The sequence below is a fragment of the Rhododendron vialii genome, chromosome 13a, assembly GCF_030253575.1.
Source record: "Rhododendron vialii isolate Sample 1 chromosome 13a, ASM3025357v1".
In the NCBI taxonomy this organism is placed as follows: domain Eukaryota; kingdom Viridiplantae; phylum Streptophyta; class Magnoliopsida; order Ericales; family Ericaceae; genus Rhododendron; species Rhododendron vialii.
Genome location: NC_080569.1, coordinates 5,192,094 through 5,329,745, shown reverse-complemented (window position 1 = coordinate 5,329,745; position 137,652 = coordinate 5,192,094). Strand labels below are relative to the sequence as shown.

Below are 137,652 nucleotides of genomic sequence, written 5' to 3'. Positions count from 1 at the left end.
AACATAAGATGACATGCTTGAATTCCATCATCCCAACCGAACTTCGAGAGGAAAAAAAAAATTCTATTTGAAGGGACACCGTTGAATCAGATGGATATTCTGTCTTTTTTTCGTGTAAAACAGACAGGCATTTCAAGAATATAGACTTTTTTCTAATAAAACTGAGCAACAGAGATGCTTCAAGTCTGTGGAGTTCATTCCTGATCAAGAATGTTCATAAAATTCTTGCTAGTGGTATGTAGGCAAAGATGCAATTTAGCCTTCCCTGTGCTACGATGAGATAGAATTATTACAGGCTTATTTTCTCACATTCTGTAGACAAATATCATCTTACAGGGATAATAACAAGGGGGATGATATACCTTCAGCTTGCGACATGAGGGATGAATTCGTGAGGGCAACTTTTCCCTTTGAAGAGCAATTATGTCCCAGCAATATCGAGAACAACACACTAACCGTTACTTCCGGAACTGCCAAAATGCATTTCTTGGCCAATTCGGGAACCGAAAATGAGGTCAACCTACTGCTGACGGACAGTCGCGACACCGATTGGCATATGAAACTCCAAATCCCTCGAGATTCTAGTACCCAGTGTGTTATAACTGGATGGAAAGACTTTTTTGCTGCTCAAAACTCAGAAGATTTGGACTTGATTAGATTCTACATACCTTCCTGTCCTGATCATAACAAGCACTACCTCATTGATTCGCGTAAAATATGGAGGTATGAGAGGAAAGATTCTTTTATATATAGAATTTTTTCTTGTTCTGTCTTTTTGTTTCTTAAGTGTCTCTTTGAGTTCTGATATTCTTGCTTTAACATTCATTTCCGTGATGCGATTAGCATGCAAATGGAGAACCAAAGAAGACTCCAAAACCAACCAGAGGTGAGAAAAGAGATCTCATCTTGTCAACTTGTTCTGTAACTTCAACTTTTTATAAATAATCCCTATCGAAATATCTTCCGTAGAAGCTGGTTTTCGTTGGCGTTATCTGACAATTGTTTGCAAATATCTTCAGTTGAGGATTGATGCTCAATGGGGGTATGAGAATACTATGTTGAAGAGAGCCTGTCAAACAGTTGGTGTTGCAAACAGTATGGCTTCTGGAAGAGAAAGACTCAAGGGCAGTGGTACTAATAGCGGAAAGAGCCCCATAATTCTGTCAGACGATGATTTCATAGGCAGTATCTACGAGGGGAATGAAACTGCTGCTAGTCACAATCCAGGAAACACTTCCTTTCGCAAGCGCTTGACTACGTCTGATGCCTCGTGCAGTTATCTCTATCTTCCTGTCGACGTCTCAAAACAGCATTTCCCTACTCTAAAGCCACCCGAAAACGAGACGACTCTTAACGTTCTTGACCATCAAAACAAGACTTGGGAGATGAAATTCAAACGATATTCACAACGTTGTTTGATTGGTGGCGACTGGGGTAAGTTTGTTAAGAGAACATCATTTGCAAGCTGAGGATGAGATCATCTTTTCCAAAGTTGAGCACCACCAGCCTTCAGACGGGAATCACTACTTAATTCGATTCAAGAAAAACAGCAACGCAGCAGCCAGTGGATCCGAGGCAAAGAAGGACAAGGGTATTATTGAGTATGAGATTATTTGAACACACTTCGCTGCACTGAGAGTATTTTGAGATTGTGAAGTTTGTTCATGCAGAGACATTCATTGGTCAATAAAAGTACCATGGTTTGAGTTTTTTCTCCTTTTTCTCAGTTGGGATTATTTAGCAAAAACCCATGCCTTCCCAAAGAGAAATGCAAAGAACTACAAGTCCTTTGTTACAAGTTTAATCTCTTTTAAGTAACACAATTTTGTCAATATCGTTTGACTAGGGCGCCAACATTAACATGCAAGAAAAACTCATCACAGGAGATTTAGTTAAGTTTTAAATAAAATAGAGAGAGAGTGACTTTTGAGTTGATAAATATCTTTTGCACTCCCCTTCCTCTTACTCTTGCACGCACTTTTTCAAGAAATAAGCACATTATATGATAGAAAAAAAGAAATAAACAAAAGCCCTTTAGGAGAAGAACACCTACACGCAGGCGGGGAGACTCAAACTCCTGACCTCCCAGTGAGATGCAAAAATCTTGACCAACTGAACTGGGGCGTTTATTATGACTCGAGTTTGAGATCTTGGGGTATAATTTCAATTACAGGCCCATAAAAAGAATGTTGATCTAATTTAGGTAACAAAAATGATACTCACACAACAATCCAAATACAACACAAAACACAATTTCTCACACAGATGTGGGCTCCACACACACTATTATGTGTGGACCCCACATATATATGAGAGATTGTATAAATTGTTGTGTGAGTAGCATTGTTCTTTAGGTAACACATCTTGTCAATTCTTTTGACTACAGTGCCTACATTAACAGATGCAAGAAAAACTCGTCTTCGAGTGACTTTGGGTTGACTATTTACGTGCACAATTGGAAAAAGCATGTTACTCCCCTTTTATTCTTTTCCACTCTTTTTTTTTTTAAATATCTTTGTCCATATGAAATTATAAAATTGCCTAAAAGGTGAATTAAGAAGAAAAAAAAATAAGAAGAAGACAATTCTATGATTTTAAGTGAATAATACGAGAAAAAAAGTGTCGGGGGATTAAAGAGGATGCAGAAAATATTTTTTTATACCACAAAACAAAAATCCATTCCAACTCTTAGGTAATTCTAGTACAAATATATTTTTATACAAGATAAATTTTGAGATAATTCTAGAATTACATATATGACTAACTCTCATAAAAAAAACTATACATATTTCAAAAGGATAGCAATGTAGCGTTTGACAGTGAAAACTGGGGCAGAAAGAAGAAGAAAAAAGGCCTCGCCAGCTGAGTCTTGATTCTGGCTGCAAGAGGGAGCTCGCAGTGGTTGAAAATGGATATACAGCGCCAGTTGAGCCGAAGATGATCAGATTGTTTGCAAAGGAAATCTAGTTTGAATGCCAATTACTGGTAAGGCAGTTGGAGCTCTTTACTGAAAGGCAAGAAGAATATGGGCTTTCTATTACCCCTTCCACCCAAAAAAAAAAAAAAGAAAAGAAAGAAGGTAGGCATACCCTTGAACAAAAAAGAACCATATCCATATAATTGATTCATTCTTTTGGCATCTTTCCTTTTTCTCTTCGCGATAGTTTATCGGGCATTCAACATCGGCATCTTCAAGTTCATTATTAATGAGAGCCAAAGAGCTCACCATTTTGTCCTTTACTACTTTATTTGGACACTGTTTGGCATAGTGTCCCTTTTTCCTGCATATGTAGCAGCGGTGACCCCTCTGCACTTTTTTCGGATACCAACTCTGTGTGGCCAGTGGCCGCTCCCAAAAAAAAAAAAATCTAAGACTTTTTGACAGACAAACCTTCAGTCCTAAACAAAGGTAAGCTTTTGCAGAGATGCCATTGATAAGTGAGGACCAAAATTTCTGATGGGTGACAAAATGACCAACCCTTTTACAGTAAAGCAAATTTGGTTTGGATCTCTTTAGAGAGGAAACAAGGGGAAAATGGTAGGGGTGAGCATGGACCGAATTGGTTGGGCTAGGATTTTGATGTCATCATTCCTTGTTCCTATTAATCTTTGTAATATTTTCAGAGATTAATGAAAATTTTTTGCCTTTCAAAAAAAAAACACTAACCAAACCAACTCTTACGGATCAAAGATTTTGAGAACCAAATCAATCCACAAAATGCATAGGACTGAACCAATCTAAACCATCAGACTACGGTTCAGTTACAGTTTTAAACCATGGTTTAATTGAATTTGAGATAATTTGATTACAAAGCATTTGAAGAAACGAAGATCCACATAAAAGTTTAAAATGAAACTTGATTTTGACACTAAAGCAAATTTGGTTTGGATCTCTTTAGAGAGGAAACAAGGGGAAAATGGTGCTTCATGAGGCTTTCCATCAAATAATCATGCCTAAAAGCAGATTTCTAGCCACAAGCAAAACAGGATGATGAATTGGCTCCTCGTGTAATGACTGATCAGAAATTACTTACATATACTTGCTTTTCTTCCGCGAAAACCACAAATATTATGCTATGCAAACTTAACTAACATAAGGCTAGTTTTTCATTTTTCCTTGTCAAATACATGACACAAGTTAAGGACTAAATCTATATCAATTTTACCCTTTCCTGCCATGCCTGGTCACGCTGTGCAGCCACCCGATCCCTTTGATTGCCTTGGAGATCTTCACAAGACTAGGCTTCCTCATCCCAAAATTCATCCTCCCTGATGAGAACTTGAGAGCTTGTAAACAGCACAACTGCCCATCGGCGTCCTCTTCCTCGTAATCCTCCTCCTCATAAACGCTTTTCTTCTTGTTGTTCTTCTTCTTGGTGTTATTGCCTTTTGGCTTGGCCTTGTTGCTCGAATCCATTTCGTATGTCTCCCAGAGTGAATCCATGCCTTCACCACCGCCCACATTGTTCCGCTCCTCAAAAAGCATGCACGCCAACGTCCTCTTCCACTCTTTCTCTTTCCTCATCGACCCATAGCTCCCAAGACTTGACTCAAATGCTTGCGAACTTGGACTCTCCAATAGCTTATCCGCAGTGTACTCTCCATCACTATTAGTACTGATTTTAACTGTGTCATCCCTAAGTTTATCGCCCGTTGCCTCAGATTCGCTTCTCACAAAAGACACTTCTTTTTTAACTTCATCGGATTTGATGCCTAATAACTCCACTTTCTTCTCTTCTTCATTCGAAGTCATTTTTTCGAACTCCTCCAATCCTTTGAAGAACCCTTCAATTCTCTTCTCTTCCCAAGCAATTTCAACTGTTTTCTCTGCTAAATTTTCTTCTGATCTCAACTCCGGAACTCCATCTGAATTTTCTAGTGCACACAGAGCAGGCGTGTCAAATATAATTTTGTAAGCTTCAAACTCCTCAAAGAGAGGAAACTCCCTGTCTTCATTTTCTGTAGCTGACCATAATCTCTCTCTGACTGTATAATACGTTGAGAGAAGGAAGCCCGCTTGGGATTCGGAAGCTTCGATGGGAGAGATGGTGAGGAAAGCAAGTAGGAGGAGGGCAGTGGTGATGAACAGAGGAGAGAGAAAAGAGAGGAGCTTGAGAAGGTATGGTGAGAAGAAGATGAAGTAAGCGAAATAGAGAGGGTGTGAGAGAATGAAAGAGAAAAATAGGACCACGTCAGAGAGTACGAGAGTAGAGAATTGGGAAGCAGTCTTCTTGGGGGTGCTTGACAAGCACATCTCAGTCATTTTCTCCCTCTGGTCTATGAGCGAGAGAGAGAGAGAAAGGAATTGAAAAATGGAAGATGGTGACGGTGATGGAATGGGAGGAAGACAGTCTTCTTGATGGTTTTAGAAAATGGGAAAGAAGATGGGTGATTTTGTGCAATTGAAAGCGGCGTGAATAAAGGGATTGAAATTGTGCGTGTGTGCGTGTGTGTGTGTGTGTGTGAGAGAGAGAGAGAGAGAGAGAGAGAGAGAGACAGAGAGAGAGAGTAACTAACAATGTCAAAAAAGAGCACTTTCTTTAGAAACTTTTTCTCCTCTCTAACCACCAGATGTTTTACCTTTTACTGTTCATACTTACCAAAAAAAAAGGCGGCCAATTTTGTCACTCTCTTTTGTGTTAACGCCACTCCCTTGCAAGTGTATTTTTAGCAAGTGTATTTTTGTGTAAAAATACACTTGCAGAGGAGTGGCGTTAACAAAAAAGCAAGTGGCAAAATCATTTCCCTAAAAAAACCACCCAAGAAATTTCAGTATTATGCTCTCTTTTTGGACCCAGGTACATTTTTGGTTACGTACTTTTGTAGATTAGGAAAAAAGAGATCAATATCACATTAGGCATAATACCAATAATCTGCATCTCCAGCCAAATGAAAGTCGGACCCAGTACCATAGTAAGGGAAGATTTACAACAGAAGGTAGAAGTGTAACTAACCTGGTAAGCAGCACATGGTGTACCTGGAGATAGGACCCTACTTTCAAAGCTCTCTTTTAAGGCATCTATTTCTTATCTAACCCCTTTTATTAAACATGACCCACTAGGTTTTCTGCTTAATGGACCTGATATTAAACAAGTATAAAGAGTGGAGCAAATAGTGGACCTCATATAACATGTTCACAGCACCACTTTTACTTGCCTAGACAAGGCAATATAAATTTCTTTCTTTTTTTGAACTGGACAAGGCAATATAAATAGCATATGAGATGCAAATAAAAAACAGATTTGACTCATCAGGTGTCCACAGGGCTTCATACCAACAAGATCAGAACATGTGTTCTAAAACCATGTGTCGGTAAATCGTAGTATAAGCTGCTCTTGACATTAATGGACTAATGGGATTTGAGAATAAGTTGAGGTTACTTCCCACTTCAAACTTCTCCAGCTTGGATAATAGTATCCAAAAATTGAGTTGATACAATCCTGATTTACCAATTCTTCTTCACTCAGTTTTCCCAACCCTCCAGCCTTTCAGTTTTCCTGAATTCAACTCTCCATCCAATTTACCTGGTCTCCGAGACATCGTGTCTGTCCAATGCATATTTCAGAACCATCGATGCAAATCATATTATTACCGTAACTGAATCAATCATATGGGGCTAGTTTAGAATAAAGGTTACGGTCGGGTGAGAAATGCTATTAGGACACAGGAGGTAATCGAGGGGCTTGGACCTTTCGTAGGTTCTAGTCTTTGTAAAAGATGGGTTTCACATTCACATGGGGAAGTACTCATGCCCACTCAAGTGCATGCTTTTCTATGCTATGCACCTTATCCCCACAAGAGGGACCCATATGTTTGTTGTTGCCTTTTCAATCACAGAAATTTCCCCATCGGATCCTTTCTTAGTTTCTTAGGCTCAGGCCACAAAGTGAGCTTCAGACGGGGCTGGATTATCATAGTCATGCACCATGGGACCCAGGGCCATTGACCATATATCACTTGCCTATATAACAGCTTATTGACCACACCCATCTGTCCCTAACCTTCTCTTTAACAGGAATGCACCCTTTTTCCTTTGGACATTAATAATTAAGTGTTCCCACCACAATTGATAAGGGTCTGACAAAGTTGAATAGGGCACACAAAAAATGGCTCAGAAAAAGAATCAGAAGCGAGTACCAAACACAAAAAGAAAAGAGGAAGAAAAGGAAGTCTACAATCCAAAGACCAAGCATATATATCGTACAGAAGCAGAAAATCATCACAACAGAAACATTCAATTGGGCAAAACCAGGCCAGGCTTGCAACCACAAAGACAAATCAAATCTGCAACATCTTCCAAGTGCTGTTTACTGTAAATTCAAATCAAATCTTCATGAAAGGATCAACTCCTTAAAGCAAATTGTGTTTCAAACATGACTTGCCAACATTATATAGGAAGAACATCATACAAAATTTAACACAAGTCCCATCAGTAGCCAAATTCCCTTCAAAAAGGGTGCTTAAGATTGTTCATTCTAGCAATTAAAAGATCCTGCCACAAGAAGCTTGAGCATGGAGCCATCACTCGTTCATAACAGGCTTATTTTCACTAGCTTTTGGCCTCTGTTCCTTTGGTTTCTGCTCCTCATTTTTCCTAGATTTTCAACCATAAGAATCAAATGTCAGAAGTGAATTAAAAACCAACAACTATACAATTTGGTTTTTCTTTTTTGCTAAGCAATTATCAATGCTTTTTATCATTAGAAATGAGTGCATAAAGTGGTGGTTATCCAGCCTTGGTCAACGTTGCAGAGAAATACAATCCAAGATGAAGAAAGAATCACCATCAAATATCAATGCATGAATTTGGAGGTGGATGTTATCAATTTTCCAAACTAACCTCCAGCATCATTTGCCACCAAAAACTAGTATAATGGGTCCGGGAGCAGTAAATTGGGTTCAAGCATAACCAGCAGGCATCAAGTGCACAAAGTGGTTGTCTTCTTTTTCGAACCTCAACCAAAAGGTTAGTAGACTGAATTTTGCCACCTCACATTACATGACAAAATAGGTAAATAAACTCCACCTAACAAGAAGTTTGTAACTATATTCGTAGCAATCTGCAGCGCTCACTTTGCTAGCAACAAGCAGAAGAAGAAGAAAAAAACAAGGCAATTTACCGGTGAAAACGGCTTGCCTTATCATGCTAAACCACATAGACATCGGGAATTCGGGATGACAATGACAATGCTTAGAATTTGCAACAGGAGAAAAGTACATTAGAGTCTGACCCATTCAAGGTTTTCGCACCTTAGCTTCAGAATTTCAATAACCAATTCATCAATCCAGTCTTTCTAACCAACTTACTACTTTTTTTGCATTGCACTGCCTAAATCAGTTGGATAAATTCATTCATCTCTACTCCGAGACTGAGATTATTATCAAGCATAAAATGCAGCCCCCCGGCTGCGAAATCCCATGATTGCAAATTTCCCATTACACAATCATACAAAACCATAAGAAAAGCATGAAATCGAAGCTGACTTCCGCATCGACACAATCACAACCAACCAGTATCAAAAACCAAAAAGATCAAATCTTTTTTCCAAACTATGGATTTCACAATCACAAATCTTAGCAACAAAACGGAAGGAACAGGAATATATACAGGTCCACACAAACTAACCCAAGAAGGCTATACTAATTGATACAAACCCAAACACCAACACACAAACACAATACATATATATACATATTTTGTATGGATATATACACAAAGAGAAGGCATCAAAAAATTACGCAGAAAGAGAGCGAGTGAGAGGGAATCGAATACCTCTTGTCAGAAGAACCTCCCTTCTGGCTAAGGAAGGATCTGAAGAGGGGTGAATTCACGTCGTAGATCATTTTGCGCCAGTGATTTCGAACGGAAACAGTCACAACGCTTTTTCAGTTGCAAGAAACCCCCAAATCTCGTAAACCCTAATCCTTTGCCTTTGCCAACGCAGTTCGTTTCCAGGCCCTTGTATTTTACGCTGTGGATGGCAGTGGGCGAGGCCGTCGAGCAGCCCAATTTCCGTTTATTTTTTAGCCCACAAGCCCAACATCTCGTGATGGGCTTCCTACACAGCCCACGATCGCAATTGCCTGAGGTCCCGAAATTGCGATTTCCTTATGGGGGGCTTCCCTACCCAGCCCACAACAATATCTTCTTCTTTTTTTCTTTTTGTTAAGTTGGACAAGAATGTCAAAAACTTCTCGGGAAAATGACAGCTCAGGACGTATTTTGATAATTAATACCCGCCAAGGACATTTTTCAGTATTAACAAATATTCTCAACATGTCCTTGGCAAGTAGGTATTAATTATCAAAACACGTCATTGGCCGTCATTTTTCCAAACTTCTCCTTCGGTACGGAGTTACTATAAATTTGGATACAACTGTTATTAGTAACACTCGATCGTGTGAGATGGGTGTAAACCGTGTAATGTATATTTAGGTCTCATTTCATGTGAGAGAAACGTTTAGGTCTGAAATAGGTTAAACGCGCCTAATATAAGTCGTCCCTTTGTCCATGCATGAAATTTTTTTTTTGCATAAAATGAATAGAGATTCGAATGGATAACTTTTCATGAAGAAATCGTAGTCACTGCTCAAACTTAAACAAAATTTGAGGGCTTGATCCTAGGGGGATGTGTGGCTATACCCTAGTGCGATAAACTGTGGGTTCAAACTCTTATTCATTAGAAAAATTGATACTTTATGTAGTTCTTCCATCCCTATTTTTTAGTCTCTGTTAACATTTTTTGTTGTTTCAAAAGTATTGTCCCACTTTCAAACCCAAAAGAGTTGTAGTTAATGAAAGTTCTATTTTACCCTTCCACTTTTAAATCAATAGTACCAAAAAAATCAAAAAAAGGGTAGAATAGAAAAATGTGGCGATTAAATATGCAATGATGCGGAGCAAAAAAAAATGCAATAATTATGGATCCTTATATAGTTGAAATTTTCTAAAGGGACTAAAAAAAATAGGGACAGAGGGAGTAAATTGTATTGGAATTCAAGTCGTTTGATCTATTATATAAATTTTTCCACAAGAAGATTATGAAAAAGTGAAAAATAACTTTTGCGCTCCATTTCTTTAGAAATATACTTTTATATTTACTTTTAGTGTGCTTCAAAAATTATGTTTTGTTTAAAGAAATTGATATTCTCGCTCCACTTTTTACTGATGGTGCTCTACTTTGTTCATGCTCGCTCCACTTTTTATTGTGCTCCACTTTGTTTATGAAGTTAACTTCATGAACAAAATAGAGCACCATCAGTAAAAAGTGGAGCGCGAAAATTAGTTTTCTTTGTTTAAAATGTATTTATGAAGAAATAGAGTCCAAAATCATAATAGTAAAGAAGGAAAAAAACAAAACAAAACTGTTGCCACACGTGCCAAATGCGGTGACTTTACGCGTGCTGGTGTTTCCTGGTTGACAGTTGATGAGGTTCATTTTCTGGGAACTTATCAACATTTTTTTATTTTTTTTAAACAGTAAAAAAAAACATTTTGATCTCGAACTTTAACCCCCAATTGGTAGGTGTATTATATAGGGGCAAAAAAAAAACAAAGAGGATTTTGATTTTCGTATTCCACTTTTTATTGATGGCTTTCCATTTTGTTCATTAACAAAGTGGAGCGCCATCAGTAAAAAGTGGAGCAACTTCATGAACAAAGTAGAGCGTTATCAGTAAAAAGTGGAGAAACTTCATGAACAAAGTAAAACGTCATCAGTAAAAAGTGAAACGCGAAAATTAATTTCTAAGGAAAAAAAAAACAAAACTTTATATCCCAATAAAACGTCGTCCACTACATACATGGAAACTGTTAAACCACGGGTCAACAACGTTTAGCAGAAGATACCTTTCTAGTAATGATTGAAGTATATCCATTCATATACAGTAGTAACTTATATATCATTCAATAATTCTGCGTACCCACTTTAACTTACTCTCAAATTACTCCGAAAAAAAAAAATTAATTGAATTTAGACTATTAATTTTCGTTTTCAGGGGTAAGTTTTCTGAATATGTAGCATTGCTCTTAAACCTTCCAATACAAACACACACACACACACACAAAAACCATTTTTAAACCACTCGTGCAATAGTGGCTCTTTAATTTACTCAGGTGCGAAACTTCGCTGGTGTGTAATCACTTCTTGTACGATAAGTGTATATGGGATTTCGTCCTAACTTCAATTGAGTTATCTGCTAGCGTGCAATGGTGTCTCAAAAATAAGCCTAAGCGCGTGTGAACTAATTTCGATCAACACCTAGAGATATATTCACAAATAAATAGACTTCCTTTATTTTATTTTTTTTATCGTATTAATGTGCTTTCCAGAATTTGCATGTGTCGGGCACCCACCAGAAGGTCCAGAACCATTAAAATTGCACTGGGATAATGCATTAGAATATTAGTTCAAATTTCATGCCCGAAGTACTGCAGGTCAAATGCAGAAATGGATAAAGATTTGCCAGCGGTAGACATTGCATGTGTTTAAGAACAAGTTGGGCTAGAATAGAATTTTGTTTAATTTACGAAATGTAGTTTAAGAACAACTTATTAAAAATATAAACAAGCTCGTAACAACCATATTTCACAACCTGTTATATATGTTTTTCGAATATGGAACGCTATATATATATATATATATATATATATATATATATATATATATATATATATATATATATATATATATATTCGAATTCCTCTTGATTGGAAGCTTTTTGAAGATCGATGAACTTATACCCTATATATAAGGGCCTGTTTTTTTTACCAGATACGAGAATTGAATTGGACTTACATAGGGTGATTGAAATTGATATCGAAATTAAAGGATTTCATCCACCAAATATTGTCACAACTAGTATGAAGTGTGAGGGTAGAATTAATAGGCAGAAATATAACGTAACACAATTTTTAAAATGCATATTGTCAAGTACTGCTAGTAAAGAACAAATGGAGCGACAACTAAATGGTAGGTGTCTTATACTTCCATGCATAGGTGACATGTTCAAACTCCACCAGTTCCATCCCTTTCGTCTAGATTAGTGGTATATATAGTATTTGCATTGTAATAAAAGAACTGCTAATAAATTAAGTACTGATAATTTTGTCTTGTTTTTTTTTTTTTTTTGAAAATGTCAATATCATTTCATAAGTCCGAAAGGCAAATATTACATCGCAAAATACAGAAATGCACCAAACTACCTACTCCGGGATTAACGGACACCCTGCAAAAGCAAATCAGCACTAGGTGCCGACATGAGAATCCCGTTTGGGACTAGGCAGAAAGAAAATCGAAACGAAATCCCAGTACAAATCATTAAACAAAGAAAACAGATGTAATCAGAAACAAACAACAGATCACAAGTGAAAAAGAATCTAATCCCAACATTCGTCAACTGAAAAGAGAAGCTCAACGGCCGGAGACCAAAACCTCCTTCGCCCCTGACCTGCAGCCGTCTCCGCCAGCGCAAGGCCGGCCCTCGACAGAAATCAACCAAATAGACAGCCTTCCAGTTCCATGGACTGCTATCCTTTTAGCACGCCGGCCGATCAGAGAAACTCTGCAGCAAGCCCCCGCTGTCACGGCAAGCTCCAACCACGCAACCGAAGTAAACCAAACAAAGTCCAGCCAACTGAGCGTGGCCACGGCGACCGGTAACCGTCAGGAAGACTATCCGATGAAACCCATCCACAAACCAAACCAAACTAGAACAAGAACGAAAAAGGAGATTATTTGCCCACCACCACTACCTCACCAGATCCGGGGGAGACCCAAATCGGAACACAACCGGATTGGGAAAACCAGCCGGTAGAGGAGACGAAAAAATTGTCGAAAAAAGAAAAGAAAACCCTAACTCCAAAACACCTCACCTTATTTGAACCCCACCACCGACCACCGGCTACCAGATCTGAGTCTCCGCCGCGAGAACTGAACGGAGAAACCCACAAGCCATGGCCGGAGTCCAAGCGCCGAGTTCAACAGGGGACGAAAATGAGAACGGAGAGATGAGAAACAGTAGAAAGGACTGGAGGGAGGAGGGGATTAGGGGAAAAAAGGGGGAGGAAGGAGGGAGATCGGAGTGGGGCGGCAGCCCCTCCCCCAAGGGAAAAACCTAGAAGCTGGAAAGTTTAGAGAGAAGGGAGAGCGGCACTAGAGAGAGATGCAACAGTAAGCTAATTATGTTCGATAATTTTGTCTTGTTAATTTATATATATATGGTTTTATTTTGAAGTACTGTCCTACACAAATGACCACTTGAGAAATCAAACCACAGAGTGTGAGTTTTTCAAAATCATCGTGGATGAATAGTACTTTGGGAAGAATTAGAGAAATCAAACCACAGAGTGTGAGTTTTTCAAAATCATCGTGGATGAATAGTATTTTGGGAAGAATTATTTTAAAGCTTACGGTGCATTAAATTGTTAGTATATGTTCTTTTTAAATGTTGAAGTACTATCAAAATAAACAATAAAATGAAAGTGAGAAAGTAATACCAATAGAATTTAATAGAGCATAGTTTGTCACACCCAATCATATAAGGGGTGTTTCCACTAATAAAAAATATTAAAAACTTAACGCATTTTACCATCTCGTTTTACAAACAAAAAAGTTTCAGCATTTTACCATCTCGTTTTCACTAACAAAAAAGTTGTCAACAAATTTTTTTTTCTACAATAACTCTACTCACAAATCCATCAATAATTTATTCACTACTGGAAATAACTTGAGATTTCTCAACAACTTATTCAACTACTGAAAACACCTAACAACTTTTCAACCACAAATAAAAATCTACAAATTTTTCACTACCAGAAACACCCCTTAAGAATAGTTTCTCTAATCCGATATATTAGTAGGAGTAGTACATTTTCGGGGCCACAAAAATTTGTCAAATCGTTAACTCTAAATTTTTAATATTAATTAAGGTGCGCGTGAGTAGAAGACATACTGCCGACATGCACAATCAAAAATTGCATAGCTTCACGCACGAGTGTGCCTAGAATCGTTTGACGATGTGTTATGCCCAACACCTATCATATGAGATCCACATGTAATAGATAATTTCAAACACATCAGTGTAAATCTGTACTCGTTCATCGATCTATGATTGGAGTAGTAATTCTGTACATAAACAAGTTCGGACACCCTCTCGTAAGAGAGAGAGAACAAACAGTCGTGGGTTAAGGCTTGGGGATTGGATATGGGGCTGGTAGGCCGTCCATCCAATCACACCATCGTCGGTGCTACATGAGTATTTCTCTTTCACTATCTCACTCCTTCATTCATTGGTCTTGCTCCCTCAGCCTTTGCTAGCACCAACCAACCCCAATAGCACCCCTCCTAATAATTGTCCATGACTTTGTCTACCCTACACTACCCCCTTCAATTCCCAAATTGTCCCTGGCCTATCTCACTTAGAGATCCCAATTTCAAAATGTCAAATGACTCTGTTACCCCTTCCTTCTTCTGTGTTGCCATTTTGCTGGCCTTTTTGTTTTTGGTTTTTTATTTTATTTTTACTTAAAATGGAGGTGCATGCATGGTACCACATCAGGGGCACAGCTATACTTGATCAGACCTCCTCGATTACCCATTCATTTGCTTAAATTTTTACGACATTTTGTGAATTTGATTTTATAATTCTAATAAAATTATCCCGTGTATGAAGCAACCCCACTAAAAATATAATTTTGCTCTCTTTTTAACACTAAAATTTTGCCAACCATAGGCCAATAAGTGTAGATAATACTTGTTGAATGCAAAAGAAGTCACAATTGCAATACATGCATATTTTCCAACTAGTGATATACCCATTTGCAAGCTTTTGTGCATATTTTATGAATATCGAGATATGTATTTTTGTGTAAAGAATGTTTTGAAATATTGACCCTACTGCCCAAGATTCTTGGCTCCGCCAACCACGTCTTTTCCGTCTATTCGTATTGTCCAGCCATTATCTATAGGGGACTCCACAGCACCACTATTCATCTTGCACCGGCCCCCAATTTTCAACCAATAAAACAACCCTTCTTGGTTTTGTTTGTTCGCATGTTGAACTACTGCATACAACGTACGTGTGGTTTTCTCCTAGCTGGTTAACTATATAGTATCATTGTCTTCATAGTTTAAATTAAACAGGGGATCTGAACGTTTTTCTTTTGTTATTGTATTAATAAATAATACCTTAAGACTTTCTCCTTCTATGTGCATCTCTTGTCATTATTAATTGCTACTTACCAATATGAATTAACCATCTTCTGACCAGCTCTAACTACAAAACCACCTTTTGACTAAATTGAGATTTAACTCGTCAACAAACCCTTGCTACCTCATGAATCTCAAATTGTCAAGGCCCGTTCGGTATTTTTTTATCGACGTCAACTTTCTTTGATGATTTTGTCTCTGAGTATGTCTTTGATTATTTTACGTCTTAATTTAGATACAGCATAAGCAAATAAGTTATGGCCCTCAAATATGTCATATATTAACTAAGAAACAATATGTCATATATTAACTAAGAAACAACCCGAAGGGGCCGTTGGCCTACTGATCAAGACTTAGACTTAGAAATTTATTCACTCAAAATCTCATGTTCAAAACCTCTCAGGCCAACTCCTTTGAGGCCAATCCATATAGAGCTTTGCTCTGTCTTTAATGGGGACTCCTAGTGGGCGGTGGAATTGGTTTTCCAGAATTGATCGTGGTATGCGCAAGGTGGCCCGAACATCTGAGTTATTAGAAAGCTGTACAACACTTGAAAGAAGAAGAATGAAGCTCATGACGCGGCCCACAAGGCCTACAAAATTTTAGTTTCTAAATTAACTTAAAAAATTAAATTGCTAGCGAGCGATAGCCAACTTATAGTTAGTGTCGGACCGCTTTTCCATCATCTCTCTTAAAACCATTTGGTGTTAGCGAAGATTTCAATTAAGTCTTTTATAGCATTCGACATCGCATCCTCAAGTCTGTTTTTAAAGTGGTCACAGAAAGTGACATTGTGTAACCAAATCCATGGGGGCACTCCGAGGCCAACTGTTAGTCACCCTCGTTACTTTGTTGAGTTTCAATCTAGATTTAATTATAAACCATCAAGTTGCAAAAACGCCAACAACAAAAAAAAGAAAAAGACTTTCTAATTAGCTACATGCGACATAACCCTGTCGAGAGACCTTTTTAAATAAAATAATGGTTAAAAGCAAAAAAGAAAAATTCATGAAGTTGATGCAAATAAATCTAAGCCGGGTGCGGAACATTTTTTTTTTCTCATAGGTGCCTTGATTAAGGTATATGTATGTGTAGGTTAGACTTTCATTTTCTATTTGTATCATCAAATTACACAAGAAGTTAGAAGCTTGCAAAATATATAGGAGTATTACTTATACATCAAGAAGGTCATATGCAAATTAGCCAAATAGTGTCATCTTTTTGTGCCGTTCTATCTATGGTGGAATTTAACATAAGATCTTTTGTGTATGAAATAAGACATCAAAATAATTCAAGTATATCAATTGATAATAGCGTGACAGCTTGCACTTAATTGTTTGGTGCTTATATCACAATCTTATACATCGACTCCATAACATGTTTTTATTTAATTCGAGAATGTAAGGACTTTAATTAGTGGTAAAAAAAAAAAAAAAACATGATTCCATATATATGTTGCAACCTTAATTATTGCCTTCCACTAAAATAGAGATAACTTTCCTGAGGAGAATATAAAGAGAAGTACTTGTCTACTTGAATCCCTAACTTGCAGTGACAGTATTGCTAAACTAAACTTTTAGCTCCATTCGAAATAAAGGATGCTTTATTCACGGAGTCACTGCAAAGAGGTAATTTGCAGCTCAGAGCCGCTTAATCTCAGTCGTTCATTTTGAAATTGGATGGTACGAATTTTAATAAAAAAATTTGGAGAAAAGTTCAACTTTTTCCCTGAAAAGTTTTATTAAAATTCACTTGATTCACCTCTGTAAATCATTATTCACGAAAAACTCCATGAAATAGTTATTCTCTTCGAAATAATTATCAGCTGATTTCATTTGCAATGAGAGCCTACGACACAACAATGATAAGAAGACATAACGTTGGACAAAATAATGGAATTCCAATAATGGCAGTGTACAAACGAGATACTCTCATCACTGAGGGCTATTTTGGTAATATGGTATTCCAGTTGTTTTGGGAAATATTCACAAGGGCTTTTCCGTCCTTTGAAAAACCTTGCTAAAGTACATAGAAGCTTACGTTCCTCTTCTCTTATTCAACCAACCAACCATCTTCTCCCTCTCCCTCTCTCTCTCTCTCTCTCCGCCATTACCTCCACCACCTTCCTCTCTCTCCAAACAGGGCACAATGAGAGGAGAGAAATAAAACCAAAAGGTGGTAGATGCATGAGCAACAACCTCTCTCTCCACCCTCGCCACCCTAGCTTCCTAATCCACTCACTGCCCGTCGATTTCCGTCAAAACCCACTTTGATTTTCCTGGGTTTGTGCCCTCTTTCCACCACCTTTTCGTTATTACCCCTCAGGTATGAACACAAGACTCTCTTTTTCTTTGTTTTTGTAATGACTTACCACTTTGCTTGGTTAGCTCAAGATTCTCTGAGTTTCGTGTGCCGCCTTGGTCTCGACTGAGTCAAGTTGACTCTGAGTTTCTTGTTTTTGGGGCATTTTTCTTTTTGTGGGTTTGAACTCTTCTCGGCCGTAAGGGTTTCTCTTAATTTTTGTGGTATCGTTTCTTTAAGTGGGTATTGGGCTTTGTACTTTCTAGTTGGGGTTTATTCTTCCTCTTCCCCTCAAAGGTGGTAGGTTGGCGAGGGTTGACTTTTATCGTAGGAGAGAGGATAGAAATTCTTTGGAATGGAGGGCTTAGGTCTGTTTATATTAGAGTATGTCTTAAGCGGTTGATTATCACCTCCAAACTAGCTTATGAGCCCGGCATCTTCCCCACGCACTTTCGATTGATTTTGAGTTGGATGCTCCAAAATTATAAGAGCTGGCCTTCAAAGATTTTTGGCAAACTCTATAAATCAATTCTCTTTTGTTTGTTTAATAAGTATGATGATCCCTACGTTGTGGATCTTTTGTTTACCTCTTCACACTGCGGGGAGTATTACCGATTGTCCCACGTAATAACCTCCGCGCGTGTTAGTATATGAGCAGCCTCACCATTTTTGAGTTAGATGCTTGGACAGTTCACTTCGAAGCCTTGGATTTGGGGTTTCTTTGCTGAAGTTGCATACCCACCACCTTGTAATGAGCTTCTTCTTTTCGGGTACAACAAAGAAGGAGGTGCTGCTGTTCACCTCTTTTCAGGTACAGCAAAGAAGGGGATGTTGCTGTTCACCTGCTTTAGTACTCTTATCATGGTTCTTAAATGGAAATTTCCCGAAATTTGCGTTGAGAGTCTTGGCATGAGGTACTTGGGGTCTTGGTATGCACCCTCAAGTGTGCTACATACCCATCTGGGGCTACTTTTATGACTTACAGAAAAGGTGGTCTTTGTTTTTGTAGTTGTTTCTATCGATGTGCATAATATTAGTTTACATATAGATATAGCTCACAAGCTGCACATATGCACTAGCTTTTATATGTTTTCAACGTACCGGAATGGTGAACTGCTTGGGCATTTGGCTGCTTTGAGTTGGAAAGTGGCCAACTGTTTTGATTGAACTTCCTGTCATCATCTGATGATAGTAGCTAGCAGACAGTAGCAGCCCAAGGGTGTTAGAGGCTTTAATTCAAACATCACTAATGAGGCCTATTTCTTTAGTTGTTTCACAATTGGGGGTTTTAGAGAGAACAGAAGTTTCGATGGGCTAACAGCATAATGGTTGAGCCACCTCTAATGATAAAACTTTATTAGCGGAGATTTGCTGAAAAATTCATATGTAGACAGGCTGTTACTGAGAAGGTCCTTTGGCCGTTAATGGCCTTCATTCAGGCAATGACACCCCACATTGTGAGATTCTGGTTTAGCAAATTGGGGTCATGCTACTTACTGTATTGCTTGGTTAAAGAATGCCAGTCCTTGTATGTTCAATCTCTTTGTCATGTCTCACACTCCGATGTAGGGTAAAGTGAGAAATGGCCAGGATTTTCTTCAGGCTTAGTGTTCTATATACACCCTTTACCGTTTATTATCCTGTTGTTGTGTCGGACATCTGAATATGTTATCTTGTTTGTTGTCCCTTTGATACCATTTTCATGTTATTACCTGACAGGACTAGAAAGTCTGGAAATTCTGTATGACTGTTATTTTGAATACTAAATACCAAATGTTTCTAGAAGTTAGTCTGTCTCTGGAAATTGCCTTAGCATGTATGTCTGTTATTGTTGTACTTATTTGCGTAATAGCCTAAGGGCTTCAACGAAATGACCTTGCAGTTTTAGGAATAGCAGGTTCAACCATGGTGAGCATACGAAGGCGCAGACTCTTGAAACTTTGCTCCGGTACGTCAAAGTTGAATTCGCTATAGTTAGAGATAAAGTACCTCATTTAACAAGCATGAGACGGTTACTTACCATTTTGAGAGACCATGAATGGTTTTTTTGTTACGATGTATTGCATTCTAACTTCTTTGCTGTGGCTTTATTTGTCCATCCTCTTGATGAACTGACCCGCATAATATATGAAGAAGTTAGTGAAAGAGTCTGTGCTGCATTAAATCTTCTGATATTGTGCTGAAGCGAACCTGATTCACCTATCTTGTAGGGCGAAGTTCGTTCTTGTCACCACTTCCCAGGTTTTTTGACAACGGAAATACTCCTGAACATCCTGTCCAGAGCACCAGAGCAGTCAGTATTCATCCTATGCCTTCGGTTGAAGCTGAGCAAACTAAGGAGGTTAGCATGAGTTCATATAGTTCTGTTTTGTCTGTTACTTAGCTTTGTTCTTTTCCCTTTATTATTGCAGAAATTTGATCATTCTAGTAATTGACAATAATCATAAGCAATACCATGGTTTTGTGAAGTTTTCAGCCAAAATTCTTCTTGGTCTGCTACTAAACTATAGATTTAAGTGAAATGTGAATTGTCAAGTAATGTTGGGCATCTCATGAGAATCAAATTTTGTCTACTAAATTTTCCAATGACATAGTAGCTAACAAATTGAGGGTGTACAGTAAGATACTAGTAATGTTACTGTAACTACAAACGAATTGAAGACCATGTACATTTGCAGGAGAAAGGAGGGATGGACTTATTTGAGTTCTGTAGGCAGTTAACTGATCTATATGTTTTGTCTTTGCCACTTTGGATTTGCGGTAGTGGATAAGGCCTTCTTTGTACCGAAATGAGGGTGCCCATTCATGTGCTGTTGCCGTTTTAGTCCAGCATATGCTTGTCTTATACAACAGTTAACTAGCTGTTGAGAACTAAACTAGGGAATTATATTTTTGTTATCATGGAGGAGCTCCATGACTGCTCTTCGAGAAGCATGATTAAGGGTACCTTATAGTGGTGAAAGTCTTGCACTGCTTATGATTAGTGTGTTTGTCAATGGGTTAGCCATGCCCTTCTAATTCTTGCTTTTAGTTTTCTTTTCACATACATTTCATCACCATTTATCAAAGCAATTATTAGTTATTGAGAGTAGAGTTTGAGTTGTTGCATAATTTACCTATGCTCTATCATGCGGGATAGTCAGCAACAAAGAGTTAAAATTGTAAAGATCTTTTGTAGTCTTTGCATCTCACTGTAAGTAATTCATTCCAATGACTTTCCTATCATGAAGTTTTGTAGTGGTTGGATGACACAATTTCTAGTTTCCGAAATCATCATTGTATGCTTTCAATATTCTGCCCATGCTGATGAACTGTGTCATATCACTGCGACTCTGAGATACTAAAATGGCACACTATAGATTGTTTATCATCCCAAAGCATGACCAACTATTTGTGTCCATTACCCTGTACCTCAAGCTTATATACATATATTCTCTTTACTGATTCCCAGGAAACCATTTCAAAAGTATTTCCTGGGTCATCAAATGCATCTGGTTCTAGCGAATCAAAAGAGCGGCATAATCAACAATATCCAGGTTTTTTCGTTTGTGTGCATGTGTATTGGTGTCTCACTCAGCAATACCATTTATCTTTAAGCTAATGCGTTAAGTTTTTTTTTGTGTGTGTGTTAGTGCCAGAAGTCAAGCGCAGAAAGCGACACCGGAGAAAGCATTTTGAAAACCAAGAACCATGTTTGATGAGAGGTGTCTATTTTAAGAATTTGAAATGGCAGGCAGCAATAAAAGTGGACAAGAAACAAATCCACTTGGGGACAGTCGGCTCTCAAGAAGAAGCTGCTCGTTTGTACGACAGGTATCAACACCAATTTACCTTCACTGATACACCATATCAAGGCCACCCAGGAAAGAAAAGGATAAGAAGAATCCATATCATATATCTCAATGAGGACTAGACGCTAGAGTGTCTCCAGACCATTTATAGCAAAGAAAGATAGGCTATGAGGCTTCTCCATTCAATGGAGAAAAAGTTGCGTGTAATCCATATCTTTCAAGTAGCCGAATTACTTGCTAGCTGATTGTTTTCAGTTTTCGCTGTCTTGATCCTAACAGTCATAATGGTGGAACAAATCCTTTCATTTGTAGGTGCAGGCACCTTACTGGCCTCATTATTCCTGTTTCCTCTTGTATTTGATATAATTTTTCTTGGGGTCTGTCTTTTTCCCGACATGAGTAAGGCACCTGTAATATGCCCAAATTGTAGCTTTTGTGTTGTTTATATGGAGCTATTTGAGACGGATATGACGCAAATGTTTGAGAAACTGATTAGTAGGTTTTTCCGATTTGCAGGGCTGCTTTTATGTGTGGGAGGGAACCTAACTTTGAACTCTCAGAGGAGGAGAAGCAAGAACTTAGGAAATTCAAGTGGGACGACTTCTTAGCAGTGACTCGTTCCGCTATTACGAACAAAAGTAAACTTACCAACTTTCATACTTCTGTGATCCACTTGTTTTTCCCATCTTCTGGTCTTGAATAAGTTTCTATAATGGTACCTTCAGGACACCGGAGAAGAAGTGGGGGAGGTTTGCAAAGAAAGACCGAGCCTTCAGCACAGAATAGCGAATGGGAAGGTGATGAAGGTGTGAACGGCTTCTCGGCTTCGGAAGACGTAGAGCCAGACACATCAGTCTCTTGAACTTTTTCGTTCAGGGCCACAACTGAGAACTTGCGATCTCGCAATTCAGCCACTTATCTGATTGTACCATTTTTTATTGCTTTGTCTTGAATTTGGAGTATAAAGGCCCCTATTAGGGCAGAATGTAATGGACTTCATATTTGTCGGTAGCAGATTTTGTCTTTAATTCAATAAGAATTCACTATTTAACTACCATTGATTAAACTTTGCGAAACTATTGCTTTGAGTTTTTTTTTCCCTTGGGTAAAGATGCTTTCCAAAATGGAATCACGTCCAACAATGCCAAGTTGCCAACACAAAATAATATACGTCCACAGAGTCATTTACAAGCTGATACAGACGTCCAAGCCATCGACATTTCACAATGATTCTTGCTTCCTGATAAATCACAATAATCTACATGTAAATTATTTCTCAAACGCACCATCAATCTTTCCCAGAGTGGTTCCCAAAAATAAAATGAACTAGCTAAATCATTTTAACACATCGCAACCCACAATAACAAATTGGAGAAGACGGATAGTAACCGATCTGTCTCTTTGTTATGAGGAAGCACAGATTGAGTAGAAAAACCACAGCAATGAGGCACTGAGAGGACAACAAGAAGACACGTTTCCAACATATTTGAATGCCAAAAACAGTCCCCAACTCAAATTTATGTCCACGGAATCATTTACAAGCGCACATTTCACATCGATTCTCACTTCCTGATAAATCATAAGTTAGGCGATTGTAGAGGCTGCAAGTTCTCATGAAAGCAGCGAGACAAGAGAGACGAACTCTAGAGTCACCCGGCCCTTGGACCTTGTATTGATCACAAAATGTTCAGGGTATTTCCTCAACAACATAAGCAGACCATACCATGGTTTTCCCTTAGATTCTGGACCAGGGTAGTCCTCGGATGTGAGATATCTCCTTACACGACTGTGATGCCAAACAGTGCTGTAATGCTCCACCAACTGCACAAACAAGAATAAGAAGAGCTCCTGTAAATTAGAGTTCTCAAAGGTATAAGAAACTTGAGTATAAGAAAAGGAATGGGCTAAGTAGAAAAGAACCAACAGCAAGAGGAATGCAGGGTGATTAGCATGAATACGAGGAACTTGAAACATGTGCTGAAAACCTGAGGTAACCGCTAACGGACGATATGGTGGATTCATTTAAAATGCAATGCAAAATAGCCTAATTAGTTTCCTCAGCAAGAGAGGGTAAAAGAGGGAATTTCCAAGGACATTCAACAAAAGCCCTAAAAGTTTGAACAATTGCACGAAGAGACGGCTCTTGACGAAGCATCTATGATTTGTCCAAGGGGACCATAAACCCTATATCATATATGACCTGACAAGGTGAGTGAGTTTTCTTTACGAGTCGAGTACTAGGCAGTCAACATGGAGAAGCTAGCAACTGTCCTCTTTTACTGGTTCGGCGGTGGACAGAACGAAGAAAAGTAAGGACACTGCACCACACGAAATGTTTACAGAGGGATGGGAAAAGAGGGACATTTGGTTATGTAACGCATAAATGTTATCATCCCAGAACGTCTCGTTGTATGCCAAGGCTCTGAAGGTGATTATCCTAGCTGTGCTTGACTAGAAAAGTTAATGCTGCTTCCAATTTCTAAAAGTTAAATGCAGGTTAACATGCCACTATAAAAACATGCAAAATGAGACAAACAGGGGAGATCCTCAGGCATCACCAGTGAAAATTTTGGATGAGCCCATCAACAAGCTTATCTTTTACCGGTCTTTTCCAAAAGATACAGTTAACATTTAACAATAAGCTGATCCTGTAACAAACTGTAGCCTATGCACAACCAAATTTAATGAAGACTAAATTTATTCAATAAAAGTTGCACCTATTCACAAAAATAAACAGAGGATACAGATTGTATTGAAATTTAAAGTCAAAACACAAGAAGGGTAAAGGTATTTCTGTTACACGGTCTTGGGTAGAACTCAACCCCAAAAGCTAACTATTGAAGTGAGGGTACCCTCACGCTTATATTCTTCTTATTACTTTGGTACCCAAGCGATGTGAGACTTCGCTTCACACCCTCCCTCATGCCCAGCGTGCTCACTCGGCAGCACCTGCTGTGTGCAGATCAGCGACACGCACCCTACCCATCCTTGGCATACCCGGCTCTAATACCATGTTACACGGTATTGGGTAGAACTCAACCCCAAAAGCTAGCTATTGAAGTGAGGGTGCCATCACGCCTGTATTCTTCTTATTACTTTGGTACCCAAGTGATGTGGGACTTCGCTTCACAATTTCAATATCTCCATTTTGGAGAATTGAATCTCCAAAATGTCCCATGGGTCTCCAAATTTGGAGACTCAAATTCTAAGTCTCCATTTTGGAGAATCAAAATAGAGATGGGTTGGATTGCATTCATTATCCACAATACTCAATTTTGGAGATGCTCTAGTGTGCCATAGGACCAACTCTAAGTTGTTACTACTTACTACGCATTTGATGAAACTCAACTTCCAAGTGAGACCATAGACAGCAAAACCCAAGTGCGCAATGAGGAAAAAAGCAATTAAGACTTACCTCCGTATGAAGTTTCTCCATAGGCATCCATTCTCCAGGGCCACAAAGATCAGAAAGTACAGTAGCTACAGATGATACAACATCCTTCTCTTCCAACTGAAGAAGCTGCTGATTATCGGCATCTCTGTCAACTCTGGATCTTGCCTCAGCTTTCTTGTCTGCAGGTAATGCGAACAATATTGTTATGATACAGCACATCATGAGGAATTGCAATGAAAACCTGTCTCTTCCCCATAATTTGGTCTTTCTTTCCACTCTCTCAAGATTTGCAACGGTACAATCATTAGGAATTGTGATGAAATCTCTCTCAAAGCACAAAAATGATGCCAGAATAATATTTCCCAACTCAACTTCTCATTGAAATTTCAAGTGAAATAACTAAGCAAACAACTAACAATACAATTATACAAACTACAGCCCTTTATGCAAGTTTTTTCCGCTTTAATTGCATCTTTGAAGTAACAACATACAACTACAGCAACAATTGCAGCCCATGGTGGAAGTTCAACAAGATCATTGTCCTAAGTTCCTAACGCCTAAGGATTGGGTTCTGCTGCCACTGGTTATTAGATGTTCTATGGCTTATGCACTTTCCATACATAGATGATACCAGTTCAGATCCTTTAACAGTCAAAATTAATTACTCCACCAAACTGTGACTGAAAACACTTGATTAATCAGCACATGATTTTGATCACGCCGTAACACTTGATTGCCTTCTACATCTCAGTCATATGGCATCTACAATACTACAATAACTACAACTAGCATACCTAAGTCCATATAAATAAGTTCACAATTACGTATAACAATCTGTTTTTGAGATTTACAACAACCAAGTCTGCTCTTTGTCTTCAATTTATGATGGGCAAGACCAAGTCTTCACGTGGCTTACACTTTAAAAAACAGGCACGCGAGACTGGCAGCTCGTTAGAGAAAGGCCTAATTAAAAGGAGTCGTGCTAAAAGAGTCAAACTCCACTTGTTTGAAAACCTAAACATAATGAAACCCACTACGTTATTGCTTCATCGCCAAATAAATAGATCCCTATCCAAAGACAAAACATTCCAAAGGAAAAAGATTCAACACAGGCCCAGATCCGACCAATTGGATGAACCATCTCAAATTCATAGTACGGAGGGCACTTCCCTAAACAGGCTATGCGACCATAATTTGGCTAGCATTAAGTTAGGTCCCAGGTTTCATATGAATGCTGGCCCGAGTCGCCCAACAAACACAGCTTCACTTTAACGAGCATTCATATTTAATGCCCGGTAACTATAACTGTCTGACAAGCAAAACGTCCCAAACTGAGATAGGTGTTTGCTGTGTAATGAAGGCAGTCTCTTCCCTCCAAAAAGTACACATGGCGTGATTAAGTGAAATTCTGAAATCACATGCCATGCATGATGCATCCAACCGACATGAGAGCAGATATCCTAATGCAGTCCCGAATTTCATAAGGATGTTGGCCTGCCAAACACAGCTTCACTTTAACCAAGATTTAATGCCTGATAACTATAACTGTCCAACAAGCAAAACATATTGCAAAGTTCCGAACAAGATAGGTGGTTTGCTGTGTAATGACTAATTAAGGCCGTCTCTTCCGTCCTAAAAATACGCATGGCATGATTAGGCAAAATTCTGGTATCACATGTCATGCATCCAACCGACATGAAAGCAGATACACTAAGGAAATCTCAAGGCCAAGGGATTTCTCAATCTGCAAAACACCCTTAACAAAAAAACTGACTGCTGGATTAATCCAAGCCACGGCCTACATGGAAATAAGTGTTCCAGTAAACAGTTTGAGCATGACGAACACAACTACAATGGGAAAGAACTACTCGACAAATCCAAAAAATGAAAAATGAAAAATATTAAGAATGAGAAAACCATGTCAACAGATAGGTAGTCATGGTCTAGCATAGAATGCCACTACAAATGCAAATGAAATGATCAACTGAATCAAGACAAATTCAAGTAGCATGATAAAAAAAACACTAAACCACCAAAATGCTATTGGGATAACTATTCAATGGGAAACTGGACCCCAATTCAATTCAGTGGGAACAGGGTTTCAAATTGTGGTATCCGGAAACGTAACAGTATGGTTGATAAGGCCATATATCAGTAATCAGTCGGAGGTCTGAAATCCCGTTAGGCCCGACACCATAGGTAACGGCCTTTATTTAAAATCCGGAGTTGGATCTTTCATTCAAATTTTCTACATCCATTCTAGCACTCTAAAAATTTGGGCTGCTGATTTTGCCACTCCCTTTTTTGTTAGCGCTGCTCCCCTGCAAGTGTATTTTTGGTGCAAAAATACATTTGCAGGGGAGTGGCGCTAACAAAAAAGGGGGTGGCAAAATCATTTCCCTTAATTTAAACCAATGTTAATATAATCTACTCACCGAATTGCCCAACGTGTAGCTGTACATAAATGCAGTACCGTTGTGAGTTCAACCCCTATATAGAGAGGATGTTGATACTCTTGTAGATCAATTGGGTGTCAGGGTTAGAGTAATGTAGCTGCTTCTAAAAATGTGACAAACAAACAAACAAACCCTATTCAATTCAGTGGGATCTTTCATTCAAATTCCCTACATTCATTCTAGCAATCACTAAAATTCTATCAACTCTTGGAAGCAAATCAATGTCAAAAATCTACTCACCGAATTGCGCCAAAATCACCCCCTTCCCACCCGACCCTACCGCTGAACCGCCGTACCCATACATCTCACCCCCATCCCCTCCTCTCCTAGCCTTCTTATATGCTGTCGCGGCAACCAAACCCTCGTCACCACGACCCTCCTCCTCATCATCTTCAAAATACTCCCCACCACCACCCAAAACCCTACCCCTGCCGCCCTTCTTCCCAACCCTCCCGGACGGCGGCGGAAGCGAGTAGGGCGGCGGGTAATTCGGCGCATGGCGGGGCCCGATCGGCCCACCGAGGATGCTGCGCACGGGGAGGAGGAAGTAGAACTCCTTGTCGCCGATCTGGAGCAGGTCTTGGGAGTCGAGCTTGACCGGAGGTGTGCCGGGGAGGTGGAGCACCCCCTCGACGAAGCAGCCGTTCTTGCCGAGGATCTCGAGGTTGAAGCGCCGGCGCGTGAAGTCGTAGAAGATGCGCGCGTGGTGCCGGGAGATGTTCATGCCGCCGCCGAGGGAGGATAGGTCGACGTCCACCGTGGACTTCTTGCTGTTGCGGCCGAGGACGATCGAGTAGGTCTGCATATAGTACTCGAAGTCCTCGCCCTGCAGCTTCGCGAAGCCCGCCTCGACGTCGCTGCCGCCACCGCCGCCGCTGCTTCCCATCGCATGTGGATTCAGATGAGAGAGAGAGGAGAATCGTCGGAGGAGGGAAAGGTGTGTTTGGCAACGGGCTGTGACTTTCCCTTGGCGAATTGGGTTTTATTCCCTGTTCTTGGTTATGTCTTCTGGGTTAACATTTTTGTCTTTACCTGGAGAAAAAAATACAGTAAAAATTTGTCAATACCTCCATTTCTGTCCAATAGAAGGTGGGCACACACTAATATCGCTCTTCTAAGAGACATTTTCTGTTGAAACCATAGAGTTTTGAGTAGGGTGAACTCGACTCGGCTTGACTCGTTAATGTTTGGCTCGACTCGTTTAGTAAATGAGTCGAGTTTGAGTTTGAGTTTTTGGCTCGTTTAGTTTAATAAACGAGCAGAGTGGAGCTTGGCTTGTTAAGAGAGATTTGGCTCGATTAAAGAGGCTCACTTAATAAATGACCAGACTCGACTCGTTAAAAGCTCGAGCCGATTTCAAGCTCAAAAATTGCACGACTTTTGTGAAAATAATTTAAGAGTTTTGGTACCTTTTTTTTTTTGTTTTTTGAAGAGGTAGAGTTTTGGTACCTTGAGATCTCGAAAAAGAGCAACTCCCAAGGATTGAGCATGTTGGTAGTAATAAAGGGAAAAAATGAACAACAGAAATGCTAGAGACAAAGAAAATTTACTCCGAAAGTATCCCGAAAACAACAATCAATGGTTGAGATTCATTTTGATATGTGTGACACAATCATCAAAGTGATTCTCAACCATTGATTACTATTTTCGGGGTAATGAGCAATAGGTTCTCACTAAATCACTGAGCTATAGAGGTAAATACAACAGAAAAATTAATTTCGGTTCTTTTGACTTTAGAAATTACAACTCTAAATTGGATTAACTCTGAAACAACTCAAAGTGGATTAAATTACAGTTCTTTTAACTTTAGAAAAAAAGTTAATTTCAAATGTAAAAAGGATGAGAGATGCCGTTGAATGTTTGAATTTTTGTTATTGGGCTCGCTAAAAGCTTGTGAGGCTCCCTTTGCCCCAAGTTTTGGTGCGTGTTTTTGTCCTGGGTTAGACTTCTCGAAAAAAAATTGAAAAAATTACACTTTTTCAGGTACAATTTTGGGGGAAAAAATGGAATTTTTAAATCGTACCATTTATGCAAGTATAATTTTGAATTTTTGTTGTTCGAATTTCAAGAAAATTTTCGTCGGCGGATCAAGAAGTGATACCATTAACAGTCACAATTACAAGCAATTTTTATAAGATAAATTTGGAAAAAAAAAATGAGTTTTTGAATTTTTTTTATCTTGGAGACTTTTGAAAAATTAGGCTCCGTTCTGCACTCAAAATAAGTATTTATTTTTTAAGAAGGCAATTTCAAGCTAAAAATAATGTGTTTACGCAAATAATTTTCCTACCAATAAGGATATTGTTTGATAGATCTCATCAAGATCTTTTTATACGGTGCAAAAAAAAATTATAAAATTATTTTTCATTTACATTATTTTTAAATTTGAAAATGTAAACAAGCTGCTTATTTTTTTAAAAATGTTTCTGGAACGGGACCTTAGCTTGCACACATTTCAATTGTTTTTGGACTTAAGAATCCAATTTTTTGCCCAATAATATGCCCAAAAAACCCCAACTCAACGATCCAATTTCTAGCCCAAAAGTTGAATCTCCGGTCATAACACCAAAGTTTGCATCCATAACGCAAAAATTCGCGACTAAGAAGCAGTAGGTTGTGGCCATGGCTCAAAAGATTGCGGTCATCTGCGGCTTACTGTGTATTTCCGCAACAAATATATACCGCTAGTAATCACGCTTTTGATGTAGTTATAAAAAGGCGGAAATCATTGGTTGTTTAGCTAAGTTGTTCGGCTAAATAAATCAAATAATTTTTTTTTGTTATTATTCAAATTTTTTTGTATTTGTTAATTTTTCGTTAATTTATTAGGGATTATGCTTCAAAAGTAAAAAGAATTACGATCGAAACCTATTTTGTTTTAATAAAGATAAAAATAAGTTAATAAACTAATTTTTTCGTTTTAATTATAAAAAAATTTTAAATTTCAATAGTAAAGACAAAATATCTTCAATAAAATTGACAAAAAATTAATAAATACAAAAAATAAAATTTTAAAAATAAAATAAAATAGCCAATTGACTTAGCTACCTTGAAATATATTCAGATTTTCCTTTATCACAAGCCGTAGATCCTTTCTTCCAGTTCCAGTTCAAGAATTTCATACCCTTTTCTTCCCTAATTTCATCTTTAATTGTTTCAGGAAGATCTTCATCTCTGGATTGGCTAAAGGTACAACTAATGGTCACAATTCCTCTCTCTCTCTCTCGATCGATCGATCGATCGGTACACACACACACACAGATAGATAGATACTACGTGAGCCGTGGCACAGTAAGATTGCTTGGTCGATAATTTCACACGGAGCACAAATCTCCAGTATGATTTCATGTTGCCAAGAGATTCATGTCGTTTTAACTTCAATCAGGACATGAAGCGTGTTGCAAAGATAATGACATTGTTAGTGGCAATATCTGCCTTCTGGATTGGCCTCTTGTTGCAAACATCTATGGTTCCACGCAGCTATACTTGGTTGGTGAGCTCCTTTCTCTAGTTCTTGTAAAATTATTAGGTTACTATGTTTGTGTTTTTCGGCTTATGTTCTTTGCCTCTGCGGTGTTGACTTCCTTTTTCCAGCTACCTTTGTACTTCGTCCTGTCGCTAGGATGTTACGGCCTATTAATGGTTGGAGTTGGGCTGATGCAGTTTCGAACTTGCCCGCAAGAAGCTGTTCTGTTGCAGCAGGTATCTAACTTGACCTTTTTGTTCATCCCAGAAAGCATTGTTTCAGCTTTCTCGACATGCAAGGGATACCGGTGAACATTTTTTACTTACAAAGAGGTGAAAGATGGAGAGAGATGCAATTACTTAGGTGGGTTGACTGACTTGTTTTTGTTCATGCCCGTCCCTTAAGTCTTGAAGCCTTGGTTCCCTATCAAAGTGGTGAAAGATAGGAAAATTATCAGAGTTGGAAGAATTCGAGCATGTCAATGTGCCTTTAAAATAGATGTCTTGTTTTTTAAATTAGATGTCTGGTTTGAAATGCTCGAATTTGGGAGCTTTCTATCTGATAGAGTATTTTGGATGTGAAAAAAGTCGGTATGATCCAGCCCTTTTGTTTTAAGCTTTCATGAACTTTTGTTACTGGTTCACATATCGAAACTTACTGCACTTTGCACTTTCATTTAGAAATTTTCCTGATTCAGGAATTTTCTACGCGGACATAGGATATGGAACTCCCGTTTGGACAAATTTGATGGAACGCTCAATGAGGAAGTCTAGTTTGTGACTTCCTTAAGTTCCTTTTGTCAAAAGGTCTGGCTTGCCTTAAAATCTGATAGGTGGGTAAACTTAATAGTAGTTCTTTTGACTACTTTGACTGGAATGGCTCAAAGTACACTTCTTTATATGCCATCCAATCCCCAAGAAATGTTGTTAAATAGATATCTATTATACCCTATTTCCACGACCCAAGGTTTTTATCTTGACAAAGCAAATGCAGATCAATTGGGATGTGAAAACCTGATTCATCATCTAAAACCTGTTAATGTGCAATTTTCGGCTTACCTGAATTGTTTTGTGCCTTTCTTTGTATATTGTAATGTCTTTAGAGGGTTATTGACAGATATTTGGTCATCGCAATGGTGGTTTTTCTGTTTTGCCGGGGTCAAGTCTTCTGCATGTTCACCGTAATGATTTGATCAAGAAGATAGCGGATTCTTGTTTTCTATTGATCAATTAAGATTCCATGTCTTCCTCATGCTTTATAAAATCATTATCTAGTAAGGTTCTTTGTGCAGGACATTGTAGAGGCCAAGGGATTCCTGGAGCAAAGAGGAGTTCATATCAGCTCTTATTGATCCAATCAGCAAAGTACCTTGCCAGGAAAGGGCCAACTACGCAAAGAGATATTTTAAGGCCACCTGGTATGCATGAGTATTTCACGTGGATAGACATCAGGAAACGCTCTCAATTTGGCAAATAATCTTGCCCGAATTTTTGGGTATCGGCATTGAATATACCCTTGCTAACTGTTTTTTCTTTTCATGTTAATTGAGTTTGATTTTAGGCAGCAAAGGTTATATACTTTGTATATGGAGTTCAACGTTATTGCATAGCGTGAACATAAATAGGGAATAAGGGATACAAACATATACGGCTTGGGAATTTTTTTATACAGATTACATAGAGGAGCAAACCTGCCACAACCTTGTACTGGGCCACAAACCGGCTTGCATGTTATTTATGTACATAAGCACCCTAACCAAACACCCCCCTGTGGTTCCAAGATCATGGATGTATGTGGCCACTCATGCCATCAGGCATCAACTTTAGGAGCAACTATTTCTTGGTTTTCTGCAGATCAAAAAAAGATGTCTTGGTTTTCTCGTTTAGCTGTATCTTTAGGCCCGACTTCAGCTTTGTTGATACTCGTCCACCACCAGGGAAGTTTGGAAATTATGGAAACCAGAAAGCTTGGGGATTGTAGACCCCCTTTTCTTTTCTCTGGTGATGAACGCCACGAGGAAGATAGAAAGGACAACTAGTGCCTTGGTGAATCTCTCTATTGGAAACTTTTCACTAGTGTGTATCTTTCGTTTTTTTTTGGGTATGGATATGGAGAAGAGGGGTTGAGGCCTCCCCATTTTGTAGCACAGGATGGGAGATTGAAAGCTTCTTCTCTTAACAAATATGGGACTCTTATTAGTGGGTCCATGCATATAGGTCACATGGTTGTAGGAAATATAAGCAAGTTAGTTCCTAGTGGCTTTTCATCTTTAATTCCTATTGGCCCATAGTTCTTGTATTTGGATTTTCTCTTAGGTTGCTCTGATTGTCAGAGATGGAAAGATTGCCGTAGCACAATTTATTGATGGTCCATGAATTTAATGGGTCAACATTTTTCTTGCTTCAAAGCAAAGCATTTTCGTTTCAGTACTATGATCTGGTGGGTTACATTTGCAAAATTTAAACCGTTAGGTTAGGATGCTAAGTGGGTGGAGTTAGAAGGTTACCTAAATGCTACTATGTCAAGATTAAGATTTACCCACTTAGGTGCTAATGCTGTTTTTGGATCTTGGATTTGTGGAGGGAAGGGAAAAACATGTGAAAACATAATGAAGTGAGAGATTGAAAGTTTTTCATTGCCGACGCGAGCACAAATGTTGTTTTTTTTTTTATCAATGTTCTTTAGAGCATCCACACTAGAACAAAGATGTAGCTCATTGCGACCACAAGATCTTGGCCCTTTACGAGTTAATATTGGGTCTAACAATGGTACCAGCTGGCTGTATAACTAACCAATGAGAAATGTAGCCTATCGATATTGGGGGCTACATTGTTAGGTTACTGGTAGACGAAGGATGTCTATGTAATCCAATTGCGTTTTTAGGCGCGGACAGCACATAGGGGGATTAGTTAGTAGCGAATCCTATAATGGTATGGTGAAGATAACATGACACCTAACCTAAGGTTGAATAATTCTAGCATCCCAATCTCCCTTCACAATGGTGGACAAGGTTAATCCTTTCTATTGATGTTTTTGTGCAGTATAATTTGGCTTATGAGGAAATAAGAAGTTTAGCTGTTGCGTTTAACATCAAAGGTAAGTCATGAGTGATCGAAGCTATAGAAGACAAGGGTTCATTATAAACCACTTTTTTTTTTCATTGGTTTAAAATAACTTCATCTAACTGGGATAAGACTTGTAAGACTATTGCTGATATTTTCCCGTAACCAGCTTATTCGATAAATGGTGTTAGACAGTTAGAGTGGGTATTGGATCTCATTTTGATAGCTAAATTTTCTCTCTCTCTGTTAAAGCTAAAATAATGCTGAGAGGTTATCTGTCATTTAGAATTCTATGCTCTGACTTTCTTTAGCCAGTGAGTTGTTGCATGCCTTGATTGCCACAGATGGCTGAACTGACTAGTTCCTTTGACTGTGATTGGGAAATGGCTGCCACCCAAAGACTTTGATGTATGTTGTACAATCTAAAGGAAATGATGTTAAGGTAAAATGATTTTTGCCATTTTCCACGACCCAAAATTTTGCTATTTTAGAAAATAAAGGTATTTCCATTGGGATGTGAACACCTCATTCATCATCAGAACCTGTTAATATAGGATTTGGGGCTTAAGGCTTTGGATTATTCCTTCCTCTCTTATCATACTGCAATATTTTTAGAGGGTTACTCTTAGGCATTTGGTCAATGCGACAGTTGTTTTGCTGTTTTATGGGCGTGAACTTATATTATTCTGCTTGTTCACCTGTCTGAATTGGATAATGTTTGGTCTAAAAGATAGTGGATGCTTCTTCGTTATCCAATAAATGAAGATTTTATTAGTTCTTGCGCATGCTTTATAAGTTCGCTGCTAGTAAGGTTTATTTTGTGGGACATTGTTGAGGCCAAGTAATTCTTGGACCAAAGAAGGGTTGATGTGGGTTCTGATGGAACTGATCATCAGGATCCCTTTGTGAATGCCAGGAAAGGGTCCAACTTCGCAAGAAAATCTTTTAAAAGTCACCTGTTTGGTATCGGTGTTTCGGGTTGACAGTTATCAGGAAGCATCTCAATTAGGCAAAATATTTTCCAGAATTTTGGTGTATTGAGATGAATATGCCCTTGTCTTCTTATGATCTATCTGTGCTCGGGAGAGTGCTAGCTCTTCAGCTAGAAAGGCTAACACAATTTTAGCAGTAAAGTTTGTTTTCTTTGTCTGGATTTCACTTTTGTTGCAGAGAATTAAAAAAGAAGAAGGTAAACACAAACATTTCTGGGATACGTTTTATTGCATAGTAGATAGTAGTTAGACCCAAGGTTGACAGAGTTCATAAAGGGAGCAAACCTGCTGCAACCCCTATAGAGGGTCACAAGCCGGCATGAACGTTATTTATGTATATAAGCACCCTAACCAAACACCCATAGGGTTCCATGATCACTAGTCATGGTCTCATGGATATCCATGGCCAGCCATACCACCAATCTTGGGAACTTCCATGTTTGTGGTTTCTCCTTTACCCTTATCTTCAGGTCTGATTTCAGTTTTGCTGCTACCCGGCCACCACCAGGGGAAGTGTGGAAACCAGAGAGCTTGGGGGTTGTAGACCTCCTCTCCTTCGGTTGATACCATACCATCGACTTCAGGAAGATATCCGTGGCCAGCCGTAGCATCAACCTGGGGAACTTCTATGTTTCTGGCATCTCCTTTAGCTTTATCTTTAGGCCCACTTTCAGCTTTGTTGATACTTGCCCACCACCAGGGGATGTGTGGAAACCAGAAAGCTTGGGGATTGTAGACCTCCCCTCCTTTGGTGGAGAAATCTCTTCCTCCTTCTGCACCAGAGAGAAATGCCACGAGGAAGATGGAGAGGACAAATAGTACCGTTTTAGTAACACCCGCCATTCTTAAACTTCTTTCTCTTGTGTATCTTTCTTTCTGTCTTTTGCGATGGAGAGAAGGTGCTGAGACCTCCCCAATTTATAGTGCAAGCTGAGATTGAGAACTTTCGCGCTTACCAACTACGGGACTCTCGTCAAATGAGTTAATGCATATAGGTTATAAGGTTATAGAAAGTAGTTGTAGGTCAGTTCCCATAGGTTTTCAAATTTAATTTGTGTTGGCCCAAGATTCTTGTATTGGTATTTCTTTTCAGTTGCTCTGATTGCTTGAGATGGTAAATTTGCAGTGACATTTGTAGTTGATGGTCCCATGAATTAATGGGTCAACATTTTGCTTGCTTCAAAGCAAACTATTACCATCTTCATAGTATGATCAGATGTCTTAAATTTTTGAAAATGTGAATCGTTAGATAAGGTTGCTGAGCAGGTGGGGTTAGATAAACCTACTAAGGCCGTGTTTGGATCTCGGAGTTGCAAAGGGAAATGAAAAGAAAGAATAGTCACAGTCCCAATGCAATATGTGGTCATAGAAGTTTGCACTCATTTACCCGTTAATCTGATGAGTTATGACTATCCTTGGATAGGGAAATGAAAAGAAAGAATAATCACAGTCCCAATGCAATGTGTTCACAGAAGCTCACACTCATTTACCCATTAATCTGATGAGTTATCACTATCCTTGGATCATTTTATTAACAGGAGGGTCTTGTAGTTCTTTTTTTAGCCTGGAGAGTTTGTGAAGATTATCAAGTCCTTAGTTTCCAAATGGCGCTGATTACAAACTCTTTTCACCTGTTGGGAATCTCATAGGCTGGTTTTGTTGGCCAATATTTGAATTCCATCTGGCAATTCTCTATTTTTGACCTTGGTAGCATCTTCTTCTTGTAAGTTTGTTTAGGAGTCATTAGACGAGAGAAACAAGTTCTGCATCTTTTTAATTAAGCAATATGTCACAGAGCGTATAATCAAATAAATAATGTTCTTTTTTCTTGACAAAATTCAAGATCCAAACACGGTACATGTTTACGAATTCTAGTATTGCAAACATGTTTACACCTGGGTCCGTTCTCAACATTATAGCCAAGAGGTGTGTTTGGTTGGTCTAGAGATGCTAATAAATCTTTTATGTCAGGGGCTTGGTTTCCAAAGATCAACAGCAATCTTGTTTCTAACCATCCCATAGAATGAAATTTGTGTTTGCCATTTGGGGCTCAAATTCTAGTGTATAAATCTGTACCACCCTAGATTTGTCTTGTGATTGCATAACTAGAGCAGAATTGATTGGTGGTAGTTTTTGGGACTTGGATTTGTGTTGGGCGTGCTTCCAATTTTGAAAGGCCCACGTTACATAAGTTTTCTGTAGTCAATTAAAATTCACTCAAGAAGAGCAAAGAAGCTATGAGACAATCTGGTTCATACGATGACCGCCAATCAAGAAAAAAAACAAGGGAAAAACACCAGATTCCACTCAAACAGAAACAAAACCGTCTTAATGAACCATCCTAAGCTCTAAGCAGCATCGCCAATGGGAAAACTAAGACATACAATTGTAAAACACCCATTATCAGTGAGCTTTACAAATTTAAGTAGATATGTTCCGGGACGTGCAGATCTTCTACCGTCAAGTCCTGATTTTGGTGTTTAACAAATTTGGTTTTGCAACACAAATGCAAACATTTATAGTGTTGAACTCTTTTCGAAGAGGTCCTCTATGGATCTGATTCCTAATTCCTAAGCATCATACTTCCAGGATCTAGCTACTTATCAAAAAACAAAAAAACAAAAAAACTTCCAGGCTCTAGCTAGAGTTGTTTCATTCAAAAAATAAGCGTCTGTGGGATTCCTTAGCCTGAGTGCAGGAGGCACAAGAAGTATCAGAAACGGCATTCAACTCCCTCAATGTATCCCTAGTTGCTAATACTTCTTGCAGTAAAGCCACTGAGTGGAAGACCATTTAGGGGCATTTTCGTGTTAATCAAACCTGATTCCACCAGGATACTTTTACTGTACCTGCACTCTATCAATAGAGTGCCAAGCTAACCTTGTAGAGTATTTATCTTCCTCCGCAATTTGGAGGAACCTTCATGCATATTATCTACAAACTTAGCTTCAGGTTACCTTCCTTACTTAATCCCCTTCCATGCTTATGCAGAAGCTTACTAACATGATGTGTTCATTATTCATTCCCTGTTGAAGATAAAAGTAACGCTAGAGATTCTCTCCGAATAAGAATTCTAGGTTGTAACTTTTTGCTTTCCTTGAATTGCAATAGATGGTTGAACTGAGTAGTTCCTTGGACTGTAATTGGGAAATGGGTGCAGCCCAAAGACTTTGATATATGGTGTACAATCTAAAGGTAATGATTTTAAATTAAAATGATTTTTGCTATTGTCCACGACCCAAAATTTTGTTGTTTTAGAAATTTAAGGTAGTTCCATTGGGATATGAAAGCCTCATTCATCATCAAAACCTGCTAATATGGAATTTTGGGCTTGAGGCTTAGCTGGATTGTTCCTTCTTCTCTTATTGTATTGCAATATTTTTAGAGGGTTACTCTCAGGCATTTGGTCATTGCAACGGTTGTTTTGCTGTTTTATGGGGGTGAACTCATATTATTCTGCTTGTTCACCTTAATGCCTGGCTGATTTGGATAATGTTTGGTCTAAAAGATAGTGGATGCTTGTTTTTCTTATCCAATACATCAAGATTTTGTAATTTCTTGCGCTGCTTTATAAGTTCGCTGCTAGTAAGGTTTATTTTGTAGGACATTGACAAGGCTAAGGAATTCTTGGAACAAAGAGGGATTGATGTGGGTTCTGATGGAACTGATCATTAAAATTCCTTTTTGTATGCCACGAAAGGGTTCAACTTCGCAAGAATTTTTTGAAAGGTAACCGGTTTTGAATCAGTATTTCATGCTGGTTTTGTATCAGTATTTCATGCTGACAAATATCAGGAAGCATTCTGAATTAGGCAAAATATTTTCCCGGAATTTTTTGTGTATGATCTGAATATGCCCATGTCATTATATGGGTGATGGACAGTGCAAGCTCTTCAGCTAGAACACTACTACTGCATTTTTTCAGTAAATGTGTTTTTCTTGGCCTGGATTTCACTTATTTCAGAGAACTAACACAAAAAACGTAGGCACAAACATTTCTGGGGTATATTTTATTGCATAGATAATAGCACTGTAGCAGTAACACACAAGATTGACAGAGTTCATGGAGTGAGCAAACCCGCTGCAACCCCTGTAGGGTCACAAGCTGGCATTAACATTATTTATGTATATAAGCGCCCTAACCAAACACCTGTTGGGTTCCATGATTACTAGTCATGGATACCCATGGCCAGCCAGACCACCAATCTTGGGAACTTCCATGTTAGTGGTTTCCCCTTTACCCTTATCTTCAGGTCTGATTTCAGTTTTGCTGCTACCCGGCCACCACCAGTGGAAGTGTGGAAACCAGAAAGCTTGGGGGTTGTAGACCTCTTCTCCTTCGGTTGATACCATACCATCAACTTCAGGAAGATATCCGTGGCCAGCCGTACCATCAACCTGGGGAACTTCTATGTTTCTGGCTTCTCCTTTTGCTATATCTTTAGGCCTGCTTTCAGCTTTGTTGATACTTGCCCACCACCAGGGGATGTGTGGAAACCAGAAAGCTTGGGGATGGTAGACTTCCCCTCCTTTGGTGGAGAAATCTCTTCCTCCTTCTGCACCAGACAGAAACGCCACGAGGAAGATGGAGAGGACAACTAGTACCGTTTTAGGAACACCCGCCATTGTTAAACTTCTTTCTCTTGTGTATCTTCTTTATCTCTTTTGTGATGGAGAGAAGGTGCTGATGCACCCAATTTATAGCGCAAGCTGAGGGATTGAGAACTTATTCTCTTACCCACTAGGGGACTCTTGTCAAATGAGTTAATGCATACAGGTTATGCAGTTATAGAAAGTAGCAGTAGGTCTGTTCCTATATGGTTTTCATCTTTAATTTGCATTGGCCCAAAATTCTTCTATCGGTATTTCTTTTATGTTGCTCTGATAGCCAGAGATGGTAAATTTGCAGTGACATTAGCAGTTGCTGGTCCTACAGATTTAATGGGTCAACATTTTTCTTGCTTCCAAGCCAAAGCATTGCCATCTTAATACTATGAGGAGAAATTTTGGGAGGTCCACTATACCATGTTTTTAACCCCACTAGTCCACTAATAATTTCAATGACAAAACTATCCTATGTAAAAGAAACAAAGGCTTTGTGCCTTTGTTTGGCAAACACAAAAAATGTATTTTTCCATTTTTTTTCGATCTTGTTGCAATCACGTAACCGCCACCTCCGCCGCTGCCGCTGCCACCACGCCAACATATAACGTTATGTGTGACAAAAAAATTTCTTTTCATTTTTTTTCCCACTACCACTCCACCTCCATCACCACCACGCCAACATATAACATTATATGTGTGACAAAAAAAATTCTTTTCTTTTTTTTTATTCTTGTTTTGAGCCGTTCTCTTTTTGAACCCACCACCTCTTAACATATAACGATATATGTGGGACAAAATTTTCTCTTTTTTTTTTACCTGTTTTGAGCTCTTCTCTTTTTGAACCTGTCACACCTTAACATACAACATTATCTGTCTCAATCTGCATTCTTATCTTATGTTTGGTATTACATCAACAAAAGTGCACATATAATCTTATATATGTCTCAATCTGTCCTTTGTACGTTGTAAAAAATGAAGATAAATCTTAGACATACAAGGTTATCTATGGATATCTAGAACGTATTTTTTGCCAATACAAGCACATATAATATTATATGTGTATATCTGAATTTTGTATCATGCCAAAAATGTACTTTGCATGTTGAAACAGTGCACATATAAACTTATATGTCACAATTTACGTTATTGTCTTATGTTTTGTAATACATTAAAAAAAGTGCACATGTAATGTTGTATGTCCCAATCTATTCTCTGTAGGTTATCAAAAACGAAGATAGATTTGAGACATATAAAGTTATCTATGTATATCTGAAATGTGTTTTATGCCAAACACAATCACACATAATATTATATGTGTATACCTACCGCAAATAAGCAAAGTGCGGACCATCCCATTTCTCTTTTTTTCCGATTGAATTTTGATGATCCGAGCTGTTCAATGTGTTCAGAACGTGATTTTAAGGGTAGCCGCATGAAATCGGCAAAAAAAATGACCGGGAAGGGCTTGATTTGAATAGTTTTTATTTGAACCGTTCAATAAAAAATAAACAAAAACTGCTCGGATGAAGCCTTTTCCGGTTTTTTTTTTTTTTTACTAATTTCTCACGGGTACCCTTAAAATCACGTTCTGAACACATTGAGCGGCTCGGATCATCGAAATTCGATCGGAAAAGGGGAGGTCCGCACTTTGCTTGGATGCGGAGGTCCGCATTAGAAGCTCTCTCTCTCTCTCTCTCTCTCTCTCTCTCTCTCTCTCTCTCTCTCTCTATATATATATATATATATATATATATATACATACTAGTGCTAGCTCGTGCCTACGGCACTACACATTCCGGTTAAAAGGGGATGGCAGTTGTGTGATTTAGGTAGAAACCATGGGCACTTAACCGGGAAGTGAGAGGATGCACTACAGCCTTTAGATTAAATGAATCTAAGCCGTTTCAACAACTTATCCCCACATTCTTCTGTTTTATAACCGGGAAGTGAGAGGATGCACTACAGCCTTTAGATTAAATGAATCTAAGTCGTTCCAACAACTTGTCCCCACACTCTTCTGTTTTATAATAGAGATATATATATCTCGAATACTTAGCTTTGGTAACAGTCGTTTTATTAACTGAGGCAAATTTATCAATAAGTTGATAAGATCCACAATCCAAAATGAAATAGTCCAAATTTCAATAAAAGTAGAAGGACCACATATACATAACATTAAAAACCCTTGAAAATGGCATGGATCGTTGCTTCCAAGGTGAAATAATCAAAGCAAAGCAAATCCAAAAGTGGACCCATGAAGACCCAAAAGTGGACGTCCAATGAATAAAACAGTTGGATGTGAACAAACTATACACTTCTGCCGGAGAAAATACAACAGAAGATGCAACATATACTTAGCATAGGTAGGTAATCATCCACTTTATCTAGCCAATGATCTGAAACCCGACACATCATGCCAAAGAAGTTAGGAGGCGAAGAAATGAGAGAGAGAGAATTTGATCGAGGTGGAGCTGGCCAAGGAGGCGAAGGATGGGAGACCATCGATCGGACCTGTTTACCGCAGTGTATTCGCCAAGGACAAGTTTCCGGCGCCGATCGTAGGCATGGACAGCTGCTGGGACATTTTCCAGTGAGGTTTTTGGACTTTTCTCCGGCAGCAAAGAGAGATAGATAGGAGGATATGCTCCAGATTTTTTTTTATGTAGGATTTCTCTCTATATGACAGATTATATAGGAGGGCATTTTTGTTTTGGTTTAATTTCTTTTTAAAAAAAAATGGACTTAAGGTCTTACTAAACTATATTAGTGGACTATAGAGATTACAAACATTAGAGATGGACTAAATGGGTTACAACTTATAAGTTCTCTATAGTTCACTCTAGACCAATTTTTTATACTAAGAACTGATGTCTTGAATTCGCGGGGATTTACTTTTGTGAGATGAAAGTTGCTGAGCAGTTGGAGAAAGACAAGTTTGTGAAGATAAATCCACCAAGGCCGTGTTTGGATCTCAGATTTGCATATGGAAATGAAAAATTGAAAGAAAATAAATCTCATCTTGGCACGTACAGCCCTTTAGTTTTCTCAGTGCAAGATGTGTTTACAGAATTAGCTCTCGATTACATAAGTTTGCTAAGATAAAACCACTGAGGCAGCTGCATTTGGATCTTAAAGTTGCATTTGGAAATGAAGCTGGACAGAAAAAAATGACACAATTTCTTCGCAATGTGTTTATATAATCTTACATTTAGTTAGTTTTTTGTTTGACGAGTTTTCTTCTTGCATAATGCGTCGTTATGTTATCTGGGTATTGAATTAAGGTGTTTGGCAGAGGCAATTTATAATTAAATGAAATTATTTTATTTTTCCTCGACAAATGCACATCCAAGCACGGTGCACGTTTTAGATCGTTGAGTACTGCTGCAAACATGTTTACGACTGGGTCCGTTCTCAAAGTTATAATCAAAAGGGCTGTTTGGTTGGTCTGGAGATGATAGTAAATACAGTATGATTATCCCACGGGCTTGGTATTCCCAAGATCAACAACAATTCTTGTTTGTAGCCACCCAGGAGCATGAAATTTGTGTGATGTCATATGGAGTTTCATAATCTAGTGCATATCGTTACTCATGAGCAATGGTGGAGCCAAAATTTCAATCCGAGGGGTGGCCGACCAAAGCAAAAAAAAAAAATCATCCGGAAAATATACTGTATTAATATAACTTTAGTCTTCTCGCATTCTGTAATATACAAGTCGATCGTTTGGAATCCAATGCAACAATAATATGCGAATTATGGTTTGGTTGTTCATTGAATAATTAAAGCATGCGTATACTCATTAGACCCTTTTTTTTTCCCTCCACAATTGCAAAAAAGTGGTTTTTACTTCTTTTTTTAAATCTTGCAAAAAAGTGGTTTTTACTTCTTTTTTTAAATCTTGAATTCAAATCTTTTACTTAGATGCAGTATGATTTCATATAAAGAAGATACAATGTAGTCAAAATAGTTTAAGAAAATAAATCGAGAGTTATAAAAAAGATGTACTAAGAGCATCCGCAATAGTAATAATCAAAATTAATAACCAAAATGTGTCACATCAACATTTGATTATCCATTTAATCCATAATCAAACATAACAACCTCTTCCTCCACATTGGTTATTTTTGCATCCCTAACCAAAAAAACTTCCACAATACACAATGCACATTTGTTCAATAGCAAACGAATTCCAATCACGCACCTGACTACACCAAATTATTCGTCTCGATGAGACGATTCCAGTGGGGTGTTTTTTAGTTATTGGGTTTTGAGTTTGGTTATTAAGCTTGGTTATTGAGTTTTGGTTATTGGTAAAAATTGTTAAGTTTGGTTATAGAATGGGTGAAATTTGGTCATCTGCTAAAAGACTTGTAACTTTGCTTATTACAATATGAGGTATTTTTTGAACATTATTGTTAAGTTTGATTATGCATACTCATTTGATTATCACAATGTGTATGCTCTAAGAGGACGTGTGGTTTTATTAGTAGATATATTACCCATCGGTTAATTGTAAAAAATTGGAACCATATTTTGCATAATATGCAATTATCTAATACTATTTGATTGGATTTTTTAGTATTTTTCATATATATATCTTACGGCCCCTAGTTTACGAGGGAAAGCCCTGCCTTGGTATATAGGGTTTTTTTTAAGGTACTTTAGCTAGCAAAACATAAAAATGATGTTATAAGAACCTCAGCAAAAAAAACTAGCTATTTTACCAAGGGCTACAGTAATGCAACAAATATGTTGAGTTACTATTCACTTGGTAAGCACATAATTATTTATAGTTTTTTAACAAAAATACACTCTCTCTCCTATTTTATTCAAGTTCTCTCTCCTCACTTTAATTATTGGAGTGCAAGCTCAAAAAATGACTAGGTAAAATAGAACCACCGCACTTTTGACTAGCAATTTTACCCAGCCTTGTTGTGAATTATTGAGCTAACGCAATCTTAAATTGTTAAATTTTCCTTGTCTCTCTTTTATTTTCTTGGTGCAACAAGAACTACGAAGGCTTGGGGGGGAGAGTAGCTGGTTTAAACCCCAAACCTTTAGCTACGTTCACGAGTCAAGGGGTCTTTGGCTCTGTTCACTTATCAATAAAAATAAATAGTCCAAATATGGTTTCAGTCAGTTTTTTACAATTAATTGATAGGTAATACTTATTTTCTTAAACTATTTTGACTACGTTGCATCCTCTTTATATGAAATCAAATCATACTGCATCTTAGATCAGCTGAAACGTAAAAGATTTGAAATAAAGATTAAAAAATAAAGAAAGAAGTAAAAACCACTTTTTTTGCAATTGTGGAGGGAAAAAGGTCTAATGAGAACATGCATGCTTTAATTATTCAATGAACAACCAAACTGATGTACTAAAAACAAATCGTGAGGTCGTAACAATCGACATATTACTTTTTAGTTAATTGGAAATAAGTGGAACCATAATTTGTGTATTTATTTTTATTATGATGTGTACTAATTATTTTGGCATTAATTTGATTGTTTGTTTTGTACGTCCTTGACCCCAAAAAACTCAAGAACGGTCCTGCCTTCGGGTCGGTCCTGCCTTCGGGTCTTGAGTCTCTCAAATCCTGCCTAAAGGGCAAGATATAAATTCCAATTATGGTCCTAAAGCGAAAAATTGAGCTAACACAATCTTAAATTGCTAAAATTCCCGGGTTTTCTTTTTATTTTCTTGGTGCAACAAGAACTACTATCGAAAATATCTTAAGGTTTGGGGGAGAGGGTGGCCAGATTGAATCCAACCACAAGAACGAGTCAACATGTCTTTGACCCAACAACATTAGGAATGCAAGGAGAAAATGAGGACACTAAGACTGCACTTAGGTGTAAGAAAAAAAGAAGTCACGAGTTCAATTACTCTTCCAATGTATTAATTCAATTATCTAACTACACTGGTTTTCGACGATAAAAAAAAATATTGATCATTAATCTAATACTAATGTGTGTATGTTGAGACATCATGTGACGACCGGTTTGTTTATCTCACTCTTATATATGCAAACAAATATAGATTCATTCAGAGTCAGACCCCAAATAAACTAAAAATAAAGTATTAAAAAAAGGGGCACTCGAATAATTACTACTGCCACTTACCGGAAAAGAAAGAATACAGCATTTTACATCCCTTGTGGTCACGCGGTCTCCTTTCACTCATGTAATCTCTCTCTCTCTCTCTCTCTCTCTCTCTCTCTCTCTCCTTCGTTCGAGCAGACAGTTCATGTGTATGTAGCATTGTAATCTCTCTGCATCCACCATTTTTACTCCTTATACATTCACGATTCCTATTCCCCTACCATTAACGGAGAGAGAGAGAGAGAATGCAGCACAAGCTGGGGCTCTGGATCTGAAATCTTTTTCACGAAGTCAAAACGAAAGGATGGGGGTCTTGGGCGAATCCTGGTGCTTCTGCAGCGGCGGAGGCAAGTCCGAGAGGATCAAAGCCGCCATTTTATCCGGCAAAGGCCCGGCCATGGCGAGAATAGCAGGCGTCGGCGCAGGAGGGATTTCCAGCACCGGATTTTTAATCCACCGGAACCTGCTGTTGACGTCGCACGTCAACCTCCCGTCGGTGGCCGCCGCCGAGGCCGTGGAGATCCGCCTGCAGAACGGCGTCGCTGCCAGCCTTTATCCGCACAGGTTAGGGTTTCGACCTTAACGCTTTGATTACTTGCTTTACATACGAATGCGTGTGTATGTGTGGACGCATGTTAGTTTTCTTTCTTGATTTTTGTTAGTATATATTACTGTTTGATTAGTTGATGTGTATTGGTTGATTTATTTATCTTTGTTATTTATAAAGCGTCAATTTTAATTACACGAATGAGGACAAGATGGACGTACTTAACAACTCGATGACCTATTTTTGGACTATTGGTTGATGCAAAAGAGAAGTTACTCCCTCGATCTGATTTTGTAGAGTCATTATCTCTTCGCCGCAGAATTATACATTAACCGAGAATTGTACAGCGTGTCGTTGCCATTTAAATTGATAGCCAATGCAGTTAGATCTGCCTAAAGGCCCTAAACTATAACCGAATATTGAACCAAAGCAATGTAACTAGGTGTGAGCCCCGTAACTCCGAATTCACATGGATGGCCACATGAGGAGCATTTGGGTGGTGTTGGGGGTTGCCGAGGTTTTTGTAGGAGGGTTCCATCTTCAGGTCACTCCCTATTTGATATTGTCGGGTCTCACCCTGTTTCAGCGCATGGAGATTATATAATTTCTAATTTATAGGTCTTAGTGCCTGAATATCAAGCAATAGCACAATCTTGACTCAACCTATAAAATTCAGCCAAATCCGGGGAGAATTCCAAAAATTATAATAGGCGGGGTAAGATTGGAGCGGCATGTTGATTGTTCTTCTGTCATTTTTCCCCTGATCATTTTCAGGATTCACATCCCACTACACATTATTGTGTTCAATTCATTGCTTGACTCGAGAGGTTGGACATATGTTATAGTACCATATTCCAGTGCGACACGTTAAAGAGGAATGTGATGACTTGCGTGAGTAACAAGCTCTACTTTTAGTATCGTCATAAAATGTTGTTTCAGGAAAAATTTTCTTTATGGTTTCGCACTGCAGGGGGATATGGGAGATTGTGAACAACGATAGGATCAACCTGTTGTAATATATTTGTGTTTCTCATTTCTCCACTAAATTGTCTCACAAAATTTTCCTGCGTTGACACCTTCGAGTGACCATGTACTTGCTAATTCAGCTATTGTTAATGGATATATTGTTTGCCGTTGTTTTGACGGTTGGGTCAGTAATTAATTTCTTATTATGATGCTATTGGAGCGCCTTACGAAAAGTTCCTACTGAATGGGGGTTATATTATTTGCAGTATATTTTAGATGAGTCAGTGATGAAAAGAAGGTTTGTCTTTGTCAATTTCCGTCTTTAGCATGTAAAATGATCAAGGCTTATGAGTTATTTCTTGGTCCGTAATTTATGCTAGTTGATTCCATTCAATGCAATCTGTGTTGCAGAGGACATATAGCTATATGTATTTTACTCAATTTACCTTTGATTACTATTGACGTGGTTTCTTGTAATATTCCTGAAAAGTTTTCGTTACGATAATTCTCGTCCATCACATTTATTGTAGCACTAAACTACATAGTTTTTCGGCTGAAAAAAAACAAAATGGAACATCTCAATGCCAACTTTTTTAGATCTGTAGTGAATAGAATTCAATTCTTAAATCTGTTGAATGATACAGAGATATTGAGTATTTTTAGTAGTGAAGTTATCCCTTTCAGCCTTTCATGGAACCTGACATCCTCAGGGAAATAAATGAAATGTGTGAGTAAATGAAAAAATAGAAATCTACTTCTAAATCACCCAGTTGTTTTCTGTCCCCGCCATTGCTGTATGCTTTGGCAGGACTTGAATTACTCTAATATTACATTATCAAGGTTTGTGCCATTTTCAAACTCTGGTCTGGAATTTAGTCCTAAGCTGCTAGATGGATCTTAGAAGTTTAGGGGCCAAATGACTATCGTGTTTATATTTTCCCAAATTTATTTTGCCAGGTGGATCTCAATGCTTTGAGGGAAAAAGACAAAGAAAAAAGAAAAAAAAATTTAGTCCTCTGCCGCAAGGTTGACCTTGATTTTAGGCAGAATGGGTGATGTGGTTGTATTTTCCCACCATTCATTGCAATTAGCTGGTACTTGTGTTCTAAATAATTTTCTCATTTCTTTCATCTTGATTGCAGGTTTTTCGTCACCAGTTCTGTTCTTGATCTTACAATAGTGGGTGTGGATGCCAAGGATGCAGACTCAAATGCTCAGGGGCAGCAACCCCACTACTTGAAAACCTGCTCTAAACCAAATCTTGAACTTGGTAGTGCAGTTTATCTTTTGGGCTACACGAAAAAAAACGAGTTGACAGTTGGTGAAGGAAAAGTCGTTATAGCCACTGACAATCTCATAAAGCTGTCCACTGACTCTGTAACTTGGAGCCCTGGTTCTGCTGGCTTTGATGTGCAAGGCAATCTTTCATTTATGGTCTGTGATCCCATGAAGCTAGCAACATCTCCACACACAAAATCTTCTTCGACTTCATCATCTTCATCTTCATCTGTGAAGAAGGATCTTCCTATGCAATTTGGTATACCCATTCCCATCATCTGTGATTGGTTAGCCCAGCATTGGGAGGGTAACCTTGATGAACTCAACAAACCTAAGTTGCCACTCGTCAGGTTGATGTCGGCTGGCCGGAAGTGCGATTCCTTCACAATGAAGAGGGTCTTCAAGTCAACAGATCCTGAAAACAATGGAACACCATCGCCATCCATTGCAATGTTGAAAACAAACGATAAGCCGGGACCAAGCTGCTCTGCTGCGGCAAACACATTTGACGATGAAACCCTAACTGCTGATCCGCGTGCTGCAAGCCATGTGCAGGGGATTCCAAAACCACAAATTTATGAATCGCGAAAATTGACCTCTGTCCCGACAAGGATGAAGGAAAATAGCCAAATCCAACTCTTAGATATTAGTTTTCCTCCGAAGGTTGCCAAAACTCCAGTGTTGCAGCAACCTGCCAAGAGGCTGCTTGCCCCTTACTCTGACGAAAATACCCTCAAGGAAGTTCCTCTGCAGCAGCCATTGAGAGAAGAAAGATTTAGTGACAGAAGACAGATAGGTCCAATGGCAGATGCTGACATGGCCTCAACTGGTTCTGTAAACGGGGGCCATAGTGAGGTCCTGTCCAGTTCATCCCCAATAGAGGTGTCGGAGATGCAGAATGGGTATTATAGCAGTGAGGGAGAAACTACAATGTATTCAGCAGAAACAGCTGAAAGTCGTAATTATACGAGTCCAATGGAGGGAAAGTTTCAGCAAGTAGGGAGGAGTCAGAGCTGTGTGAGTTACAACAGATGGGGAGCTGTTCAAAGAAATCCTGTGGTTCGAAAGGAGGTGCTAGAAACACGAAGGAGTTTTATGCAAGGAAGACAGATATATTCGCAAGGGGCGACTTCTCAGAGAAGTAATGACTTTTTCAGCCCAACCCTCTCCTCCATCATGAAAAAGCGGAACAATTCAGAGCAGCCAAAGCTGCCAAACAGGCCCCGGCCGAGTGTGGTCCATTCATCTCCGAGATGGATGTTCTAACTACAGGGACACCATTAGTTTTTACATTTCGGTTGAATGCGGACTCATTTAGTTCCTATTTGCCCATACTGTATCTAATTTATTGCGATTATATGTGCAGAACAATGCCAAAGATATATAAAAATTCCACAGGGTGGTTGTTTATGATCAGATTAAATGCTCCTTCCTCTTCCCACAACTTGTTCTGCTCTTTTTCTTAGTGGTCTGAACTTGACATTTCTCTTAATTGCTGGATTCCAGATTCCAGCGATCTGTTGTCCATCTCGGAAAGAAACTGACAACGTGCCCAAAACTTGGGAGGTAGAAGCGTCTACGATCTACAATCAAGGTGAGTTTCCAGCAAAACACCTTACAGTTGCCGTCTGGTAGTAATATAGTAGAGAAAGAGTGAAAAGGGGCATGAACTGTATGCCACGAAGAACGTGGCCCTTAGAAAATTGAATTATTCCATTTGGCCGGATGCAACAGTCTCACACTGCTATATGATTTTCACAGCTTGATTCATTTCCTATAGTTTTGTTTGGCTAATAGCTGCATTTTTGTTTAACATTTCCCCGTACTACTACAAGATGGAATGAAAGATGGTATTATACCCAGACCTGATAGGAAACCAAAAGGAGAATTACGAATTTTGAACCTAAAAAATCCCAGTCCCACTGGATGTGAGAAACCGAGACATTGCTTTCTGGTCTTTTTATATTTTTGCTTCATGGGCTTAGCTTTCTACCACCTTTAAGTCCAGGACTCCAGGCCCAAGAGTGGGCCTTGACCCCTACCAGTCTCCTTGTGGATTTGGTTGATTCGAAAAGTTGTTTACCACGAAGTGATGTGTACTATGTAGAGACCAAAGTTGACAGAGTCAGATCCCGTACAGTATGGGGTATCCTCCAGTTCGGCCTTTTTTGGGCTCTTTCTGGACCTGCAACAATGATTGAAATCGTTCACTTTTTAGAGCCTCGAGACAAACGACCACACCAAATATCACGTTGAAGTTTCTGATACCCTGTGTTTCACACGTTTTCTTATTTTATACAACATTAATGCATTTTGAAATGGTATTTAACGATATCCGATCAACGTAATTTTTGGCATGGTCGTTGGTCTCGACGAGCTCTAAAACGTGAACGGTTTCGATCATTGTTGTGGATCCGGAAAAGGCCGAACCAAACTGGACGGGTCTAGAGGGTAACCCATACTGGAGACTCCAAAGCTGACATGATGCTCCAAGAGGAATCATTGGGATGAGAAATTTTTCAATGGGCCGGGTGAGTACCACGCGGTGCCTGCTCGGCGCATCTGGCCGTTCATTTTGGATTTGGACGGTTTAGATTTGGAGAGAGAAAAAGAAAAGAGAGTGGTAGGGTGAGAGGAGAGAAAGAGAGTTTCAATTTAGGTCGTTCAATACACTTTTGGACAGTCCGGATAGGCTGCTCAGCACCACGTGGTACTCTGAAAAAAAATTTCCATTAGCCGAGAGGTGAGAGATACGAAAGCAGCTCACAGCGTATTTGATCGACAGATGCCATCACGTCATTTTCCCGTACTATTATTGCATGTACGAACGGACAGCAATGGGGAAATTGCTACTTCACTTTCGTATAGGTGAGGTTGGTCGGTTCAAAAAAACGAACGGGGGTAGTTGCAAGGATGAGATAAGAGGATCTAAGTAGCGGCGACCGCCACGACAAAAATTTTAAAAAATACAATTATAATATGTAAAAAAAAAAATTTATGCCCAACTTATATAGTCTCACCACCACTAAATTTTTTTAGTATATATTTTGCCACTGCTAGGGTAAAATCCTGGTTCCGTCCTTGAGTGGTTGGTTGTTTGTTTGTGATACTGCATTACCATTTTAGGTTTTTTGCGATTGGCTTGGAACCAAGTCTTGTAAGTGTAGCAAAAAATTTCCCTGTTTTTGTTTATTTTTTATAATACTACCTTTTAACTCGGTTGTCTAAACTAGCTTCCGCGAATCTCCACTAATCCTGGGAGACCTAATCTCACCACCAATTGAGGAGAACCTAATTAAAATTAGAGCAAAATTTTGTATGAGTTGACCCAAAAGAGTTTATAGCACTTTAGAGGTTTTGAATTAAAAATCTTAGTTTGAAGCAAACCCCCAAGTCTAGGTGTTCACCATCGGAGAGCAGATCCCGTCCAGTTTTGGACCCTTTGTGGGCAACGATCGGAGCCGTTCACTTTTTTGAACTTGCCGAGAACATTCGACAAGTAGAAAATCAAGTCGATCCGATACCATCTTATATGATTTCGAAATATATTAAGTTTGTCAAAAAAAAAAGTGTGCAACACTGGATTACAACCCAACACAATTATACGAGGCTTAGGCTCCATTCCGGAAACGGAAAAAAACCTTTATTTTTTAAGAAGGTAATTTCAAGCTCAAAAATTATGGACTTATTAAAATTTAAAAATATGCAATATGGATCTTGTTTAAAAGATCTCATTGAGATCTTTTATACGATGCAAAAAAAATTGAAAAATTATTTTTCATTTATATTATTTTTGAATTAGAAAATGTGAAATAAACTGCTTATTTTTTTAGAAGGTTTCTGGAACGGAGTATTATTGCATTTCGAAAATCATACAGTATCAAATAATATCGGATCAACGTGATTTTCGACGTGCTTAATGTTCTAGGCGAGTTCTAAAATGTGAACGGGCTCCGATCATTTCCTGGGCCCAAAATTGGATCAGACTGGATAGGATACCGGACGGGATCTGTTTTTAGTTCCTCACCACCGAACCCAGCCTACCCACCCTTGGTGGCAATTATTATTATGATCGTATCGAAACGGTTGGACACCAATTCCAAATATATTTGCTGTCCCATTAATAGATGGCTCAGCAACGAACAGATAAAGGAATTAATTAGCCGGGCAGCTTAGTAGTAGTACTAGTTATTATTAGGAAATTGAATTCTACACTCCATTTTTTGACATCTACACTCCTTTTTTTGTCTTCTAGCAAAAAAATTATATACACTTTCAACACTAAAATCCAAAAAAAAGAGTGTAGATGTCAAAAAAGGAAGTGTAGAATTCAATTTCCTATTATTACTATTATATATATATTAGTATGTATACTACTAGGGGTGGCGCCGTAATACTATTATTATTTTTCATTTTTGTTAGGCCATGGCCCAAGCCTAACCATTTTCCTAGCTGAAGTTTAGGTCAGGTATACAAATTCAATCATTGTGGATTAGGTAAAAAATGTGCGCAAATACTTTTGTTTTTCGCAATATAGTAGTATTCGACAGTATAAAAATTGAAATTTTTTATGCACAAAAACTTGAAAATATCTAGGCATAAAAGCAAATGCAACACGTATAGTGGTCCAATCACTTTTTATTTATTAAGATTGTGACAACGTGATAAAAAAGAATGAAAAAAAAGAAAAGAAAAACCAAATCACTCTTTTTCTTACCAAATCTCTTCCAACTTTTTGGTAACGCTAGTAATTACCATGTTCTCTATAATATAGCACTTGATTAAAAAAAAAAATCACTACACATCCCCTCTTTCTCTCTCATTCTTCATTCAACTTGATCAAATATCGATAACTGTACGGACAAAACATATTGGTGCTAAGAAGAATGAGAAAATATAGAGTTTCAAATTATATGTCGTCTATTTATTTTTTCCTTGTAGTACAAATGTGTTTTACTTGACGAGTCCTTAAAAATCAATACAATTCCAATTATTAGTGTGAACTAGAGAAGGGTCTACAATGACCCAAATTTGAAAAAATGGTAAGATTCATGGAAGTGTTGGACGGCTCAAATTCACAGTGATATAAATCTGAGCGGTCGTCCATTAATGTCCGGTGCACACTTTCATGGATAATATTTATGTATAGTAGTGGATCAAGCCAACCAAATTTGGAGCTGACTGAATTTTAGGAAAACTGGGCGTGAACTTTTGGTTCATAAATAAAAAAATTGGTTTTATTGTCCACAACTAGTAGTGTGGAGTCGAAAGAGACGAGGCGATTATCCCTAGATTTCCGTTGCTATAAAATGGCGTGAGAAAGTAGATCTGAACAGAAACTACTTTACAGTCTTCTCTTCTCGTGAGAGAGAGAGAGAGAGAGAGAGAGAGAGACGGAATACACATTACACGCTTCAATTGTAACAACACGTGGTGAGAGAGAGAGAGAGAGAGAGAGAGAGGATGATGTTGAAGGTTCCCTCGTGTTCTCCGGCATGCATTGCCGCTTCGATTCGAGAAAAAGCCCTAGACAATCAATGCGGCCGCCTCTTGCCTTCTTCTCTTCCGATTCGCAAACGAAACGCCGTCTTGTGCGCTTCTTCTTCTTCTTCTTCGTTGCCTTCGTCGGACAATGCTCCGGTTCTGACTGCGGAGCCAAACGGGTGGGCCGGCGGATCGGGCCGGAGCTGGGCCGACCGGCTTAGGATGGGGAGCTTGACGGCGGACGGGCTTTCGTATAAGGAGAAGTTCATAGTGAGGTGTTACGAGGTTGGGATGAACAAAACTGCCACCGTCGAAACCATTGCTAATCTTTTGCAGGTAATTAATTTCACTACCCACCTCTTTCTGTATCTGTAGTTATTACTACCTCCGTCCCGGAAAGATTTGCCTATCCGCAAAATGAGAGCTTACAAAATAATGCGTCTCCGTCGGAAAAATTTAAACTTTTTGCCGCTAGTTACTAAATAAAAAATGTTTTTTTTTTAAAATGTACTACTGTTTTTGTTCGCCTTTGATTTGTTTGATTTTATGTCCTCTCTTTCAATTGATTTGATTGCTTTGTGGGAGAAGAGTAATTTCTATTTTCCGTTTACTCAATTGCATTTGCATGTGTTTGGTTTGAATTATGTGAATGTTTTCAATTAAAGTATTACGATTATTCTCCGTTTGGAAGTGGTCCTTTGATTCTCTTTCTCTTTCTTTCCTCTCTTACAGCGGAGAATTCCTTCTTTAAGTTTCTCATCATCAAATGTTTCATGTCGGTAGTCATATTGCATGTTGTGATTTTTACATTTAGGCAGTGTTTGGTTGACTGAAATGAAAGGTTGGAATGGATTGGGCATTCGGTGGAGGCGTGGACTGACTGCCTGTCCATCCCAATGTTTGATTCGCTGAAAAAACAACTAAATGTGGCTTACAAATGAAATCTAGCATTCACCGATTTAGGTGAATGGTCATTCCATTGGGAGGTCAAGGGATTACTATTAGTCGCTGAGCTGAGGCTAGCTCTAAATTCATTCCTAGGTTTCGATACTACATATGACTGAAGCTGGTAAAGGCCAGCCGCCTATGTGCCCGATGGGATCAAGTCAATACATAGTTCTTTTACTTCGGCAGACAAATTACTGGTTTTAGGTCTTTGAGTGCACTATTCTATTAGTTTCCAGAATTATTCAATCAAACCAAACACTGGGTTACGTGTTCCCCTTGAAATGATGTTCTCCAGTTTGTGATGTAGGAGGTAGGAGGAAATCATGCTCAGAGCGTAGGATTTTCAACAGATGGCTTCGCTACAACCCCTACCATGAGAAAATTGCATCTCATATGGGTGACTGCTCGCATGCACATCGAAGTTTACCAATACCCAGCTTGGTGAAACTTTTTGATCCCTTCAAAGTCCTATAACTATGTCAGTTTTGTTTGATATGTACAGTTTCGATTTATTTTTCTTTTTTTTGGTACAGGGGTGATGCAGTAGAAATAGAAACTTGGTGCCAAAGCGAAGGGCGGATTGGGACTAGACGTGATTGGATTCTCAAGGACTATGCTACTGGTGTAGTCATTGGGAGGGCTACAAGGTGACCACACAGCTACTTTTCTCTTCTTCTGGTCCCTTTTCAAATCTAATTAGTTCATTAATTTTAACAACTTACATGTGGCCAGAAGTTCTAGTGATGCTATTATCAAGCATGGTTTAACAATGTTGAGTACTTGTATCAAGTAAATGTTTGTACATTTCTACTAGGGCAATACAGACATCATTTGAGGTTGGAGTCATCCTGTTGTAAACCACTGTTTATTACTCGTAGCAGTTATAGGAACCTTGCTATAATGTGAGGACGAATTGCATTTCATTTTTATTATTTGTTTTAGGCGTATCAGTTTAATTTCCCTTTTTTCTTTTTGATTTTGGAAACTTGAAGGTGGTGTTTCTTTTCTTTCAAGTCTTGTGGGATGTAAACGTACTGCCTTTTACGATCCAAATGCAATGGCCTGAAACTCCTTCCTCTCATGCTTGCTTTCCGGATCAAAATCAAGTGGTTTTGTTCTAGATAGCCATTTCTCTCTCTCTCTCTCTCTCTCTCTCTCTCTCTCTCTCTCCTGGCTATGAATGTTTTTCCATGTGGTTGCACCAAACTGTACCTGTTTGCACTTGACCTTGGCAATTTCAAGAATTTTGCTTGTTTAAGTAATTGAGAGTTTGGTAGAGTGGTGCTTTACATGTTTCAAATCTACTACTCACATTTGAGATCGTATACTCTTCCGTCCTTATCTTTTGTGCAAGTTAAAATTCAACAATTTACAATTCTGAAGTGCAGCAAGTGGGTGATGATGAACCAAGATACCAGACGGCTCCAAAAAGTACCAGATGACGTTCGAGAAGAATATATTGTTCACTTTCCAAAAGAACCTAGGTAAGATTCTTTTGTTTCCCCCTTCAAGTGAATATGAACACATCCTTGCCTTTATGCTTTCAGGATTTTTGTAGTCCAAAGATGATGGCATCCTCACTTCAGAGAAAAGATCCAATTTTTAATATTCCCCTTACGGAACTTTCTTATTGGGTCAGTCATCTGGAAAGTGCAGAAGCTAAGTATAGGAATGTGTAGAAGCTAAGTATAGGAATACATGAATCACTGTCATTCTTCAGCTTAGCAAATAGTTCACCCACCTATTGGTCACGTATGGGTATGACATAAAGGAAGAAATTTGTGTGACATTTATTAAATTAAATGAGTTCGGTGCAATCACAAAAGTATCTTTCACCTAAGTTGCACGGATCCCCATTTTTGGGGAAGTATCGACACAACATGGGTGTGGACTGGATTCTCCCAAAAAAAAAAAAATTGAGACAGCTTCAAAATTTTGATAATATTGGAAATCATTTTTGTGAGACAGCTTCAAACTTCTGTTCACACCAAATGGTGTTCTCCCTTTATTTTGATAAAAAAATTAAAAATGTGTTCCTTTGCGTGAATTAGAGCAAATTGGCTGGCGAGTAATTTGATGCATTACGTGTGCCACGACTTCTAGTTCATATTATAGTAGAAGTAGTTGTACAATTTTGTTTCTATTTTGATAATATTGGAAATCATTTTTGTGAGACAGCTTAAATTTTTTGTTCACACCAATTGGCATTCTCCTTTTATTTATTTGAATGTATTCTATATTTCCCAACATAGTTTCAGAAAATAGAGATGGTAGTTATCAAACCTTTACCTGTCCAAACCTCAGGCCTTCTTCACTTCTCCTTTTAATCAATGATTTTTCTTGATTACGTTGTCCTTTATCATTCATTGGCAATGGCATCTAGGCTTGCATTTCCCGAGAAAAACAATGGAAGCCTGAAGAAAATATCAAAACTGGAAGATCCTGCTCAGTATTCTCGTCTAGGACTGGTGGTATGTCCATTGTCCATTTCCTATGTCTAAGTTTTGGCTAAGTACTTTAGAGCTCTCAAAAGTGTTTTTGTATTTGCAGCCTAGAAGAGTTGATCTGGACATGAACCAGCATGTAAACAATGTCACCTATATTGGATGGGTGCTGGAGGTAGGAATGAGTATCCCCCATTGTCATCATAGAAGTCATTTTTACATCCAAACACTAGTTCTTAATATTTCTAGTCAGACATTTAATGCATCTTTTGTCAAAAAGTTATCAGCTTAAACTGTTAAACATCCAGTCCAGCCTTGATAATTGATGGCCTTGAATTGAGGAGGCATTGGGTCCATGGATAGCGGCTGGTGCCACCATCAGTAACTTGAATTTCCTTGTTTTTACATGGAATGGAGCACCATGACCTTGATAGGACTTTTTCCGTCACTTTTTCCACCTGTTTTTAGTGTTTTTCTAGTTCACCAAAGAAGAGTAAGAGTCCAATTTAGTGGAATTAAAAGAGAACCGAAAAATCAACAAACTCATAGGAAAACAACACTACCAAGACTTGTTGATTATAATTTTCTAATGCTTCTCATGCCAGGTTTGGGGCTGGGGAATGTCTAACAAGAGGTGTCCGAGATCGTGTAATATTATTATGTAATGTCCTCCAAACATTGCAATGCATGCGACCCCGGCATAGCTGTCTTGATATCTGCATAAATGTCTTTTTGGCCATTAATTAGTTCACAATTCGTAACCATATGTGCCCACTTCATTGGCACCGTATGAAGTCTTGTTTTTCCATGTGCCATTTTTCCATGTGCCATTTTAAAACCTTTTTTTTTTTTTTTTTGGGGGGGGGGGGGAGGGGGTAGGCAATTTTAGAATGTTGGTTAGAAAGTGTTTAAGGAAAGGTGGGGCACTGACTGCAATTTGTGCTTCTTTTGCGTTAATAGCCTAACATATCACAATTTTTCCTTCTTTTCCCCTTTTTTTTTTATTGACAGAGTGTGCCTCAAGAAATCATGGACACTCATGAACTGCAAACAATCACCCTGGATTACAGACAGGAATGCCAGCATGACGATGTGGTTGATTCTCTTTCAAGTCCGGAAATAGTTGGAGATACTCCACTTTCAGAGCTTCATAGAAGGACTGGATCTGCTGCAGAAGCAGCTAAAAACGGAACTCAATTCTTACATTTGTTGAGATTGTCTCTCAACGGGCTTGAAATAAACAGGGGCCGCACAGAGTGGAGAAAGAAACCGGCAAGATAAGCTAATCATTCGGTTTATCTTTCATCGTCTTTCTTTCTCAAGTCATAGGGCTAATTTATCATCTTCCCATGTCTAGGTTGTTTGTGTATTGTTCTCGTTTCTTTTACGCGTTTTTTATTTTTCTTTTCAAAATGCTTCTAGTTTTCGTTCTTTTTGGGGGGCCCTTTCCTCACAAGGGATTTTGCTTCAGTGTTTTTGTATTTGCATTTAGATTAACTTGGGACAACTTCAAAATTTCGAATAAAAGATCAAAGTTTAGCAAGTAAGAAGCTCGGTTAAGAATGTGGTAACTATCACTAACCCTATTGATCCAAGATTCTCTGATTATGGATTAAGGTCCAATATCATTGATGAAAGATGGAAATCTCCCGAACTTATTACTACTTTATACTTGAGAAAAAAATATTCTCCCGTGGAATTCTCTTTGCTTCCAAATGCCCAGATTGGCTGGAAATTAAGACATCTTAAACCAGAAAACATAGGCGACTTGGGATATGAAACTCCTAGTCTTCCTTCAATATTCATAAGCTTTTTTTCGATCTAAACCCATATGGTTGTGTTTAGATTGTGAAACTGACAATGAAAATGAGAAGATCCACATAATTTTATTTGAAAGAATAGAAGTTCCATTTGATACACACACAGAGAGAGAGAGAGGTGTGCTAATGGCATAAATTAGTTGCACTTTCACCATTTTCAACTCTACCATTCAATTCGTTCCATCTATCAGATCATAAGAACGAAATACCATACGGAATACAGAGAGATTTTTCGTTGATCCCCGACTTCTAATCTAATCTCTGAAAGACCATATATGTAAGCTAAAAAACACTACAATTATTGAACAACAATTTAAATAGAACCATCCGATACATATAAGCCAAGCCAATCACTGACCAAGAGTATTGGTTCCTAATGGAAACTAAATGCCTACAGTAATTTACAGTCTGTAATCTCCACAAACTCTCGCATTGCGATCCCAGAGAAGATGAAATTCGGGGAACAGACGACGGACGAAACCAATGTTTCATTTCAATTTCTTTCAGGAATCTTGGAAAACAGCCTGTATGTTGGAAAGCAGCCAGTACTCACCTTCCTTTTTTGGACACCAGAAAACACCAAGAGCCTGATAGGGAAAAGCAAAATAAACTTTGTACATGAGCCAAAAGTAAGAAAGAAAACAGAACTTGCACCTACCATGGTTCGTTCACAAAGCACATGAAGCATGTAAATGCATAATCAAAAGCATGACATAAGCTTGCAACAAAGTCTAGAGGGCATACATTTAGTTCCGCACAGCAAGATTGAAATGAATCAAATTTGGAGCAAAAGAAACCTCTAGTACAACCCCAGTAATTCGCATAATAATAGGGTTAGTTCCTTGCCCTAAATAATGGCTCTGGCCTCTGAGGGCAATAGCACTGCCCAAAGTCTCAATCCTAACTAACGCTCACAAAAACCTCCACCAAGGTTTGCATATTGCTTCGCAAATACACTTTCAAGTAGTATCGTGAAACCATTCCAAGGAATCTTTAAATTCCCAGTGGACAATTAAATGTTTAGAAATTCTCTGATCAGATGAAATTGAACTTTTCCCACTTCCGGCCCCCAGGTAAAAATCATCAGCCAATTTTACTGCGCAAAAAAAAGATCAATGCATACCCACAAAAAGGGAAAAGAAATCGACAGCATACCTTGTTCAATTGGTTGTAGGAAGGTAGACCCTGTGGATATCTCTAGCGGTGACTTTTCTTCGACAAGTAGGGCACTTACCCTGAACAGTTATTGCGGCCTTAATGCACGGCTTACAGAATATATGACCACACTTCGTTGTCATCTCCTCAACCAATGGTCCCATGCATATTGGACAACTAAAAGTGGGCTCCTTCGGCGGCTTCGGGGGGTATGGTTCAGCAATCTGAACATTCTCTCTCTGCCACAATTTTGGCATAGAAAGATTAGTTTTAATAAGAACTAGAACAATCATAACCATCCATGTGCATGGGTTACCCCAACAAACAGCTTTATCGGATAACTATATATCTATCGAAGGGGTAAAAAAACTGTATCTACACGACACCATGCAAAGTATAAAATGCCAAGAAGAAAAAGAACAATCATGTCATATGCAGCACTAATTGAATCCCTTGATTAAGATATAGATAGGCTGACAATTAGCCATGAGCTATACATTGGGGTAGAAGCATCAAGTGCCATCTAAGGTCTTTATCATGAGCCATTGGCCATCACACAAAGTGGCGTAGCCACCCTTACCCTAGTGGGAGCAGCTGCCACACTAAATTTCTTGCCCATTCATCTGAGTCTGTTTCCAAATTACATATTCTGCTCTGGCCAATCTCTTTCCACCAATGGACCTTGTCATTGATATTGTTTGTCCTACACTCTTTCACTGTCTACCATGTGTTTGTGATATATCGTTAAAGAGACTTGAGTGTTTTCGAATTCATGTTTTTCCATTTTGGAAATGTTTGTGCAAGATGCCAGGAAACAAGTATTCAATGTGTCTAATTATGTGGAACCTTATAAAATATTTCATGACTAACAGAAACTAGAAGGCAATAGATTTATGTGGTAGTTATCTTCACGTATAGAGCTAAGATAAATTATGCCAAGTTCGAAATGATTTATGCACTGGCATAAGACATTTTTTGGAAGTGTCTTTTGTTAAGTCAATGTATATGTGTTAGTTCGATTCGATATAAAGGAGGTGAAGCTTTAACTCACTATCACCCTTCATCACTGTCACAGTGGAACTGGTCTAGTATAACATACTTGGTGCCTAGCAGAGAGTAGGCAAACACTATTGAGCCCTGGTGAACTGAAATTCCAAAACATTGACTTATAAGTTCAATCATTGGGTATCAGTCATTCATTTTCATGTCCACAGGCCCCACCCGGAGCATGCATCTTGTTTGGACTTCCCAAATTTCTTCTTCTACGCCCTAATGAGAGGTCTAGTATTCTCGTCTGCTAGGTAACCTACAATCACAATCAAGTCGAGGAGCTGAAACTATATGCGACAAAAGGAAATCTCAGTTATTACCATAGGTTTGCTACTCGCCTCCAAATTTATGTAAAGGTCACAATTTATGATTGCTTGGTTTGCAGGAACTCTCCTCCGCTTGTTGCGACTACTGGGAGCAGCCCTATCCGCCCCTCCATCTGCAATGGTCAACCAAACTCAGTATGAAATTAGAAGAGGAAAAGAAGAAACAAAACCTTTTCCAATTATGGAAGTATACAACACAAAGTCAGCTAATTACGTCAAACAAATAGCTGATAAATATCACTTGTACATTTACTGCAAATACCATAAGACATACAATATCACCGCTCAGATATATAAACTAACAAGTAATAAAAATGGGTTACATAACAGGCTGGCCTCTCTAGAGTACCCGCATTAACTCGATCTGTTGCAAATGGCAGATCATAGATACAAGTTCACAATGGGCTAACGTGGTTTGGTATAGCAAAAATATCCCTAAGTGGTCCTTTATCTTGTGGTTGGCTGTTCAACAAAAGTTGAACACTAGGAATAGACTATTGAATTGGGGAATGATTGTGGAAGGAGACTGCACTTTTGTACCAATGGCCAGGAATCTCACCATGACCTCTTTTTTCAGAGTCCTCTGTCTCTCACTGTGTGGGATAGAATGTGGAGAATGTCTTCAAATGACCAAATCCCCTCTACCTTGCCTGAAGTCATTGCTTGGTATATCCAGCATGTGAAAGGAACAAGCTTCAGAAGTTTGCTGCTGAAGAATGTCTTAGCTGCTACTGTGTATAATCTTTGGATGGAAGGGAACCAAAGGGTTTTCAATCAGAATGCCTCAACTCAAGACCAGATTATACTTCGGACTATTTCTTGTGTAAAGAGTCTTTGTGTATGAAGAGGGGAGTGGACCAGTCACAACTAAATACTAAATAGAGCCCTTTGCAACAGTTGGGGACTTACAGACAGGATTTTTGGCCCTTCTCACTAGTAGCTTTGAGATGGAGAATAGAATTGGATTTATATATTTCCTTCTCGTTCAAGTTGGCATTAGATTTTATTTATTTTTGGATGTATAGCCTTGTTTTTTACGGGGGAATGTCCCTTGGAGATTGTAGTTGGGTTTGAGCTTTATAATAGAAATTAGAAAGTACTTATCAAAAAAAAAATCACGATGGAGATTAGATGCAGCTACCCATAGCATTTGCTAAGAGTTGGAGCACGCCGTCTCAGGAACAAAGCCATTGCTGCAACCTAGATCTAGTTTTCGTTTGAAATTTACTCAAATAGGGAAAACACAAGATCCTTGCACACAAAAATGCTCTAGTTCTCTACTTTTAACCCTACAAATGGGCCACATATTTTCCCCTTATTTATTACGACCCCAAACAATATGATATTGTATATGAGATGCCCACTTCTTATATTCACTCTTGGTTTACCCCAGAATTAAGAGACTTAGGCATCCAGCTTAAAACTAACCTGAGATTTGAAGTTTTTCGTATCAATCTAAGGTCCATGTGCACTTATTTATTTCACTTGTACACTGCCTACCCGACTAAAATGAATGTTCTTCACCATGAGCTGCAGAAAGCACGAATAAGACCAAAAATATGCCACCAGAGAATACGGGGGAACCGGACGATATAGGCTATGCCTAACCTTCCATCCGAGAGAGAGAGAGAGAGAGAGAGACTACCAGCCACGGAAACATCTCTTACCTGGATCTACATCCACTAGAACAGTGCTCTGACGACTTCTTCTAACATTGTTTCTAGCCTGATATGGGATTGGAAATAATTACAATGTAGAGTCAATAAAAGAATGAGTGAACCCATATAAAAATAGAAGCAAACTATACAATATAAGTTTTAGAGAACGGAAAAACATACTTCTGCAAAAGCCCTGGGTGAGGATATAACAACATCGTCATCAAACGCCTCAACATCAATTGGTACAGGGGGCACAGATCCTCTTTGTTGGCCATTTTGCACATTGAGAGTGGCAGAATGAGCTGAAGTGCCCTCCTGACCCAGGTTATCGGCCGGTGGCACATTAAGGTCCACATCTAGTACCATCTTCCTCTTCCTCCCAGTCCTCACATACCCTTGTAGAGGAGGTCCCCTTGAACCCCTAGTGCTCATACTATTTTTATGATTTTCTGTTAAAGATTCTCACACTCAACGAGCCTGATCATGGAAAAGGGGACTCCACCTTTAGTGGGACATAAAAAATCCATTCAGGTTGCAAAATACAAATTTTCACTTATAACTTGCCTTCTTTCAAACTCTAGCTAGACCATAAAATCACAACCAACTATATCAACATAAGTAACCATCAACATAGTTTTTCCCCTTGAATGTATCCTTTCAAACACCACTTACACAAAAGGACTATGATCGTACCAAAGGAAAAAACATGTGTTATAAACTACGATCATTGACAAATGCTTTCTTCTTTAGCACTAAACCTACCATACATCAAACAAAATGCAATGACCTTTCAGGTTAAGACCACAATATAAGTGCATAACATATATTATCCATGTTGCAAGTTCACAAGGTTTCCAATCACATAACGAATGTAACAACACTCCCATTTATGACAATCAGAAATTCAAAAAAAACCGAGTCTAATTTAAGAGTAAGTTCCCTGATCAGTCAACAGGCGAATGAATGAGGAAACGAAAATAACAAAATCAAGAATGTGTTTTTGAGGTGCCAATTGAACAAACACGGATAGACACACATGTTCAAAGCCGGCGATATCGATGAATGCACAACTGGAATTGGAAAGCAAACCTCTGAACTCTTTCTGACCATAAGCGAACTCCAATACTTATAGATACACATGTTCTAACCAGCATCTAATTCTTGGCAACCAAAAAATGCTTTACAAACGATCATGATATTGAACTTTAAGTTTGCCATTAACCTAACAACGCAGCCCAATTTCATCACCATTACATAATCACAACAAAATCGTACATGGGTGTCATCCCCTTCATGCTTCTTTAATAAAATTTGATTACTTATCCAAAATAATAATAATAATAATAATAATCACAACAAAATCGGTAACATAATGAGAATCACAAAATTTAAAGTGCCAATGACACCTGAATACTGAACTTGTAAAAAAACGACAACTTGCAATCAGAAAACAAAACACACTCCGATCGGACAGTAGAATCGAGAAAACAACCAACTGATGAAAACCCTAGCCGATCAAAAAACGGACACAGAAATTACCAAAGAGGACCGAAATTAGGAGCGTACCGGTTCCCAATGTTCTCGAATCGGAGGAAGATTATGGTCCTGATACAGAAGAGGAGAGAGAAAGATGGAGAAAGTGGAGAAGCTCAATGTGCATCCCCTCTCTCTCTATATATATATATCTCGATGGGCTTATCCAGAGAGAGAAAGAACATGGAACTATCTATGGGAAGACGTCGTTTGGTGGGGTTTTATTCCCTGGTACGGGGAAGTAGATGGAGACGCGTGTCCTCGTGTGGTTTGCGATTCGAACACGTGGCGCCGTCCAGGTCGTTCGGTGGGCGCGGTTCCACACGAACATAACTTGTGCGTCTGCGCTTACGTTGTTTGTTGAGCTTCCATTGATGATGGCGCTGCTACGATTGAAGCACGAAAAAGAAAAGGGTAATTTACATCGACCTCCCCCTAAGGTTTCTGACAAATGCACGGTGCTCCCAACCTTTCAACTTATTACACCGGCCTCCTTGAATGAGAGGGGATCCACTCTGTTAGTACAACAACAACAACAACAACAAGACTCATATAGCCTCCAATCATTGGGGGTATGGGCGGAAGATGATTGAAAACAGTCCTAACCTTTGACAATATGTACAAAGTGACTGCTCTCAGAATACCACTGAAATAGTGGCCCTCCATACACTCCGTTAGTCTTTTGTTGTATTTGTGAATTTCGGGTTACTAACCTTTAAGGAGTAATTAAATTTACTCTCCAGTCTCCAACCAATTTATTCTCAAAAATCTTAATTCCTTGGTATGGATTCCCGAAAACCTTAGAGGAGATTGGTGTAAATAACCCAAAAGAAAATTTGAACAAATGGGGAGTAATTACAGTACTACTCCCTCAACTATTATAGAATAACACCGTTAACTTCCATTTAGTGAAAGTTACAAGTTTATCCCATGGTAATAATTTCTGGTTTATCAGCTTCGTTAAATAGTCGACTTATTCATTATTTTCGCTATCACTTGTTTATTTTTAATTAAATTAAAATCAAACTCCTGTTAACCAGGTTAGGGTTCAATCAGTGTAGGTTTATTTAGTTTTCCTATAAGAAAATCACTAATTCACGTGGGTTCGACCTCGCTCTTGCACAATTATGCTTCGGGCGGATTCGTATTTGCGAGTACATTAAAATTTCTCAACTTGCTCTCTTGTCAAGAATGATCAGGGTCCAATGTGGAGGATAATCGGGGCTTACATTCTATTGATAGCATGAATGAGAATCGAGAAAGTTAATCTTGTACTTGTTAGAAAATGGACACTGAGGTACAGACTAATTCGGATGAATTTGAACTCTTGATTCACTGTACGAAAATGAAATTTTTTAGCACACGGAACATTGATTTTCTCAACAGTGTTTTAAATATGTTAGTCATACTTCAAATTCCGGAAAAAAGAAAGAAAGAAGAATTTGAAATGTAAATAGTGTTTGAACGTTTTGTAGGAACACCAAAAATGTGATGCAGTATAACCTCTCTCTTTTTTACCGGAAAGAAGCACAAGTTATATTGATACAAATCAGATACAAATTGCATGGTCCATAGGCCGAAAAATAACAAATACAACAAAATAAGAACAAAAAAACAGAAACAACAAGAACAAAAAAACAAAAAGGAAAGGCCACTCAGCTCCGATGTTGAACCCAATACTTCACTCGTGGAGGTGGGTGGAGGATCACCACTGGATCTGGTCCCGCTATTGGATCTGCACAGGATTTGCATCTTTACGTCTTCATTGTCATCGCTGGAGAGCCCAAGAACACCATCTCTTGGATCGATTTAAGAGCCAGCACCCAGATCTAGAACTCTAAATATGGGTCTCTGAGTCCAAATATAATAGCGAGAGTGGGAGAATTACTCTCCCGAAAGAAAGAGCCTTAATCATTTCACAACCATGGAAGGAAGAGAGGAGGAGGAGGAGGGAAGATGATGGGAGGGTAAGAGATGGGGGAGCCGCCTTGGGTGAGGGGAACAAGAAGGGGGATGGCGATAGGAGAAAAAGAAAAAAGGGGAAGAGAGAGCTTTCTTTCCATTCCTAGATAGAGAAGCTCTCCGGAACCTCCTCCTCATCAGTTTAACCTTTTTGTTTTGCCAAGATGGCTGCCTCTAATGACATGAGCATTTTTCCTAATGCCACGAGCATTAATTATTCTGGTGGGCAAAATGACTCTTTTGTCCTGTTTTGGTCAAAAGCTTTCAGTCCATAAAATTTGTTACCCAAACTATCCTTCTGTAAACGAACAACCCTTCGGTTACCCTTTTTCGACTTTTGATTTCCTGTGCTTTTCAACTGCAACCATTATCTCCATTTTTCCTTTAAGTTTTGTCTCTTTCCGTTTGTACTTGATCGCCAGATTCATTGGAGTATATACATTCAAGATTTGTATTGTTTATTCATTGTGTACTTGTATACTTAGGAATTACTTTTCTAAAGTATATGTTTACGGTTTTATTACGTTATTCACGAACTACTATTGTTGAGATCGAGCCAATCTCAACGGGTTGGTCTTGTGGTCAAGATTTGAGATTTAGGAGTTTACTCTCTGCTAAGATCTTTGGTTCGAAACCTATTAGATGCTATTAAATTTTGGGGTCAGTCCATATAGAGTTTTGTTCTAACTTTAATTAGGACCCCTGCAAATAACGACGAGATTGGTCTCCAAAGATTAGTTATGATGTATGAAAGCTGTCTCGGACAACTAAGCTATCAAAAAAAAAAAAGAAGCTAATATTGTTGAGCCTATGTTTAGTGTTTCATTAGTGTACTTTGTTTTTCGGTAAAAAACAAAAATTAATGTTTTTTATTTTTTTTTAAAAAACCTTGATTTGTTTAGGGACTAAGATTAGTTTTTTCAATTAAAAAATTGACTTTAGCTCACAATCAAACAAAATAACGATTCTACAATCAAAACAAAATTGTCAGCCGGAAAGCACGAGAAATCAAAAGCCGGAAAGCACGAGAAATCAAAAGCCTAAGAGCAATTCAATTAGGGTTGTTCCTTCAAGGAAGGGTAGTTTGAGTAACTATTGTTATGGATTGATAGCTTTGACCACAAGGGGGTAAGAGTGTCATTTTACCCACCAGAACAATTAATGCTCATGGCATTATTGAAAAGCCTCGTGGCATTAGAATTTTCCTTGCCAAGATTCTCGGATTTGGAGCGGATTGAAAAATCCTGCAGTGCAAGGCCCTATAAGGTAACCTGTAGGACGCATACAGACTATCGATCTTGACAATGAATGGTTGAAATATGATTTTTAATTATGACCAATTATCGGTCATAATTAATTTTTGATCTAAACCGTTAATTGATGAGATCGACAACTATGTGCCGCCCTGCGTGTGCACTACAAGGGGTGCACTACAGCACCCCCGATCCAAGATTCTCTCACATCATCAAATCACTTTAGTTAGGGACCTTAGGGTGTTTATCTTAACACATGGAGTAAGAGGGTGTTCTATTTTCTTTTTTTAAGTTTTTTTTTGAAAAAAAAAGTTTTTCAAACTTAAAAATCATGTGTTTACGTAAAAAAATTTTTTACAAATATGGATCTTATTTGATAGATCTCATCGAGATTTTTTAAACAGTGTAAAAAAAAATTAAAAACTTATTTTTCATTTTCATTATATTTGAGTTTGAAAAACCTTTCTTTTCTAAAAGTTTTTTTTACTACGCATCCGGAACACCCCTAACTAATTTTGCTTTTAAAAATTAATTTCACATGAGGTCAATCTTAGCAGATAACGGAACACGTGTTAGCACCTACGAAAGAGAGGGAAAAAGAAAAAAAAAGAAAAAGAAAAAGAAATTAACGGTTTTTGATCAAGATTCGCTCGTCAAAGTAATTTTTCTCGCCGTGTGCATATAGCAAAGTAATCATGGAAAGTCTAGAATACACATCATTTAAAAGTGTGTACGATATGCACTTATTTTATGGTTCATTTTTTAATGTGTGTCGTAACTTTTGTTCTAGAATTGATTACCTTTCAGCAGTACGATTTCGTAACATACATTTTCATTATGATTCATAACATTTTGATGAATCTCGTAACCTTTATACGATTCGTAATATTTTCCATATAATTCATTCATAACATTTTAGAGATACATATGATGATACACATCCAAATAAGAAATGTGTATCGTAGTCTTTCTCATGTATCTATCTCTATATATCTTCTAAAAAGAGTTCTCCACTGTTCTAGAATTGTTTAAAACGTTATTTGAATGTAGGACTTGTCTAGAGTTCCAGTATTCAGAATTATTCAAAAGTCATCAAAAATCACGCGTTTGGTCTCAACAAAGTAGCATACAAAACTTACAAATTAAAGACAATATTATAGATGCTTACGAAAATTATATATTTAAGGTTAACACGTTCGTAAAAAATATATATATATAGCGTGAACTGACCCAAAATTATTTTACGTTCAAAAATATGTTGCCAGCACGCCTACGCCACGGTTGGAATCCGAGAAACAGAATATGAATCAAATGTTCTCCCATCAAAATGAAAAACCTAAAGCTCGTTACAACATCAACAAGGTAAACACGCGCACGCCACAAAGCGGATCCTCTGTCCTAAAAAATTCCTATTCCACTGTGTCTCGATGCACTTACAAGAATCTCGTGACACAGAAATCCCATATTATACGAATCGCGAGGCTGAGAGAGTGCATCAGAAGAACTTGAGGACAGGCATTTTGGGGCAGAGAGAATCATATGCACAAAAGCAAACTCCTCATTTCCTACCCCATGGAAAGCAGGAACACTGGGAAGAAGACAGGAAAGGAACAAGTAGGAATCAGGATTAATGTGGAAGAACAAAGATCATGATAACAAAGAATTTTTACACTTGCCGGAAGAAACAAAAGGGGGGAGATGGAAAGAAGATTGTTCAACATACTTTGGTACTGTCGTCGGTGTTTCGCTTCCGCGGAGCGCTGGAAAATGATGGAGTACCCCCACGACCCGGCGACTTTCCAGGCCCGTTGTGCCTTTCGTCTCGCACTCGTTGGAAGATACCAGTAAAATTATCAGCAGATTGAGGGTTTTTCTCATCCCATTCACCGAATTTCGGAACAGCAGCACCTCTATCTGGCTGCGAATTATACAAGAAGTTATCAATATAAACTGCAATCAGAGAAACCTGTAAATAAAGTAGGGGAAACATTTAGAAACTATGAGCATTATACGAGGAAAGGACTTTATTTTGAAACTAAATTGCTAGACAATCGGTACATGGTGACGTGCGAGGATATGGCCTTTTTTTTGAAAACTCGCATGTCCAGGCCAATTTACGCCCACCTCGAGTAATCCTGGGAGATCACTCCCACCGCCCACTAGGTTAGGGCCTTTTGCCGACACCCATCAGTATATAGTTTTACTTGCTAAAATGCCAAAGCCACCATATCCTAATAAAGTTTTCCTAGTGCTAATTTCCTGCAAGAACATTATTTTGGATTTGGATCGTGAGAAATCAGGATGGTAAACAAAACTTACAGTCTCATCGCCTTGATCAGCTGGTTTCATCCTGGATTTTCCAGCACCACCATGGCTGCTTTTGTACGAGTTCTTCCCTTCCCCACCAGGAGAAGCACTACCTTTCTCCGCGACCTTTTGATGCTGCGGGTGGAGCGGTGACCTGTCAATGTTATGGTCAGCCGACCCAGTGCCTTGTCTCCCAGGATGACCACCAGAACCTCCACCACGGGCTCCATGTCGTTGATGTGGCGACTGGTCATCAGCAGCTGGTTCGGCCCTTGTTCCAGTACTGTTGGGAAACATAGTAGGATTTGCTTGGGGGTCATTCGGGTTTATCAGTGGCTGGTTCGGTCCTTGTCGTGCGCCTTGCTGCAAATTTAGCAACATTGCAGATATTGAGAAATGATACACGTTACTTTATTGTAGCGTATTTCATCACCATCGGAGAAATTTATAACTTCAGTTAAAGAGGTAAAACGAAGAATGATAGCGAACCACTTATTGGCAAACTATGGGAAAAATCTTATATGAATATACTGAAGGATTGACTTTGTTCAATACCATTTTTCATATACCGAGGAATATATGAAATGGAATGGAGAGGGCATGTATGTAGCCATTGCAATCAAGAAATCATCATCTTCATCGGCCTTGAGGCCATTCCATTTCGATCACAAAAGAGTGACGAACTCATTTTTGTTCGGTCATAGGTTGGTCCAAAGAATGAGAGTCGGCTTCCTTAAGCCACTGAAGTACTACCAAACATAGAACAGAAGGTCATATTCAAGTCCTTGGTACAATTTCTGCTACTTAGAAAGAACGTTAAAAGCCCCAAAACAACAATCCGCAATGATATTCCATTTAGATTATTAGACCACGTGAAAACAACAGATTGATCTGAGCATTTTTTTACATGTAGGATTTGCGCACGTGATTTGAGAAATACAAAAATCCCCCCAAATCAGAAAACCAAGTTTACAAATTGCTTTAATTTATTTCAATAGTAAAAGATTAATCAAGTATTACACCTGGGATAATTAGCAGATTGGCATGTTATTTCCAGTCAAAGTATTTTTTTTTTTTTCAAAATATCAAACGACAACCAGCATTTCCAAACACGTACACAACCCACAGCAAGAACAAATAGTAACAGATCGACAGGGCCGGCCTTGATTTTCCAGGAGCCTAAAATTCGTAAATTTTCTGAGGCCTGAAGCGGCCGGCAAAGATTAATCAAGTATTACACGTGGGATAATTAGCAGATTGGTATGTTATTTCCAGTCAAAGTAGTTTTTTTTTTCTTCAAAATATCAAACGACAACCAGCATTTCCAAACACGTACACAACCCACAGGGCCGGCCCCGATTTTCCAGGGACCTAAAATTCGTAAAGTTTCTGAGGCCAAAAGCGGGCCAGCACATCGAGTTTTAGCTTTAGGGCGGGCTTCGAGGCAGACAAGAGTACAACTACCAGCAGAATACAACAGATTGACCATAGATCCCTCGGTTCAGAAGATAAAACAACAGGAAATCAGAAGAGTAAATATATTCTATTATATTCATAGAAGGTGCATAGACTTACAGCCATTTCCCTCCACCAAGCTAATAAAAGATTTCCTCAACAGAACTCAAACTCTATGATCAAACCAACACAGAGAGCTCGTCAACAGGATTCTTCAGCGTCCACAGAGAGAGAGAGAGAGAAAGAGAGAGAGAGGCGTTTATTGATCGACTATTGACTGGCGCCACCGGTCACATTTGACAATTCTTCCGCGACTGTTTCTCTATCTGGACTCTCTCTCCTCTCGAAGTCGAAGTCTACTCTTTTGTCTCTCTCTCCGTTAGGACGTCCCCCTTCAAAGGGTCTATCATCTATGAGGTGATTTTTTTTTTTTTTGTGGGGGGGGGGGGGGGGGGGGTGGGGAAATTATGAGGAGTGGTATGGTACATGATATTCGGTCCATGAACCTGTTTATGAAAGAAAATGGATGGTTCAGATTGTTGTAAATCTGGACCATTCATTTCTTTTCATGAAAGGTTTCATAGACTGAGTGTCATTCATTTCTCTCCTCAATAACACATTTTTGTAGGGTCTGAGATTACGTACGAGAACCCACAACAACGTGCAGTGGGGAAAGTATTGAGGCACTACAGCATGGTGCTCCAATTGCACCGGAAAATCTCTCGTTTTGGGGGTGTTTGTTGTAGTTTCTCACTATTTTTTAATTTTCCGGTAATTTGAATAAGGGCGCTGCTATTCGCAGCCTTCTATTTACTCCCATAGCCCGTTAAAAATTTCCAATTATACTTGACAGTTAGTTACCGAAATTGAGATATATTTTCAGCATCAAATTACCGAAATATAATATTTTTTTTAACAGATGTTTACCGAAAATGCATGTTCGGCAGTTGTTTACCGAAAGTTGAACATATTTTCGACATGTAGTTACCGAAATATAATCTTGTTTTCAACAACAATTTACCGAAATGTTATTTATGATTTTCAACAACCATTTACCGAAATGTTGTGGGCTACGGGAGAAAATAAAAGGCTGCGAATAGCGGCGCCCTTGAATAATTAATCCGTTGGGTGCAGTTACTACTTTTGTTTACTCCAGAAAGAGATAAATTTTCAGGTTGTTCAGAACTGCATAATCACAGCTGTTCGTTTCGGCATTAGACGGTCTGAATTTTAATAAAATTATTCGATGGAAGAGTTTAACTCTTCCCGTGAATAGTTTTTTTTTTACAATCCAGACCGTCCAATACACTTTGGACTCACACGATTTGGCTCTATAAACGCGAATACACGGAAAGATCCGTAAATAAGTTATTTTTTTATTAAAAGAGAAAACTTATTTCTTTATCTTTGTTCATGTATTCTATTTTTCATCTTGTTATTAGGATGATGAAGAGAATAATAAAAGATTAAAAAGAGGAAAATCTAAAGCATCCAATCTTTATAGACAGGGTAAAATTACCCCTAATTTCTTTTTGATGTGATGTGGGTTTTAATTGTTTTGAGCAGGGAGGTTAGGACAAATTTGTGAGGCCTTCTGCCGAACATTCCTATTATACGGTCATTTATACTTATTTTTTAAAAAGATAATTTCAAACTCAAAAATTATGTCCTTACGCAAATAATTTTCCTATCAATATGGATCTTGTTTGATAGATTTTATTGAGATCTTTAATACGGTGCAAAAAATTTGAAAAATTATTTTTCATTTACATTATTTTTTAGTTTGAAAATGTGAAATAAGTATTTCATTTTAAGAAGGTGTTCTGGAACGGGACCTAAAGTCGACAATATAAAATACAAAAAATTTATTTTCTTCAGATGTTAGGCAATATATTTTTAAAATAAGATCACACGAAATTAGAGTTTGTTTATATCACGATAAATGAGTTGCGAATCTTTCAATCACGTATATTGAACAATATCCAATCGACATGATTTTTTCACGAGATGATAGTCTCGACAAACTCGATCAAAAGATAAATACTCCTTCCAGTTTGGAAAGTTGCAACTACTATGGTGGCTGCCTGAAGTTGAACGGCAACGCTTACCCCCAATTTAGAAGGAAAAAGGTGAGGGAGGGGCAACCAAAAGTTCGGTTTTAATGGCTGATAGTACTAGCACGGTTAACCCGTTGGCCCAGTAAAAATGAGAAAAGTAAAAATGCACGGTCTCTAATAAATTTTTTGCATCTATATATCTCCACTTATTGTTCTCAAAAGTTTCTGTCAAAACCCAAACCGAACGGGACTTGTTTATCTTCTATGAAGTTACATGTTCGAGTTTCATGGAGGCCCAATATTCGAAGGCTACTGGAGGGTTCGTTTGGTCGTTACTAAAAGAGGCCCCTTAATTAATCAAAGTGTGTACAAATTAGCCCGCACTTTCCGCTATAAAGAAAATACAGGGCATGGTTTATGTTATTTTGTCTTTTTTCAACAGGAACGAGTGTTGACCTATGTCAAGTCCACTCCTGTGAGCTGTAGAGCCAGCCAAGCATTGACGCATTTTTAAACATGAGACCGCACGAAATTAGAGCTTGTTTATATCACGATTATCAGCTGTGAATCTTCGGATCATGGATTGAAGAGTATCGGATTGACATGATTTTTTTGCACAATTTTATAGTCTCGACAAATTCAAAAGATAAAAATACTCCTTTAGTCCAGCTTGCAAAGTTGCAACTGTTATGGCGGCTGCCTGAAGTTGAACGGCAATGCTTACCCCCAATTTAGGGGCAAAATAAAAGTTAGGTTTTAATGGCTAATAAAATACTACCTAGCATGATTAACTCGTTGGTCAAGTGAAAATGAAAAAGTAAAGAAATGTTTATCCTCGATGAATGTTTGAGTTTTATGGAGGTTCAACATTCGAATTTTTGTGGGATCACTGGAGAGTTTGTCCGAACGTTACTTCTAGAGGCTCCATAATTAATTGAGTTGTGCGAAAATTGGCCCGCACTCGCCGTTATATAAAGAAAAATACAGGGTATGGTTTATGTTATTATTCTTTTTCAACAGGGACATCAGTGTTGACCCTACATGAAGTCCCACTCCTGTGTGCTGTAGAGCCAGCGAAGCATTGATGTAGTATTTTAAAATGACAGACCAAGACTCGGCCTTTTATTGGGATGGAAGGAGGAGGGTCCTCTGAATCAAAAGGAATGTCCAATTCAAGCAGGAGTTAAATACTTTCTACTAGAATTCAAAGCCTATATATTTATGCATCTGAAACCCTTACCTTGTTATTCGGTGTCCAACGGAACATCACGCGGCGGTGTCTCAAGTTTCTCTCTACCACACGTTATTGTGTATTCTTCACACTTAATCTCGAACGTCACAAAAACGTGTGATTGAACAGAGGCCTTGTGCACCACGGGTCACTGAATAAGCTTTCTCAAACATTGTATTTGCTTCCAGATGCTAAGATCGTGATTAAAATATACTCCTGCCGGCCTACTTTGATGGAATGTTTTTTTTTTTTTCCCCATCGGCGGCCCGCATTGATGGAGGGATTAAAAAGTCTAAAAAAAATAGAGAAACGTGTGGATTATTTTCATATTTTATGGTAATTGATTTTCATATTCTCTTTCCTTTTTTTATTATTATAAATAATCACACCCTCAGAGTTGTGACGCAAATTTACAAAATTAATCTTTTATTTGTATACTCTTTTCGCATTTGGAAGGGCAATAGTGTAAATTTGCATCGCAACAAGACCAAAAGGAAAGTGTGACTAGTAAAAAAAGGAGTGTGAAAAACACTACCTTATTTTATTTTGTTTGTCATCTTTTGCTTTTCCACCGTGTTGTTCAATAAAGCGACTTGTAAAGCATTGATGCATTATCGCATACTCCGTATCATTTTTATTTATGAGAACTAGGTGCGTGCTAACGTGCAAAGCACGTTATTCATGCCCGTTGTGCAGATGGGTTAAGATTTTCCTTGAAATTGTGGATTTTGTTGATGATAGTGAAGGTTATATGGATAAATTTGGTCAAGTATATGAAAGGCAGCTTAGGGTTGGTTTGATTAATGGTTACAAAAGGGCTCAAAAAATTAGATTGTAACAAGCCTTTTAATTCAACAGCTTGGTATGTAGAATGTTAGGTTAGGTGGAGGAAAAATGGCAGTGTAATAGCCTGTGATTTGTTACAGATTTTTTTTCGTGAATGCTAGAGTAAGGAGCAAAAGTGTTGAGGACTACTGTTATGCAATCATCTGTATTCAGCATTAGGTATATGAGAAAGAGAAGAGAAGAGGGATAAATTAATCTTCTTTCCAGAAAAACTGCTTTTTATTCTCCAGAGAGAAGAGAAGAGGGATAAATTAATCTTCTTTCCAGAAAAACAATACAATCTAGTAGAGAGTTCTATATCAAAACTGGTTCTTACTAAAAAGCAGTGGGATAGAGTAAGGTCTTTGATCAAGCATTCATTGATTAGTACGACTTTGTAATTACTAAAGGATGCTTAGCATATTTTCACAATAAATTCAATACTGCAAAGGTGAGAAATCATACTATCCTAATTTAAGACTGGCTCAATCTATAATGATAAGGACAAATAAAATTTTCTTTGTCGAGTTGCCAAATTTGTGTGAGATCAGTACCACTTTCCATAGAAAACATACAATTAGCTTAGCTAATTTCTCATACTATCCTAATCTAAGACTGGCTCAATCTGTAATGACAAGGACAAATAGAATTTTCTTTGTGGAGTTGCTAAATTTGTACGAGATCAGTACCACTTTCCATAGAAAACATACAATTAGCTTAGCTAAATCCACCAGCAGTATATAATCCCAAAAGTGGACATATATTAATACACTTGTACGAAAACAGTAGAGTTCATCCACACAAAGCAACTTAATTTGTCATATTGCTAGCTAATTACACAAGAAAACGAAATACATAGCTAAGGCAATGTATCAGAAGCTGCTAGTAGCAATTTGCTATTACAAATTCAAGTCCAAACAGAAGCACACAAGGTAACCAGCAGTGGTAGATGTCCCCAAAAAAAGGCATAGTCATGGACACAGATTGTTCATCCATCTTTTGATAATATCCAAAAACCACCAAACATAAACTTTTAACTAAACTGAGTCGTAGATCCTCGCGCTACCATTTCCACCATCGAGGAAGACAACTGTAATCTGAAAACCATCAGTACTTGATCTGCCCAAAAACACATACTGGTGCAGACATTCTTCAGCTGTGTCTTCATAATATCTCAAAACGACCAGAGATTAACTTGAAGCTAAAGCCAATCATAAATCCTTTCCCTATCGTTTCCAGCATCAAGAATGACAACTCTAACCTCAAGGTTTGGCAGCATAGTGATGAAGAGATAATCATAGAGCTGAAGCTGCAAAGCATTCAAGAAAAGATTGAACATAGCAGCATTCAGATATCCACTGTCAACAGATATCGTCCAAGTTCTATTTCCCATCCGAACTGAAATACTCTGCAAGTTTAGGTCTTCAAGCACAGGTTCAAGCCTCGTTTGGAATTCCTGCATCATAAATAGATTTTGTAAAGTTAGGAAGCTGATAGTACATCAAATAAAACTGACCCATAACTATAGAAAACTGAGCAAGCTCAATGATACCTGCAGCTAATTCACTTCTGGGATGCAGCAATAACCTGACTTTATGAGCGGTAAATTACGTAGGATTGTTGACGGTGAACAAGCAGTTATGAGATTACCTAAAGTTATCAATGCTACTATTAATTGTAAGTTGAACAAACTAATAAATCATAGCTAGATACTTTTTAAAAAATAATGATAATGAGCTTTAGAAGATTCTGGTATTTTTCAGATAAGTTACCTTGAACAGAGTGGAATTCACGCCAATGTTCATTTACTAACATTGTCCAGTTATATGACACTTCAATATCATTTTCATCAAGGATTATCACATTGAAAACCGACTTCCGTTCACACATTAAAATAAGCTTATAGTTAGATGCGATGCCATGGGTTGTACGAAACTCACGCCAACCATTCCGCATCACAGTATCCACAACTTGAATAGGCCAAGCCTTAGACCCATGTCTTAACAAAATCCAAGTGCTTCTAGCAATCCCTTCGAAAGAACTCCATAAACTTTGGGGTAGCAGCTATGCAAGATGGAGAAGTATATTTTCAGTAATTAACAATATAACATATAAATCACAGAACAGCAATTGAAGTAATCATAATCATCAATTAAATGGACAAACCATGGTAGGAGCAAACACAAGGAGTTGTGAGATACGCTTAATATACCAGCATCGGTCAACATCTACAAAATACAAAATACAAAAGACTATTGAAATCAAAACCAATAGAAATTTAAACCGCTGTCAACTAATTGGCATACACTATAATCCGATGAATATATCAACAAAAAGTGAAGATATTAAATATATTCAAGTAAAGAAATACCTTGAGGGCTCTAGCGTAGGAATGAATTATGCACGAGAGCATCCAACCATTTGACTAAATCATCACGTACAGCTCATATCAAATTATCACCCAAACCCAATACATCTCTATATTCGCGCACAAACATACTATAAGCTTTATACTCCAGCTGTCCACCATGTCGATACCTTCCAACAACAGCAATCACCCTTTGGCCGCGAATAGGTAGAAGACAGTAAAACCCTCCATGTAGAGTTTGAGGATTCCGATGCTTTACATGCACCCAACGGCGAAATGGAACAAGAACAACCATCCCACCTGCAGAGAACAACACATGCAACGACCAAAAAGCTTGACTATGGCCAAATAACTCTAGCACAAATAGCTTTACACAGGGAAATCAAACACTGAACCTGCAGAGATCAAACACTCAACATGCAGGTGTGAGGTAATGGGTAATTTTTCGTTTTTGATTTTGTGGATCAGATTAGTGGGCCTTATGTCTTAATTTGAAATATATAATCCTCTACTCTATAATAAGGAGCAAAATTCGTGTTGCTAAATTAGTCCAAATGCAGAAAACAACACATGCAGCAACCAAAAAGAACAGGGCAACGAGCAACGAGAATTTGTGTTGCTAAATTGGTCCAAATGCAGAAAAGAACACATGCAGCAACCAAAAAGAACAGAGCAATGACCTAAATTGGCCTGCATTCACAATCAGAAATGACAAATTAGGCAATCAGAAAACAACACAGGCAGTGACCAAAAAGGTTGAATATGGCCAAATAACTCTACTGGCCAAATAATAACTCTACCACAAATAACTCTACACAGGGAAATCAAACACTCAACCTGCAGAGATCAAACACTCAACATGCAGAAATCAAAGACAGAGGTTTTGGCAGCTGGTGTTTCGGGTTTACGCCATTTGTTTCTTGAATTTTTGCCATTTCTTCGGTCGTTCCGGTCCCGTTGGTGCGAGGTAATGGCTAATTTCTCGTTTTTGATTTTGTGGATCGGATTAGTGGGCTGCGTGGCGGTGAGAACTGAGCTGGTGGGTTGCGTGGCAGAAAGGTGCGGTTTTGCTTGTTTAGTGGGCTGCGTGGCAGTGAGCAGGAGTATTAGTGATCTCATAAACTGAGGTTTTGCTTCTTCAGTGGGCTGCGTGGCAGTGAGCAGGAGTAGGTTAGTGGGCTGCATGGCAGTCAGAAAGGAGTAGGAAAACAACCTTCAAAAAGCCAAGCGAAACCACACCAAAACTGATTCTTATTTAAGAGGAGTAGGACATGATGCAAAATACTTCGACTTGAGAAAAGACTATTCTTTAGAGCATCTTCAGTGAGATGCCTAAAATTGGATAGCCAAATGGAAGTTTATTATTATTATTATTATTATTATTATTATTATTTTAAAATAGAACCCGCTTATGGATTAATAAATGATCATTAGTCTATTGAGTGGATGGTAACCCCAATAAACAAACCAAACCTTATGTCCAAATTAATTGGAGTCGGCTACATGGATCATTTTTTCTCCATTGAGCTCTGTCAAGGGCTATTTGTTCACTCAAACTCATTAAACTCATATCATTGTCCCAATGAACTAATTAATTTTATCATGTGAAACCCAAAAATAAAAGAAAAATTTAGCAACAGCAGTATCATTAGAAGTAGAGCAACGGCAATGAAAATATGAAAAGGTCAACCTACTCTATAATAAAACCTCACATTTTATCCCAAAAACTCAAAAAAAACAGTTTTAAATTTGAAGATTGGGCCCAAATATCCCTCCCAGCGTCAATTTTGTTTCTCCAGTGAAAAAAAAGATGTTGCTTTTGTTGCTACAACATTTTGAAAACCTCACATTTTATCTCAAAAAATCAAAAAACACCGCAAAATTTAACGAGTACATAAATAGGTGGGCAAATGTATGGAGTGATAAGTTTATGGATCAATTTATGTCGTCCATTGGAATTTTTTTTTGCACATTTACTAGGTAAAGTTTTAGTCATTCACATATTTAGTGATTTGGTATTTATTTTTTTACGCGTTAGCCCAAATAATGATGCTACAATCACACAAACACTTACAAACATGTATGATTGTATAATTATTGTAGCCCAAATGTCTATCCTGATTGGTCCTATGGGGCTCAGTTGTAATTGTAGAGTCCATACCCAACCCCATTTGTGAGAATTTTCCGTTCACCTTAATAATTAACTTATACACCACAATTTTTTGGTTTTGATCTTATTCAATTTTTTTGCGTTTATTAGTTTTACGCTAAACTTTTATGTGATATGATTGAGTAAGGATGAAAAGAATCGAAAAAAGTAAAAAAATATGACTTTTACACAAGTATTTTGGAAAATATCCAAGAAAAGGTAAAAAAACTGACTTTTCAAGCTTTTATTTGGATATTTCGCAAAATACTCGTGTAAAAGTCATAGTTTTTTACTTTTTCGGTTCCTCTTATCTTTACTCATCCATATCACATAAAAGTTTGCCGTAAAACTAACAAATGCAAAAAAAAAATTTGAATAAAAACAAAATCAAAAAATTATTCTGCATAAGTTAATTACTAGGGTAAATAATACGGGCTGTTCAAACGTGTTTTGAATAACTCAAATTCGAACACCCTCTCTCCTTGTTAGCCGAACACCCTCTCTCTCCAATCATTTTATGTTATAAAACTCCGTTCCGCTAACTAAAATAAGTACGGCTAACCCCCAAAATAGAGAAATCTATGATCCGCAATTTTTTATTTTCATATAACTGTCATGGATAATGTAATTTGCAATTGTTAGTATTTTTTTTAAGATGTAAAGGACAGAGAACGATCAAGAGATTTATATATATTTTTATTTTGACAGCTGTTTTCTTAAATGAGAGATTCTGAGAGAATGTATATACATAAAGTTTCAAATGAGAATCTCTTAAATTACAAACTCTCCTTTTTCGATGATCCGAACTGCTAAATATATTCAGAATGTGATTTTAAAAGTACTTGTGAAGAAATCTGCAAAATAAAATAAAATAGGAAGGGCTTGATTGAAGCAGTTTTTTATTGAACCGTTCAATAAAAAATTGTTCAGATGAAGCTCCTCCTGGCCATTTTTTTACTGGTTTCATGCGGGTGCCCTTAAAATCACGTTTTGATCATATTGAGCGGTTCGGATCATCGAAATTAGATCGGAAAATTGGAGAAATGGAAAGGTCCGCATTTTTATTAAAATGATAACGTTCTCATTTGAAACAGACTAAATGTACATGTATCCATCTACTTATATATATTTCAGAGAATGAGAATACTGGAATGATTAGGGGTGCTAAGAGCATCCGCACCAAGCTGGTTAAACTAGCTCTTGTCGCTATTATAGCGAGAAAGTCATCCAAAATCAGTGAGCATCAGCCTTGCTGACAACTCGGGGAAAACTAAAGTAGCCACAGTTTCTCGTTTATGTAAACGAGCCCCTGTTCATTCGGTAAACATTACTTTATTATTATTCCATTGCATCTCAACTTGCAGCTTGTTTGATTGTACGTGTACTATATGAAACATGAATAAAGAATCAATATTTTAATGGAATAATTTTAATATAGAGAGCCTGATGTAGTAAATATTTTAAAAGTGAGTAGCTAAAGTAAAAAAGTACTCCCTCCGTCCCATTTTTATTGTCTATTTTCGTTTTTCGTGCCGTTTTTTCAACGCTTATATCTTCCAATATGTATCCCAAAAATATGCAATATAGGTCTTATTTAATAGTTTTCGATTAGATCTATAATACAAAGTTTTCAAAATTATAAAAAACATGGTAGATTGAGAGATATAAGCGTTGAAAGAACGACACGAAAAACGAAAATGAACAATAAAAATGGGACGAAGGGAGTAACTTTTTAAGGTGTAATTTGGTCCAAAATTTAAAAAGGCTTATGCCGATGCCCTAACTAGATAGGTTGCGCCAAGCTGTGGCGTGTTCATAGTTGTCCTCTTTTAAAATTCAGTGAGCTCAAATGGACCCTAAATATTCGGAGTGGAGCTCCACTAGTATTTTGAGACATCGAACTAGTTGTAAGTTGTAACTACTAATCGAGCCTTTAAAGACGAGAAGAGCTCATACATACAAGTTAAACCAGGGATGGCTCAAACTCGATTCGTCAACTATACGAGTTAAAAAATTTGTTTGAGCCTGTTAAAGCCAAACCCAGTACTATCTAGGAAGCATCCATAGGCTTGTGCAACAGCGACAGCGAGTAACACCCAAACAAAACTCTCTCTAACACAATCATCCGCCCCACTCCCAAACCCGTTTGTGTTCCAACTAGGGGTGATACCGGTCCGGTTTCGACCGGTTTGAGTGTATTTTTCGGTCGAAACCGGATATCCGGTTTGAGATTTTTAGAAACTGAAACCGGTTGAGATAAAATCGGTCCGGTTTCGACCGGCTCAACCGGTTTCGGTCCGGTTTATCCGGTTTATCCGATTTTCATTCATGGGCCATATTTTTTGCTCAACACATCAAAAAATTCACAATTCAACTCATAAAATATCAACCAAAAATCTATAATTCAACCTTTTTTTTGGACCCAACAAAAAAGGATCAATTTTGAGCCCAATACATAAAAAAAAAATCTATAAAAACATAATTAAGCCCATAAAAATAGTTTTTATCTAATAAATATATTTATTAGACCAATATACACCATAAAATATCAACCAAAAACCCATAATTCAACTCCTCCCCTATGTTTTTATATATATATGTATATATTATACATATATATAACCGGTTCCGGTTTCAACCGGTTTTTAAAACACATAAACCGAATCGAAATTATTTTTTCGGTTTATAAAATTTTATAAACCGAAACCAGATCGAAATTATTCAACCGGTTTAAAAAATCCGATCTGATCCGATTTTTCCGGTTCGATCAATTTTCCGGTTTCGAGTAATAGCCCCGGACTTCCAACACTTGGATTCAACCATTTGCTCTTCACTCTCTTGTCCTTGATTCACGCTTCCGATCCTACTTTTTCTTTCACTTCCCATTTCCGGTTCTCTACTTTTGACTCAGCCATCTGCAGTACTCTATTATGTTAACAGTCAAGGATTGGCCATTGCCAAATCCCTTTAGGCCTGTAGACAGTTAGGCAAAAACCCTTTTCCATTTGCATCCCACTAATCCCAAAGGAAAAAACCCACCTTTTTGACAAACACCATTAAAAAGAACTCACAAGGTGGTCTATTAATGGCTAAACCTACAGATCTGTGGTTTTAAGTCTTCTAAACTTCGGTCTCTTCTAGAATCCTCTTACGCATTTTACTGAACTAGGTTTTTTAGCGGTTGCTGGAGGTGGGTTTTCTGCAAGATCTAATTATTGAATAGGAGATTGTGGAAAGTTCAATTATTTCTGTTCACAGTAAAAGTTTTGGTTCTGTGGCTTTCATATAAAATCCTGGTTTCTTCAGGTGCGTTCTGTACTTTTCCCAGTAAGTGAAATGGGTTTCTGCAGAGGGGCTTCTTTCTTTCTAGCAATGGCTAAACCTTCGGATCTATGTCATTGAATCTTCATATTGGGTAGAAGAAATCTGATTTTAGAAGTGGGTTTCCATTCTTGTCACCGATAAGACTAGGGATTGTTTACTGTGGGAAAAGTGGCGGTATACTTTTTGCTGATTTAAATATGATTCCTCTGTTGTTCTTGGTTGTATTTGCTGAGGGTGTGGTGGCATTCCTTCTACTGGTGAAGATTGGGCCTCTGAGGGAGCTGGTGATAAAGGGTTTGGATCAGGTGAAGGTGGGAAAGGGTCCGGCCACCGTGAAAACAATTGCTGGTACTATGTCTGTGATCCTGTTGTCAAACTTCTTTAGTATTGTCAAGATTCAGAACAAGGGTGCTAAGATTGGTACTATGACGCCCATGGATCAGGTTCTCTGGAGGACCCATTTACTGGAGGCTTCTCTCATGGGTATGATCCTAGCCTTCTTGATTTTGGTGCACTTATTTTCTTCTTTTGTTCTTTCAAATTCGAGGTATTTTTTTTTTTCCCACTTGTTAATTCTGTGATTGCGCTTTTGAAGTTAATGTACTGGTAACTGTAGTTGCGGAGCTACGTAAAATCTTATGAGAGAAAGCGAGAAAGCTTTTTACTTAACTAAGGCCATGTTTTATTGGTAGGACTAGTAGTGCGGAAATGCAATTCAATAGGACGAATGGACTAATAGTGGGTTAGCAAGGGGATTACTAACATCAAATTTTTTAGGTATTGTATTCCTGACGGATTATTAATCTCTCGACTAGTTGTTGCATCCTGGTGCCAGAAATGTGGTCCTCTCGTATTCTTAATATAATCTAATGTCTAATGGCCAATCTAAGGGGCTCTAGCGTAAGTTTCTGCTTTCATGCAACCATCGAAGTTAATGTCAGGGATACTATCATATGAATGGGTGCAACTTCTGGACTTCAGCCGATGGTTTTGCTTGTTCATAAGAAAGTTCAGCCTATGGTTTTGCTTGTTCATAACTCATACGAAACTTGCTAGCTGGTAAGTAGCAGTTTTTTATCACTCGAAGACGTCGTATGTTCAGTTAAAAGGCCTGTGGGGAAACATTATTTGTTGCATTAATTAGTGTTAGGTGTGGCCTTTGTAATTAGAGGATAATGTGATTCAACATTTCTCTTGGGCGAGGATCAACTCAAAGGAAGGGGGTTCACTTAGGGCACATATCACTGTTAGACTTGTCCCACATCGTTTATCTAAGCCACCCAAACTTGGTTAATATATTCTAGAGGTTACTCCACCTATTGCCAATTGGTTTTAGGTTGGAACCCTCCAAGAAATCTAACATGGTATCAGAGCTAGGTCTTGGGTGGCCTCACCTCTCGTGGGAAAGTCTCTGTCATCTCTGTCGCTCGAGTCAGTCAGTCAGCTCCTGATCTGTCATCTCAACGTGCATCCGGGCTGCACGTGAGGGGGAGTGTTAGACTTGTCTCACATCGTTCATCTAAGCCACCCAAACTTGGTTAATATATTCTAGAGGTTACTCCACCTATTGCCAATTGGTTTTAGGTTGGAACCCTCCAAGAAATCTAACAATCACCTCTAAAGATGAGGACTTTGGGTGGTTTCTTTGGAAGAGTATGTGATATGTAGCTTAAGGGCTTAGTAATTGTGTTTCCTTGGTGGAATCTTTAAGCTATACATATTATATCAGACAAAGGCACTCCAAGTGCTTATGTCTTAAACTTGGCTTTTGTAAGTGAGTAACTGTATGACCCCCAGTTTTGCATTCTCTAGTTCTGCTATGATTCTGATGCCTAGAGTTCATGGATAGCCAAAGGTCTGCCCATCCTTATATTGGGTGTCAAAAGCTGTCTTCGGAGAATTTTACTCAACTGTTCTTGGAGCCGCATATCAAATAATCCTCCAAGAACGCGTCAGCCTCTTCATGTACTTTGTCACATGAGCTGGAGCTTTCTGATGTTACTAGTTCTAGGTTCGCAGGTTCCAGCTTCATAATTGGAACCTCTAGATAGCCAGTTAATTTGCAGAACACAGAATGCAAGCTATTTTCCTGTGTTAGACTACTTGTTTGACCTTGTCAAACAAGTGCAGTTTTATCTTCCTTTTGTTTCAAATCATTACCACCCCGTAGAATAGCTCCAGCTAGTGTGGCCAAAAGCAACTTAAATAAACTGAAAAAAGCTGACAATTAAGCTATATTATGATTCTGGTTTATTACAATCAGCTTCTATGCCCTAGTGCCCCTCGGTATCTGTAAATCACCTTGGTTGTCACCCGTTTTGGAGCTAAACAGATTTCAGCATGCACATGAATGCTCTGTATGAAAATATGAGTCACGTTTTTTGCACTACCTTTTAGTAAGCCCTTCTATGCCCCGGTGGATGCTGAATCTTCGTTGTGCCAAATTGCCTAGTTCCATTAAGTTGTATCCAGCTGGGACCTGATGATGAGAGCACTATGGTGTCATCTGCTGTTGGGCTCAAATTCACCGACTGTTTGAGTTGCTGCAATATTTGTTAGCCTTCTGAATTTCATTTATATCAGTACTGAGTTTATGACACCATATTTTGGTTGAAACTGTTATCTATCCCTATGAGCACGAATTTTCGTCAATAATCTATTCAGAGTTAAATTTCTCTCCTGATGCCATAAGGTTTATTTTGCAGGGTTCTGTCTGTTTCTAGGGTTCTTAATTGACCGTATGCACCATTACCTTCGGAAATTAATGGGGATAAGAGGTACCATTGGAGCTTCGAAAGAAGAAATTGAAAGGCTCACGAAAGAAAAGATGCAGCTTAAAGAAAAGGAAGAGAAAGCTACCAATGAAATGAAGCTCCTGCAGAAAGAAGTCTCATATCTGAAAGAAAATATGAACAAACTTAAGTTGGAATCTGAAGAGAAGGACAAACGGGTTGAAACAGCTGAATCTCATGTGGCTGCCCTCCAGAAACAATCTGCTGATCTGCTTCTTGAATATGACCGTCTCTTAGAAGACAACCAAAATCTTCAGACCCAAGCTTTTGGATATCGGACTTGAGTGTTTGCAAAAATATTTCAAGTTTTTGGAGAGTTAATCCCAAGGATTCTGAATCTTGATGAAATAGTTTCGATTGGGGTTGACATTGATCTAACAGCACCCAATGGCCAAGGAAATCATCATGCTTCCGCCCTTCCATCGGAGGATGAAATTGGAGTTTTCGAGGGTGATTGCCCAATGTTGGGAATTTTGTAATATTCTCATCTAGAAATTTAGCCTGGTTTGGCTTTGTGTAATCATTTGAACCTGACTTTAGATTTCCGTTGATTTTGATTGAGGTTGTGGACTAGATTTGGACCTTTTTCTCTTTCGTGTTTCCTGTTTTCACATGCTTCGCAACAGAAATCTGTTCATCTTAGTATGCACGGATCAATTATGAATCATGGTTTTAAAGTTTAAAGAGGCAAGTCTTCAGTAATGTTGCTGGAGCCGTCATCTCTTTAGTTCACAACTTTTTTGTCTAGACAAATGACATCTGGAGTACAAGATCACTTTTGCTTTTTAATCTGTAGCTCGGAAGGCTCCACGGTGCTCCTGATGCGTTTCGGTGTTCTTGTGTGCGCAGATGAAGCCATAGGTCGTGTTATGAATTTTGTGAAACTTCCTGTGAAAAGATTGTGCTTGCACAGGTACATTGTATTGGATATTTATGTCGTCCTCTCTCTCCCTGACTCCCTCAAGTAAAGAGGAAACTAGGATTACCTTTGAAAGTAGTAGACGAAATACCTGAGAAACTTGAAGCATTTGAACCAGAGAATTCAAAGATGACTCTACAGCAACAAAATGAATCAGCTGTATCCCCCCTATATTGTCCTGTGCATCAATGAGTCGACATGCATGTTTCTTATATTTACTCTCTTTTCTCGCAAAAAGTTGAAAATTTCTGACCAACAAAAGAAAGAAAGAAAGATTGGTGTAATTCAAAATAAAGTAATACGTAACTTTAGTTTATTATGTTACTGATCGAACTTAGTTTCTTTTTCAAATAAATAAAGTATATATTTTATATTCTGTTAAAAGTGAAAAATAATGAATAAAAAAAATGAAAGATAGAGAAAATTCCATGTAGAGAGAGAGCTTCCTTTTTTTTTTAGGTGACCACATGTGTGTACAGTATTATATAGAGGGAAAAAAACCCTCCAAGTTTCGTAAGATGTGGCAAAATATTAGAGGAAGTTTTGAAGTAAAGCAAGCTCTCTTTTTTCCCCCTCATTCATTCATTGGACTTTAGACTCTCAAATTTTTCATAAATCGACATACGGTCCGGTACTAATTTGAAGATTGTTCACCGGAGCTCAATTAAAATCGGACCAAGTTCATAAAATTTAATAAAAAATAAAAAATTGGGATTAGTCTGATTTGTTGATGGTTTTGTTCCCACACAATTAATTAGAGTTCGATTCTTGGGGACAATATGCAAGAAAGTAATTTCTCGTGAATCCTCAAGCCTCGAGGTGAATGACTTGTCTTTTGACCGGACCAAAGAGAAGTTAGTCCAGGTGTCGAGGTATGCGTAAGCCAACCCGATCACCATCGGAAAAAACCCAAAAGAACTCTGTGCCAAAGACTTTAAAGAACAAGATTATAAAATTTACACACACCAGAATGGGAAAAAAGGGTGCTGATAAATACAACTGCGAATTTGCTACATGTAGCCAATTCATAAGAGGAAATTTTTGAATTCCTTCTTATAAATTGACTACATTTAGTAAATTCGCAGTTGTATTTAGCTGGACCCACGAAAAAAAATGTATTTTGGCCTAATCCCGGCGTGGCCTGCATTTATCCGACGTCGTCGAGGGGCAAACGGACGTTTCGGATTACGTACTACGACCACTCCTCCACCAGAGGATTTCCCATTCCATGAAATAAAATAAAGAAGAGGATTCTAGAGGCTAGAATGGCGTGGGATCCGAAACAAGGTCTGGAACTCCAGTATCACCCCCCCTTTTCTTCACGACTGAAGGTTGCGATTTTCATCGGAGATTCCGCTCGTCTTCTACCTCTCTGCTGCCGATTATAGGTGGGTAAAATTGGGTACTCATTTTTCCGCTGTATTTCGATCCCCTACTTACACGATTCACTATCTACCCAACAGAAAAATAAAACAAAATCTGCGAGTCATGGATGTATCATTAATGTCCTCTTATTTCTCACCCCCTTTTCTTCATCTTTCTGGTGCAATGATTCCTAACGCAACGTTTCCTTCACTCTGCAAAAAGAAATCGCTTACCCAAATCAAGACAGATTCATTAGTTTCGTCAAATAGAATTATTTCCTCATCGCTTCGGAGGCTGCAATGCGTATCTAATTTAAGTTGTGGTAGCAGCAGCAGTATTTGTAACGATATGGTTTCTTTCACAGTTGAAGATATAATAACTTCTTGTGGGTTATCCAACCAGTTTCTTGTTCTATGCAAGTCCTCAGAGAAGCCCAATGCAGTCCTAAACCTTCTAAGAAGCTGTGGTTTTTCCCGAACCCAAGTCGAAACCATAGTTTCCAAATACCCCAAGATTCTCTTCTGCAAGGCTCAGGAAAACCTCAAGCCCAAGATTGATTTCCTTCGTTCGGTTGGCTTATCCGAAACTGAATTCCTGGGTGTGGTCACCACCAGCCCTCAATTATTTACACGAAGCTTAAAGAACAACCTTGTCCCGTTAGTTGATTTTCTGGTAACTTCCTTGGGTTGTCAACGTAATGCTGTTGTTGTAATAAAAAAGTACCCATTTATTCTTTCGAGCACCTTGAAATATTTGGTGCCTAATCTGTCAACATTGCAGAATCTTGGCATCCCCCCATCCCAGATTTCAAATATGTTGGCTAACACGATAGTTGGCCGTGTAATAACATGTACAAAACCATGCAGGTTTAGTGAGGTTGTGTCCACTGTAATGGAGATGGGTTTCGACCCTTTGTCATCGGCATTTAAATCTGCTGTAAGTGCATTGTTATTCTGCAATGGAACGACTTGGGAGGGGAAACTTGTGTTATACAAAACCTTGGGGTTTTCCGATGAGGATTTCCTTAAAATGTTCAAGGTAAACCCCTCTTTGATATCCAGGTCAGACAGGTTGATAAGAAGCACGGTGGAGTTCTACGTCAATAAGTTTAATTGGAGCCCATCACAGTTGTCAGGGAGGGCTGAAGTACTTTGTTATAGTTTGGAGAAGAGGATCATCCCAAGGTGTTTGGTTGTGCAAATTTTGTTGTCAAGAAACAGGATTCATCACAATGTGAAGTTGTACCCAGTTTTGAGCTCTAGTGAGAACGATTTCCTGCGGAGGTATGTGATTGAGTACAAGGACGAGACTCCTGAAGTGTTGGATGCGTACCAAGGTAAGATGAAATCTGCTGAATGTGATTTTTATTGGGAGGAACTGAGGAGGTTACCGTTTAAAATTATACTCTAGCTCAGAACATAAAGAGAGCAGTTGAGCTCTATGTCAGGGAAGTTTCATTGGAGCCAATTGGAGTTGTCAAAAGAGGAGCTTGGGGATGAGGGGTTTGGTTTTGCAAGTTTTACTGTTAAGAAACCGGATCTAAGTTTCTGATCGTCCACATAGATCAATTCCTTGGTGATGTATGTGATTAAGTGCATGGGTTAGATGTGAAGTATTACGGATGGCTACCAAGGTTGGACAAAATCTGATGAATGCAACTTTGACTCTGAGGAAATGAGTAGGAGTGCTTTTCTCTGCGCAACTTTGACTGTGAGGAAATGAGGAGGAGTGCTTTTTATCTGCCTTAAGCTTTGTGCTTTACAAATTTCATCTATGCTTATTCTGTTGTAAGTGTAGTGTACTAGCTTTGGTGCCTCAGATTGAAATACTGAAACATTTCTGTCGATTAGTGTATATCTATTCATATTGGCTTTTGGCCTGCGACTACGTGGTGTTTTTGGCAATCGATCAGATTAGGTTGTCGATGATGTAAAATGCCTCTTGGGAAGGGTGACATGGAGCTTCAAGCCATAGTTGTATGCGAGTGCTCCCTAATAGAGAATTAATTTGCTTATGATTTGTTAAGAAGTTGGAATTTTAGTTTAACCTGATAGGAAAGGACTTCTCTTGTTGAATTCACCGTTCGCTTTGCAGTTCCACAAGTGTATGTGACACCAAGTATTCTGCTTCAAGAAGCAATTCTGTTGTAGTTTTATCACAGTTCAGGGTAATGAGACACCTATGAAAGTATCATCTCGAGGCACTAGCATTATGTCTGTACTATGTCTCATCAACTTATTGTATTGATGCATTCATAACTACTTTTGGGTGCTTCAATTTGCAGAAAGTTTTTGAATTGCAGTGACTTTCAGTTAGACCTGAAATGGGGCAATAATAACCCCTACCGATGTGTAGTTTATCCTGTTAGTTTTTATCAATTTGTCGATTAGTAAAAGACTGGCTGACCTTGTGCATCTCTTTTGCTGGTGAGATTTGCTTCTGTTTTGACTAGATTTCACCTCTGAAGAAAAATGCAAAGGTTGATTTTGACTTGGTTCTCCTCCCTTTTTTGTTGGTTTAGGCATGTTCTTTGCACAACTTATGTTTGGTTGTAGGAGACCACACTAGTGTAAATTCTTGCCAAAATTGTCGGAGTTTCTCTGTTAATTACAGTTGGTCTGCATGGTGCAGGGTGGTGGTGGAGGAGGGTGGTGAAGGGGTGGAGGAAGGGGGAGGACAGAGGGGGTCGTGGTGGCGGAGATTGGTGGGGGAATGTAGCGGTGGTTGAGTGAGGTGGGTTAGAGGAGAAAGGGGAGGGGAAAGGAGGTACAGAGCCTGCGCACAGAATTACACACCGTAAAAATCGATCTCCATATCAAAGGCTACCCGCTCTCTGGTTGCTTTTGAGAGTTTTGGCTTCTTTAGCCACTTGCCTAAAAAATTCTCATCTTTGCCATCTGTTGCAGAAAGTAAAGCTCAATTTGGCACATAACAATGAGCTGAAAAATTCCAGGGTCCACTAGTGAGCTGCAAAGCTTCTCCTCTGGGTGATTTGGTGACAAAGCATCCTTCTTTTCCCCCACATTAGTGCCTATGCCTTTCCACTTGTTTATAACGCATAAGGTTCTTCTTGCCTAAGATTCCCATTAGGCATAGAAGTTTCCATTCTCCCACTAAACGTACCAAAAAAAATTGCATCTTAAAAGCACCAAAAAAAATGAAGCAGGAATGCAATATCGATATTGGGATCATGTAGTGATGATCAAAAAATAGCTACTTAGGAACATGTCCCTACGTGTAATAGACTTTTTCAAGGCCCCTCCGGCCTAAATTTTTTACACTTCTTCGGTGCAGACTTTCTAAGTCGTTTTCTCTTATTTTTTATTTGGGTCAAATTTTTACACCACATCATTTGTTTCGATGATGACAACAATTAAAAAAAAGTATAAGAATATATACCAAAGTTGTAAAAAAATTATGTGAGACGATGGAAAAGACCAAAAAGACCTTGTTGAAAAGTTTGAAAGAGGGTAACATGTACTAGAATTTTGGTATTTGTGATGAGAATAACTTATTCTTGAAGCTCCGTGAATAAGTTATTACGGAGCTCAATCTCAACCGTTCAAAAGTATTTTGGATGATCTGGATAAAAATAATTTATTAACAATTAATCTATTACCATTAATAGTTTGTTTTTAATCTGGTTCGTTCAAAAAATTTAAATTTTTGAACGATCGAAATTGAGCTCCTCCTGTGAATAAAACTATTCACGGAGGAGAGAGATTGAGCTGCTCTCCTCCGTGATTTTACTTATTCTCATTTGGGACATTATTCAAAAGAGGCGCATGGCTTCATAACGTACCAGTGGACCCGCCGCCTACTCTTCAACTGAACCACTCCGTCTCTGTTCCAACTTCTCTTCTTTTCACCCGCCGGCGGACGCATCTCTCTCTCTCTCTCTCTCTCTCTCTCTCTCTCTCTCTGTGTAGGAGAATAGGAGAAAAGAAAACCATTAACATGGGCGATCGAGCCTCAGGAGAAGATCAGAGAGTTCCAAAGCTACCAATTCCGGGAAAGAGAAACATACTCATCACCAGCGCTCTGCCTTACGTCAACAACGTCCCTCATCTCGGAAACATCATCGGCTGTATACTCTCTCTCTCTCTCTCTCTCTCTCTCTCTCTCTCTTATTTACATCAATCAGAATTTTTGCTTCCCCTGAACCTGAACAAGACCCTGCTTGGTTGCCAAGAAAGAAAAGGGAAAATAACTCTGGCAGCCTTCGGATTGAGTGGTTTTGGTGAGAAAAGAAAAGAAAAGAAGAAGGTTGGAGTTGACAAGTACAAAAATTTATTTCTTGATGATGTCAAAATCTTTCCCACAATCCAAAGGGGCTGTGAAGCTGATGTCAAAGTCTTGGAATTCACCAAAAACTTTATTATCCATTCAATTCCAGTATGCGCAGTTTTCCTTTTTCTTGCAATTATTTTATTTATTTACTTGGGATGGAACTGTTTATGATTCTCCATTTTCTAAGTATGCAAATGGTGTTAGTTAATTTATCAGGAACCAACTTTTTGCTTGTTAATCTGACCTTCTTTCTTTCTTTCTTTTCTGGTGCAAGTTTCTTTCTTTCTTCCTTCCTTATGTGAACTGTTGGTTTTTCCATAATATTAGTTACTTTGTCAAAAGTCAAAATGGCAATTCTCGTTGTTTCTTTACTTATATTGTTTTTCCACTTCCAAAAATTTTCCTGTTTCGCCTTCTTGTTTTTCTTCTTTGTTCCGGCTCCATATTTTGACACCACCGGTCCATATTTGGTTCTTATTGCTTGATATTCTAAGATCAAAATTTATTTTTAAGTGTGATTCTCTCGTTCCTGTGTTTTGGAGAATTGCTCAGTTGGTGTGTTCCTTCTTGTCTATTTACAATCTTTAGTTCTTAATTATATAGGTTGGTATTGATTTGACATGTTATTTTTTCAGCTGTTTTAAGTGCGGACGTATTTGCCCGGTATTGTCGCCTCCATGGCTACAATGTCTTGTACATATGTGGGACTGATGAGTACGGTACAGCAACAGAGACAAAAGCCATGGAGGAGAAATGCACTCCTCAGCAGATTTGTGACAAGTAAGTTCCATCTACCATATAATGTCTTCTAGGAGGTTTTCGAGAACCTTGGTCTAACTTGGGAGTGCAATTTTAAGGAGGGTGAACATTACCCTCCCTCTTATTGGTTGAAATGGTGTCGGTTCCACCCCTGCAATACACTTTTGGTAAGTATGACATCACTTTGTGATGGGATCCACACCATTTCAACCAATAGGAAGGAGGGTGATGTTCACCCTCTTAAGTGGAGGGTGAACAATACTCAAAACTTTGGACTTTTACGTCGTATACCACTATATACTTTACCTTTGTTCTTCTAGTGATTGTTTTTTCTTGCATAGCGAATCTCGACCCTTTCGTGATATAACTAAATTAATCATTCTTCAATAACTCCAATGATTTGTAGATAAAGCAGGATTTGTACTGTATTTGAATTCCTCATCTGGTTTTGTAGATACCATGCAATACATAAAGAGGTCTATGATTGGTTCAACATCAGTTTTGATGAATTTGGACGAACATCGACTCCCCAGCAAACTGAAGTTTGCCAAGCGATTTTCATGAAGTTGCTAGAAAATAAGTGGCTATCTGAAAACACGATGCAACAGGTGTATATTCATTTTATGTAGGCGTTATACGCGTTATGTGATGGTAAAATTTCCCTTTTATGGCTAGCTCCTCTTAAAGTAGTTGGGGGAGCAATTTGCTTTTGGATTCTTACTGTGCATTGAACCTATTCAGCTATATTGTGATGCTTGTGAGCGTTTCTTAGCTGATCGGCTTCTGGAGGGAACCTGCCCTACAGTAGACTGTAACTATAACTCTGCACGTGGGGACCAATGTGAAAAATGTGGGAAGTTGTTGAATCCAACTGAACTGAGAGATCCTAGATGCAAGGTACATAAATTGTTATGTCATATCCTTATCCCCTCGTGATTTCTTCAGAAATTTGATTCAACAAAGTTCATAGCTATTTTCCCTTGTGCAGCAGGAAACTTAAAGGCATTCAGTTTCCTCCTTATATTCGTTCTACTTTAAACTTGTTCTGCAGCTATGTCAAGCAACTCCACGGATACGTGATACAAAACACTTGTTTCTAGAGCTCCCATTGCTCAAGGATAAGTTGGAAGAGTATATCAACGAAATGTCAGTTGTAGGATCTTGGAGTCAGAATGCCATTCAAGCAACATATGCATGGCTTAGAGAAGGACTGAAAGCCCGCTGTATAACGAGAGATCTTAAATGGGGTGTTCCTGTTCCACATGAAAAGTTTAAGGATAAGGTAGGCTAAGATTTTTCTCTTGTAAGTATTTAGGTTTGTGGCATCATATACTGTTTCACATGTTCTTTGTAGGTTTTCTATGTTTGGTATGATGCGCCGATTGGATATGTATCTATTACTTCATGCCATACCCCTGAGTGGGAGAAATGGTGGAAGAACCCTGAAAATGTGGAGCTATATCAGTTCATGGGCAAGGATAATGTTCCATTCCACACTGTAATATTTCTCTCCCCTGTATTTTGTTAATGCCTAGAAGGATTAAACCTATACTATGTACTGGTTTCAATGATGATGTGTACACAGGGTCAGCATGTCTTATTGTCGGTTACTTATTTGTTACAGAAAAGGGATTTAAGAGGAGTGACCAGTGAAAAACGACTTAAGATGAACCCTTAGGAGTTCACTTGAGGCCTAAAAAAAAACGAAAATCTAATGGCCTAAAATTTGAATAGGTGTCAGTAAGGTTCAGGAAAGTGGTCTTGGACCCTTAATTCTGAATTCATATGATTGCACATCTTCAAAAGCAAATGGTTGCATGGAATGATGTCTCTACACCATTAATCAAGTGCCCGGAGTAAACGTGAAGTAGTCGTGGTTGTGTCAACTAAGGAATAAGAATGCCAAAATCCAATCCCCGCTCTTCGTTCTACTTGCCGATTTGCTTAATCTAAAAAAGCGCCACAGCATAAGTGGGTGGATTGATCATTTTGTAATTTTTATTTATATTGCTCTAGTTGTGCTCAGAACAGGAATTAAGTTTCTTTCTTAATGTACCTACTCCAGGTCATGTTTCCTTCTACACTTCTGGGCACTGGAGAAAATTGGACATTGATGAAGAGCATTAGCGCGACGGAGTATTTGAATTATGAAACAGGTACATAGTAGCTATTTGAATTGCATTAATATTACCATTCATCCGGGTCTCAAGGAAGGTTTTCTCCAGGATTTTATTTGCATTCATTACTCTCTTTTGAATCCGGAAACTTGTTGACTCAAATGGAAAGGAAAAATAAAGTTGATATTTGCTTGTCAATGCAGGAAAATTCTCCAAGAGTAAAGGGATAGGAGTTTTTGGCAATGACGCAAAGGATACAAATATTCCAGCCGAAGTGTGGAGATATTACTTGCTAACCAACAGGCCTGAGGTGAAAATTTAACTATTACTCAGATGGCCAATTACAGGCTCGCAGCTGTTTTCTACTTGCTAATTCTAGTGAGTTTATCTAAATTAGGTATCAGACACGTTGTTTACTTGGGTGGACTTGCAAGCGAAATTAAATACCGAGCTGCTGAATAATTTGGGCAATTTTATAAATCGAGTCCTGAGTTTCATTGCTAAACCTCCAGGTCAGTCCCTTGCCTCTATTTAAATTACCCGTGGCAAGATGTAGTTTTGCAAGTTTGATTTTGACAATGGAATCATGTTTATGTGCTGGAATTTTCCTGGGTTACAGAACGAACTTTATGTATGTTGCAAATTGCAAGTATGAAATTATTTTTTTCGTTTGGCTTCAACAAAAATGGCCTTATTTGAACATCTCTTGAGTATGGAAGGCCGTCAGTCATGATATACTTTCGTCTTTTAATAATTTGAGACACTTAGGGGTCGTTCCACTTTTTTCAAAAAGTGACTTTTTGAAAAAGAAAGGTAATTTCAAGGTAAAAAATTATGTATTTACGCAAATAATTTTTCTACCAATATGGATCTTGTTTGATAGATCTCATTGAGATCTTTTAAACGGTGCAAAAAAAATTGAAAAATCATTTTTCATTTTCATTATATTTGAGTTTGAAATTACCTGTTTTTTGAAAAAGAAGGTTTTTGGAGAAAGCAGAATGACACCTTAACCCCTTGAATAGAAATCACGACACTAAAGATGGCAACAATGACGATAAGGACAGTCAGTGCATGAAATTTTCAAAAGTGCTACACACACAACGGTTGTGTAAAATACAATACACAACCAATCTCTAACCGTCCATTGCTGTAATAAATGATCAGGATTCACTCAAACTATTTTCCATAAAAGTTAGACTTTTTCTTGGAAGAGTGTGTTTAAAATCTAGACCATCCAAATACATCTGGACGGTCAGAATTACGCACATAACCAACACAACGGTTGTGCAAGTAGCATTTTTGTGAAACTTTAGAGATCTCAACTAGGAACTGCTTAAGCGGCTTACAGAGGACTTCAAAATGTTTAAATAGTAGTAACAGAGTTTTCCTATTTTTGCACGTCTAAAAGCTTAAATCCAATAGTAAGAGGCTACCCACCCAATGATCGTCGTCCTCCACTTAAGTTACGTTGTTCGATATTTCTTTGACAGTTCCTCTCTGCAGGACTAGGTTATGGATCTGTCATTCCTGATACCCCTGGAGCAGAAACACATATCCTTACAAAGACATTGTCCGAGAAAGTCAGTACATATGTGCAGCAATATGTAGAGGCTATGGAGAAGGTTTCTCTTTTAGCTGACATCCAATAGCTTAAATTTTCCGCAAAGCATGTTTGAATGGAAATATTTTCCTAAATTGCTTCTGATGTATTACAGGTTAAACTAAAGCAAGGACTGAAAATAGCGATGAGCATCTCTAGCGAGGGGAACACATATCTACAAGTAAGGTGTAAGGATTTGTTAAGGTCATGTTTGGATCTTGGATTAGCAGAGGGATCCCTTTCATTATCTGTCCCTTTGTAAACTTAAGATCAAATGCAGCCTAGATTGATGCAGCTGTTCTTACATTTTTGGTCGAATTATAACTTTGCTTTGTAGGACAGTAAATTCTGGAAGCTTTACAAGGAAGATAAAGCTTCCTGCTCTATAGTGATTAGAACTGCAGCCGGGCTAGTTTCTCTACTCACACGTTTGTTGGAACCTTTCATGCCATCATTTTCGCTTGAGGTATGCATTAGTCCGGCACTACTCATGAATTCGGTGGAAATATATACTTGAGTACTGTATATCGGATGGTCTTAGTGTCTTACGACTGCTCCCAATTGTACCACCATGACGATTCTTCTGATGCCTACTAGGTGCTAAAGCAGCTTAATTTGCCTCCGGAAGCACAAGTTTCCCTCTGTGATGAAAATGGAGATTATGAGAAGGCAACGAAACCTTGGGAGATGTTACCTGTTGGTCACACCATCGGTACCCCTTACCCTCTATTCAAAGAATTGGTATGCGCGACTTTATCGTTGGAATTAGCATTTCCTCCCACTCTTTGTTCTTCTCTTCCTTCTCTCTTTCCAAATGCCGAAGCTAAACTTTTATGGCTTTTGGGTTTGATGGGTGAACAGAAAGACGAAGATGTCAACTTTTTCAGGGAGAAATTTGCTGGAAGTCAAGCCGATAGGAGGAGGTCATGAGGTTTAATGCGATGGAAGTGGTGATTGTTTCAGAATTCAGATTAATCACAAACAAAGAAGCTAAGGAAGGAAAGTAGTGCGAAGCTAGCTGACATTCTTACAGCATACTACTAGGATGTGTAATAATTAAGGAAGGAAAATGGTAAACAAAACAAGAATGACATTGAGTCTAAGCACTATGTAGTTTTACTTTGACATGGAAAAAAATTAGTTTGAGCATCTGTAATGAAATCGTTAAGTATAAAATGAACTCACTTCCCTTTTAGTCCAATGTAATGGCCAAAATATGAGGAGGGGAGAGAGAGGGGTTTTGTTTCTTTTTATTTTTTATTTTTTAAAAATATTCTTCTTGTTAAATGCAATGAAGAGTACAGTATAAACTGTTTGGGATAAATTAGAATAAGCTGTTTTCTTATTGTTATTTCCTTTCTTTGGTATAAGCCATGTTTGTCAAAAGCGGGCTTTTCAGACTCAGACTCCAAACTGGGGTTCTTTTTTCCCGAAGAGAAGAGGGGAAAAAAAATAAGCCCAATGATTAGTCCGATTTCAAGGAAAAAAAAAAAATTATTCCGATTGGTTGGTGGATAATCGATTTGCTTTCCGATTGATTAGGATTCGATTTTTAGAGTTAGGCCGAAAAAAAAAAAAAAAAATTCCTTGTCAATCTCGTACCCTCTGAGCAGACAGAGAATGGGATTAGATGAGGTGTGAGTGGAATGGGTTACGTACCGGATACTCGAACGGTCGAAAAACAAGAAAAAAGAAAAACCAAAAAGAGAGTTGATTTTTGCATCCCAAAAGTTAGCAATTTAGGATGCGCGGAAATCACTCCAAAAAGAATAGCACTTGGGTAGGAGTGCAGTAAATGCTACGCATGTTCACTGTGTATGTATGTCCTGCCTCCTGCGTGCCAAAACCCATCACATCCAGATCCAACTCATATTGAGAGAGAGAGAGAGAGAGAGAGAGAGAGAGAGAGATGGCGAGAGAGAAACACACAGCCTCCGTCTTCAACGGACAAGATTTTAAAGTGAGGGTTTCATACGAATCTCGTTATTAACAGAAACAGTCTTGTGGTCGTTATTGTCGTTCTGCCCCATGAGGAGGTACCAACTCCGTCGCGTCCCTTCTCAATCTCTCTCTACATAAGTTATGAACCTACTGGTTTCTCTCTCTCTGAAATTGGCAGGGCTGGAGATGCATTGAGAAGGAGATATGGGAATCGGCAGCGACTAAGTGTGGGGTTTAAGGGGCTGTTTGGACGTCTGTCTGTAGCAGTGATCTTTCTACTAATATGCACCGTGTCCTTGTTCGCCTCATTGAAAGGAAATAATAGCTCCCTCAATAGGCCGCAGGTCGGTTTATCCTATTTTGTTCCATTAGAGTAGTTTTCTTGATTTTGTCGGTTCAATTCCTACACTTGAATGCAATGTTCACCTTAATGTCGGAGATAAGGACCTGGGTTTTCGAACTAGGAAGGCGCGCAAGCTTGAATTTTTGTTCTAACTTAGAAGTGGCAAGCCTATATAGTTTGGTGATAACTAGCAGAAATACTAGCATAGTAACGTATGTTTTTAAATTGTTGGGGTGGCAGTACATCCTTGATAAGGAGTAGGAAGAGATTGGCTCTCAGTTGTTACTGGAACTGAAATGTGGAAAATTATGACCGGATTGGTGGTAGTATTCACCATAATGGTAATTACATTGCAAATTATGAGTTATTCTCAATCATTTCAGAGGAAATTCAGTCCTTTTGCTGCAAAAGAAGCTGAATTGCTTCTAAGTTCTAACAATTCTCAAGCTTGATGCGGTCGAACTTTTTAAAGCAGAAATAGTAACCAAACTCACTTTATATCTCCATTGGGTATCTCTTAATCAATTGGACAAGCTGTGGGCCATCGGAATGCATTATCAGCCTTGTTCAAGAGTTTTGCAGTGTTTTGCGTTATGTCACAAGTTGTTAAAGTGAAGCTAACCCTTTCTAAAGTTATCTTACAGGACTTCAGAGTAGATGAATTTTGGGACATTGCTGCTTCTGGTGGGTGGAGACCATCGTCTGCTCCACGATCTAACTGGCCTTGTACGTGGTGCCAATTTTAATTTGCTATTGTCATGGCATGATCTTGTTGGGTTTTCAATCTTAATCAATTTTGGCTCCCCATAGTCTATTTTGCATTTTTCATTTGTGGCAGCACCTCCAGTTAGGAGCAATGGTTTTTTACGTGTTCGTTGTAATGGTGGTCTAAATCAGCAACGTAGTGCGGTATGAATCACTGTCTCTCTGGAACAATATATGTGTAAAGCTTGAATCTTTCTTTCGCATGGGTCCTCTATTGAGATGAAAAATAGTCTTTACATTTGGTTGTATGCAATCACATGAGACCTTGCAGTAGCCTTGATTATGACATAAAAGCATAACGCGATAGGTGAATTATGATGAAGCCATGTTGGCATTTTACCGAATGCAACCAAATGTTTGCATTTGTATCTCCATGTAGTAGAAATAGTTTTTATGATTTACTGAAAGGAGGAAATGATGCAATTTATTTTGGTTGTTCCAGATATGTAATGCTGTTCTAGCCGCACGAATCATGAATGCAACCCTTGTTTTGCCGGAGTTAGATGCTAACTCCTTCTGGCACGATGACAGGTACTAATTGTGTGTGCTGTTTTATATGTTCTCTAAATTTCAACTTTCCGTTATTGGGTGATATAAAAATCTACATCTCTTTGTGATATAACCAAGGACTCCTTAGATGGTATTACACTTATAAATTTCTCCCTTAACATGTACTTGTTCTGATTGTCTGCTTCCACTCTCTTTCACACTGTTCAAAAATGACAGAAATGGTTCACATTATGATTTGATCTGTCTATTATTAGTTTCTTCAATGTATGATACATGATTACGAATAAAAAGAAAAAAGACAATTATGTTATCTAATGATGCTAGATTCCATTGTTGCATACAGTGGCTTCCAAGGTATCTATGACGTTGAACATTTTATCAAGTCACTGAGGTATGATGTACATATTGTGGAAAAACTTCCCGAAATTCAAAAAAATGGGAACACCAGGAAAATGAAAGCCTATCAGGTTAGACATTGTGGTTTAATATTTGTTGTGATTGAAAGATAAAACAACTTAGATGCAGCTTTCCTGGATGATTTTTAAATGTGCTGAAACAATTGTCCAGGTTAGGCCACCAAGAGATGCTCCCGTTAGTTGGTACACAACAGTTGCATTAGAGAAGATGAAGGAACATGGTGCCATTTATTTGACTCCATTTTCACACCGTTTAGCTGAAGAAATAGACAATCACGAGTATCAGCGGTTGAGATGCAGAGTTAATTACCATGCCCTGAGGTTTAAGCCCCACATCATGCACTTAAGTAACTCAATTATCAATCAGCTCCGTGCCCAAGGTCACTTCATGGCAATACACCTTCGGTTTGAGATGGATATGCTTGCATTTGCTGGGTATGTTCACACCTTGACTCTATCCTCCTGCATACAAGTGTATAATAGTATTGGATAGCTTTACTAATACTTTTTCTTTTTCAATGGAAAAGGAAAATTCGGGATATTTGGACTTTCTACTTGCTTTACCTCTACAAATATAAATATTCACTCTTCCTTTGCGTCGAACATACATTTTCGTGCACAATAAATGATATCATAGAGTTAATTATTTTTCGATATTGAATGAGGTTCTTCCATTCAGTCTGCAAAACTCACATAGTTATGTTAACACAATGATTGATCGATGTAAGACTTTGGCATGAACCAGCTATATTTGTCAAATTGCATAGGGGGAAAATGACTTAAAAAACTGCAGCTCTTTGGGATGGGATTGACTGGTCATTTTCATTTCCTTAAACTTCAATTCTTCGGTGAATCAATGGGTTCTTTTGTCCGAAGCTGTCTTCTGACAAATGTTCATAGAATTTGTAGTCTAATGGACGGCTTGTGTATGTAACAACATGTAATCTCTAGTTTCCAAACCATAATATGCATTACATCTTTTCGTATTTTTGGCATATACTAGTTCATCAGTCACTTTTGTGCCTGAATGGGACTAGAGTATTTGATTATTTGTGTGTTCCTCTTGATGATTCCTGTTCAAGAATTTTATACTTTCTGAACAAATTCGGGTTCCTACTAAATTTCACAGGTGCATTGATATATTTACCCCCGAAGAGCAAGGCAAATTGAAGAAGTATCGGAGAGAAAATTTTGCAGAGAAGGAGCTTGTTTATAGTGAAAGAAGAGCCATCGGGAAATGCCCATTAACTCCGGAAGAGGTATGGTTCCCATGTTGTTCCCTGTTGTGTTGGTCCATTTTTCATTTTTTCTGTATGCAACCCATACATGATGAAACTAATAAGCTAGATATCATTCTGTGCACAGGAGCTGCAGAAAATTAGACGATGCAGGTGCAAATATTTTGTAGTTTAAGTTTTATTTTCCAATGAAATTATCTTTTGTATGATCTGATATTAATTTGTAGACTAGAAGTTCTATGAATTCAATCTAAGGATCACTGCCAAGCCAAATTGTCCGGCATATAATCGATCATCAGAGCGACAAATTTCCCTTTGACTCCAATGTTGAAAACTGACAACAAAGCAAGATTATTGAAGTTCAGATTCTTAGATGAAGCAAATTTGTGAAAGCATGTTGAGTTTGGATGGCTATTTTCTATCATCGTACCGGCAAACTTCCATATTACTCTTTGCTTTTGTTGGGAGTTTCACAAGTTTTGGTTGGCTAGTTTAGAGTTCTACACATGATTTTAGTTTGTCATTGAAACTTCACAATACTGCCTCTAACAGGTTGGTCTAATCTTACGTGCCATGGGATTTGGTAATTCCACAAGAATATACCTCGCAGCAGGGGAACTATTTGGCGGAGATCGTTTCATGAAGCCATTCAGAGCACTATTCCCTCAGCTTGAAAACCACAATACAGTTCTCCCCACGCAAGAACTGACGGGGAACAAGCAAGGATTGGTGGGTTCTGCTGTTGATTATATGGTCTGTCTCCTCTCGGATATTTTTGTGCCAACTTATGACGGCCCAAGCAACTTTGCCAACAACCTTATGGGCCACCGTCTGTACTACGGGTTCCGTACCACAATCCAACCAAACAGAAAAGCACTAGCTCCAATCTTCATTGACATGGAAAACGGTAAGACTTCCGGTTTTGAGGAAGCTATCAGGCGTGTTATGTTCAACTCAGAGTTTGGCGGGCCTCACAAGAGGGTCCCGGCTGAGTCGTTCTATACAAATTCTTGGCCTGAGTGTTTCTGTCAGATCTCCCCTAAAGATCCTGCAGATCAATGCCCACCGGAGAATGTCGTGGAAATACTCAATAGACAGTTGTACGGGGAGCAAAATGTGACGTCAGAATTCGTTAGCTGATCAAAATGTGACTGATCCTGATTTGGAGAGCCGACTAAAACCACTTTAAAAACTAGTTTGACCGGTAATTCCTTTGCAGAACTGGCGCAGGCAGCATCGAAATGGAGAGGTATATGTGACTGGATGTTGTTTCTTGCAGTTCTTTGTCGTGCTTTGAGTTGTACATTTTCGGGAATCGGATGTGTATATAAGAAATTTTCATTCATGAACATAAAAAAAAACCCCAAAAACTGGAGTGGGAATGGAATTTATGACTCAGTTATTACGTGGGAAAAGAAAGCAGACTCTATTATCTCAACCAAGTTTTCTGCAGTGTCCTTGTGTTATCTATTTTAATTCCCAGGTAACTGAATGTTAAGCTCTTCCTTTTCTGAACCACAAGTATTAGTTGCGGATTCCAAATGAATGTGTGGTAGCGTTATGGCAAAGACGACGGTTGCAGCAATGACAACGAGCACGCGAACTTCCCAAAGATGCAACTGAGTTCAGCAAAGGGAAAATAATAAAGGAAAAAAAATACTCCTTGTAAAGAAAATACTTAAAAATAAAACAGGACCTTTTCCAAAAAATAGAACTGGACCTTTTTCATTTTCCTTGTAAAGAAAATACTTCTCCTCCTTAACCGGCTAACTGCTATCAAAATCTATCTCCAAATTGTACATGCTCAACGAACGCAAATACTGGATTACCTTACCTGTTGAGAAATTGGAATTTTCTTCTTCAAAATAATCATGAATTCAGGAGAAAATAAGAAAAACTAGATAGGGAAATTATTATTACCACGTCCTTTCCTTTCCTTTCCTTTCCTTTTCTTGCTTGTCCTGAAAAAAGAAACGCAATAAAGATGATACTCCTATCATGGAAGAAAACGGGTCGAAACTGCAATATGTTAAGGGTGCCGCTATTCGCAGCCCTCTATTTTCTCTCATACCCCGTTAAAAATTTTCAATTATACTCAACAGTTAGTTACCGAAATTAAGATATATTTTCAGTATCCAATTATCGAAATATAATATTTTTTTCAACAGATATTTACCGAAAATATATGTTCGGCAGTTGTTTACCGAAAGTTGAACATATTTTCGACATGTAGTTACCGAAATATAATCTTGTTTTCAACAGCAATTTACCGAAATGTTATTTATGATTTTCAACAACCATTTACCGAAATGTAGTGGGCTATGGGAGAAAATAAAGAGCTGCGAATAGCGGCGCCCTATGTTAAACTACCCAAAATATCTGCCCTTTAAACCCGATAAAAAAGATCCCCTTGGCACTCTCTCCAGAAATCATCAGAAAATCTCCAACTTTTGCCTCTCTCTCTCTCTCTCTAAATTTTTTTTTTTTTTAATCCTCTCTCTCTCTCTCTCTCTCTCTCTCTCTCAATCGAACCGTTTGTTCGTAAAAGAGAGTGCTGTTAGGGTTAGGTTTTCAACTTTAAAAGAGTGTTCCGACCGTTCAATTCCGTAATCGACGAACTTAGCGCACGATGTATGCTGATCGTGTGGACACTGAATCCGGTAGGTCTGTCAAGGACCGTCTTAATGGAAGCACCATAGACGATTCCGGTCGCCGGAGGCAATTTACCGGCAAGAGGTTCTCTCTCTCTCTCTCTCTAGCAGCTTCCTTGATTTGTTGTTGGAACTGTTTATGGCTGAGTTTTCAGTTCTTCATTGGGTTTATGACTGTGAATTAGCTTAATTTCGACCGTGTCATGGAATTGTCATTCGCGTTAGACTGTTTGAACTTAGCTTTTAAATTTTGTTTTGAGATAACAAATCTTCAGAAAATTAACATGGCAGCTTTGAATGGAAGCCATAATCTGCAGTTGTGGACTTGATTTAAGTAGTTTGGTGGATAGATGAGTACTTGCTGACAAAAATAATTGACTTGGATTTATTCCTTTCAAGTAAATTGAGTATCATCTATTCTCATACTGTATGCCCAACAAGCCCCTGAAACCATCGCAATCCTAATTCTGGGTCCTCTTGAAAAAACATTCAACATGACTTTCGAAGAATGATATATGATATTGAAGATCAAATAGGTCGCGCTGGGAGTTCGAGTAAAGGTTGTGGGGAGTTAGTAGATGGTATATGCAGGTTGGTTACACCAGCCTTTTAACCCTAAGTGCTTGGACGATACTTACATGGAAAGATTGACCACGAATAGAGAGCGCAGGGAGTAATGATAAGCATGGACTACAACTGACAGGCTCTGAAAATCCACCAAGTGTCTCTCTCCTGTAGCTTTTCTCCTCTTGTTTACTTAAGCTTGTAGTTATATCTACCAATTAAATAGACTTGTTTTTTAATTCCTATCTCGTGGGCTGTCCATTTCCAAGTGTTGTTCTTTCTGTGGAAACTCACAGTCACAGATATGTTTTCTTTTTTTGTGTGTGCATGTCTTCTTCTCTGCATTAATTTTCTATATGTATTACTTAGCCTACACCTCTGGAGTTTCATTAGCATTGATTTGTAAAGTCTTGTGATATGTAATGGATCCAATTGATTGAGATAGAAAGCTTAGTGTGGTTTGCTCATACGTCAAAGAATTTAAATGACTTGCCTGAATAACCATTCGGTGAAGTGTGAAGGCACGCTGTGTTTCTCATTTGAGACTTGATGGAAAGGCTGTAGTCGTTTCCAATTGGTTAGCTCGTTACATTTGGCGCTAAGAAAGTTTTTAGCAGTACTTCTGCTTATGTAACATTGTGGAGTGCAATACACTTAAGGCATAAAGAGCTTTTTACTTGTTTTTATTGGGTGGGACTTTTTATTTGATTCTACGTATGTTTTGTAGACAGAGGCAAGATGATGACAGGTGGGAGCATGATCTTTATAAGGACAATGATCCTCAAGTTTCAAGTATGTTTGGTTTAGATATTTGAGTTCAGCTACTCAATAGTTACTACTGCTTTGGATACTTTGATAGAGAAATTGTTGCTTCTACATGACTCTTAACGGTTTTGATGTTACATTAATGGTGCTTAAAGATCGCAGAATTGATACTAAGGATCTTCGGTTTAAGCTCCAGAAGAAGGGCATCCTGCAAGCAATTCACAGTGGAAGTGGATCTGTTTCAGCTGTTAGAGATCTTCGCGAAAAGCTATCTGGTTCAACGTACTCGCTGCCAGTGAAGTCTGACCCCCCAAAGCCAAAGACAAAGGCAAATCCAAAGCCAAAACCTCTACTTGAGGGAAGTAGGAAAAGCATCATTGTTGAAGCCCCTGAATCAGAGACCAAAAAAGTTGCCAGCTCAATCCCTAGGAAAAAGACTCAGCAAACGGTACTGACTCTCCATTTCTTGTTATGCTTCTTCCCTTGCCTTTAAAACAGTAAGAGAATAAAGTTCATTGGTGGATGATGGACCTGTATTACTACTCGTATGAGCATGTCGAAGAATCACTATCAGTTATTTTATTTTTTTGAGATTTTCTCATGCTCAGGTGGTGAGTGTGGCTTGGTCATCACCTTCCTGTAGAAACTTTCTGAGAACCAATCGAGGTGCTGTTAATAGAGATTGAAGGAACTGATCTTCTGCTCATTAAGTAGATATGTAAATTATGTCTCTAATGTAATCGCTACGGCAATACACACACATATATCCACAATTAGGGAATCTAAACTCACCCAACGTTAGTTGAAATTCTTGGGCATAAAATATATCCAGTGCTCATATGTTGGTTGTAAATCCTTTTGCAGTCACTTCATTTCTGCTCATTGAAACTTCACGTCATGATTGATTAGCTATTTTGTATTTTCACAGCAGTGAGATACGTCTATGTTCACGCACATATTTCCACAATTAGGGAATCTAAACGCACCCAACGTTAGTTGAAATTCTTGGGCATAAAAAATATTCAGTGTTCATATGCTGGTTGTAATTCCTTTTGCAGTTACTTCATTTCTGCTCATTGAAACTTCATGTCATGATTGATTAGCTATTTTGCATTTTCATAGCAGTGAGATACGCCTATCTTCACTGCCCACCCTGAAAAGTTTGATTATTCTAGGTATGAAACTGAGTTCCCCCCCTCCCCTTCTTGCTGAGGGAATTTTTTTTGGTCTTTTGGTATTGAAGACTTTAGTTTTGAGATGGACCAAGGTTGGGACTCAGGTCATTTTCTTAATCTGGGAGCAGCGTTAAAATGTAAAATCTAGAATTCGATTATGGGACTGGTATTCTGTATAATGTGTTAAATTTTCATCAGTCTAAGTGATACATCTCTGGTGCAGGCTGAATCAGTTGATAGTTTCCTGCAGTCCCTTGGTCTCGAAAAGTACTCAATTACATTTCAAGCGGAGGAAGTACGTGCTCATCACATTCTGTTCTTACTGTAACTTTATGTAGTTTCTTTGCTTGCAACCATTACCTTCAGAAGTTACTTTTCCTCTTTGACACTTCATACTGTTTGTGCAGGTTGATATGACGGCGCTTGTGCACATGGCCGATGAGGATCTGAAGGCTTTAGGGATACCAATGGTAAACTTTTATTGCTTTTCTTGGTTAATCTCTTCAGGAACTTCCCTTCTTGATATAGAATTGCTGCTTTGATTTTTCTTGTCATTTCTATAATTTGAATGTTCCTGTTTAGCAAGATGGTAGTTAATAGGTAATGTAACTGGACACAAGCAGCAAGAAGACAAATTGTCAACCATTTGTAATTTGTGGGCTCAAACAATAGCATTTTCAGTAACTATGACGCTGGAGTGCAAGATATCGACTGCTGAAAGTTTTATTGTTAGCCGTTAGTACTGCCCATGCGTCCAGTTCATTTTAATTAGGGCATCTTTGACTTTGTTACAATAAGTCTATAACATCTAAAACCTAGTTGGATTGGCGACAGACTAAAGAGGCCTGCTTTGTGCTCTTCTCATGGTTAATCTGACATTACCAATCAACCCTTTGTGATTGATTGACTGAGTCGGATTAAATGAGTATGGTTTTTGTTGAACCCGTGTAACTCTTAAGCTATTCTTTTTTTATGGATTTTTGGGTATGAATTATCATTTATGTTGTGTAAGAGGCAAGTAATGCTCCTTTTTAAAATTTCAAAATGCGTTCTCCTTTACATGTCTCTCACCAGTTTTACATCGCCTTCCCAATTTTGATTCTTTCAGGGTCCAAGGAAGAAGATACTTTTGGCATTGGAATCTAAAGTCTGACATTTCGGGGTGGACCAAGTTCCTTTGCATATGTGGGTCTCAATGTTTTAGTTCAATTTCGCTGAAGTCAGTAGGTGTTTTTCAACCCGGTATGCCTCTGCGTAGAACTTTTCTTGGTTAATTATTCTGTTGTATTGGCGAAGGTGGCTTTAGTGAGTAGTTTGGGGGCAAATTGCAAAACTTTAATTTGATGAATTTGAGTTATGCTTTGTTATACCAGGTTGTTTTCTCTCCTTGGGTAAATAATGTTGTACTTAAACAGAGAGAGAGAGAAAGAGAGTGTTGGTAACTTGCTACTCTAATCTTCCTGTCCAGCAGTGTTATTCAGTTGCCGTGTACATGCAAAACCAATATGAATGAAGAGTTGTGCTGCTTGAACCGAAGGAGCAAGGCAAAAATTTAGACCTTTATTATTGTGGCATGTTCGTACTCTAGAAACAGATGGTCTCTCCCCTCTCCACACAAAGTGGTCCATGCTCTTATACAAAATCTTCAGAGTGGTACTGCCAATTAGCCTCTTCACCATCACCTTTGGTTGCTCTCCCCCAGGCATGCAGAAGAAATCATAGCAGGTGACGGAGTTGTTTGGAGTCTTCAATGTCAAGAACCAGCACTACTCTATACAAGCCTTCTTTATGGAAGCCCTGTTTGCAACTTCTGAGGATTTGATTTAGCCGCTGAAAAGCAAACGGAAAGAGAGGGACTGTGTTGCAAATGATAATCAAGGGAATTATATTTGTTGTTTTGTATGAAGCTTAGTCTCAATTTTGAAGGGTACTTCATTTTCTTTTCAAATTGGTTGCTCTCCTCTAAATGGAGTAAAATTGGTTGCCTGCTTCAAATTTCAATTTTTCTCACTGATTTTGATTATTCCTGTCAATGGGCTTTTTAGTTTGGCATTTGTGAGATGATAGTTATGATAGTCATATGAGGCCACTACTCTGAAGGACAAATAAAAAGGGAGGGATATTTTTTTTTGTGAACAGATAGGAAGGGAGGTTTATTTGTTCAAAGATGGGAAGGGAGGTCGCAAGCTAACATTTTCCACTCCAGGAAGGACAATGGCATTTCCCTTTTCCTTTGATTTTTCTGTTTGTAAGAACTAAAGTGTCGGGCCCGGAGTGCCCCCATTAATTTGGTTACACAATGCCCCACTCTTTGCGTCCGCTCTAAAAATAGACTTGCGGGTGTGATGTCGAATGCCGTAAAAAACTTAATTAAAGCCCTCTCTACCATTAATTAGTTTTACAAGAGATGATAGAAAAGCGGTACGACATAAAGGATGTTGAGGAAAAAGAGGATACTTTTGGTAGAAATAGATATATATCTTGAAGTACACAGAATTTCATTGGAAAATATTCGTTTGGAAATTATTTTAAACTACACTGAAGAAACTGTTTTGAAAGCCTGCATCATTAAAGTTAATTCAACAACATTAGTTTCATTTATATTTGTGAAACTGCCACTTCATTTAAACAAGAACACCTACATTACTACATATTCATACTTCTCATCAAGGTTGGAATTCAATGAGCATATAAGTAAGTTATTTGACGACTTGGTGCGGTATGTTGGTACTGAGTTTCGCTTAATCTATTTCGTTAGCTTTGTTAGATTCAATCAAAACAATGGAGAATTTAAAGTTAGTCAAGAAAACTGTCGTACACCCCGAGAAACCCACCAGACGCAGGCGAATCTTCTTATCAAACATTGATCTTGGCCTCATTGCCTACCAAGAATCAGTGTCTTTCTTTGATCCTCCACAAATCAATTTCGTCGAAGCTTGTGAAAAGTTGAACAGAGCCCTTGAGCGTTTGTTTGTACACTATGATTTCTTTGCTGGGCGCCTAGTGCCATCTCTAGGAGATGGCCAGCGACTGGAGATCGAATGCAATGGCGCGGGTGTGGTGGTTGTTGCAGCTGAAACTGAGACCAAGTTGAGCCAACTTGGAGATCTTATGGCACCAAAGCCAGATTTTAAACAATTTACTGGGTTCTTAAATGAAGCGAATGAAGAAGAAATGGAAATAAAAGACATGCCTCTTTTGTTCATCCAGGTATGGGGACATTTTGAGCTTGTATACTAAACGGTACTCTATTTCGTGTTCACATTTGAAGCATAAAATCCATGGAACAAACTAATAGCTATCTTAACAATGGCAGTTGACTCAATTGGGATGTGGAGGCGTGGCATTTGCTTCTCGTTACAATCATTGTGTCCTAGATGGAGTAGCTGTACGTGAATTCCAGGCTAACATGGCTGCTCTAACACTGGGTAAAGATATGATGTTAATACCAAATCCCGATCGGACAATGTTTAGAGCACGAAACCCCCCTCTAATCAATCACCCTCACCATGAGTACTCAAAACCAATCCAATGCAAATCTAATGCCACATTTGTGCAACCTTCAATTTACGATCGAACTCACCTGATCCATTTACCACCACACCGCATTGCCAACATAAAGAAAGCCACCATGAGAGATGGAAAAAAGTTAAATTGCACCACCTTCCAAGCCGTGGCAGCAAAGATATGGAAGGCAAGGAGTGTTGCTTCGGGAATGGAGGATGAAAGGATTTCAACAATGTTGTTTCCTGTGGATTGTAGGAAAAGGGTGGTACCACAAGCACCGATTGGGTTTTCTGGAAATGCCCTAATTCCTGGATTTGCTCGGGTGAGCGTGAAGGAGTTGAAGGAAGAAGAAGATTATGTTCTTGTGGAGAAAGTGAAAGAAGGGCTGGAGAGATTGGATGATGAGTATGTGAGATCTAGTATAGATTGGTTGGAAGTGAACAAAGGGGTACCCTGTAGGGAAGATAGCTTCTCTCTGGTGGCATGGTGGAGATTAGGGTTAGAGGAAGATGAGTTTGTTTGGGGAAAATCCAAGTGCAACACTCCAGTGTCGCTTAAACCTGGTTTGGTGTATCTATTGCCAGGACTAACAGATGAGGGAGGGCTTAACATTTGCCTGGAACTGCCTAATGATCAAATTAGGGAGTTTCATAGGTTAATGATGGAAGGTTAATACTAATGGCCAATGTCATAGCATATTTTGCATGCGTCAATTGTATGCTTTATCTCATCAATTGTAGCTTGTAGTAACTTTTAACATCTTATTGTAAAGTCAAATTAACAGATAGTAACATCATGTGCTCTGCCTCTTATTGGGGTGAGGTTATCTCAAAATCAACAAATTCAACACTGAGTTCAAAAAAATCAGAGCCATCCAAGCACAAAACCTTCATTTCATAAGAAGAATTGAAATACTTGCACAACTGTTGCGTGAGACAAATCATATAAGAATTCCACAACTACTGATAAGATTTCTATTAGCTAACAAGATGAGATAACTGCCATTTATCACCTACCAAAGTGGTAACTATTTTAGAAATGACGATGATTAGTAGTCTAGGCAATACAAAAACCGGGATACAAACCCTTAAAAAATGTTCTTACCAAGTGAAAATCTTCTTTATGTTCATTCTGTTTACCACATGTTGAACGAGGAATGTTCCTTTCGGACTTGCTCTGGAGGTCATCTAGAATAATACTGCCAACCAGCCGCCACCGCAGCCACTAAAACAACTTTAATTAATAGCTTTGAACTTAGCAAGGATGACGAAGAAGAAGATGATGACGTGGATGTTGATGATTGTGGCGGTTCCCATGGTCTTCCTCTCAATTTGGCAAACAACTTGGATAGAAGCACGGGAAACTGTTCATTTTTCTTGGCAGCTGCAAACAGACCAAATAGAGTTAACGTTAAAGGCTGTTTTACTAAGTACAGAAAGTTGCATAAAAGATAAAGTAAGCCATAAATTTCGAACACAAAGTGTGGCTGAGCTATTAGTGATCACACAGGTCCCTCCATCTCTCATCTCTTTTTTCATTTTGGATCTTTTCCTTCTCTTTTTTTCACAACCCAAGCAGCAATAGTATGAGGCTGCCAAGTAGCAAGGGACTAAATCCAGAATGAACATGTCTAACAAATGTTTGGGAAAATCAGACAACCAACCAACCAAAACACTATAATCTATAATCATGACGCCAACAAAAAAAGAGACACAAAATATGCTAGATTTTTTGTAAAAGCCCGGACCAAATAATACTCAAGAGTACCTTTGCTTTTTAAAAGTCTCTCTTCCTCGCCCATACGCCTCCGTAGTACATTGAGCAGTGATCCGAAGTATAAAGCAAACACAGTGCATGTAATAGTGATGACATTGTAAGGCATGCTAAAATCAGGAGTCGTTAAAGGGACAAGCAGTACTTCTGTATATGACAAGACAGGACTTCTCTCCTGCATACAAAATCAGACAGTGATTTAAAAGAAAGGGACAAACAAGGCACCCTAAAAACCAACATATCACAGCAATTCATACCTGCATTTTAACCAGTAGGGGTGATTTGTTAGAAGAGGCATCTTCAAGAAAATTCACACTTGCTCGGAAGTCAGGAAAGCTTACAACAGCCGATGGGATGTCGAATCCCTGGTTCGCATCTGGAGGATATTCATCAATGTGCAAAAAACCCTGTAACAATATATCGTGGCAAATAAGAACATGAAAAACATATGAAGGAGGATTCGCAGTGAGACAATTCAAAATAGGCCCCAGACAACATTTTCCACAGTCTGCACTTTGCAGGCATTCTTGCATAATATACTTCTGGTGGTAAATCAAACAAATAAAAGAAACCACTGGAAATATTCTAGTAGCCTAAATTGTAGAGAATGATCGAAGGATAACCTATGTATCAAATAAAACTAATCCTGCTTGACATTTTCACTTGAATGTTGAATGTTATATCGAAAGGGTTGCATTTCAACCTTATAGAGTGCTACTGTTGCTTTTTTTAGAGTATCCAACGCAAGGAAAAAGCTGAACTAAACAAAGTAAGGACAGTAACCTACAAACAAATTATTCAAATACGCTTGCGTGAAATTAATGAAATAATTGTGTTGCATAAAAAGGTCATCTTGTACAAAAGAGACACATACCTTATCAAAGTCTAAGGTTAATGCAGCTGACATGATACCACATGGTAATTTGAGGGCCAATTCCATTACCCCAGGTGACACCTTGTCTTCAGAAGGTGAAACACGCATCTTCGTCACTACATCTGGTACAGATTGAGGTTTACCATCAACGAATATTTGCAGCGTATGATAATATACCTTAACATACCACGGCACAACTTGGAAAACATTAACATGAAAGCTACACTTGTTCCTGTTGTTGATATCAGGGGTCTGGAAACCCTCACTCTGTTTGGTAGGTTTTAAAGAGATAGCAATGGTGCCCCTTTCATTCCCACTTCCCATCAAGAACCTATTAGCATGTAACGGTGCCTGAGGACATGACCAAGCTACCGGGATCTTCCACATAAGCCCCAAATCAAATGGCTTAGAATCACTGTAATTCTCCACTAAAAATTTGTACATAACAGATGGCCCCCCTTTATGAACACTATTAATCTCATTAATCACGCTATCTGGGGAAACAGATAACTCAAAGCCAAAGTTACTCCAGGAACCTTCAAAATCAAGATTGTCATTGTCATCCCTCTCATTTTCCTTCTTTCGACTATTCAGTTCAGAGACTAAGTCCCCTTCAAGTTGAACGTATACGTTACTAGACTTGGCAAGAACACATTTTCCACCAACTTTCCTCCCAAAAAGTGAGCTAAGAGACCAACTTTGTGGTAATGTTGAGTCACTGGAATACATCATACTATTTCCTGGATCATTAGGTTGAAGAACAACTGTGAGTGTCTGTTCAAGCACTATACCCATGTTCAAACCCATTGAATCAAATTCAGTAGAGGTCAAATGCAGACGCTGAGAATGATAATATCCTCTATATATAGAGGGTCTATCCATTAATACTGAAAGCCCTGCTTTATCTCGGCAAGGGAGTAACTTCAACCATGGAGTCAGGTTCTCAGTGCAAACAGCCTCACGAGGCAAGGTTCCATACCTCAAATTGCCTGCAAATTGGTGAAAGCCCCAATCAGGAGCAGAATATGTAGTAGAAGACTCTAGGAAGTTGATTGAAGAACAAAAGAGGCCTGAGAGAGTGTGGGTAAGATTTTTCCATGAAGCATCAACCTGATCTTGGGGTACATCAAAGACAGCCCACAGTTCAACTCCGGGGGGCTTGGCATTATTACTTGATATGGGGTCATTGCCACCCCAGCGTTCATAATTCCAGCGGCCTTGTGTAAAAGACAACTCCATTTCCTGAATATGAAATTTGTGTACCTGTTTAAGCAGGCACTAGGCCATTAGTTATACAACTGAATTCCAACAAACAAAAAATATGTCATTTTTCATCCTAACAAACTCTAGGAATGAAAAACGAAACAAAACGACAAATTAGTAGGAGAAAATCACGACGAATTATGATATCTGAAAAAAAACTAGCATGCTTAAACTACTGAAACAATCTCGTCTCTAAAAGAATTGCTAACATAAATCCAGTTTGAAAAACTCCAAAACAAACATGAACTCATGTTCAGGTTCTCAAATCATTAAAAGCAGACTAAAAAAGAAGAAAATATGCCCAAACACGGAAGGCAACACGATTGACTAACTACCACAATGATTGCTGTGTCAAGAGTCAATGTAACTAGGTTTCCCGTCAGATAAAAAGGAAGGGGAATTAAAGGGAGTTAAGATGATTTTACCAGAAAATATCATATACCAAAACCTTTGATTGGCACATGAGGTCACATCACTTGCAATATAAGTGAAGTGGACAAGGTCCGACGCTGGAAGGAACTTGGTATGATGAGCCAATGTCTTTTAAGATACTAACAAAATTAAACTCCAAGAGCTCGGATTGAATTGGTGCAATACTGATTCATCCGTGATCTTGGAATACGCTAAAACACCCATCACCTTAAGTGGGCATCTGGGAGCCAATTATTTTTCAAATTCTGAATTGTAGATTACAGATTTTAAGATTACAACAAAATTACTGTAACAAGTTTCATTTTGTGTCTTTTGCTCTAATTCATACTTTCCCAACAAGATTCTCCAAAATTAGCCCTATCTATTGTTTTCCCTACTATAAACCAGAGTAGTCTCATCCATTTAGTAGCTTGCGCAGTTGTGCCCCTCTATGGTGTGCCAAAGCAGCACTATTGGTCCAATACTGCTATACATATAGCCTTTGGTTTTTTCTTCTTTTTTTATGCTAAGGAGCTACAACAGTGCTCAGTTTGGTACCTAAAAATCTACTCCAAGTTGAAAACCACCCAAATCAAGGGTACAAAAAGCTTATTGACCCTAAACCCAAAATAAACAACTTAAACCACAATGACATTAGATAACTTTGTGTTCATACTACTCATCTATTCTTATGTGGGTATCACTCACCTCTTTGAAAACCACCCAAATTCAACTTATAAACCCTAAACCCAAACTAAAAACTACTTCATTGATACTCATTCTCCAAAATAACATCCAAATCAAATAGGAAATCATTGAGCTAGAAAATTGAAACCCCAAATACATATTTGTCAGTTTGTGGGTATCACCGGCACACAACTTAAACCCTAATTAAACAACCCAAACCATAATGCCAGTGATCCACCAATCCATTTATATTGCTATTTAGATGGCTTTGTGTTCATACAACTCATCGATTCTTACGTGGGTATCCCGCATCTCTTTGAAAACCGCCAAAAAATCAACTTCGAAACCCTAAACCCAAACTGAACAACTTCATTGATACTAATTCTCCAAAGCAAATGCCAAATCAAATATGAAATCATTGACCAAGAAAATGAAAACCCAATACATACCAGCTGGTAAATGGCTTTGGGGAAGAGACGGTGGTGCGGGCCATGGGTTTCAGTGGGTGGAACTTTGCTCTGGAAGTGGAAATGGGCCAGGACTTTCCGATCGGGCAATGGCTTCAACAGCAATTCCTCTGAGAATTCTTCTTCTTCTTGCTCCTCTTCTTTACCTATTGACTGGGAAAGAAAGAAGAGAAGGAACAGAAAAAGGATCGCGGAACGTGGAAAAGCCATTGATGGGTCAAGATTTGTTGCTGTTCATGAAGAGGGGGAGGTGAAAGTTGAAGCCCTCCTCCGTGAAAAAGAGCAGCATAGCGTTGTTGATAATTGATAAAGAGCAGCATAGCGTGCTGTATTGTTCGTCAACTTTCACTACTTCGGATCTCTTAGAAAAATTGTCTCCATTTTTTAGTATTAATTTTTATATGTAATATGAATTTTGTTAAATAGATTTTAATTAAGAAAAAAAATACTATAAAGCTATCTATAATATTATAAATCGTGATATCATATAGACGAATTTGTAAACGAGACGTACGTTAAAATTAGACAAATAAATTAAGACGGAGGAAGTATGTTTTATTCGGATTGGGGAATGCAGCTGCACTACACGATGTAATGTAGTCGATCCAGTCGTCCATCTCGGCATGGAAGGCTCGAATTTAATCCGAGTTCTTAACCGTCAATTGTTCCAATTAACATCCGACATTACCAAGAGAGACGACCAAATTGGGTGCACTGTATGGTATAGTGAGAGGGTGCACTACAGCACCTCTGGATCGTTGACGTAGTTTGTTTATCTTCTCATCTCGAGGATCCTTGAGATTATATCTCGATAACAAATGGAGTTTAGGTTTGATTTTATTTTTTGTTTGCTTATTCTTTTTTCTTTGATAAATTATTTTTAACAACTCATGATCCAAATTCAACCTAAAGTACTAATTATATTTCGGTGTAATTTGGACGTCCATTTAATTTGATCAAGAATTCATACTAAAGCAATAGGTTAATCTTCTTATCTAATTAATATTAGGAAAATGATATTGGCACTCCAAAAATTAATGGACGCACTCCAAAAAATAAATGAAAGTGGCTTTGGAATTATACTGATTTTGGAGTGCATTCATCAATTTTTGGGGTGCCAATATTATGTTTCTTAATATTACAAACCAACCAAACCAAACCGATATCATTGAGTATTGCACTATGCAGCCTATGCTCGTGAGCAATCACAAGTTAATTGTAAAAGGAGATCATCCGACTCGATCCTTTTATTCTGGAATAAACCGGAGATCTCGATCCTGTTTAATTAAGAAGACAAATCTCTCTTAATTAAATACGAAGTTATGCAGCAGTAGTGGTGATCAGTTGTTATTGATGGTGAATTATTTGCATTATCAAAAATCAAAATCGAACAAAACTCTTGCTATATATCTTGTAAATTAACGTGGGTGGAATAACCCACACAATACGCAAAAATGACCTTCGTTTGTCTAGAAATTTCATCAAAATAAGAGGACTATGAGCAACATCCTCATAGAAGCGTGAAATCGTGAACTTTGAACCATTATTCGTTAAACATGTACAACATGACAAACAATGAGCTCAATTACAAAGTCTAGTCACTTGGTAACCAAATTATTTCTTGGTAAAACATAAGGGATACTACAACATGGAATGGAAGTGGTTATTGACCTCTCTTCCTTTATTTTTGCTAACATATACTATACTGTTAGCAAGTGTAATATTATTCATCTCTGTGTCTCTTATAGTAATAATACGTCTGCCCAGCAGGGCCATGTCACTGATCAAGGCACTCTGCGGGAGGTTTAGGGTACCTAGGCCTATCAGAACAATAATCATAAGTCATATAATTGTTCCTCACATTTTCATAGGCTTTTTGCTGATTGGAATCCAACTTCCAGTACTTCTCTTGGTTCCACCAAAAATTGGAGGAGTAACATTGGCCTTGAGTAGTAGTACTGCTACTTGGGCAACCATCAATATTGAAACCTTGGAAGTGGGCTTTGAATGGTGCCTGAGACCAATTTGTCTTGGTTTGGCCACCATCTGTGGCCCAACTGTCCCCATCCCACAGGCTTGCCTCTACTTGCATTGGCTGCGTTGGGTAGCTAACCCCAATATTTGCGTTGTTCTTGAACACTCTGAATGGGATGTCGTCCACATAAAACCTGCAAATTAACCCAATATGTACAAGGGATTAAGTTTTTTTTTTTTTTGGTATACAACAGGGGAATAAGTTCTCACTTATTCACTTTTGATTTCTAATGAAAAATAACCTTGGAAAGCTCAAGGGGTTTGCCAAATGCATGAAATAGCATTAAATTGTATTTGTCTTTTAAGTTTTCGATTGACCCCAAAAAAAATACTTGTCCTTTCATGAGGTCGAATGGTTTGAGTCGTCTTAGCAAAGCTAAAGTTTATTGATTTGCCTGTTATACTATCATTTTGCTAAATTTTGGCAAAATGTTTTGAGAGGGTAAAAAAAAAGCTAGCTTCCAGTTTGATAAGCCATTTGGAGCACTCTTCACGTCTTTCCATTTTTGGCTGGAAAAATGGCACTTTGGCAAGCCCTTGGAGTTGCTTGCAGTATCACATGCACAAACACACACACACACGGGGAGAGAGAGAGAGAGAGAGAGAGAGAGAGAGAGAGAGAGAGAGAGAGAGAGAGAGAGAGAGAGAGAGAGAGAGAGAGAGAGAGAGAGAGAGAGAGTTGCTTACACAATAAGGTGTTGGTTCCACAGGACCTTATAATCATGGAAATCTGCCGTGGGATCAAACCAGAGATGGATCCTTTGCTCTCTATTCCCTTCTCCATTTGAGAACACATTTGTTTGTAAAGTGTAAGGTCTCCCTTCTCTATTCCCCAAGAACTCGAAATCTAGCTCATCATGCTTATCTGTGTGCGAAGTTAGCTGCATTAACAAACCAACCTTTTTGGATTAGAAAAAACTTTCACTTCAACTAGACAATAACATGCATCACTAGTAAGCAACCGATAATTTCTTCTTCTTTTTTTAAACGCCGAAGAAAATTTCATCAACATTTGCCAATCAAAAAAAATCCAACATAAAGATAAAGGAACGACGTCAACAACATAGAAAAGGAAAGTATGGAGAGAGCTTCGAATAGTGCATGAACTCTCCTAGCGCTGCTGCACCTCTAAAACTCATCAGCCAATTATTTATCGCTTATCGCTAGCTTTTTAAAATTAAAGAGGTTGACACGTTGTAAAAGTAATATATGTACGAAAAACATGAGACATAAGTTGGTTAATAACGTACGTAGTAAGCTGTAACAACTCCAGCAGAGTCCTTGTCAGGTAGCTTTATTCTCATATGAAAGAAGCCAGATCCATAGCTTTGTTTGGAGGCAAATCCAGACCCTATATAAACATGTCCAGGCCACAAGTACGAAGGAAACATTAGGAGACAGACAGATCAATAAAACAAAACGGATTGAACTAGAATAGAATAGAAATACAATCTCAAACATGTTCCAACAAGCTTTCAAGGGTTCCCAAATTCTTGAACATAAGGTTTATAAAATGAGCTAGATTGCATCAGCCCTGCCGTCTCTGAAAAGTATTCTTGATACAACAACCAAACACGATATCTAGAACTATATACAAATCGCGATTGATCAATATACAAACATGTTTTTTATATGATTGATCCGTTGTATCTTCTTCTTCTTCTTCTTTTTAAGATAACGAGGTGTTCGGGCCAGCTATTGTTCCATTAATTGTGTGTATGTATATCTTGTGACTTACAAATATGATTGCAGTGTAGATAACTAGAATGTTGACATATGGAAGATGGAAACACTAAAATCTACAAAACTCGAACTTGTTTAGCATCGTTATTGCGATAAAGAACTCAAAATAAAAACTAAAAAAAAAATTGCTAAGCCAAGAAGAAGAGAGAGAAAATCAACCGGACGATTTATCCATCGAAAGCTGAATTTCTCCTCCATCATTTAGAGACAAAACATTACTACTTCCCCATGTGACATAGTAATTCACATCAAAGCTCGAATCGCTACTAGCTCCACCAGCCAATATTACTACTTCCCCAAGCACCCCAAATAAGAGAAATAATATTACACCAAAGAAACTGGACTGAGATATAGTAGTACCCATTTCAACAAAAACCCTAGCTAGCTTCTCACTACCCTTCTTGGTTATAGAAAATTAGATGCAGAGTTGGTGGGTATTTATATGCCGCAGACGGGTTTGGACGTCATGACCTAATTCCCATTATGAAAAAGCAAAGAGTGTACCCATGAGCTAGCCATGCAGGCCAGTATGATCATATATACCATGCCACCTTCTACTTCCCCACACGACATGCATTGACTCCCATAACTAATTCCACATCACCATAGGATTTGCTTGGGGAATGATCTTGAGAAAATTGTTTTATACTTTATGCAAATCATGTTTTGCTAATTAATAATAGGATTGGATTGCCCAAGTGAAGTAAAGGAATTAAAACCCCAATATTTTCTTGTGGATGCCGGGGGGTATTTTGCCTGGCTGGGCTAATCATGGATTTAATTCGTTTCTAGATTGGGTATGTGATCGTTTATTATCGAATACCTACTTATTGATAGGATTGGATTGCATCTCCGGGGTCCTCCCCGTGTGGGAGGCTAGGGTCTACGCCCCGTCGTGGGCGTTTGAAATTCAGGGCCATGGATAACCTTTGAAATACATGCCCACTATGGACTAATCTACTAACTCTCCGCTAAGTCTTGTTGATGTATACAATATTGGCAAAAACAAAAAAAGGTGGTTGATTTTTACATTCTCTTTTTTGACAAAAGCACTCCCTTTTTGTGATCTCTTGTAATGTAAATTTATGATCTTGTCCTTCTGAATGTGAAAGGGTAGGTTAATATCGTAAATGAACACATAAAATGACCCAACCCCCCCTCAAAAACAGAAAAAAAAAAGGAGGTTGATTATAAGGGAAAGAGAGTGTAAAAATCGCAACCCTTATTGAAACAGTCTGATTTGAGAAATGAAGGGAGCGTGCTACGACATCGACTTTCAAATGGAATTAGAAAAAATTTTGTGTAACATTTTCCGGGGAAGTTTCGTGCTTGTAAACTTAAGAAAATACCAAACTATCTTTCTAATACCTCCTATACTAAGTGCACATTTACGTACGGAAAATGATGGAAGCATATTTTATTTTAGATTTAAAAAGGCAGCAGTGTTTCTAAAAATTATTGTCAAATTTTTTTTAAAAGCAAGAGATTAATCCTGTAAGCTGAAAATAAGAATAGAATCTGATTTAATAAAAAAGCTGAATTTGATGCGCTTTTGGGATTAGATTATGTATCTAATTTCAGCAATATAAAAATTATGTTTTAGATTTGCCTGCAGCTTCGTCATAAAGTTATAAGAATCACGTTCATATCCGCTTTTACTACAATTTAAAGTCTCAATCTACAACAAAATCGGTCTAAAGTAAAATGAGAGACACTCCCGCCGTGAATAAGTTTTTTACGGAGGAAATAATTAAATCGCGACCGTCCAAAACACTTTTGAACTGTCGTGATGCACCTCCGTAAACAGTTATTCATGCACGGAAAGCACCGTGTAGAAGATATTAAGCCCTCACACGTTCTATCAAGTAATTGTAAGGAACACCAAGTAATTAAAAAGTGAAATGTGGTGGGGGCTTAGAGAAAAATTAGTGAGTTAACAAATTAAAGAGGGTTCGACGTCTCTTCACAGACACGAACGCCAAGCGTCCCTTTTGAAAGTCAAGGAATACAACTAGATGGGTTTAAGAGCCACTTAACCGCTATAGTTTCGTGTAAATGGTCGATCGCATTGAAGAGGACCCGGATCCGATGGCATTAGACGTCATACCATATTTGAGCTTAATTGGGCTGTCTTACACGTCTTATTATACGGCCAGAAAGTAAATTGGGCCCACAACCTTAATTACCAATAACAAACCTGCTTTTTCTGAAGTTTTATCAAGCTGTTTGCTCATTTCTTTCCACTAATAAATAAATATAACCCAAAAAAAGAAAAAGAAAAAGAAAAAGAAAAAACTACTCCACTTTACTTACAAACCTGATCTATCTATATATTGATGGGAAAGTTTTTGGGTGCAGGGTATCTATTCGCGATTCTAGCTGTCCAAACGTGTTTTGGACGGTTTGAATTTTTAGAAAGAGAAAAAGAAGAGAGAGAGAGAGAGAGTGGTCGGGTGAGGGGATCGAGAGAGAGGAAAAAAATCTGGGCCGTCCAAAACACGTTTGGATGGCTGAAATCGCCGACAGATACTACCGCCACAGCCCACTTGATACTCACTCGGCACCCAAAAATTCCTCTCTATTGATACGTCCTTTATAATACGACTCGATGCATAAATTTGCAGCATTATCTACGCACACGTAGACGTACGTAGTACGCAACCAAGGTTTTACAACATAGTAAATTTTTTATACTGTTTCGGCATATCTACGTACATGTAATAAGAAAACGAGGTTTTGCATAACTTCCTTACAAAATAAGAAATGAAGAAATTGAAACGGATCCCTCTCTTTGTAAATGTGTGTGCGCGCAGAAAATTATTTTGACACATTATAATTAGATTCTACCTTTCAAAAATCAGTTTAGAATCTTTGTCAAAAAATTCTACATAACTGATTTTCAAAGTCTATATAGATTCTGAGAACATAGAAAAGGGAAAAAAAAATTCTCAAAATTTCATAACTGGGTTTGGGTGGCTTTTGGAATTCTGAAACATAAATTCTCGAAATTAAAAAGGAACGAAATTTTCATAATCCCACAGTTGCAACAAACGGGTTTCTCAACTTTTACTAAAATTCGGAATCTTAAAATCTCCAGCAGAATCTGAAGCTAAAATCTAAAAATCAGTATGAACAATTATCGCAAACACGCCCCCAACTCTTGTATGAGTTTCTATTAAGGGCAATTTGTAAATACTTTTGGACGGTCATGATTGAGTGCTGTAAACACTTCTTTACGGAGGTGCTTAAACAAGTATTTACAGCACTCAATCGTGACCGTCCAAAAGTGTTTTGGAAGGTCAAGATGTTAATGAAATTTTTCTGAGGAAAAGAGTTAATTATGACCAGTCATAATTGAAAACGAATCTCAATCATTGATTACGCAAATAGACGGTTGAGATTGGTTGGTGCCGTAACCTCCGTAAATAAGACAGTCTCATTAATATTACAGTAATATCATGGTGTTAGAGAGAGTAGTATCACAAAGGGTATACTAGAAAACTAAAAGGTACTTACTTGCATGGGCTTCACGGCAAAACCACGTGGTTATGAGGCATCCTCACGTGGCCTAACTAAAAAATACTAACAGCTTGATCAGATGACGAGGACACAAGACGATCGATTTTGCATTGGTATTTTTTTTCCCGTGTTATTTAAGACTACTGTATTGGCCGGCCGAGTAATGGCTGTGGCCGGGGGTTCGCTCCTTCTAAGCTCTCAAGTTTAATATATTTCTCGATCAGGGACTATCTATTTGTTAAGAAAATACGTACAGTTCCACAATTAATGTTTGAGAATGGAATAAGTAATCACTTAATAACATTTGAGACCTCTTCACTCTCTAGCCAGCCAATTAATTTTGAGACGGATACAAATTAAGTTTCCACCCATGTCACATTATTCTAGCTAGCTAGTGTGTCTTATTTCAAATACTAGATAAAGCTCATCCATGTGTAACAGAACCCATAGCTTTATTGTATACTCCACTTTTAATTAGTTAAGGAAAAAAAACACTTAGAAAAATTTCTGAATTTAGATAACATTTGTCTAGTCCACGGGTAAAGCGAACTTGCAATGCAGGTCGTGCGGGCAAGAACTTTGATTCAAAAATTTCATTGGGAAATTTTTATTATAACTTGATAAGAGGTACATCGAGGCGGTCCACTCTAGATACAAGAAAAGACACTGAAGCATATACAGAGAAGGCCAGAGAAGAAAAAACGAAGAAAAATATATATATTTGAACTGAGACATTTTATGATTTGCCTTTGAAATGGAAATACGGGCTCATATATATCCTGCCAAATAAGAAACTTGTGGTGCCCTTGGAGTCCCATTTTATTAATTTTCTCTTTTTCTTTATGGCTGCTGATTTTGCCACTCTCTTTTTTGTTAACGTCACTCTCCTGTATTTTTGGTGAAAAATATACTTGCAGGGGAGTGGCGTTAACAAAAAAGGGAGTGGCAAAATCATTTAATTTCCCTTCTTTATCACTGAGCAGATCATTAAGCAACACATAAATTTAATTATTGGACGATGGACGTCCATATTTATCTCATTCAAACGCATTCTCTCAGGATTCTATGAGGATAATTTTTTTAGCTTGGATGATCCACTAAATATTAACAAAAGAAAACGCGTAACAGACTCCCAGGGTCCTCAAATTCTCCCAAGTCCATCTCAATGACTCGAGAGAAACCATGTCGATAGGATTTCTCTTCGTACGACACTACCAATTAATCAAACGCCGGATCACTATGCGCATAATATTTGTAAATTGTAAAACTGCATGCACTAAATAATTATGCGTTTAGTTCATCGATCGTTCATGCAAGATAATGACAGTAACGACAAAGATTTTATTAAGACATTAAGGATTCATTGTCCGATCTTTATAACAATTTCGCATTACTACAACTACTTACACATCCTGTGTTGTTTTCTTACATTATTATCAGAACAATATTATTGTTCCAGAGTCTTCAGCTTCTACAATGGCGGGGAATTTGGTTCCCTACTGCTTCATACTCAACCCGAACTATGGTAGGATCTGATTCTCCTTTCTCTCTGGAATTTTCAGGGTAAGGAATCACATGGAAGAGTACTGTTGTTAGTTTTGTGGCCATCAATGGAGAAACTTTGGTATTGGCCTATGAAAGGAGCTTTGGTCCAATCCACTTCTCCAGCCCAAGTTCCATTCCATATGCTTGCCTCTACCATCATGGGCTTCGAAAAGAAGTCTTTTCTTCCCTTGTTCGAGAATACTCTAACCGGGCGGCCGTCCACCTGAAACCTATCCAAAAAATAAATTTAACACCCCATATTTAGGGAAATGGTAATTTTATGAATTTCACTAAGAAAAGGGGGAAGGTAAAAAAAATCTTCATCTTGAGGGTTCAAGTGAAACCATATAGCTAGATCTGAAAAAGATAAGTGCGATTTAATTTGGAGGCACAAAATGCTGAAATGGTAATCAATTCTAAACGCCCACTAGAATGGGACACAAACTAAAGGTGGACAAAGCCCTAGCTTCCCGAGCGTCCGAGTTAATTTCAAAATTTTTATTTTGTACATACCTAATTTTAAATATTATTGATAATTATTCGTGTATAGCTACTTATAATCTTAATAATTTTGGTCCAATTTGATAAAAAAATTTAAAATTCTCATTTCTCAAATTTCTTTTAGAAATAAAAAATAAGCACGTGACAGTTGAATTAGCCTAAAAAATCATTTTAATGTACAAATGTAGTGAATCAAAAAGCAAAAATAAACCTTATGATATAATAAGTATATGTTCCGATAAAAAATACGGAGTATATGTCTTTTAAGCCGGCCCCACCTCCGGAGTCGAAATCCTGGCTCCGCCGACTTGGAGTCATGCTTATAGATACTTACTCCACTTTTTGTGATGTCCAGAGAATAAGGTAAGTGTGGAAATCCTTTGAAGGATCAAAGCCGAGATCCACCAATTCCTCTCTGCCCCCTTTGTCACCGGCGAACACATTTGTCTGCAACGTTCCATTGGTATCCAAAAACTCAAAGTCAAGCTCGTCATGCCCGCCTTCGCTATCAATCTGATGCGATATCAACTGCCATTTTACAACGCCACCATTTGCAAAAGCTTCATCAGTTTTAACTAGCTAGAAAAACGGAATTCTGATTCGAACTCTTTTATTTAACTAACAGCGGAGCTATAAAATAACTTCGATATTCATCATATGGTATGCATCAAATATACTCCGAAAAAAAAAAAAAAAAAAGGAAAGAAAAGGAAAGGAAAAGATGTGCGTACGTAGAAAGATGTGATCACGCCTTTAGATTTACTATCCGATGTCCTCATCCTGATTCCGAATGATCCATAACAGTAGGCCGACTTGGACCGGAATCCAGCACCTAATATATGTCAAGCAAAATCATTACACAAAACGCTCGATATTACTATATATGTTAGTTCTCACACATTTTGAAGGAATTGATATTACCGCCATGTAGGCGAAAAACTTAGACCAAGAGGGCGAACATCATCGTTACACACCCCAGCGTTGGTAGGATCGCTTTTGGCGTTTCTTAATTTGTAAATGGTTGGGTTTCACCCCCTACACACAAAATTCCACTCTCCACTGTCTCACTCAAGTGAATTGGTTTCGAGAGCATTCCGCCAGTTTTTGGCAACTTTCACTTTCAACCCGATTCACCGTTTACGTGCCCTTTACGCCCAGTTATTCCGAAGAACACTTGCATTTTTTGTTATAAAATGGGAGTGCTATCACAGTATGAGTGAGTTTGGACTACATTAATTACTTTTTAAGATAGGACTTATTTTTCGTGGTTAGATAGTTTTGTTTTAGTTATCCTGCAAGGGAATAAAAAATGAGCAAAAAAATAAATTGAAATAGAGATTATTTAAGAAATAAATATTAAAAATAGGACTTAAAAGCGGTCTTTCTATTTATTTTATCCTTTAGTGTATTGTTTTATACTTTGATCAGTTGGTACCCTTACAAATTCCTCTTCCCAAGAAGAATTAAAAAGTTTAGAAAAATGAAAACAAAGAAATAAATTAGAAAAGCGGAATTAATTTTTTCCAATTTTGACACAGTTGTCAATAAATATGTCTTGTAATATGAAAATAAGTTGATCTAAACACCTGAATTATCAAAAAAAATAGTAATAATAATAATTGTCTTGCGTACATACCGGAGGAAGGGTCCAATAAAAGTTGCACTTGTTTTCCTTGTTCAACAACGGTGAGATGATTAAAACCCCACGAAGGTTCGTAGGTTTGATTAAAGGTGAAGTCCCCTTGAGCAAATGTGACCATAACACCAAGTACAATGGTAAAGAGGTTTAGTATTATGAAGGGGGCCATTGTGATCATTTCACCCTTAAATAATTTTTGGTTGTGTGCGTATGAGAGAGAGAGAGAGAGAGAGAGAGAGAGAGAGAGAGAGAGAGAGAGAGAGAGAGATTATGTGGGTGATGAAGCAATGCCAATATTTAAACTCTTGAAGTAAAGCCCTGTTTGGTAATGACATTAAACGAAAATAAATTAAATTGCACGGTTAATTAGTACTACTACTTTGTTAGCTGGGTAGATTATATTAATCTATCTTTGTTACATATATACTTACTAAAGTTGTCTAATCACGTGGCAACTTCATCCTTATTCAGGGAAAAAAAACACTCCAGAAAAGGATAGTCTTTCTGTCTATTTACAAACTCTAATTTGGTAAGTAAAATTAACTAATTGGTTTTAATGGCAAGAAGCTTTAAATTAACAATCTCTTGGAATTGAGCTTTAATCTTCTACTCTAAAGGAAAGTCTTTTAATAATGCTCAGATCGAATTGACTTACATAATTGTATCCACATGAACCCCGAGGGTTGGCCAAGTAGTCTTGGCTTGAGACTTAGATGTTTACTCAATTATAAGATTTCAGGTTTGATTCCTTTGACCAATAACTCTTGGGGCCACCTCATCCTCACGCATAAACATGTGAAACGGCTGTGGGAGAGGCTGTATGAATTAGTCCGAGATGCGCACAGGCTGACCCGAGACACCATGCATTACCAAAAAAAAAAAAATTGTATCCACGTGGATTAGATTTCATTCGTAAATGGGAAAGTCTTATGTAGTCTTGTTACCTAAATTCAATTTGACTTAAATAATCTGTATTTTTAAAATTCAAAATTTGAGGCTTCGCTTATGGAAATCGGGGGTCCTTTCATTAGTATTCTTCTGGGAATTATTACCTGAAATAAGGAAAGCGATAGAAAAACCTTGAACAGAAATTTAAATCCATTTTCAGCAGTTTTGGGTTTTCGAATCGAAAATATCAAGTTTGAATCTAATGTTTTTAGTAAAATATGAAGTTTGAATCTAACGTTTGACTCTAATGAAGTTTGAATCTAATGTAGTACGTAGCTTTTTCGTTATATCAATCATTAGATCGAGCGTTCACTGCAATAATCTGAACCGATCATCTTGTAGGGCCCTTAGAGTTATATGTTACGTAGAAAATCAGCTTGATCAGACATCAATTGCTATATCAAAAATTATATTTTGATTTATAAACTAGACGGTCATGGACAGTTTAGCTAAAAAACTGGTGACATAATCAAGTTGTCCATTTTATAAACCACAATTTAATTTTTTTGATATAGCTATTGATGTCCGATTAAACTGATTTTTTGCATCGATGTACTATTAATTTGCAAGCCTTATAAGATGAACGGATCAGATTACTGAGGTGAAAGCTCGGACAAAACCCATTCTCTTCCAACTAATTCGAAACCAATTGCATACATTTTTTGGGTCATATGATAGAAAAACCTATACTACTACGATTTCTACTCAATCCATGGACATCGGTCTCAATTTTCTCTTTGTAAAGAATGAACTGACAATCTCTAAAATTTCTATGATGCCCCAATTTGGTAATGTGGTATTGGGGCATCATGCCTCCATTTACTATGGACCATTAGATCAGGTTTTAGATTAATTTTGGCCCTTGGATCAAAACCATCTCCAAAAAGTAAGGGTTTGCGTTTTTTCAGCCAAAAAAAGTCATTATTATACTTACCATGAATGCTAGCTATTCTTACCATGTTTTATGTTGACACTTACTGCAAAATAAGGTATACTTATCACAACTAAAGATTGTACTTTAACGTTTTTGGGTGTTTTCAAAATAATTTTAACCAGTGGAGGAGGTTAACAGAAGGGAGGGGGGGATCCAAGGGTTGAGATTGAAAGAGGAGATCCAAAGGTTTAAAAAAAACGGGGGCATGATGCCCCAATACTGCTTTGGGGCATGGTAGCCAGACACCAAAACAGAAACACCAAAAGCAACTATGGGGAGTAAAACCCCAAAAGGGATTTATTTATTTTTTAAAATCGGCAAAAAGATAGTATTTAATTAGAAACTTGATATAGGTACGTTAAGAAAGAAAGAAGAAACCTAACAACGTGATATAGATACATGGGATAGGAAAGAGAGAGAGACCTCCAATAAAGCATTGGAACATGGAAAAATGGAGCAAGAGAAACAAAAAGAAATAGAAAAAGGCCAAAACAGGTGGCCCAAAAGCTCCAAGGAGCCACACAAAACCAGGTAAGACACTAGCAGCAGCAAAAACAGACACAAGTAGATCGGCGACAGCAGGCAACACCATAGACTGGGCACAGCAAAACGAACATAAACGAATGGACAGCAGCACAACCAGGGCAAGACATCATGTAGGCAGCAGAGCATCAGATTCAAAAGAGAAAAAATATTGTGCATAATAAGATTCACCTAGCAGCTGAGAAAGCTTCTCAGTTCAACTTTCAACAATCTTGATTCTTGATGTTGGTGCTTATGACAGAGTGATCAGAAGATATCAAGAATTTCCAAGATGAAATGGCAGTTGCCTCTTTCACTCTGAACCCAAACCTCCCTAGTACACAACCTGCAGAATGCATGCCCACAGCCTCTGGGCATACATCAACGACATCTCTCCTCTTTCTCTTCCTCTTCCACTCTGCTGCCGGATAGAACTTTTTGCGTACTTAAAACTGTGACTCTGTTTGTCTGAAGAACAATGGTGTAGATATCTTTAAAGTACCATCCAATTTGCCTTTATAATTGATGGCTTCAACCTAGTCTTTAAACATTTAAAAAATAAGTCATGTAGGTCTCTAGCCTATAGATAACAGAATATGTCCTGATAATCTTAGAGACACACAATCACTTTTGTATCCTCATTTCCTAGCTAAAATAGTTAGTTTTTACCAGGCCAACTAAAGTAGTTATGCACCTTATTTTTATGGAATGAGCACACGATCACATAATAAACCAGACTTACCAGTTACTTCTTGAGGACCGTTTAAGAGGATCTCTCACTAGCAAAATGCAACCTACGAACCATGTCGGATATATCCATTAGCCTGCAATAACTCTAAGCTGTTGGTTATTTTCTTACTTAAAGCCTAAATTTATGCACACCTCGATTAATCTCAAGAGTATCTATCTCAATGTCTACTAGTGTGGACCTATTTAAAGCCGGAATATGGACTGGTGGCCCATAACGATTGATAGCACCATAAACATTGGGAGCAAATTCCTAAAATCTCAGGTTTTAATCTCGTAGACATTGAGTTCGGCCGAAACAAGTATAATAAAAAACGAAACAAAACAAGACAAACAGAAGAGCACGAAATAATAAATACTAATAATAGCAAAAAGATAGTGTTAACGTTCAGAATGGGAATGGGCATACTTGAGAGGGAGATAAGAGCATCTTCAGCCTTGACCCAAATTTGAGTCAAATTTTAGGTAAAAACCCATTTTAGATTAGACTCATTCCAATGGCAAAATAATCCCTTACCAAAATATATATATATTTTTTATGCTTTCAAGACTATTTCCCTCCATTTTTGTTTCCCCCAACGATTTTGGCCAAAAGGGTAGCACACATCTCTCCTCAACGACACGGTTCTTATTCCGCAACCAGCTTCAAGATTCTTCCATAGAGAATAGGGAGAGATCGTTGAGACTTCTGTTGTGTTTGAAATGGTTTTTGAAAAGTTTTTTAAAAAATAGTATGAGTAATAAGTGAAAAGAGATAGAGAGAGAAATGTTAGAAGTAGGGGAAAATTTAGAGGGAGTTTTTTGAAAAATAAAGAGAACACATCAAAATCAGCATTTAGATATCCAAGGAGAGAGAGAGAGAGAGAGAGAGAGAGAGAGAGAGAGAGAGAGAGGTATCCAAGCTTGGGAAAGCCATGGCGTCTATGATGCCATGCTCTCAAAATGGCATGGAAGGAGCCGCTGAAAAAACAAAAGAGCCGTTGGAATATTGGGGGAAAAAATGGGGAGAGACTTGGGTTGTCTCAAATTTGGGAAAAGAAATACGTACAACTCAAAATGAGGAAGGGTTTGAGTCGAAAATTGGAGAGGGTTTTTCGTGGGTTTTGCCCAAGTTTTAAATTTGGATCTTAAAATGGGTCAAGGTTGGAAATGCTCTAGAACCAAAAAACCAAAACCAACAAATAAACCTACCAACAGGATTGCCAAAACAACTTAGCGCATTTACTGACTTAAACATCGCCCATTCTAGCACCGCAAAAGATCCATTAGAGAATAAAAAAGCAAATAAGGGCTAGCGGAGCACATGACACGGTGGTGCTCAACATGAGGATCATGAGAATAGTTGCCCTTGCATATTCTTTTTTTTTTTTTTATCAGCAAGAAGTTTTTTAAGGAACATTAGCTCCACAACATCCATGCAAGTATATACCAAACAAAGATGGCACATACCCCTAAACAAAATGAGAAGAGCGAAAAACCGATAATGGAAAGTTCGCAAGATGCCAACGACAAAAACCAACAAGCAAAATATCCACCAAGCAAAGATAACCCAAAAGCTGCACTCCTCTCGGAGAAGGATGAGATTAGATCTAATCTTTACTAAGGGCATCATATTCTGCTCTCTCCTTGACAATCATTTTTGCAAACCTCTTCACCCAGAAATCCTCCTGCCCAGGCATGTCCACCCCCAGAGTTTTGCCTACATTCACTGTTGCTTTTGCTTCATCTATCGGGTCAGGCCTGAGTAGTTGAGTCTTGGTTTCCGCCTTGGAGTACCTCTCCTTGGAATTAAAATGAAGTTGCGAAGACCGGATATCTTGAAGTCCAGTATTGTTATCCATCACCATTCCCTCGTCATGCTCCACAACAGGAATAAAACCAGCCCCCATAATACCCAACTCACCTCGTACAGAGTCCTTTCCATGACCCACTTGACTTCACTTTAGTATGGGAGTGTGCATCCACGGATTTAGTCTCCTCAGTGTCATACTTCGATTGTAGATAGCATAGCATGTCAAGTCTGCGCCCATCATCTTCATTGCCATCTTCCACGACGTCTGAAAACTGCTGCTTGAAATCATCCGTATCAATCCAATTTGGTTTACCCAGCATAGACTTAAAAATCTCTACATCTAAAAGGTCCAAGCCATTCTTACTTTTCTCTGCAATCGCCTTCTCAATATCCCGCTCGAAATTCCTATCAAATTCCCTACCAATCCTATCCTTCGTATCCGAACTCAACTCACCTCCCACAGAACCAAACTCGGACTCATCATAGAACGGTTCCAGGAACAATGCCCTATAAATATCATTAATCTCAGACTCATCTAATGATTCGAGGTACAATGCCCTCTCACTCGCATCCAAATAACAAAAATTCTCTAATGATTCAAGGACCATTGCCCTCTCAAAAGGATCCATTCTGGCATTCAATTCCCGAAGCGACAAAGATCTAGGGTTTCCTTTTGATTTCCCCTTGCCCGCAGTATGTGCCGAATCTTTACCTTTTTTCTTCTTAGAAACATGTCGATTTCCCTGTTTAGAACTAGAACCTTTACCCTTTTCCTTCTTAGAAAGAGGTTGATTTCCCAGAAACGATGCCCTCTCAATAAAATCCAAACTACAAAAGTCATCCCAGGGTGAATCATCATCGAACGATTCCAGCATCATTGCCCTCTTACTACAAAAATCATCCCAAGGTGGATCATCACCTAACGATTCCAGGATCATTGCCCTCTTACTACAAAAATCATCCCAAGGTGGATCATCATCTAACGATTCCAGGATCATTGCCCTTTCAAAAGGATCCATTCTAGAAAGCTCATCCTAAGGTGACCGAGATGTAGGGTTTCCTTTCCATTTCCCCTTGCCCACGTTGACGTTACGTGCCCAATTCTTGCCTTTTCCCTTCTTAGAAAGACGTCCATTTCCCAGCTTAGAACTAGAAGCTTTACCTTTTCCCTTGTTAGAAAGAGGTCGATCTCCCAGTTTAGGGCAAGAATCTCCACCTTTTTTCTCCTTGGAAAGAGGTTGCTTTCCCTGTTCAGGGCTAGAATGCTTCGCCTTCAAACCTCGCCTTCAAATAAGGTTGAGAAAAACCCCAAGCGTAGGGCTAGGTACCGGGATCGTACCTACAGAGAATTCGAATATAGCTTAATCGGATTGTAGGTTTTATCTGGTGGATTGTGGCGTTTAAGACGACCAACTTGGTTTTGCTTTGAAACGATGAAAATTGCCAAGGCAAAAGACTAGGAAAACGCCTAATAAACTAAAAGGAGGCAAGTCTAGGGATCGTCTAACCCTTGACAAAGGATGTTACCGGTTCTCAATTTAACTCAGGCGAGAGTCACGACCGCGTGCTCATGCCCGGAGAATTTAGCTTTAATGACTACGTTTATCAAAAGAAGTGATTAAACGGAACTAAACAAACCTATTTTTGCTAATGTATCTAACACGTAGGAGGCCACGAGCCCTCAATATGCCACTTGCCAAGACCGCTTGACTAAACAACATACCAAAGAGTTAACACCCCTCGCTTAGACCAAAATGGCTAGGTTAATCCAATTCCAAAAACCATGATTTTAAGCCCGAAGTTTCGAGAACCAAATAACCACCTAGATCTTTAGGATAGATTAGCCCAAGACTTAGCCAAAAGACTACTCACACATAGCTAAAAGACTAGACATGGTAAGAAAATGGAGCGAAAGATTTAACCGAAGAAAACGAAAATAAACTTGATTTATGCAAAGATCCAAAGCGTAGCTACAACATTAATAAACGAGAAATTAACATAAAGTAAATACTTACTTGAGTTCTAAGGAAATTACAATAAGAAAAGCATGAACAACAATGGAGATCTCTCCTAGAGAGAGAACTAAAACTAGAACATAAAGTAGATATGAGATAAAGTGGGAGAGAAGAGTATTTATACAACTCAACTTCTCTCCCAACAAATATCCTAGAAACATACTATAAGTAGCAACTATTCCATAAATGGAAAGTCCAAAAAGCAGCAAATATCTGGCCGAGAGCTCCCCGTATCGATATAGATTATGCAAAGTATCGATACCACATCGCTAAGCTGAGAAGACCAATTTCCCGTAACGCGCCCGTATCGATACGGTTTATGACCGTATCGATACGGAACTCTCTGCTTGGAAAGATAACCAATGCGTATCGATACGGTCCAAAATCCGTATCGATACGGGGAGCTTATCTCTGGTTCTTCAGGCTAGCCTCCAAGACTTGACACCCGACGACCGTTGGCTTGCCCGATGCTTCTTGCCTTCGTTCTTTGGTCACTTTGGCACCAGTTCCACCGGGCGATGATTCTTGAATTAACTTGGGGGTTGGCTTTGCACTCAAAATACGCTTTTTAAGGGCGTTTTGCCTGAAACACTTAACAAACTACCTTACGAGCAATATTGAATAAAAACGACAATTAAAAGCTAAAAACACTTCTAACTAACATACTTAAGCACCACGATCAAGCAATCTTAGGTGCGTATCATAGAACCTTTACCTTTTTCCTCCATAGAAAGAGGTCGAGGGCTAGAACCTTTACCATTTTCGTCCTTAGAAAGAGGTCGATTTCCCTATTTAGGGCTAGAATCTTCACCTTTTTCCTCCTTGGAAAGAGGTCGGTTTCCCCGGCTAGGGCAAGAGAGAAAGCCTTTTCTCAACATTTTCAGATATCCACAACGCAGAAAACACAAAACAAATAGTAGAAGAAGAGCTTCGAAAACTAGAAGCAACCAGTTTACGACGACGAACGGTGACTTCAGCGTGTGACGTGCGATGGCTGGAGGAGGAGATAACGATGCGGAGGAGAAAGGCGGCGAAGAGGAAGAGGAGGCGCTACTCCTCCATTTCTCTACTTCGCTCTTTGTTCTCTCTCTCTCTCTCTCTCTCTCTCTCTCTCTCTCTCTGTAGTTGTCTGTTGGAGTATTTTCTCTCTCTAAAAGCCAATCTTTTTTCCGGCTATATTTGAATTTTGAATTCAATCCATGCACAACCCCATTGTGGAGGCTTTCGAGAAGTCCGTTGTTGTTTGAGCAGTCCATTTGGAATCATGCAAAAGCCCAAGATAGCCCAACTCAATAAAGATTTAAAGCGGCCGTTAGCATAATGCACTGAACTACTTCAATCTAAGGTTTTGAATCTCCTATCGCACCGACCGGTATGTATCAGTATTGGCTAAATCTGGTACCCTACATTCCTAATTTTGCTTTGATTCCTAATTTTGCTCTGGCTCAAATACCGGTCGGTACCGGCCATACTAGACTAGATCTTAATTTATTTTTTTCTTCTAGTACCGGACGGTACCGAACTACTTTTAAATTTATCTGTTTTTCAATTAATGTATATATTATACTAAATTCTTTGATGTAGAAAAATAATACTAACAGTGATAAATTCGAAACAGTACCCGATATCACACGGTACCTATATGCACCGTACTAATAGAAAAACTGGTACTCTAATCGATACATTATTCTGAATCTTGCATCAATCGTGAAACTTTTACGTGGCCCCTAACATTTGGGTATAATTTTTACGTCCAATTGTTCGTCTCGGAGAGCTTGGAGACTCGAAAAAGAATTAAGATCCTAAAAGTATTATTCCGTACTTACTATATCCAGCCATTTCCCTTAGATATATACAGTGGATTTTTTCTTTGACACTAGAGCCAGTTTGCTCTGTGCCGAACTTTTTCACCTAAAATATAGGCATTGGGTAAGCCAAGATGTTAGGAGCAAGAGTTGAACACTTTTTTGCACATATTACATAATTGTCGTGTGGATTTATTTACTCCTAACAAATGTACATTAATGTCTCTATGATTTTTCAAAAAACAAAGAGAGATGAATACCAAAACTTTCCAAATTCTGTGCTAATTTGAAGAATATATAAATAGGAGAGCGTTACAGGGACACAAAAAAAGACACTCCATCTCAACTATTGAAGCCAATAGTTGAGATTAGAAGTTCACAAAGAATTACTCTTGACTGCAAAAAATTACTCTTAACCGCAAAGAATTACTCCTGGCAGTGATGAATTACTTCTGGCTGTGACATGAATTACATTGGGCTGCAATGAATTACTCGCGACCGTAAAGAATTACTCTTGGCCGAGAACTACTTTTGGCGGCATCGAATTGCACTTGACCGCATTGAATTGCACTTGGCCGCATCTAATTACTTTTGACCACATCGAATTGCATTTGGCCATATCGAATTACTCTTGACCGCATAGAATTACTCTTGGCCACTATGAATTGCACTTGGCCACATCAAATTACTTTTGGCCGCATTGAATTGCACTTGGCCGCTACGAAATACTCTTGGCCGCATCGAATTGCACTTGGCCGCATGAATTACTTTATGGTCTTGCAATTATTTGCGGCTAAGTGCAATTCGATGCGGCCAAGAGCAATTCTTTGTGGCCAAGAGTAATTCGTAGCGGTCAAGAGTAATTCTTCGCGGTTAAGAGTAATTCGATGTGGCCAAGAGTAATTCTTTGAGGCCAGGAGTAATATTTTGCGGCCATGAGTAGTTCTTCGCGACTAGGAGCAATTCTTTGCGGTCAATAGTAATTCTTCGCGTCATATTCTTTTTCTTTGGCACTAGAGCCATTTTGCTATGTGCCGAAACTTTTTCACCCAAAATAAAGGGGCATCGGGTAAGCCAAGATGTTAGGAGCAAGAGTTACACACAAGACTCTAGAGTTACCCTACATCCCAACCGTGACAACCTTAATCTTTTTAAGGATATACTCCATATAACAGTAACCAGTTCTATTCAT

At 38.3% G+C, this 137,652-nt stretch overlaps 19 protein-coding genes and 1 long non-coding RNA gene across 31 annotated transcripts; 9 read left to right on the top strand and 11 right to left on the bottom strand.

Annotated features, from left to right (window-relative positions):
- Nucleotides 1–4,162: 4,162 nt before the first annotated feature.
- Nucleotides 4,163–5,263, bottom strand: LOC131313808 (uncharacterized). Its single transcript, XM_058342316.1, has one exon. The coding sequence runs from the start codon at nt 5,261–5,263 to the stop codon at nt 4,163–4,165; it is 1,101 nt and encodes a 366-aa protein (XP_058198299.1).
- A 2,043-nt stretch (nt 5,264–7,306) lies between these two features.
- On the bottom strand, nt 7,307–8,959 carry LOC131312680 (wound-induced basic protein). Its single transcript, XM_058340603.1, has 2 exons — nt 8,774–8,959; nt 7,307–7,594 (listed from the first exon to the last, which is right to left on the bottom strand). Exons 1-2 carry the CDS (start codon nt 8,842–8,844, stop codon nt 7,522–7,524), a joined length of 144 nt encoding a protein of 47 aa, XP_058196586.1. The 5' UTR covers nt 8,845–8,959; the 3' UTR covers nt 7,307–7,521.
- Nucleotides 8,960–17,266: 8,307 nt separating this feature from the next.
- Nucleotides 17,267–22,358, top strand: LOC131312679 (ethylene-responsive transcription factor-like protein At4g13040). 3 transcript variants are annotated; one of them, XM_058340602.1, is made up of 7 exons: nt 17,267–17,534; nt 19,393–19,458; nt 19,721–19,851; nt 20,962–21,046; nt 21,149–21,323; nt 21,818–21,939; nt 22,027–22,358. In XM_058340602.1, exons 2-7 carry the CDS (start codon nt 19,416–19,418, stop codon nt 22,161–22,163), a joined length of 693 nt encoding a protein of 230 aa, XP_058196585.1. In that variant the 5' UTR covers nt 17,267–17,534; nt 19,393–19,415; the 3' UTR covers nt 22,164–22,358. The 3 variants fall into 3 exon arrangements, with proteins under 3 accessions (XP_058196585.1, XP_058196584.1, XP_058196583.1); XM_058340601.1 differs by having other exon boundaries at nt 17,268–17,534; nt 19,363–19,458; nt 21,143–21,323; XM_058340600.1 differs by having other exon boundaries at nt 17,269–17,534; nt 21,143–21,323.
- A 92-nt stretch (nt 22,359–22,450) lies between these two features.
- On the bottom strand, nt 22,451–28,185 carry LOC131312678 (FHA domain-containing protein FHA2). 2 transcript variants are annotated; one of them, XM_058340598.1, is made up of 3 exons: nt 27,392–28,185; nt 24,717–24,874; nt 22,451–23,149 (listed from the first exon to the last, which is right to left on the bottom strand). In XM_058340598.1, exons 1-3 carry the CDS (start codon nt 28,035–28,037, stop codon nt 22,913–22,915), a joined length of 1,041 nt encoding a protein of 346 aa, XP_058196581.1. In that variant the 5' UTR covers nt 28,038–28,185; the 3' UTR covers nt 22,451–22,912. The 2 variants fall into 2 exon arrangements, with proteins under 2 accessions (XP_058196581.1, XP_058196582.1); XM_058340599.1 differs by having other exon boundaries at nt 22,451–23,122; nt 27,392–28,182.
- A 2,014-nt stretch (nt 28,186–30,199) lies between these two features.
- LOC131312677 (dolichol-phosphate mannose synthase subunit 3-like) lies at nt 30,200–39,343 on the top strand. 3 transcript variants are annotated; one of them, XR_009195938.1, is made up of 5 exons: nt 30,200–30,340; nt 30,537–30,644; nt 30,746–30,853; nt 31,909–32,034; nt 38,275–39,343. XR_009195938.1 is itself a non-coding variant. In XM_058340596.1 (4 exons), the coding sequence occupies exons 2-4, from the start codon at nt 30,540–30,542 to the stop codon at nt 31,966–31,968; spliced, it is 273 nt and encodes a 90-aa protein (XP_058196579.1). In that variant the 5' UTR covers nt 30,200–30,340; nt 30,537–30,539; the 3' UTR covers nt 31,969–32,303. The 3 variants fall into 3 exon arrangements, 1 of the variants encoding a protein (XP_058196579.1); XR_009195939.1 differs by lacking the exon at nt 38,275–39,343 and adding an exon at nt 33,659–35,561; XM_058340596.1 differs by lacking the exon at nt 38,275–39,343 and having other exon boundaries at nt 31,909–32,303.
- LOC131312676 (uncharacterized) lies at nt 34,870–39,297 on the bottom strand. Its single transcript, XM_058340595.1, has 2 exons — nt 38,842–39,297; nt 34,870–35,094 (listed from the first exon to the last, which is right to left on the bottom strand). Exon 1 carries the CDS (start codon nt 39,295–39,297, stop codon nt 38,845–38,847), a length of 453 nt encoding a protein of 150 aa, XP_058196578.1. The 3' UTR covers nt 34,870–35,094; nt 38,842–38,844.
- A 6,104-nt stretch (nt 39,344–45,447) lies between the features above and the next one.
- Nucleotides 45,448–49,835, top strand: LOC131313674 (uncharacterized). Of its 2 annotated transcripts, XR_009196269.1 has the most exons (3): nt 45,448–45,945; nt 48,037–49,571; nt 49,679–49,835. XR_009196269.1 is itself a non-coding variant. In XM_058342116.1 (2 exons), exons 1-2 carry the CDS (start codon nt 45,686–45,688, stop codon nt 49,436–49,438), a joined length of 1,662 nt encoding a protein of 553 aa, XP_058198099.1. In that variant the 5' UTR covers nt 45,448–45,685; the 3' UTR covers nt 49,439–49,588. The 2 variants fall into 2 exon arrangements, 1 of the variants encoding a protein (XP_058198099.1); XM_058342116.1 differs by lacking the exon at nt 49,679–49,835 and having other exon boundaries at nt 48,037–49,588.
- Nucleotides 49,836–53,321: 3,486 nt separating this feature from the next.
- Nucleotides 53,322–58,591, top strand: LOC131312611 (oleoyl-acyl carrier protein thioesterase, chloroplastic-like). Its single transcript, XM_058340492.1, has 7 exons — nt 53,322–53,992; nt 54,912–55,045; nt 55,138–55,251; nt 55,993–56,088; nt 56,988–57,075; nt 57,155–57,223; nt 58,060–58,591. Exons 1-7 carry the CDS (start codon nt 53,636–53,638, stop codon nt 58,327–58,329), a joined length of 1,128 nt encoding a protein of 375 aa, XP_058196475.1. The 5' UTR covers nt 53,322–53,635; the 3' UTR covers nt 58,330–58,591.
- A 404-nt stretch (nt 58,592–58,995) lies between these two features.
- On the bottom strand, nt 58,996–64,961 carry LOC131312612 (uncharacterized). 3 transcript variants are annotated; one of them, XM_058340493.1, is made up of 6 exons: nt 64,624–64,961; nt 63,238–63,534; nt 63,067–63,124; nt 61,394–61,512; nt 60,024–60,262; nt 58,996–59,455 (listed from the first exon to the last, which is right to left on the bottom strand). In XM_058340493.1, the coding sequence occupies exons 2-5, from the start codon at nt 63,487–63,489 to the stop codon at nt 60,029–60,031; spliced, it is 663 nt and encodes a 220-aa protein (XP_058196476.1). In that variant the 5' UTR covers nt 63,490–63,534; nt 64,624–64,961; the 3' UTR covers nt 58,996–59,455; nt 60,024–60,028. The 3 variants fall into 3 exon arrangements, with proteins under 3 accessions (XP_058196476.1, XP_058196477.1, XP_058196478.1); XM_058340494.1 differs by having other exon boundaries at nt 63,238–63,559; nt 64,624–64,959; XM_058340495.1 differs by having other exon boundaries at nt 63,238–63,559; nt 64,597–64,950.
- Nucleotides 64,962–69,000: 4,039 nt separating this feature from the next.
- LOC131314417 (RPM1-interacting protein 4-like) lies at nt 69,001–71,945 on the bottom strand. Of its 2 annotated transcripts, none has more exons than XM_058343018.1 (4): nt 71,688–71,945; nt 70,125–70,475; nt 69,529–69,723; nt 69,001–69,393 (listed from the first exon to the last, which is right to left on the bottom strand). In XM_058343018.1, exons 1-4 carry the CDS (start codon nt 71,691–71,693, stop codon nt 69,364–69,366), a joined length of 582 nt encoding a protein of 193 aa, XP_058199001.1. In that variant the 5' UTR covers nt 71,694–71,945; the 3' UTR covers nt 69,001–69,363. The 2 variants fall into 2 exon arrangements, with proteins under 2 accessions (XP_058199001.1, XP_058199002.1); XM_058343019.1 differs by having other exon boundaries at nt 70,125–70,459; nt 71,684–71,932.
- A 4,849-nt stretch (nt 71,946–76,794) lies between these two features.
- On the bottom strand, nt 76,795–78,983 carry LOC131313807 (uncharacterized). Its single transcript, XM_058342315.1, has 8 exons — nt 78,957–78,983; nt 78,829–78,885; nt 78,639–78,738; nt 78,181–78,348; nt 77,847–77,908; nt 77,453–77,744; nt 77,233–77,330; nt 76,795–77,136 (listed from the first exon to the last, which is right to left on the bottom strand). Exons 1-7 carry the CDS (start codon nt 78,981–78,983, stop codon nt 77,239–77,241), a joined length of 798 nt encoding a protein of 265 aa, XP_058198298.1. The 3' UTR covers nt 76,795–77,136; nt 77,233–77,238.
- Nucleotides 78,984–82,301: 3,318 nt separating this feature from the next.
- LOC131313723 (uncharacterized) lies at nt 82,302–86,886 on the top strand. The gene is made up of 3 exons (XM_058342193.1): nt 82,302–82,341; nt 82,990–84,004; nt 86,227–86,886. Exons 2-3 carry the CDS (start codon nt 83,719–83,721, stop codon nt 86,595–86,597), a joined length of 657 nt encoding a protein of 218 aa, XP_058198176.1. The 5' UTR covers nt 82,302–82,341; nt 82,990–83,718; the 3' UTR covers nt 86,598–86,886.
- Nucleotides 86,887–92,364: 5,478 nt separating this feature from the next.
- On the top strand, nt 92,365–98,717 carry LOC131314891 (methionine--tRNA ligase, cytoplasmic-like). Its single transcript, XM_058343812.1, has 14 exons — nt 92,365–92,684; nt 93,523–93,667; nt 94,101–94,254; nt 94,388–94,543; nt 94,698–94,928; nt 95,001–95,144; nt 95,712–95,802; nt 95,967–96,073; nt 96,161–96,275; nt 97,270–97,388; nt 97,482–97,547; nt 97,704–97,832; nt 97,964–98,107; nt 98,228–98,717. Exons 1-14 carry the CDS (start codon nt 92,555–92,557, stop codon nt 98,294–98,296), a joined length of 1,800 nt encoding a protein of 599 aa, XP_058199795.1. The 5' UTR covers nt 92,365–92,554; the 3' UTR covers nt 98,297–98,717.
- LOC131314897 (uncharacterized) lies at nt 96,421–96,852 on the bottom strand. The gene is made up of 2 exons (XR_009196533.1): nt 96,772–96,852; nt 96,421–96,526 (listed from the first exon to the last, which is right to left on the bottom strand). It is a non-coding gene; the product is annotated as an uncharacterized LOC131314897 (long non-coding RNA).
- A 404-nt stretch (nt 98,718–99,121) lies between the features above and the next one.
- LOC131314892 (O-fucosyltransferase 1-like) lies at nt 99,122–104,017 on the top strand. Its single transcript, XM_058343813.1, has 9 exons — nt 99,122–99,402; nt 99,486–99,651; nt 100,295–100,376; nt 100,489–100,559; nt 100,858–100,946; nt 101,269–101,392; nt 101,493–101,776; nt 102,471–102,600; nt 103,132–104,017. The coding sequence occupies exons 1-9, from the start codon at nt 99,395–99,397 to the stop codon at nt 103,717–103,719; spliced, it is 1,542 nt and encodes a 513-aa protein (XP_058199796.1). The 5' UTR covers nt 99,122–99,394; the 3' UTR covers nt 103,720–104,017.
- Nucleotides 104,018–104,990: 973 nt separating this feature from the next.
- LOC131314895 (uncharacterized) lies at nt 104,991–109,729 on the top strand. Of its 3 annotated transcripts, none has more exons than XR_009196532.1 (7): nt 104,998–105,315; nt 106,522–106,586; nt 106,715–107,007; nt 107,958–108,029; nt 108,142–108,204; nt 108,843–108,976; nt 109,206–109,729. XR_009196532.1 is itself a non-coding variant. In XM_058343816.1 (6 exons), the coding sequence occupies exons 1-6, from the start codon at nt 105,209–105,211 to the stop codon at nt 108,885–108,887; spliced, it is 645 nt and encodes a 214-aa protein (XP_058199799.1). In that variant the 5' UTR covers nt 104,991–105,208; the 3' UTR covers nt 108,888–109,101. The 3 variants fall into 3 exon arrangements, 1 of the variants encoding a protein (XP_058199799.1); XR_009196531.1 differs by having other exon boundaries at nt 105,095–105,315; nt 109,203–109,729; XM_058343816.1 differs by lacking the exon at nt 109,206–109,729 and having other exon boundaries at nt 104,991–105,315; nt 108,843–109,101.
- Nucleotides 109,730–109,858: 129 nt separating this feature from the next.
- On the top strand, nt 109,859–112,025 carry LOC131314893 (acyltransferase GLAUCE-like). Its single transcript, XM_058343814.1, has 2 exons — nt 109,859–110,944; nt 111,051–112,025. Exons 1-2 carry the CDS (start codon nt 110,516–110,518, stop codon nt 111,912–111,914), a joined length of 1,293 nt encoding a protein of 430 aa, XP_058199797.1. The 5' UTR covers nt 109,859–110,515; the 3' UTR covers nt 111,915–112,025.
- Nucleotides 112,026–112,118: 93 nt separating this feature from the next.
- Nucleotides 112,119–117,035, bottom strand: LOC131314890 (uncharacterized). Its single transcript, XM_058343811.1, has 5 exons — nt 116,699–117,035; nt 113,889–115,151; nt 113,272–113,421; nt 113,009–113,189; nt 112,119–112,624 (listed from the first exon to the last, which is right to left on the bottom strand). Exons 1-5 carry the CDS (start codon nt 116,924–116,926, stop codon nt 112,425–112,427), a joined length of 2,022 nt encoding a protein of 673 aa, XP_058199794.1. The 5' UTR covers nt 116,927–117,035; the 3' UTR covers nt 112,119–112,424.
- Nucleotides 117,036–118,314: 1,279 nt separating this feature from the next.
- Nucleotides 118,315–121,010, bottom strand: LOC131314894 (xyloglucan endotransglucosylase/hydrolase protein 2-like). The gene is made up of 4 exons (XM_058343815.1): nt 120,653–121,010; nt 120,001–120,101; nt 119,438–119,631; nt 118,315–118,884 (listed from the first exon to the last, which is right to left on the bottom strand). Exons 1-4 carry the CDS (start codon nt 120,855–120,857, stop codon nt 118,494–118,496), a joined length of 891 nt encoding a protein of 296 aa, XP_058199798.1. The 5' UTR covers nt 120,858–121,010; the 3' UTR covers nt 118,315–118,493.
- Nucleotides 121,011–125,570: 4,560 nt separating this feature from the next.
- LOC131313806 (xyloglucan endotransglucosylase/hydrolase protein 3-like) lies at nt 125,571–126,985 on the bottom strand. Its single transcript, XM_058342314.1, has 3 exons — nt 126,980–126,985; nt 126,393–126,586; nt 125,571–125,787 (listed from the first exon to the last, which is right to left on the bottom strand). The coding sequence occupies exons 1-3, from the start codon at nt 126,983–126,985 to the stop codon at nt 125,571–125,573; spliced, it is 417 nt and encodes a 138-aa protein (XP_058198297.1).
- Between the last annotated feature and the right edge of the window lie 10,667 nt (nt 126,986–137,652).

Coding starts and splice junctions, on each gene's coding strand:
- LOC131313808 (XM_058342316.1), bottom strand. CDS start 5,263: ATGACTGAGATGTGCTTGTCAAGCACCCCCAAGAAGACTGCTTCCCAA.
- LOC131312680 (XM_058340603.1), bottom strand. CDS start 8,844: ATGATCTACGACGTGAATTCACCCCTCTTCAGATCCTTCCTTAGCCAG. Junction 7,595..8,773: donor GGAGGTTCTTCTGACAAGAG/GTATTCGATTCC, acceptor TTGAAAATCTAG/GAAAAATGAGGAGCAGAAAC.
- LOC131312679 (XM_058340601.1), top strand. CDS start 19,416: ATGGTGAGCATACGAAGGCGCAGACTCTTGAAACTTTGCTCCG. Junction 21,047..21,142: donor GCATAATCAACAATATCCAG/GTTTTTTCGTTT, acceptor TGTGTGTGTTAG/TGCCAGAAGTCAAGCGCAGA. Junction 21,940..22,026: donor TTCCGCTATTACGAACAAAA/GTAAACTTACCA, acceptor TGGTACCTTCAG/GACACCGGAGAAGAAGTGGG.
- LOC131312678 (XM_058340598.1), bottom strand. CDS start 28,037: ATGGGAAGCAGCGGCGGCGGTGGCGGCAGCGACGTCGAGGCGGGCTTC. Junction 24,875..27,391: donor GGTGATTTTGGCGCAATTCG/GTGAGTAGATTT, acceptor CATTACCTGCAG/ACAAGAAAGCTGAGGCAAGA. Junction 23,150..24,716: donor TGGAGAAACTTCATACGGAG/GTAAGTCTTAAT, acceptor TCTAATTTACAG/GAGCTCTTCTTATTCTTGTT.
- LOC131312677 (XM_058340596.1), top strand. CDS start 30,540: ATGAAGCGTGTTGCAAAGATAATGACATTGTTAGTGGCAATATCTGCC. Junction 30,645..30,745: donor CACGCAGCTATACTTGGTTG/GTGAGCTCCTTT, acceptor TCCTTTTTCCAG/CTACCTTTGTACTTCGTCCT. Junction 30,854..31,908: donor AAGCTGTTCTGTTGCAGCAG/GTATCTAACTTG, acceptor TTCTTTGTGCAG/GACATTGTAGAGGCCAAGGG.
- LOC131312676 (XM_058340595.1), bottom strand. CDS start 39,297: ATGGCGGGTGTTCCTAAAACGGTACTAGTTGTCCTCTCCATCTTCCTC.
- LOC131313674 (XM_058342116.1), top strand. CDS start 45,686: ATGGGGGTCTTGGGCGAATCCTGGTGCTTCTGCAGCGGCGGAGGCAAG. Junction 45,946..48,036: donor GCCAGCCTTTATCCGCACAG/GTTAGGGTTTCG, acceptor TCTTGATTGCAG/GTTTTTCGTCACCAGTTCTG.
- LOC131312611 (XM_058340492.1), top strand. CDS start 53,636: ATGATGTTGAAGGTTCCCTCGTGTTCTCCGGCATGCATTGCCGCTTCG. Junction 53,993..54,911: donor CCATTGCTAATCTTTTGCAG/GTAATTAATTTC, acceptor TTTGTGATGTAG/GAGGTAGGAGGAAATCATGC. Junction 57,076..57,154: donor ATTCTCGTCTAGGACTGGTG/GTATGTCCATTG, acceptor TTGTATTTGCAG/CCTAGAAGAGTTGATCTGGA.
- LOC131312612 (XM_058340493.1), bottom strand. CDS start 63,489: ATGAGCACTAGGGGTTCAAGGGGACCTCCTCTACAAGGGTATGTGAGG. Junction 63,125..63,237: donor CACCCAGGGCTTTTGCAGAA/GTATGTTTTTCC, acceptor ATCCCATATCAG/GCTAGAAACAATGTTAGAAG. Junction 61,513..63,066: donor TCTAGTGGATGTAGATCCAG/GTAAGAGATGTT, acceptor TGACCATTGCAG/ATGGAGGGGCGGATAGGGCT.
- LOC131314417 (XM_058343018.1), bottom strand. Junction 69,724..70,124: donor CTGATCAAGGCGATGAGACT/GTAAGTTTTGTT, acceptor TATAATTCGCAG/CCAGATAGAGGTGCTGCTGT. Junction 69,394..69,528: donor ACACCGACGACAGTACCAAA/GTATGTTGAACA, acceptor TCTTCTTCCCAG/TGTTCCTGCTTTCCATGGGG.
- LOC131313807 (XM_058342315.1), bottom strand. CDS start 78,983: ATGGCAAAAATTCAAGAAACAAATGGC. Junction 78,349..78,638: donor TTCTCGTTGCTCGTTGCCCT/GTTCTTTTTGGT, acceptor TGTTCTCTGCAG/GTGGGATGGTTGTTCTTGTT. Junction 77,331..77,452: donor TGAATTCCACTCTGTTCAAG/GTAACTTATCTG, acceptor TGATAACTTTAG/GTAATCTCATAACTGCTTGT.
- LOC131313723 (XM_058342193.1), top strand. CDS start 83,719: ATGATTCCTCTGTTGTTCTTGGTTGTATTTGCTGAGGGTGTGGTGGCA. Junction 84,005..86,226: donor ACTGGAGGCTTCTCTCATGG/GTATGATCCTAG, acceptor TTTATTTTGCAG/GGTTCTGTCTGTTTCTAGGG.
- LOC131314891 (XM_058343812.1), top strand. CDS start 92,555: ATGGGCGATCGAGCCTCAGGAGAAGATCAGAGAGTTCCAAAGCTACCA. Junction 95,803..95,966: donor GTATTTGAATTATGAAACAG/GTACATAGTAGC, acceptor TTGTCAATGCAG/GAAAATTCTCCAAGAGTAAA. Junction 96,276..97,269: donor TTTCATTGCTAAACCTCCAG/GTCAGTCCCTTG, acceptor TCCTCTCTGCAG/GACTAGGTTATGGATCTGTC.
- LOC131314892 (XM_058343813.1), top strand. Junction 100,947..101,268: donor TCCTTCTGGCACGATGACAG/GTACTAATTGTG, acceptor TGTTGCATACAG/TGGCTTCCAAGGTATCTATG. Junction 101,393..101,492: donor GGAAAATGAAAGCCTATCAG/GTTAGACATTGT, acceptor ACAATTGTCCAG/GTTAGGCCACCAAGAGATGC.
- LOC131314895 (XM_058343816.1), top strand. CDS start 105,209: ATGTATGCTGATCGTGTGGACACTGAATCCGGTAGGTCTGTCAAGGAC. Junction 107,008..107,957: donor GGAAAAAGACTCAGCAAACG/GTACTGACTCTC, acceptor TCTCTGGTGCAG/GCTGAATCAGTTGATAGTTT. Junction 108,205..108,842: donor AGGCTTTAGGGATACCAATG/GTAAACTTTTAT, acceptor TGATTCTTTCAG/GGTCCAAGGAAGAAGATACT.
- LOC131314893 (XM_058343814.1), top strand. CDS start 110,516: ATGGAGAATTTAAAGTTAGTCAAGAAAACTGTCGTACACCCCGAGAAA. Junction 110,945..111,050: donor TGCCTCTTTTGTTCATCCAG/GTATGGGGACAT, acceptor TAACAATGGCAG/TTGACTCAATTGGGATGTGG.
- LOC131314890 (XM_058343811.1), bottom strand. CDS start 116,926: ATGGCTTTTCCACGTTCCGCGATCCTTTTTCTGTTCCTTCTCTTCTTT. Junction 113,190..113,271: donor CCCTACTGGTTAAAATGCAG/GTATGAATTGCT, acceptor TTTTGTATGCAG/GAGAGAAGTCCTGTCTTGTC. Junction 112,625..113,008: donor GAGACTTTTAAAAAGCAAAG/GTACTCTTGAGT, acceptor GTCTGTTTGCAG/CTGCCAAGAAAAATGAACAG.
- LOC131314894 (XM_058343815.1), bottom strand. CDS start 120,857: ATGGGTACTACTATATCTCAGTCCAGTTTCTTTGGTGTAATATTATTT. Junction 119,632..120,000: donor GAGTTGTTACAGCTTACTAC/GTACGTTATTAA, acceptor TTGTTAATGCAG/CTAACTTCGCACACAGATAA. Junction 118,885..119,437: donor TGGAACCAACACCTTATTGT/GTAAGCAACTCT, acceptor GTTAATTTGCAG/GTTTTATGTGGACGACATCC.
- LOC131313806 (XM_058342314.1), bottom strand. Junction 125,788..126,392: donor TGGACATCACAAAAAGTGGA/GTAAGTATCTAT, acceptor TTTTTTGGATAG/GTTTCAGGTGGACGGCCGCC.